The sequence below is a fragment of the Syngnathoides biaculeatus genome, chromosome 17 (genome assembly GCF_019802595.1).
Source record: "Syngnathoides biaculeatus isolate LvHL_M chromosome 17, ASM1980259v1, whole genome shotgun sequence".
Taxonomy (NCBI): domain Eukaryota; kingdom Metazoa; phylum Chordata; class Actinopteri; order Syngnathiformes; family Syngnathidae; genus Syngnathoides; species Syngnathoides biaculeatus.
The window spans coordinates 9,459,051-9,580,946 of NC_084656.1; the positions used below are offsets into that span (position 1 = coordinate 9,459,051).

Sequence of the window (121,896 nt, forward strand, 5' to 3'; positions counted from 1 at the left end):
AAGCCGAAAAACAATGATTACTCTCGGAGGCGCCTATTACCAGGTGTGCGCATAATTTCGGTCTGGTTCTTAAAAGTAGCACCAGAGATTGTTGCACTGTGCTATTTTTTCTCCCCGACCCACAACTGCAATAGATGTAAGCGTTAAAGTACGGGACTGCACAATCTGCTGATTTACCACAGATCTCTCAGGCAATGATCCCCATTTTTTTGATACCATGGACCTGTTTCCTATTTTGACAAATCGTCGTAGCCGCTGGCAGAAGCACAGACAACGCCTGCCGCCTTGTCGGGCACTCATTCCACGCTCAGCCGTCATCACCACCCCGTGAGTGGCACCGTTTGACCTGTTCAACTGAACTGAGAAAGGAACCGATCAGTTCATGAAGGGATTCTATTCAGTACATTCACTGAAAAGATTGGTTTCTATGAACGAGTCATTCAACACGCCGCTAAACTCAAAATAAAAGGAAAATCAAAATACACAGTGGCACACTAGAATGTGGTCCACTTTGAATAGTTTTTGTGTGCACCCTTGCTTATTACAACATTAATGATCTTTTGGGTTTGCCTCTTATTTACTCTAATTTTCTTTTTTATCTCTAATGGTTGGTGTCTTCCTTCTACTTGGTTGGATATAAAATGTCAAAACACCCCTATTTAAATGTCATGTTTTTGTGATCTAAAAAAAATAAAAAGATAAATGTTTTTAAGCTTTTCCTATCATTATGAGTTACAACCTGTATAACTCAACTGAAAAGAAAAACCTTTTCTAAGATTAAATTACAGTCGGAACAGATATTAACCAACTGTTCAAACTGTCAAATGTGACATGTTAAATGGGATTCAGCACACACTTTTCACCATTCAAAGTGCTTTTCATTAACCCCGAATAAAATTGAGATGCTCTAGTGTGTTTGTAATCACATTTTACAGCACAAGCCACGGTCCACAGAGAGCTTTCCACAGCATCACAAGGATCTCATTGTTTCAAAGGTATCAGTCAGGTGAAGGAGAAGAAATGAATTTAAACTGTAATAAATATACTATGGAAGACAATAACATGGGGAAACCATGGCACATCACCGCATTACCAAGAACTGGAAATCACAGTGAAAATGATTAAAACGTGAGAAAAAAACATGCCGGGCTGTTTTGTACATGTGACGACATGTTGGTGTTTGTCATACAGCACATAAATATGTGCAATAACGTAGGCCCTACAGAAAAACATTTTTCAAAAACAGCCTTAAACGCTCCAAACACGAGTGTCAATACACCAATGAAGCATGGTTGACGCTTTTTGACCATCATTCCAAAATGTGCAGTATATTTTACACAAGCACAACACGCTCATTACCAGGAGAAAAGGCTCCTTACAATGAAGCATGGTGGTGACAGAATCATACTATGGGTCCATCTTTCTAACTAAAAGTGTCATGAACAAGGCTTGGCCACTACCAGGAGGGGCGTGGCTGGGCCGCTGCTCTGGGCGGTGTCATCTCTTACACCTATCGCTGGTCGCAACTGTTTCGCATGAGGCACTATGATTAGACCAAGTATTTAAGTTGGAGTTTTGTCACTCGCATTTGCCAGTCTGTTGCTTTGTTTCTGAGTATGCTTCACTGCATCCCGGGTTACTTCGCTACTTAGCTTCATAGTCATTGAACCCTGTTTCTCGTTTTTAGGATCCTGCTTTCTTGGACTGTGTATTTGTGCATTTCTTTAGTTAAGAATAAAACCCACTCAACATTATGCCTTTGCCCGGGAGTCCTCCATTTGGGTCCACCTCCGCACCACTGGGTTGTGACAAAAGGGTATTATGAACAGTTCCAAAGAACCACTCAGCACAAAACCTCCAGGGGTCTCCTAGAAATCCAACAATGACATGCAAAAGCCTACTAAAACTTCAGAACTTTATCTGGGATTGATCAAAGGCACTTTAAATAATAGTGGCTGTTGATCAACTCCCTTTTGAGAGTCATTTGAATTTGACTGGTTAATTCCAAACACAGACACGTGCCTGATTTTGGGGTCTGCACACTTGTGCAACCACATGATGAAGGGGAAAAAAATGGAACATTATCAAGAGACCTGCCAACTGCTTTGCATTCAGCTGGGGGAAAAAATGCCTCATTTAAACTATAGTGAAATGGAAGAAATGCAACACAGATCAATACGTCAATAAAGTTATTCAATCTAGCAAATGCTTCAAATGGGAACGATGCATTTTCCAGAAAAATGATTGGCGTGTTGTTTGGTCTTAATAACATCACGTCACATCATGCCCCCGAATCACGCATTGTCTCCCGGAAAAGGCACGAACATTAACGGTTTAAATGTGCAAATTCTACTTCAAGTGTTTTCTCATCACATTAAACCCCAGTGTAATTTGTTCCCGCTATTATTCCGACCCCTCTGGTGTGTACGTCGCCGTCGCGATGTCCCGAGGGAGCCTGCGAGGAGCCGTCATCCAATTAAGGGGAAATTTGATTTTCCTAAAAGGCCGCCATCATTTAGTTCCGTCTTTTACTGAAGCGTCACCGAGATGCTACGACGCTGATACAAGTTTTGTTTTGTGCTCATTTCTGTGGCCGTTAGCACATTGATGCTAAATGCTATCATTGAAAGAAACTACTATGTCGCATCGACTCAAAGCGTAGAACCATCAAGTGCAAAAAAAAAAAAAAAAACCCACAATATAGAAACTGTAATAAAGTTTACATGACTCGGGGAGGTTTGAGAGCAAAGCCCGAATGCCCAAGACATACAAAAATAAAATAGATGTGACATGTCTGTGTATTGATATATCACTACCTAAACATGAGATGTCACCATTCATTTTGTCACAGAAAAGTTTAAAATATAAAATAATCAATAGAAAAATTAAACTACCCAATTTCTCCTTAAGACCATATATTGGACACATAAACAGCTTACTTTAACATTGACAAATTAATGTTGCCATGGTGCTTCTATTATACATGTACAAAGAAGCTGAAATAGTTTTGTTATTATTTAATTCTCAAGTAGCATTCAAAGAGTTTCTCAGAATTTAAAGCACAAATTGACCTACAATGCCTTGAAACAGTCACGGCCTCGAGTGTAATTACAGCTGGGCTCAATATTTTTTCTTCTTTTTTTTCAAAAATGTAACCTTTTCAAAAAGAAAAAGCTACATCTTAAAAAAAAAGTGAGGGACAAGGTAAATTAATTAAAAGTAAAGGGCAAATTATTTTATTGTACTATATGTGGCTCCGGCTGTCAACCTCTACAGTACCAAAGTCAAGCCGTTACACACTCTGTATGAGTTGACTTCTATGACATTAGTGCAGGACCTTTAGGTGCTAAGGCAGAAAAAGAAAAAAAAAATTGGGCCGAATGAAAGAAAATTAAACCCTTGCCCTAATCCTCATGTAATTTAACTCTCGCCCTAATCCCTCACCCCAATGTTAGCCTTACACACTACACGGTACAGTAATTTTAGTCAATTCTTCAATAGGCATATAGAGGATTAAGACTACAGTACTCAAGGGCTGGTGCTGCTAAAAAATACCAATCATAAAAAGCTTAATATATAGTGTTAAAGTACCTACACTACATAGTTTTATATACAGTATAAAATGTCTTAATTAAATGGGCAAAATATTGAAGATTGGCTGATGTGTGCAACATAGTCAAGGTCAGAGAAACAAGGCAAATAAGATTAAATAACAAAGCTGTTTCACGAAGTTGCAAGTGTGGCTAAGTTTGGTGTGTGTGTGTGTAAGGCACAAGAGCTCAGGGTTCAAGGTTCAGGTGGGCAGATGACAGAAGCATTTAAGAGCTAGAGGGGATAGAGAGTGAAGATTCCTGACCGTCTGATGACTAAAACTGTCTTTGAGTCACTTATTCCTGGCACAAAGACTCCGCAGTCTCCCCCCTGATAGCCGTAAACTGAAGATGCTGTGTGATGGACGGGTGGCATCCTTTACTATGCGGAGGGCTTTGTGGGTGAGGGGGTGCTGTAAAGTTCCTAAAGGGAGAGAAGAGAGGTTCCGATGATCTTCTCAGCTGTCCTCACTATGCAATGGAGTCTTGTGAGAGGATGCGGTGCAGGGTCTGTACTAAACATTGATGCAGTTGGTCAGGGTGGTCCCTCAGTAGAACGACCATATGACGGGGTTCAGGGTTCAGGCTCTCCTCAGCTTGCGCATAAAATAGATGCTGATGAAGTTTCTTGGTCAGTGTTGAGGTGTTGATGGTCCAGGACAAGTTCTCAGTGACATGCACTCCCAGGAACTTGGTGCTGCACACTCTCTCCACTGCAGCACATTTGATGTTGAGGGGACCAGGTTGCAAGTACACTCTCCTGAATTCCATAAAAATCTTCATGGCTTTCTCCACATTTAGGAAGGGACTGCTGCCTGTGTACCATAGAGCCTGGTGGCTCATCTCACTAAGACTCACTAAGTCTTTGTTCGTGAGACCGCAGGTGTGTGGAGGCAGAGTTGTGGACGGCGGAGACGATGTCATCAGTTGACCTTTTGGACCAATATGCATGACTAGACGTTCAAAGCACTTCATCAGGACATAGCTGAGAGCTGGCGGAAGGTAGTCATTGAAGTAGGAGGAAGATGACTTCTTTGGGACCTGGATGATGCTGATGGTTTGAAACGTGAGAACAACACCGACTCTTGGAAATGTTCAAAGTGTCCGTGAAGACATTTGTGAGTAATTCTGTTCACATTCCTTCACAACACGACCAGGTGTGTTATCTAAGCCTGGAGATTTTTCTTGTGTTGACTAACACACTGAAACTAAAAATTATATTTCCTAGCCTTAACCTAATCCATTCGCAACCATAGCCCCTAACACAAACCTTAACAATTTACCCACCCCAATCCTAACCTTGAACCGAAATTGCACCCTAACATCATTACCTGACCCAACACAAACATAACCCAGTCCGAACCCGAATTATAACCGCAAACCGGCCTGCATCTGAACCTCCAATCCCTAACATTGCTTTTAGCCAATTTTCATCAAGTCCTAACCGTAATCATAACCTCACATAACAGAACTGACTGTATCATAACCATTATGCTAACTTAACCCCGAACTTCAATCCAACCCTAAACCTACCCTTAACTCCAACTTTCTAAATTAACTCCAAGGCCCAACTCTAAATCCTTATGACAACTCTTAACCCTAATTTTATTTTCATTTGCAACATCACCCTAACTTACCTTATCCACTACCTAACTAGATACTGAAGTTTTTAGATTTTCAGTTTGTTCTGATGGTTGCTCTTTTACCATATAAGTAGGATTTTAAAATGAAAGAATATATTTTGTGGCCCGTCCGTTCCGGTTGTGGTCAAAGCCTCAAATCAATGTTCACCTTCGTTAGAAGGTCCACATATTTTTGCACCTTTCCACTGTCAATACTTTCAGAGGTCAGAATCCTTCACACACGCTATGATAATTACCAGATTCATACGGTGTGTCCAGACACCAACAGCTGGCACGACTAATGAATAATTTAAAAATCAGCTTCGTGAAAGACAAATGGCGCTTCTCCCAGAAACAAAGATCCAACACCTGTCAGAACCTCTGACTTACGCCCTCATATGTTATGAGTTCTTGATGAGGACTGCCATCTTTGATTTACAGCAGTTCAGACTCATCCTTTTTTAAAGTGGGCTCGCTCCCTTCACCCTCCATCAACCTCCACGCCGTGCTTCTGCTTTTGAATACAACTAGAGTCATTCCCAGCATTTAATTACCTCGCGAGGTCTTATTAGACACTGCTTAGGCAATCACTCTCTTGGTGTGCTTTGACGTTTGTTCTTTTTTTTTTGGCACATATATCCTGTTAAGTTACTTAATCCATCTCAGTAGAACAGAGGAATCTATTAATTCTGAAAAGTGCCCCCTGAAAGAATATTTCTGTGCAGCAAAAGGTCAACGAGAAGGGTAATCTGTCCAAAATTGTGTCAAGATATCACATCCAACACACCTTTATATACGTTCGTATCCCTGGAGATAGTCAGGAATGAGCTGTAAAGGTCAAGGTTAGGTCCATTTGATGTATTTATCATTTTGTTATGTTGTGTGTGTGTGTGTGTGTGGGGGGGGGGTTAATCTATTAAGTTGAAAAAAACAACAACAACTAAATATTCCATCAGTCTATTATCTCTCAAGCACTTGTTCTCGCATGGACAATTTAGAGTCTTCAATTAAACTAAAGTTGCTTCTTTTGGGGATGTGGGAGAACAATGGAAAACCCAAAGAAAACCCAAACCAGTACAGGGAGAACACAAGAAGTCCACACAGTATGGTCATGTACAAAATTTAAACTTTCAAAAATATCTAACTTTCTGGGATCAAATCCTAGCTCTCACAGTGCTTGTCTGGGTTTTCTTCAGGTGCCCTGGTTTCCTCCGATATTCTATAAGTTTGAATAGTAGCTTCACGAAATACTAAATTAACCAAATACATTGTGTGTTTGGTGGGTTTTTTTTGTCTATATCTATATGTGGCCTTTGAGCCAAAGTGTAGCTTACTCTCTTGCCAAAACTCTGAAGGGATCAAATCCAGCTCACCCTCTATGACCCCAATAAGGAAAATCCTTATGGAAAACAAATGGATGCTTTAAATGTTAATTGTGTATATTATTTTAAAAAAAAGATCCCAACTGCTGTGGAAAATATGGTGTTTGTGTAGCAAAAGGATCAGACATAATCCCAACTCATGACCTTATTCTCCTTTATGAAACGACAAAGTCAGCTTTCAAGGTTCCATGCACAAATGTGTGGATAAGACCTGGTCCAATACATTGTTTACTACTTGGTACGACCCCTTCACCTGTGCTTTTACCTTTTAAAAAGGTAATAGCTTTTTTTGCTTTTCCCAATTGTTGACTTTGGGAACATTAGTGTGTGTGTGTGTGTGTGTTGTGTGTGTGTGTGTGTGTGTGTGTGTGTGTGTGGCGGCTTGTTTGGGTCTAAGATGGGAGTCTTGAAAGGCAACCAAATGTGTTTGGGTTTGAAGAACGCGCATTTCACAAAAGAAAAGCTCGCTTTGTATTGCAGATAGTCTGCAAAACATTAGGCAGATTTTCAGCATCCTTCCCAGAGCAATGTGTGGCATAACAATCCCTTGCCATAATAGTAGAAACAATCACACTTTATGTGGCATATTAAAAGTTCTGAGGCTTATCATCATCATACATTTTCTTGACCAACCAGGTCAACATCACAAATGGGGTTCTGTCGGCCAACCTAAAATGAACAAAAAGATCTAAATGTGTCGATGTACGCGTTGGACGGCTTCTGTGTCGGGCTCGCCGACGAAGGCTGCTGCGTCGGCTCGCGGACGGCAGTGGTTATGAACAACACTACGGCCATGGCGCACTCAGCTACGTGCGACACCAACGGCGTAAAGCGGCCCGGCTCGGCGGCGAAAATGAGCCACCCCGGCCCAGGCACCACGTCTGTCCGTCACGGCTTCAGTGAAGGCTGCCGCGCCGGGCTCGCAGATGTCCGCGGCTATGAAGAGCGCTGCCGGCAATGGCGCACTCAGCCGCATGCGATGACAACGCCGTAAAGCGGCCCGGCTCGGCGCCATGATAGGCCACCTCGGTGACGAAAATGAGCCTTGACGGCCGGGGTGGTTTGTCACAGCCGGCCGCTGGCCTTGTCAGCCGGGGTGGCTCGCCGCGGTGCCGGGCCGCGATGGCTCATCTCCACTGCGGAAGTGGATCGGACAGGGAAGCAGTTTGGCCGTGATCGCATACCATCTCAATATGGCTCGAAACAATAGGGTAATATTGCCCCAGTAACTTCACTCTGTTGTGAGATGTTTCTTCTGTGTCAGAAGGGCCGTGTTCGTCTCCCACAGTAGGGGCCACAGCGTGTTTTCAATGGCGAATGTCCGGGGTGACGCCACGGACAGGAGATGCAGCCAATATGGCCACCACTTGGATGTCGAATGAACCTTCCACAACTTTGCGCATGGATGACGCACTCACCGCTCATATTTATTTTTTCCTATAGACATTGAAGTGAATAATGTTATATGTATTTTTCATTACAATATCTATTTTAGAATGTCTATAGGGATGACACTTGACCTTTAAAAGGTCTTCCATGTGTGCCATAACACTCACGTACTCACAAAGACAAAATAATCCCTTTCAGATCTGTGTCTTGACAATCACATGGGGAAAATCACTAATATTAAAACAAGATATTTACTGGATAGACTGGTACCGAACATGTCATGTCAAGGACATGGTTGGCATACTACTCGAAGCAATCACATCACGTGAGAGATACTACAATCTCCAGTGTGCGTGGCATACTCATCACATGCTTGTGTTGTCAATTAGACTACGAGGTTTGTGTGGCATAGTAATCAGAAAAGAGAAATAGAAGAAAGGAAAATACTGTTGGTGCCTTTTCCACAGAAATAAAACATTGGAAAAAAAATTCATTCTGACTAACCATGGATCGACTGTGCAGCTACTTTGCAAAACTGGCTACATTTCGGTTATCTTTTTGTGAGCTTGTCATCGCTTAGACCAAATTGTGCTGATCACTCACAACAGAAACTCTTGTAGCAGAGCAACTCTTGCTTCTCTTTGGAGGGAAATGCTAACATTGCTAAGCCTTAAAATGCAAGCGCACGTTTCATCTCTTATCTCCATACAATGAGAGAGAGAGAGCGAAAACAAACAAACACCCGAGCTGCTTCTAACCTTTCGGCTGTTTCAGTCGACAGACCAACCCCGCTTCCGTAGAGATTGGGACGACTTTGATATTCCCCGGGCACAGGACCCACGGTGGCGGGATTAAAAGGCTTTTATTCACCGTGACCTTTCGCCGGCCATCTTCTCCCCCAGAGAAATCGCCTCCCGCACCCCGGACCGCCTGTCCATCTCCTTTCTCGCCATGACAGGTCATTCCCCCCTCAAAAATAAAAGGCCAAGTGGGTCAAATGACAGCAAGTCAATATGAGACTTGCGGTCGCCGTTTGGAAACGAGAATCTCTGTCCTCTTGTTGTTTGTATGGGGAAGATTGTTGACTTTTCACTTATTAAAAATAAACATACATACATACATACTGAATACTTTCATGTTTTGAGTCTATGACTTATTATTGCAATCTTTATTGAAGATGCGGCCAGAGAGAAGAGACGTTCGGGGGGCACAGGGAAAGAACAGAGAAGAGGAATACGGAGATGAAGTTTTTTAAGTTATGAATGTTTAATCAAAACTACTTCTACTACTACTAAAATAGCAACATGAAGGACAATAATTTTGATGCCAGTAGACGTGATGAAGCAGGATGTGGCTCATTTTCAAATAACGCTTTGATTCTAGATGGAACCCTGGCCCAGGATACAAAACGGAACATTACCGCCTGTCTAATTTACAATTTAACGGGTGCAGGAACTTTTGTCTCTTTTCTATAGAGTCTCAATGTAATACCCACCCCACCTTGAATTACAAATGGGAGAGTCGAGTCCCTCGAATTTGCTAGTGTGTGAACCGGATTGTAGCCTTCTAAATAACAGAAGTAAGATTATTTCTTTCATTTTTATCTCCTGTCCATTGACTGTACTGGATGAAGGAGGAAGTGGTTGTCTGATTAACTTTTTTTTTGTTGCTCATGTAGGAGAAACATTTTAACAGCTCGACTCAAAAATGGAAAAAAAAAACTGTCATCTTCTGTTAGATGCATTATTAAATGGCTTGTTCGTTTGTGTTTTAGCGACAATACTATATGTTGCGCTCAATGAACAACACAGATAAATGCTTTTCATTGCGACTCGCTGTCTCGCTCTTGTCTGAGCACCCCATTGCAGAAACTCTCACACATCTCCGTTCATCTTCTTTTGTATTGAAGTTAATTTGAATGCACATTATCTGCTTTGCCTTCGTAATTGCCCACTTGGCCACCAGAACATTTATCTGTCCGGCCCAGCTCTCTCAATCCACTGTGACCAATCCACCTCCAGCGTGCACAAAGACCCCCTGTCCCCCACCTCCCCACCTCCCCACCACCAACACCCCATCATTCATTTTCATTCAGCCAACTGCCGCAAAATTGCGGCAGCTTTGTTTACAAGGCCGTCTTGGAATTCTGCACACGGAGCCACCTTCGACTTTGGAGCCAGTCGCTGGTTTATCTCCACCCGCACTTACTGCTTTCTTCATTTATGTACGCGCGTGTTACATCCACGTCTTATTTCCATATCTGCCTTCGCACAGGAGGCGACGGCATATCAGTCACGTTGACTTTATAAACGCAGCACTACTCAAACTCCGTGCAGTGAGATTAACATGTACTCAGGAACAATAAGGATTTGGATGGGCAACCTATGGCCTGTGGGCCATATACGGCCCCATAAGACCATTTACAGTGAAGAAAACAAGTATTTGAACACATTGCTATATTGCAAGTTCTCCCACTTAGAAATCATGGAGGGGTCTGAAATTTTCATTGTAGGTGCATGTCCATTGTGCGAGAGATATTCTAAGAATAAAAATCCAGAAATCACAATGTATGATTTTTTTCACAATTTATTTGTGCAATACAGCTGCAGATAAGTATTTGAACACCTGAGAAAACCAATGTTTATATTTAGTACAGTAGCAGTTGTTTGCAATTACAGAGGTCAAACGTTTCCTGTAGTTGTTCACCAGGTTTGCACACACTGCAGGAGGGATATTGGCCCACTCCTCCACACAGATTTTTTCTAGATCAGATGGGTTTCTGGGCTGTCACTGAGAAATACGGAGTTTCAGCACCCTCCAAAGATTTTCTTTTGGGTTTATGCCTGGAGACTGGCTAGCCCACACGAGAACCTTGATATGCTGCTTACATATCCACTCCTTGGTTTTCCTACTTCAGGTCATTGTCACGTTGAAAGACCCAGGCACGACCCATCTTTAATGCTCTGACTGAGGGAAAGAGGTTGTTCCCCAAAATCTCACAATACATGGCCACGGTCATCTTCTCCTGAATACAGTGCAGTCGTCCTGTCCCATGTGCAGAAAAACAACCCCAAAGCATGATGCTACCACCCCCCCCCCCCCCGTGCTTCACAGTAGGAATGGAACTCATTATTTGTCTTCCCCCAATCACAATTAGTGGAATTATGACCAAAACGTTGAATTTTGGTCTCATCTGACCACAAAACATCCTCCCATGACTCCTCAGTGTCATCCAAATGGTCATTTGACATGTGCTGGTTTTAAAAACAATCACCTTGGAAACGGTGGTCCCAACTCTTTTCAGGTCATTGACCAAGTTTTGTCGTGTAGTCCTGGGGTGATTCCTCACCTTTCTAAGGATCATTGAGACCCCACGAGGTGATATCTTTGAACAGCTCTTTGTTCTTGGCCGTGTTACTAACTTTGAGTCTTACTGATTGTATGGGGTGGACAGGTGTCTTTATGCAGCTAACGACCACACACAAGTGCATCTGATTCAGCATAAGAGATGGAGAGGAGGAGGAATTTTAAAGGTGGACCAACAGGTCTTTGAGGGTCAGGATTCTAGTTGATGGACAGGTATTCAAAAACTTATATGCAGCTGTATCACACAAATTGTTAAAAAAAAATCATACATTGTGATTCCTGGATTTTTCTTTTTAGATTATCTCTCTCTCACAGTGAACATGCACCTACGATGAAAATTTCAGACCCCTCCATGATTTCTCAGTGGGAGAACTTGCAATATAGCAGGGTGTTCAAATACTTATTTTCTTCACTGTATATCCAGGTATAAAAATCCCCAAAATAATTAACATACAAATGCATATATTTATATAAATTTCAGCCTAGTGAGGATAAGTGGTACAGAAAATGGATTTATATATTGCCAAAAGTGGTGTGAAAAACCTTTTGGGGATGACCCACCCTGGGCTCTCACTCTCTGCTGTACTTTATGCCAAAGATGTTCAAAAACAAGATGCTTTTATTCCTAAAATGTATATTATTGTGTTATTGTGAATACGTACAGTGTATACAGTAGATATACTGTATTTATATATACTTGTATATTATATACATACACACAGCGGCACATACACAGCAAGTTAAATAACTACATAAAGGATAACACATCTTTGTTAAATAGCCAATATATATATAATATATATGCTATTGAGGTGAAAATTTAAATTTGGGAATGACCCAAATAATCGATGCATACGAAGAAAGTAGAACAAATAAGATGTGAAATTAAGTTAGGTGCAATTATGTGAAATGAAAGGGAAAAAGTACTGAACACGCCAACTCTTTGCAGTGACCTGGTTCAAGAACCATTTGCGGAAAAGCAGCCCCACACCATCATGTTCCCACCTCTGAATTTCACTGTTGGTATGGAATTTTCAGGGCGATGTGCAGTCATTGGCTCTTGGACAACATTTCTGATTAATCTTTGTGCTAATCTCTCATAAATCTTGCCGGGAGCACCTGGAGAGGCAAATTTATGGTGGCATAATTGACTTTTGACTTGTGTATTATGACCCCAAATGTGCTCACTGAAATGTTCAGAAGCCTAGATATCCTCCTGCAACAATTAGTTTGTGATAGTCTTGAGAAAGCTCTTTGCGCTAACCATCAGGTGTCTTGACTCACACCTTGGCAATTACAGCTTTTTTGGGCTGTTAATTAGGACAGAACCAACTGATACATTTGCACTGACAAGGGGCTAGATTGCTGTTTGATTATTGATAGATTTTAGGTGTTGTCTGCTTTCCATGCCTTTTGGCACAACCTTTTCTTCAAGTGATCACAACTTAATTTCAGATTTTATCTATTCTACTTTCTGTGTGTGGAAGACTTCAGTTGTTCCCAACATCTGGTGACATTTTTGTGTCAACAGGACCTTTGGAAGTATATTTAGTGAGAAAAATGCTGAGATGCTAAATAGTGATTTCAGCCACTGTCTGAGGCCTGGTCACCAGTTCAGGTACCATACCCAAAACCCAAGTGCGTACAGAATACTTAAACACACAAACACACACAGACCATCTGAAATAAGTATTTAACATGCAGCATTTTCTCACAAAATATATTTTAAGAGGCGCCATTGACATCAAACTTCACCAGATATTGGGAACAACCTAAGTCACGGCTGGCAACCAGATCAGGGTGCACCGTGCCTCTCGCCCAAAGATAGCTGGGATAGGCTCCAGGCCTACCACAACCCTTGTGAGGATAAGTGGCTCAGAAAATGGATGGATGACTGTGAAAGAGAATGGTCTTTATAAAAACAAGGCAAATGGTGCCAAGACTTTTGCACAGTATTGTGATATTTTTCAGTTCATAGCTCTTCTGTTTTTCAGCTAAATACTGTATTTGTTTGACTAGATTATTTTTCTCTATGCGACAACTTTTCATATCTTGTAGTTTTCCAGCTATTATTGTTTAGCTTCCGATTTATAAAAACATGTGCCACCACAAAATTGGTTTCTTGATTCACTCAAATTGCTTTTACATTTCGTTTTTAGACTAAATGTTCAAGTGATACACTCTTAGGTTATCAATATATTTTAGGTACATATTTTCATTGCTCATTTTCTGTACTGTTATTGACATCCGTTGCTAAAGAGGACAATTAAGGAATAACACCACCTGGTGGTCGTCATTATGCACCGTGCACGCACACGCAAATTGAATCCTGTGCAGAGCCAAAGGGCAACACTAGCTATCATGTTTGAATGTTCTCTATAAATACGCATTGTTCGCAAGGCTCCAAGCTCTACAAGTACACACATACACAAGCACAGTATGTTTATAAAATGGCGCCTAGCTTTTAAAAAAAAAAAAGCCCGCAGAGTACTCACAACACTCTTTCAGTTCATTGTCTATGTGTGTGTGTGTGTGTACGCGCGCGCGCGTGAGTGCGTGGGTGCGTGTGTGTGCATGCGCTTGTGTGATGGGAAATAAAAGTGCCTGTCGCCAATTCTTCCATTTAATTACAATTGAATAGGTTGTATTTATTTGGGGGAAAAAGAGGTAACTGTATGGAGTTGATGCACGGAACACCGTATACTGAATAAGCTCTTAGGTCTAACAGTATTCGTGGTGACCTGCTCGTGATCATACGACTATTTGAAGTAACTTGGGATGAAAATAATGAAACCACAGGTTACTTGTTCGCCATGACTGTTTCAACCATAGAAAACTGGAACTGTACAAAAACTGATGTAGAAAAAGCTAAAGCAACAATAATGCAATAATAAAAAAGTATTTAACTATACCCCCCCCCCCAGGCTTTTGTACTTGCCCCTGGACCATTTTTTTTTCTTCTGGGTTTTCCCCACCACTTCTAGAATCATTTACTGATCACAAATTGTTTCTTTTAGGTTAAAAATTTTCATTCTGTAATTCTTTTTCAGGGTTTTGTGTCACACAGAAAGGGGGGGGGGGGGGTTTACGGGGTTAAATCACCAGCTTTGTATAAAACCAGATTTCATTCAGTCATAATCACTTTATTCAGATAATTTTCATTTAAAAAAAAAAGTGTTATCCTTCACATACAACATAATACATAGTCCTTGGAATGCAGTCTCAACAAATTGACTTTTTTGTTGTTGTTGCTTCAGTCAGTTTGTGTGCCAAGTCAAATGTATACAGTAAATAGAAAGAAAAAGGAACTATAAAAAAACAAAATATTGTGCATTGATAAGTGCCTTCATTGAGAGTTGGTCCCAATTCTTCAAAATGCAGGGAGAAAAGAGCAGTTATCAAAGAATTGTACAACAAAAAGATGACATTGCGTACAAGTTTGGGGCCTATTTTGACGATACATTAATCCTGCAATGTGTCGAGGATATATTTTGATACATAATGTGACGAGGCCATGAGCAGCATGATTTTGATCCATATTTGAGTGGTTAAAATGAAGGCAGGAAATCATAAACGTTTTTTAAAACATTAAAAACAAAAAGCGACAACACCGTGTCATCGCCCTTCCACATATTGCACAAATACTCAAGTGATGATTTGTACTGGCCCTCTCTGATCCACACATCATACAAAAACATACAGAAGCATAACAAATATGCAAGTAAGGGAGTCAGTGCATGCAAATTATGAGGTAAGATGCAACACTGTCAACACTGTCCAATGAAAAGAAGGACAATTACTTATTTTATTTATTATTTTGTGGGTTGGTGGGGAGCAGAAAAGATTTGTTGTTAGGGGAAAACAAGAAATGACTTCATTTTTTTTCCAGCCAAAACAAAAAAATTACAGTTTTCTTTAACTAAAACATGACAAAAAAATAATCATACAAAAAATGTTTATTTCGGGGAAAGTGTCTTTTCTTTGTTTTTCACAAAAACAAACAAGAAGTCTTGTTTTTTTTTCTTTTAAAGAAAAACTTCTGTAAAATAAGCTTAATTTCTAAAAATTTTATTTTTTTCCTGCAAAATAAATGTAACGTTCTTTTTTCAGAAAAAATATGATGAAAGTCAACAATGAACAACATTTATTTTTACAAAACGGGACAAATTTTTATTCAATTTAAAAAAACAAAAAATTTTCATTTGTTTTCATAAACAGAACCAACGTGGTTTCTTTATTTGTGGAAAAATAACTTTTTCTAGGTTTTTCCCAAACAAAAGAGGAAAACAACCATAAGTGCTTTTCATTGGACAGTGACTAAAGGTGGGGTTGCTCTGGAAACCACTGATCAGTTCCAGGTTAGGGAGACTGAATTGAAAGCCTTTAGTGGTTACATCTATTACAAGAATATGTCATTAAAATCGTAACAGTAGCTGTAACCAATACACCAATCTGTTTTTGCAGCTTCTGTCCAGCAGGTGACTTTAAGGCAGCGTTCAGCTTTCTGTCCTCACTGAGACGGTGTTGTGCTAACTGAAAAATGCTACATTTCCTAGCGTCTAAAAGATTGTTACCTTTCAGAGCATCCAGAGTCCTGCAGTAAATAGTCCTTGAATATTTTGTTCCTTCAGCGGTATACACTAGTATCAGAGCTGTTAGTGACAGCGACAGGAAATGCAAAGACAAAATCGCTTTGAGGGGGTGTTTTTAGCCAGCTAGCTGACATTTTGCAAAGTGTCTACAAACAGCCGGCTATTTTTTTCAACGTCTGTCATTTTGCTTCTACAGTCTCCTGAAAAGCTAATACACGATCTGTTAGCAGGAAGCGTAACATTTGTCATATAGGGCAATGCGAAATATGGAGATATACTGTATCTTGTTCGAATAGCTAGCAGTACTCGTTTCTTTTTTAAGTTGGCCTTTGGACTGCATTTTCTATCTCTCAAATAGCTAAAATAAGAGACATTAGCAATTAGCAGTAAATTCATTTTAAAAAACGCCGACGGAATATAGTGAGAACAGATCAGATCAAATCAGAAAGTGTCTTCTAGACAAGTTACCATGGTTTTGCTAACTGTTTGTACGCACTTAGCTGTTTTTTTTTCCCTCGTCTGCCATTTTTTTCATCTCCTTCCACTGAAAAGCGGATAAACTTAAAGGAGCTGTTAACAGTTAGCATCAAATTAGTTATAAAGGGCAACAGGAAATAAGATTGAAATGGATAAATGGAAATATGGAGACAAATACAGTGACCAATACCTCTTTAGCTATGGTACTAGAAGTAACACTAACTGATGGGATGCAGCCAGTAATTTTTCATATGTTGGTCTTTCCGTTCCATCTCCCGTCTGGGAGCTGTTAGCATCAAATATGTCATAAATGACGATGGGAAATATGGAGACAGATACCTCTTTCAGGGAGTGTTTAAGATGTTTTGATAACCATTTGGACACAGTCAGCTAGCCTTTTACCATGTCTGTGGTTCGCTTCATCTCCCGCCGTCCCGACTTTGATTGCCCCGGCGATCGCAACCGTCACAATTGGTGGAGGAATGCGGTGAATTTCCTGCTGGCCCTCAGGGGAGGGGGGACAAGGTTTGTTTTTCCTGTTGCTGGGAGCCAATTTGTTTTTCTTTTCCTCTTGCCCTCTTTAACTTCCTGTCTGGAAACCGCACTTTAAAGGGAGACCACAGAGGTGAGCGTCACACGCCATCCATTAGACAGCGCCAGCCGTCAAACACACAAACAGCCTGACGACATCGACTCCAGGCTTGTATGTCAAAGATGAGGAATTTTGATTAAAAGATGATTAAAAAAAAAAAGGGAGGGGGCTCTTTATGAAAGAAAACTAAACCTGTAACTAACTTTAAGGGCTATGGGTAATTCTGTCTCTGCTGGTGGCGGTGATGGGCTCACCCTAATCTCACGCCATGCTGCTGGTGGGTGTGCTCTGCGTACTCCCGATGCTCGCGTTGGCGCTGCTGTTTTCGGAGGCGGAAGGGTTTGACGACGAGGGCTGCTGCTTGGCTCCTGAGCAGGGACAGCTGGAAGACAGGGAGGAGGCCATGTCCAGTCCAGTCGGGTAGCCTGAATCAAGTGGAACCGCAAGTTATTATTACCTCTGCCAAGCGCCAAAAGAAAGCGGCCTGGTTTTAAAGGCTGTTAACGTCATCCATAGGGAAGACAAAATAAGACTTGTTTGTTCGTACAACTTTTGGTCCTTTTACAAAAAACAACAAATATGGAACCCCTGTGAGGATAAGTGCCTTGAAAAATCGGTGGATGTTTATTTTTAGGAAAGCTGTAAACATTATTTTTTTGGTAGTTTTGAGGAATAAACAAGAATAAGGCAATGCTTTGTTTCTCTAACAAAAACAAAACAAAAATAAGCAACTACCATTATTTTCTTAATTCCGCTCAGTGTGTCTCTCTGTGTGACTAATGACAGACAAGAAATACGACTTGCCCATACACACAGACATGCACATTTCCTATATGTAAATGTATACATATACAAATGCATACTGTGCATTTCCTACATTTTTCAAAAAACAAGAAAACCGGTGATCCGTATACTTGCAGGATGCAAATTACTTTTTAATTTATTCTCGGGTGAGGGGAGTATTGAGATTGAACAATTTACATGTCAAGGTATCAAGGAAATGACAAGCAATGTTTTTTATCTTGCCATTCTGACAATACAACTTTTATGTCATGTCTTGGCCTAAACAACAAAATTTCACTTTTCTCTTTCCAGATTCTTCTATGTGGAAAAACAACATATTTGAAAGTTTCCTTAAGGAATTAAATACTACTTGGTTTTGGATAAACAACTTTGTTGATTTTTTTTTTTTTTCTACGAAGCAATTTGGTTTTTGTGATTTTTTTTTTTTTTTTCAGGGGTGAGGGGTTATATGACAATACAGTGGAACCTTGAGTTACCGGATCTTGATTTAAGAGATATTGGAAGATGCTTATCTGTCGGCAGTGTTGAATGTGGCAACATTCCATCAAAGGCGATGCATTAACATGGCGGCTATGATGGCAGGAGCTCCATCTAACGCAGGGGTCGGGAACCTATGGCTTGCGAGCCATACCTGGTTCTTTTGGTGGTTGCGTATGCTTCGCAGAGCCTTCATAACGACATACTGTATACAGCAGGGGTGCTCAATGTGTCCTTCGCAGTCGACCTGTCGACTGGTTGATCGCGAGGCAGTTTTTGTTCGATCGTGTGACTGCGTGCACAAGTCTCTGGAGTCTCGAACATGCCATTTTTGATGCAGTAACAGATTTTAGTCAAGTTGTTCATATCTGGTGACAGATTTGGAAATAAGAAGCACACTAATTCCTTACAGCTCCTGAAAGTGGCGCACCTTGACTATCAGTATGATGTCACCATCAAACAGTAGTCTGGTAAGACTGGATAGAATTTAAAACTCATAAAAAGGATTTTCATATTTGCAATAACCTCATTCAGTACTGGGTGTTTTAAGACATGAAAAGGTACATTTTCTTCCAAGCTTTAACTGGTGACCTTTCCACCCTGTTAGTCTGTATAGATTTCTTATTTAAAAAAAATAATAATAATAATTTGACATAAGGTGGGAGCCATGAATATGATTGACAGATTATGAAAAAATGTCTTAGAATAAAAAAAGTGTACACTGTCTATTGCTTGTGAACACATGGGGAAACAAACCAACATTTTCGGTGCAAGTCAAACTCTTTATGATAGCTGAAAGCATCTTATTGTTAAAAACATTTACGACCATTGACATCTATTGAAGTCAAATATCTATGTGAACATGGAGGCCTAATAGTGAATTATGAAATATAAAATAGTGACATTACCTGTTTTTATTTTGATAAACCACAGCGCTCCAATTAGTAACACTCCTATCAGGAAGCCTCCGAAGGCGATGCCCAGGACGCCAGGGAGCCCGAAATCAAAGCAGGGAGTGTCTGAAAAACATACAAGAAAAGAGAAAAAATGATGCAACCTTCAACATCAATGACAGCACGGCGCCTTTTTCACATCTTCACCTCTGTTGGTACTCATAGTTGTAGACTATGTTGACAATCACATTGAATATCCTTGAGGCAAAATGTGGTAAACATGACGTTAGGCTGCCAGAGTGAGTTATTACAGCTGCTTCAATGCAACTGAGTGGATTCAAACATTGGAGGAAAAAATTGGAAAAGTCAAACTAAATTAGCTACGACGCAATACTGATTCATATTTGTTATTGGCGGTTGAAAAGGGGTTTAAGGAAAGAAAACATTTTTGACGTGAAACTCTTCTTGACTTAGAAATGCAAACGTGGTTTGCAAATGAGATTTCAGACAGAAAGCTGAAAACTGTTTAAAGATATGTGGTACATGTCCTATGTTACCTCCTAACAAATATATGTAGGAGTTGGTACATTATTTCTTTACATTGCCAACTAGTGGCCTGGCATATGTGTTGCAGTCTTTAAGGTAGTTTTTGACAATCTGTGTGAACGGGGATCTTTTTGACAATGTTACAATTATTAGTGAAACATTCAGCAATACGGTCCTAACCCCAACCACATCACTGAACATTTGCATTTGGTTTGGAAGCTCAAGATTAAAAAATATATATATGCACATCAGCTAATGACTGTAACAGTGACTTCTTGTGGACACTTGGTGTTGCCGCACCCAGTGTGACGAGTCAGGGGAAAGGAAATCATACTAAATTGCGGACACGGTGACATCAATCTTCTGTAATTTAGTTGCAGTCAGTTGGGTTGATGGCAAAGCTGAACAAAGAGTAGAAGCAAGCGGGAACAGGCGGAAAAGGATGAGGTGAGAGGAGTCTGGCGCTGCTTGTGACACGACCACGCAAATTTCTTTTCTTCCATACATTCACTTTCGGAGCCGCTTATCCTCACAAGGATCGCGGAAGTGCTGGAGCCTTTCCCATCTGTCAGCGGGCAGGAGGCGGGGTACACCCTGAAACGGTTGCCAGCCAACCGCAGGGCACATTGAGACGGAAAACAGTCGCATTCACAATCACACATAGGGGCAATTTAGAGTGTCTAATTAATGTTGCAGGGTTATTTTTTTTTTGTTTTGTTTTTTTAATTCATGTTTGCTGTAATACATTCCTGTTCAGAGTTATCATAATTTTCTACATACTGTACATGCAAATGTTATGGAAATATGTGATATTCTGAAAAGTACCAATCCCTGGGAGAAACAATATTTCCTATAACTTGGAGTTATGCCCGTGTTTGGCTGAATTAAGCCAATGTGAATTAAAAATTAAGGTGTTTGAAATAATATATTCAACTTAACTTTTTCATAGAAACTCATACTAAACCTTTGTGCAAGACCCAAAGGAAAGAAGAGAAACGGGGAATAAGGCAGCCAAATTACAGGTTTACCCTCCTTTTAATCAGCCTCCTACTTCTTCCTCGCAGAAGTCTACCGCTGGAATCATCGAAGAGGTTCCTGCGTGATTGAGTAATGGAGGTCCAATGGGCCGACAATAGCTGGAGGCCCAGCGGCCGTGTTTAGACAGCAGCGCAGTCAAAACCCCGTGGAAAACACAAAGGGCTCCAGGCCACGTCCCATGAGGGCCGTTACTTGTGATTGTGACCTCAAGGTCAGGCTGCAGGCCTTCCTAGAGGACGAGCTCCCCTCACCCGCCCCCTCTTGGCTCCGCACCCACTCGCAAAGACCGCATCCTGAGTTCACTGGTATGACCACCGCCTGCACGCCACTTCTGGTGGACTTCGTGACAATAGCCGCCCAAACTGGAGCCAGTCGTGAGGACGCAGAGTGAGGCGACTAGTGGCCATTTGAAAAAAAAAAAAAAAAACACAAACTTGAGGAATACTTCAGTTCTGCCTCGTCTTTACACAAAAAAAATCGACAGTATTTCTACACTGTTCTGGTATTGCTTCTGCAAGTATTGCACTTTTTCGAATGAACATATGAGTTAAAAATAATTGAATCCAAGTACAAAATTCTAAAACCAAGATAGCAATAATAATAAAAAAAATATTCTGTGTAAACACTGAAAAAAAAAAGATATTTTGGAATGTTAAATGGTATAAAAAAAAAAGGAAAAATGATGAATAGCATGGATATCAAATCGAAAAAATGCCTATATAAACAAATACAAGATTATTATTAAATGTCGGCATTAAAATGTTATAAAATGTATTAAAACTAAAAAAAAATGGTAATTTACCTTTCAAAAAATTGAAAAGGAATAAAACAATGTATTTAATGGGAAAAATGCAATTATAATGAATTAAATGAAACATTTAAAATTGACAAAACAAGTACATCTTCAAACTCCTAAAATAAAATATGAAGAAAAAAACTTTGCGAAAATGTAAAAATTATATAATATACACAAATACAATATATTTAAGCAAATAGTTGAGTGGACTTCAAAACAAAAATGACTTCAGAAAAATGGTAAGACAGGGTCGCAAAATTCCTCGGAACATCGACACAAACGAAATTGTGCCACAATCACATTTCGGAGTCTCCTCATCAACGATCATTGATAGTGTGCAGTGAAGGCACAAATGTTGGCAATTCAGTTGAACTTACTGAGTGTTTGTTGACAAGGCTGGGTGACCTCCAAGTTCCTTTTCACTCGTCCTCCATCGCCACATTGCTGGTGAGCAGAAAGATAAACAGTTGACAAAGAGGCCCTGCATTTCAGCCTCTAGTGAGTCTTATTCCATTTAACTCCTTCGCGACCACTCACCCAGCTTTTAAGTTAAATTCCTGAAAAGATTGCTGGGAGTCAGTGAATTTGTTTTGCCATTGAGTATAGTGTAGTATATGACTCAATCATATTCAGTGAATGATGACTTTATACACTTCCTCATTTTTCTCTTCCTCCTATGTCGCCCATGCACCAGTTTGGTTGTTTTCTTTTTGAGACTTTGTGAATACTCGCTAATGTAAAATTGTAGATCGCATCGCTCACAATTAGACAAAAGGCAATATACTGAATATTCCCTACCTCCACATAATGAGCCCCAATCCTGCCCTGACATCCTCCATGTTCGTCATTCATTGATCAGACTGTGTAATGCGCTGCAGTTCTCACTCGAGATTTAATGAGCAGTCACATCCACACCGTTTTAAAAAGCAGAGCCTTTTCTGAGTTGTTACCTCGCTGTAGCACAGTTTGACAGAACATTCCAGGTCCCAAGTGGTGGAGCTGAGCTCCTGCAGTTGATCCAAGGAGAAGCTCAGTCGTGTGCTGGTGGGACATAAATTTGACGAGCAGAATTCTGGTATGAAGGGGAGCGCCTGCACTACTGGGCAGGAGCCTTTGGAGCGCACGAAGCAGCTCATTACTTTGATGGTCAGGACGATATTGCCCAGAGTACGCACTGAAATCTGGGAAAAAAAAAAAAAATTACTCAAAACATTTCTTTGAAAACAAACAGGGGGGCAAACCCATGATTTTTACCCTAAAGACATCAGAATTCCCAACAAATGCACCCAAGTGCCAAGAAACTTGATTGAATTACTTTTAGTAAGTGTTTAGTTCCTGAATGCATTCATTCCTTGAAATAGTTCATTAGATGCAGGCATGATTGCTCGTTTGATCTGCTGTTCATTTGTTTTTGTTTTTAGCTTTTAGTAGCTTGTTTTTATATGAGTTAGATCAATCAAGCAATTAGCTTGTTGGTGGGCGTGTTGTTTAGTTTGTTGGCGCCCATTTAGGGCCAGCAATAATTACACAAACTGTACCTGAAAAGGCTGTACAGTGATATACTGTAAATGTAAGCAAACCCACTGGTATTTCATCAATAATAAGAACAATAATCAGAGAGATAATGTAAATGTAGCATTCTGCGAATGGAATGTATTGATTGCATTTCCATTCCAATGGTAGATAAACTTCAGTTTGCAAATGTTTCAGTTTGAGAATAGTGTCACAGAACAAATGAAATTCCTAACCCGGAATTCCAGTTATAGTTACAGTGCCTTGTGAAAGTATTCGGCCCCCTTGAACATTTCAACCATGTCAGGCTTCAAACATAAAAGATATAAAATTATTTTTTTTGGTCAAGAATCAAGAATACGCGAGACACGATCGTGAAGTGGAATGAAATTTATTGGATATTTTTAACATTTTAACAAATAAAAACCTGAAAAGTGGGGCATTCAATATTATTTAGCACCCTTGCATTAATACTTTGTAGCGTCACCTTTTGGCGCAATTGCAGCTGCAAGGCGTTGGGGTATGTCTCTATCAGTTTTGCACATCGAGAGACTGAAATTCTTGCCCATTTTTCCTTGCAAAACATCGAGCTTAGTGAGTTTGAATGGAGAGCGTTTGTGAACAGCAGTCTTCAGCTCTGCCCACAGATTCTCGATTGGATTTAGGTCAGGACTTTGACTTGGCCATCTAACACCTGGAGACATTTATTTGTGAATCATTCCATTGCAGACTTGGCTTTATGTTTTGGATCATTGTCCTCTTGGAAGATAAATCTCCATCCCAGTCTCAGGTCTTTTGCAGACTCCATTAGGTTTTCTTCCAGAATAGTCCTGTATTTGGTCCAATTCATCATCCGATCAATTTTAACCATCTTCCCTGTCCCTGTTGAAGAAAAGCAGGCCCAAACCATGAGGCTGCCACCACCATGTTTGACAGTCGGGATGGTCTGTTCAGGGTGATAAGCTGTGCTTCTTTTACACCAAACATGTTTGGTGAGTCTCCCAGGTGGCTTGTGGCAAACATTAAATGAGACTTTGAATGGATAGCTTTGAGAAATGGCTTTCTTCTTGCCACTCTTCCATAAGGGCCAGATTTGTGCAGTGTACGACTGATTGTTGTCCTATGGACAGACTCTCCCACCTCAGCTGTAGATCTCTGCAGTTCATCCAGAGTGATCATGGACCTCTTGGCTGTATCTCTGATCAGTCTTCTTGTTCGAGGTGAAACGGCCGGGTCTCGGTAGATTTTCAGTGGTCTGCTACTCCTTCCATTTCAATATGATTGGTTGGACAGTACTCCTTATGATGTTTAAAGCTTGGGAACTCTTTTTGTATCCAAATCCGGCTTTAAACTACTCTACAACAGTATCTTGGACCTGCCTTGGTCTTCATGATGCTGTCTGCACTTTAAACAGAACCCTGAGACTATCACAGAGAAGGTGCATTTGTACGTAGACTTGATTACACACAGGTGGGTTCTATGTATCATCATAAGTCAACATTGGATTATTCAGAGATCCGAACTGAACTTCTCGAGTGAGTTTGCTGCACTGAAAGTAAAGGGGCCGAATAATATTGCATGCCCCACTTTTCAGTTTTTTATTTGTTAAAAAAGTATAAAATACCCAATAAATTTTGTTCCACTTCATGATTGTGTCCCACTTGTTGATTTTTGACAAAAATTAACATTTTATATCTTTATGTCTAGAGCATGAAATGTGGCAAAAGGTTGAAAAGTTCAAGGGGGCCGAATACTTTAAAAAGGCACTCTATATACATGTATAAAAATACAGGGACAAAATCCACAACACTTTCTTGAAGGTCAATCAAACAAAGGCTTTGGCACGGGTCTGCATACCTCTGAGTGCCATCGTAGCTCTCATTATAACCTACCACATTTTTAAGACTGTCTGTGACGTCTTGTTAGTCTTACCTCGGCATAGATTCTCTTGTCACTCTGCACCTTGGTATTTGGGTCCAAGGGCGAGCGAAAATCAGGTGACGTGTAGAGCTGCATCAGCAGAGACATCTGACGAGGCTCTGTTGTGGTTGACATCATGGCTTCTGTTCCCGTTTCTGTGACTGAAAGAGACATTATGCTCATGTATCTCCAACTGTTGCAAGTTTTCCCTTTGTATGGAGCATACAGACTTGTGAATGTGATAATATAAAGCACACTTTAATCTATGAGCTGAGATGGTCTCTTTTGCCCTGTAAGCCTAACCAGGATAAGTGGTGTTGAAAATGGACAGGTGAAACTTACAAGATGAAAATACCTTCTGTAACAGATGTGTCATTGTCAGTGAGACGTGCAGTGCTCTAACATGCTATACTTTGAAGGAGAGTAGTTTTATATTTTTGGTTCTGTCAGAAATAAGTCCAATAAAAATAATCAGAATACTGGGCTTATAACAGAATTCTTCAAGCTCCATCAATATAAAAAAGGCAATAAAAAAACAAAATAAAATAAAAAAGAGCTCTGCCTGCTGTTCTAAAGATCAGCAGTGCCCATGCAACCTTCTTTGCACCACAGAAAGCGCGAGTGACTGTCTTATTTGATGACCGACATAAACAAGCCAGGTATGTACTAGACCATTAGCACGAGTCAGGCGTTGAAATGAAAACATGCAATACATTTCACATTCACAGGACACAGGACTGAGAATACGACAGCATGAGGGCAGCCCCACATTTCAGGGTTGCTCCACCCAGTGGGTAGACGTGACATGAGGGCGGTGTACATTAAAGATTTGAGTGCACGGGAAAGTTCCGGAAATCAGAAAAAGCATTCAGCTTGGTGCCTTTTTATACGAGTCTGTACTATATGAAGTGAGGTGTACTAGAGGCGAGACCACTGTCTTTTTGTTACCTGCTGGGGTCTCTCCACCAAGCACCAGCAACAACTGGGAGCCCTCGGGCCTCATTTCGGTGTAGCTCGTGAAAGTGCCAGCCTTAAAATAATCCAAAGCCTTCCTCTGCACATCCGCTGCTTGGTCGCTGCTCAAGTCAAACAAGGGCTGAATTCTATGGGCCATGGCGGGCAGCACAATTTCATTGTTGGACTAGAGAGGTGTGAAGGTAGGGCCAGTGAATTAGTCATGACTCTGGAACAGTGAGTGTAAATAATGCAAGATGGCAAGACCTACACAAAACTTGGTGTGCTGCGGGTTCAGGAAAGTCCACGTGGTGCCTCGAGGACCCCTCAAGAACACGCTAGACTTTTTCATGTCCACACGAACAGACAGGTTGCTGGAACACCAGGAATGAAAGATTGAAGACATGTACACTTCAGGAGGACGAGGGCAACAGACTACTTGGCTGCCTACCGAATATTGGCGTCCTCTGGGATATTGATGATATGAAGCTCTGATGTGGTGTCCTCGTCATTGGCAGAGGGGCCGCGTAGCAGCTGCTTCTCCGGCTCCGGTGGGGGGGAGCAGGACTTCAATGAAGACGTCAAGGGCGCGGCTTCAATCTTCATGAAGTGCTTTTCTGACGGATCTTCGCTTTGGAGCAGGCATTCTCGAGAACCACCTTTTGTTCCTGCACAAGTGTTTTGTTTTGAAATATGTGTGCATTCATTGACATTTCGGCTAAATAAAACATGCAGTGCTTGTAAAAGCCATGATCCAATCCAAGAAACATCATGATACTCGCTTTTGAGTGACAGCCAGAAGGTCATTTCTCTTTTATTTTTTTTCTTGCCACGTTTATGCAGCACAAGTAGTGTCAATCAACACAGCGCATTTATGAGATCCAGCATAGGGATGGATGAATCTACTGTATTAACGTTTGGTAATTTTTCCATCATTGTTTGATAGTAAGAGCCTAAAAAAAGAAAAAATAATCAGATTTCTTGGGGGTCTATTCACTAAAATGAAGATGGGGTGGGGGTGACTATTTGAAGGTCACCTTTATTTGAATAAACAATAGTATATTAAACCTTTCTGGGCAGGGGTGGCAAATTTGCAACAGGTTTAATATAATCGAAAATATCGAAAAAGTCCAGAGTATCATTTTCTGAATGTATCAGATTTTTTTCTCTGCAAAATTTTATTTGGTCCAGAGAGGGTTAACAAACCAAACAAACAGAAAAAGTTTGTGATATTCAGATGAAATTTCAGGATGAAACAGAAATGCACTAATGAGCACTATAACCTCTACACATTCTCTATATATTACCTGGTCGAAATAGGAAGGCATGGAAGTGAACATCTTTGGAAGTTTAAAAAAAAAAAAATGTTCATTTTGCTGTTCACCTCCTTAGAGAGCAGCCCATTTTGTAAAAAGCACTGAAACACTGAACAGTGGGACATGCATTAAAGCACTGAGGAGACATTCAAGTTCATTCGAAAAGGTTATTGTGGATTTTCGCTTTGATTTTCAATCCTGAGATGTCACAAGAAAGCCAAATACCTTGAAGTTTTTGCATATTATTGGATTAACTGGGTGTAAATAATTTTTCCAAACATAAATGTTAACTATGTGCATATTAAACAGCTTTTGACAGGAACCTCAGTCAGGACCTATTGAGAGTGTCAGCTACTACAAAGATTCCAATCATCGCTTCCATCTCCTTTAACATTCAGTTAATGTCTAGGAATGAAGGCATCAAAAATTATAATGGCCACAGTTATGTATTTTTCTGTTGGTAACATGCTCGGTGCGAATTTCATATCTATTTCTCTCTCTCTCTCTCTTTTGATCTCTTAACAGGGGAACTTAAATTTCCTATTCTAGCCTGCTTTCAAGTGCACACGCAAGACAGCAACAAGACTCCCAACATCCCCACACATGTCATGGAACATTACAACCTGTCCCTGCTACCTGATTTCCCAAATCCTTATAGTGTATGAGTCACTAAGAGTGCATAGTCACAGAAAAGTCAACATTATTGAGCTACTACTGTATTTCGCTGGATTGCACCAAACCTTAGTAAAGTAGCTTCTCCTCCTTTGAGCAATACCCATTCCTATGGAACAGCATATTACCTGGACCAGATTTTATCTGTGCCCATAATCCAATCATTTTTAAACCAAGCCTTAATATGCGCATTTCTCAAAAGGTCTCATATTTTACGAAACCAACTTCCTAGTATTTGGAAATTGCCTGTACATCGGTCCAGAAAATGTGAAATCTGAATTAAAATGGTCCAAGCACCCTGAGTTCTAGATCTTCATTTTTTTTGGCGACACAATGAATTTCTTGAACTGAGCTACATCACTAACGAAGATCTTTACAATCTCTTTCTGTCCCTAGCCAAGGCTCGCAACATAAACGAATGTGCTCTTGCAAATTGATATCCAACACGGAGATCAGAGGAACGGTGGGCGGTCTTAGTGAAATGTGGACTAAGTGGATACGAAACTGTGTCAAACAGAAGTACAGTAACTGTAAGAGGGGAGCTTTTTGGACACATGACAAAACAGAGGTGTTTTCTGAAATGAAACTGATAATTTTTTACCAAGTCCATGATAGAGTCATTCTATTGTGATCTAAATAGCTAAAATATGGGCACTTTATATTTAGGCCAGGGTTCATCAATGGAAAATGAAACAGTTTAACTGTTTCTGGGCAGGGGTTGCAAATTTGTAACAGGTTTAATATAATTGAAAATTTTAAGTCCAGAGTATCATTTTCTGAAAGTTTCAGATATTTTTCTCTCTGCAAAATTTTATTTGGTCCAGAGACGGTTAAAATAAAGCTAACGTAAATCTTGTAAAATTTGCCAAGGGGAATAAATGTGACAAAAAATATGCACCGGTTCAAGTAAAACTAATTCAACTTTCATAGGTTAACTAAAGAGAACAAAGAACAAAAATCTTCCCATGGTGGCACAGGACAAAATCAAACTATGTAAAATAGTATAATGTATACAGTATTTCATGAACATTTATAGTATTAGGAACTGCATCAATCATCCAATAGAAGGCTCGTACTCATCGGCATGTTTAAATTTAGGCGGGGACACGTGTAACATGATCCCTGAAGATAAACACCAACGAAATGGTTGGGGTGGGGGGGGTATAGAAGAGGAGGAAAAAGCAGATGCCAGTATCACCAGCATCCACCCTGATCCATGTTTGAGCTCTTCTGTGGCTCAATGTGCCTTAAGGAGGATTTGTTGGGGGAAATTATTGTGTTCACACAGGCGAGGGCAGCACAGTTCTCTAAGCTTTTTTTTTTTTTCTTCCCCACATTGCAGCAAATGACACACGTAATACTAGGAATGGCGTCCTCACCTTCTGTGGGCCTGGAGAGCAACAAACTGAGATTTTCCAATGTGGTGAAGGATGTAACACCGCCGAACCTGCGGGTGGCCCACCTCAGCAGCTCTTCATCCTCACTGGGGAAGTCGACGGAATGGATGTTGCTACGAGGCCCGTTGGTGTGTAAAACCAGTGTTGAGGTGTTGCTTTTCTGTTAGGTGTAGAAAAATTATCAAATTACCCCATTTTTTTTTAAAAGTGTCAATACCTATAAAAATACCCTGTCACCATCTAAAGGAGTCATTGGAGAACATTTTAATTCAACGACTGTCATTTGTGGAGGCAATGGGGAAAAAAAAAAAATAATAATCAAAAACCACTGTGTGCGATAATGTGTTACGTGTGTGGATACTATATACTGTATATTCAAAAGTTATTGAGATTGGTTAACAATTATTTTGAAATAGATTAAATACAAATCACTTAATGTGAAGGAAAATACATTAAAGATGGGTAGCTATATTTTAGTTAACTGGTAAGAGAAAAGGGAATAAATGCAACAAGTATTAAAACGGCTCTGGATACTTTTTCCTGTGACCTTTTTAAACATCCATACATTATCCATCCACTTTTTTTAGCCGCTCACCCTCACGTGGGTCGCGGGGAATGCTGGAGCCTATGCCAGCTGTCAACGGGCAGGATGCAGGGTACACCCTGAACTGGTTGCCAGCCAATAGAACAGTACCCCTCACAATCGCACCTAGGGTCAATTTATAGGATCCAATTAATGTTGCATGTTTTTTTGGGGATGTGGGAGGAACTTTCTAAACAACAACAAAAAAATATTGTCATTAGAAAATGTATTTTTATAAATATGTGGCTTAAAAAACAGTTATGGTAATTCTATCACTTTTATCATAACATGAGGGCTGTCACTTTCAAATCATTTGATTCTTTTATTGATTAATGATTAAACAAATCTCACTTTACTACGAACATGCATTTTATTCTCATTTATGAGGGATGAATTGGATATGTTGGTACTGTTTGGTATAAATTGGAATATAGAATTTGAAACCAAAAGGCTAAATGCTAAACTCTTAGCACGAGCATGCTAGCAATTAGCATTTGAGGCCCAAAAAAAAAAAAAAACAGCTGACTCATAAACATCATATAATATGTACGGTATTTTTCAGACTGTAAGTCGCAGGTTTGTTTTTTTTTCCATAATTTGGCAAGGGGTGCGACTTATTCTCCAGAGAGACTTATATGTGAAATTAACACATTATTACATCCATCCATCCATTTTTCGAGTCGCTTATCAGTTGTTTTCACACTGACAACCGTAAGACGGCGCTCTCGGCCCATGTATCTTTAACTTATAACTGAGACGGATGAAAAAATACCATTGAAGAGAAAATCATATTCAGCAGATTATTTTAAAGAACATGGGTTGCTGATATTGCTAAAGAATGATGACAAAAGGACTTCTTACCATGAATGCGACTTGTGGTGCTTCATACGTCATTAGATTAAGCTGCATGCAAGCTTTGAGAATTCCGTCAGTTTATCGTGAACTTTTTTCGATTTGATATCATAATGGTGCGATGGTGAACTGTCCTTGCCGACAAAGGCATGTCTTTTATTAGTTTGCTTGTCTTGTTTTTATGTGAAGTTGGCAAAATGTTTATAGGAAACATCGAGGATGAATGCTTTGGCATACTCCCCATCAGTGAATGTAGACACACAGCAGAACCCTCCCTCTCCACAAAGGCTGTCCGTTCTTGAAAACTTTGGTATGCCTCATATTTTTTTTTTCTTTGAGCGACGTTTGTCAAAAGCATTTCCATAACTACGTACTTGTTCCAACACAATCAGTGTTCGACTCGAAGCCTTTGGACTACGCCAACCTCACTAGGACAAACTCTCTTTGCATCATTGTGAGAGCACAGCTTACGGGTGAATCCACCATGCTACTTTCCAGGAAGTCATTGGATGGCTCGACAAAGTATGGGCTTCCATGGCAATGAAAACCATCCTGTTGCGATTCAGAAAGGCTGGAATAGGCTAGTTGTAACTGCAACCGATGAAGAGTCTGACGTAAGCGACGTAGAAAAGGAAGCGGCGCGTCATCAACCCCTGAAAGTGGCAGACTTGTTTAGAAGAGACACCAAGGATGAACATTTCATTGGATTTTAGTAATTCGGTATTTGGAGTGACACGAATGGTTTTGGTAAACTTCTTAGTGTGTTATTTATGATATAGTTATCGGAATAACTTTTAATATGTTAACATACCAGGCACGTTCTCAGTTGTCTCATGTAACATAAGCATACCATTCAGCCTGTTGTTACCTCTATTTTATTTTTATTTTAAATTGTTCATCATGTAAATTTTAAATTATATGTCTGTTCTTGGTGTTGGATTTTATCAAATAAATTTCCCCTAAAATACAATTTATACTCCAGTGCGACTTCTATGTTTTTTTCTTCTTTTTAATGGATTTTATGGCTGGTCTGACTTGTATTCCGGAGCAACGTATAGTCCATAAAATATGGTACATTGTCTGAAAATTTACTTACAGATGCTCTTTTAGAAAAATGAATTGGCCCGACATGACATGCATCTGTAATAAATCTCTGAAAGATACATGGGTTCCAGGCGGAAGTTTTTTAAAAAATGTTGGCGGAGCCTCATAGCAGATATTTTCTGTCGACCTATTTTTAAAGTCGATTTAGGTCATTACAGTTTCTTCCCCAGCCCTATACAATATTATGACATTTTTGTGACACTAAATAGACATTGTTTTTGTAATTTTACAATTTTTGTTTTAATATTCACAGACAAATGTCTAGACGTGAACATGTACCTTGATCTAAAACATAAATTGCAATCATTGAAGAATATAACTATTTGAACACCCTGCTATATTGCAAGTTCTCCAACATGGAAATTATGGAGGGGTCTGAAATTTTCATCGTAGGTGCATGTCCACTGTGAGAGCGATAATGTAAAAAAGAAAAAAAGAAATCACAATGTATGATTTTTTAACAATTTGTGTGATACAGCTGCAAATAAGTATTAAAGTAATAATAATTTCAACACCAGCGAAAACAAATGTTAATATTTGGTACAGTAGCCTTTGAAATTACAGAGGTCAAACATTTCCTGTAGTTGTTCACCAGGTTTGCACACACTGCAAGAGGGATTTTGGACCACTCCTCCACCCAAATCTTTTCTAGATCAGACAGGTTTCTGGGCTGTCGCCGAGAAAAAGAGAGTTTCAGTTCCATTCAAAGACTTTCTATTGGGTTGAAGTCTGGAGACAGGCCAAGCCATGACAGAACCTTGATATGCTTCTTACGGAGCCACTCCTTGGTTTTCCTGGCTGTGTGCTTTGGGTAATTGTCATGTTGAAAGACCCAGCCATGACCCATCTTCGATGCTCTGACTGAGGGGAAAGTGGTCTCTCAAAAATCTCACAATACATTGCCATGGTCATTCTCTACTTAACACAGTGCAGTCCTCCTGTCCCATGTGCAGAAAAAACACCCTCAAAGCATGATGCTACCTACCACCCTCATGCTTCACAGTGGGGATGGTGTTCTTGGGATAGAACTCATTATTAGTCTTCCTCCAAACACGCTGAGTGGAATTATGACCAAAAAGTTCCATTTTGGTCTAATCTGACCACAAAACTTTCTCCCATGACTCATCTGTATCATCTGTAGTTAAGAAGGGCCTTGACATGTGCTGGTTGAAGCAGCGGAACCTTCCGTGCCAAGCATAATTTCAAACCATGACATCTTAGTGTATTACCAACAGTCACCTTGGAAACGGTGGTCCCAGCTCTTTTCAGGTAATTGACCAAGTCTTGCCGTGTTGTCCTGGGCCGGTTCCTCACCTTTCTAAGAATCATTGAGACCCCATGAGGTGATATCTTTCATGGGGCTGCACTCCGATTGACAATGACCGTCATGTTTGGGTTCTTCCATTTTCTAATGACTGCGCCAACAGTGGACCTTTTTTCACCAAGCTGCTTGGGAAGTTCTCCGTAGCACTTTCCAGCCGTGTGGAGTTCTACAATTTTGTTTCTGGTGTATTTGGACAGCTTTTTAGTCTTGGCCATGTTACAAGTTTGAGTCTTACTGATTGTATGGGGCGGACAGGTGTTTTTATGCAGCTAACGACCTCACATGTGCATTTGATTCAGGATAATACATGGAGTGGAGGTGGACCTTTAAAGGCGGACTAACAGGTCTTTGAGGGTCAGAGTTCTAGATAGACAGGTGTTCAAATACTTATTTGCAGCTGTATCACAATTTTTAAAATAAATAAATAAAAAAAAAATCATACATTATGATTTCTGGATTTTTCTTTTTAGATTATCTCTCTCACTGTGGACATGGACCTATGATGAAAATTTCAGACTCCTCCATGATTTCTAAGTGGGAGACCTTGTATATAGCAGGGTCTTCAAACTCTCACTGTAATTTTCAGAGTTTTCACAAATTCTAAATATGGTTAAGTATTATTGTAAAACAATACATAATGTATGCACATAGTAAAAGCTTTAGAGGTACAGCTTGGTGGTTTGTGACAGTTGCCATCTGTCTGGGTCTCAGTTCAGCTTAAAACCCGAAAACTCTTTTTTGCGCGAGTGAGAAAAGTCATGCATTATTGTTACATTTCCAAAATAGCACCTTTTTGCAACAGTAAATTAAATTTCCAATTTCTGGAAAAACAAAGTAAGGTAGTTGCCAAACCCTGGAGATTGTGTCACTGTATTGTGCATTTTTTTATGATTTTTTTTCAATTAATAATCACATTTTCTGTGTTACAATCAAATTACAGCATGATTTTCTTTTTTCCCTTCCATAGGATGAATCAACATAATCAACTGAATCCCAACGATCAGTTCATTGATTATTATGCCGGTCCAATTTTAGTAAATAAGGTGGTGATTTTGGGAAAAAAAAAAAAGAGGAAGAAAGCTGAGGTCATAGTTGAAAGCGGAGTGTCACCATTGTTTCTATTTCTATTTGCCTCCAGCATTCTCAGACATTGACCCCCCCCCCTCTCTCTCTCTTTCTTGTTTTCTCATTCACTTATTTGCCCCCACCCAGCTCTCCTTCACATCTATTCTCCCGTTAGAAAAGAAATGTTTATTATGGTTAAGCGTCCACAGGCCCGGTTGCACAACCCACTTTGGAGCCAAGGTCTTTCCTTCGCTTCCTGACTGGGGCCAGGAAATGGGACCTTTTTTAGCATTGTGCGTCACCACGGTCGACTGGAATCTGGCTCCATACAAGGTATAAATATATACATCCACTCCGCCGATGAGACACTTCCGCGTCTGGCCTAATGGGCAGTAATGGACTTTATCCCTTACACGAGAGGGACTGCATATGTATGAATACGTATGCAAAAAGATCCATGCAATAAATAATGAAAACATTGGCTGTCAATATCCCTTTGGATTTGAATGGAGTTTAACATGATATGGCAACAGACTACTACACGCAACCTGTGAAGGTTAACTGTTACCCTTTTAACCTGCCAGCTAGGATAGGCTCCCTTATCCTTGTGAGGATAAGCCGCTTGGAAAATGGATGGATGGATAGATGGATTAAAGTTTTCCTGCATATCATGATCACTAACAATTTAATTGGAATTTCATCATATTACAATTTATTATTGTAAAATTCCAACTTTACTCTTTTAAAGTATGTGTACTTATACAAATTCTGACTTTTCTTTAAAAAAAAAACAAAAACTTGAGAGACGAGGTACCGCTCCCTTCTTATAATTTATAAATATAAATATAAATAATTTTACAATTACGCCTTCTCACAAAATTATGTTATTAGCATTTCATTGAGTAATGTTTGTCTTAAGTTTTTATCAGGTCTCTATGTAATAACGTTCTGAAAATGTTTTTGTAAAATTCAGAATTTGTTTTAATGAGTATCCAAACGAGTACCAGAACAAGAAACTCGGCCTGAATGAAAGACATTTCATTTAATATTACGACTTAATTTACATTTTTTGTTGTTTGAATGGCATTTTTTTTATACCATGTACAAATTACAACTATTTGTAAAGCGTTTCTTCTAAACAGGTTTATTTTTGTATTACGTTTTCCCACATACCAATATGATTCCTCCTTTCACAATTTAACAGGAATTAGTATTTCCTGTAGTATATTTTTACCTTAAATTACATATTTGTTAAAAACCAAATTGCAATGTTTTTCCTGCCATTTTAATGCTTTGTTTTAAAATATTGTATATTTTCATAATGTTATGACTTCATTATGATGAAAATTTTGCGTTTCTCCCAAAAGTCTTAAATCAGTTTAAAAAAAAAAAATTTGAAGAATTTTCCTGTCTAATGAAAACATTATTATGGCTCTCGTAGGACTAAAACCGACTGTGTTACTGTGTTTTCTTTGTTTTATCTTTCAGACACAAAGTGACTTTTCTGCGTTTTTGGGTTGGCAACAGACAGAATACAAATGATAACCGGGTCAAAACTTGATCCTGGGAAGAAAAAAAAAAGTGAAAGTGCTGAGTCTCCTAAACGCCTTATCTTTTTGTGGCTTTTGTGTTAGTGTAAGTCACAGAGGTCGCACGCACACTCGCACTGGCTTGTTTGAGTGTGTCAGCCAGAAAAAAAGAAAGACCGCTGAAAGGCGAGCCAGCCTGCAGGGAGTCATTGGTTCTTGTGTAACCGTTTCACTGAAGCAGGCAGCAAAAATAGTATGTATGACGGGAAATCTACCAAAAATAAAAAAAGGGGAACTCCAGTCGTTGCGGAATTCAAAGACAGGAATTCTTTAAAACAAGTAATCAACGCGTCGATTGTGATCGACAGGTAGATCTCTGTGCCAATCACAGTAGATCGCGCGTCATTCTCAAATGTAATTTATTTTCATATTTGAAATACTTTTTGCGTGGAGATTTACAACTGTGTTCATTTATTTGGCTCACCAAAGGGTGAATTGTAATATTCATTATTTTCTTCATTTAATTATTAAAAGCATAAAAAGGTTTGGCTTCGAGTGAGCTTGCAAACCTGACAGAGGTAATCTGACTTTTTCTGCTCCAGAAAAAAAAGTTAATTTACTTCCATCTGTAATGGCAAAGCGAATTCCTTTTCAAGTAACCAAATGGGAAGAAAATTTTGGAAATAATGTGCATCTATAAACAAACGAGGCAACGACGAGCTGCTCATGACAACTTTGAAGACATTTATCCATATGACCCTGAGTGTAGACGCAAGGAATTAGACAATTTAAAGCATAGCAATTGCTTTTCACAATGCTGCTAGCCAAAAGCAAGCCCACGACAGAAACGGTTTTCTAATTTAGCCATTTATTGGCAACAACTCAAGAAACCATATTCTATATATACAACCATATTATACACATACATACATACATATACACACACACACACACACACACACACACACACACACACACACACACACACACACACACACACACACACACACACCCTGCCTCTTGCCCTATGACAGGTGGGATCGGTGCCAGCACTCCCACGACCCTTGTGAGGAAAAAGAGGCTCAGAAAATGGATGACTGTTCTAATATTTTTTTTCCTATTGTGTGTGGCTATAATAATCCTTTGGAGCATTCCTACTACATAATTTTTTAACAAACAAATACAATTCCGTGCGACAAATAGTGAAATGGGTGTGTGCAGACTATTTGCCATAAACTATGACTGAAGTGAGGCGTCAATGTCCCATAGTTAGCGTTTGCGAGACAGACCTTGAGACAATCTGTTCCAACTGTGATGCATGTCCTGTGATGCAGAGCAGCTGCTGTTTTCTCTGACACTGGACTTAAACGTTTATCCCCCAGTGATGTGGCTCATCCCTCAAAACAAAACAAAAATTTGAACAAAACATTCCGTGGTCCCAGGGTAACGTTGTCCAGACCCTCAGTTAGGCACGATAACGGTTGGGCTATCACACAACTCTCAGCATATCTGACAGAAACGACATTTCTTCCAACAGTACACAACGTTTTGCATTGGCTCACTGCTTTTTTTGTGTTAAAAAAAAAATAATTAAATTGATGTCTTCAACTTTCACTCATGGTAACAATTTCAACCTCCACTATATCACAGTTCATCTTCCGCAGCTTCACTAGAACATTTTTGGTGGGGGAAATGTGCATTTTACACAAAAAATTAAACTAAATGGTATCCGAATTATTTCATGCATTACGGGTTTCTCATTTTCATTTTTTTTTTTTTTTGCATTTGTTTTGGTCAAGAGTTTTGATTTCAGCGCGTTACTAATTTTGAGATTATATATTAAAATACCTGCAGGGAAAGTCATTTCTTTCTTTTTGAGGTTTATAATTGTTACATAAATCTGCTTTGTAATGTAAATCAATTTCCTAAGATCCAGTTTTGTACATTTAGTAACTTTGATACAAGAAACTTGAACATACGAACTGCATTTACATTCGTCATTGCACCATCAATCTGAACAAACTGTGTCTGTAAGTCCTTTAAGAGTCCACCAGAACTGGTGTCTATTCAAAACATTTCTCAACAACTAATGTTTATGTAATGACAAGAGCTAAATCCTCCTTCCAGGCTGTGATACCGGCAGGGCCCGACACCAGTAGCAGGATGTGAGGCGGCGAAGAGCACATTTGTCAATCAAGAAAACACTTAGCGGGGCAGACAAAGTTCAAGACCACAAAAGAAAAGTGCTACATGTGCAAAAATTCTGGAAGGGACAAAAAGTGTACAAAAACTGTAATCCATGTGTGGGTACGCACATTTTGGAGACGAGAAACCGTAGCGATGCATGACGTAGCATATAGGAGCCATTCCTCTCACACAATCAGTTTCAACATCAAACGTCAATTATGGATTAGATTTTGCACTGTGTATGACTGTTGCTGTGTTGTCTGTGCTTTATTTTTTAATAATTATCTTCCTTGTGCCTTCAAATTGCCCTCGGCGATAAAGTAGACTCAGTGATCGATCAACTTCAGATTGATCTAATGCAAAATGAAATTGGTGTCTTGACGCTGGGGTGCAATTATTTTTATTGGCATCAACTTCTACAGTGAAGAAAACAAGTATTTGAACACCCTGCTATATTACAAGTTCTACCACTTAGAAATCATGGAGGGGTTTGAAATTTTCATCGTAGGTATATGTCCACTCAGAGAGATAATCTAAAAAGCAAAATCCAGAAATCACAATGTATGATATTTTTTACGATTTATTTGTGATACAGCTGCAAATAAGTATTTGAACACCTATCAACTAGAACCCTGCCCCTCAAAGACCGGTTAGTCCGCCTTTAAAAGTCCACCTCCACTCCATGTACGATCCTGAATCGGATGCACATGTGTAAAGTCGTTAGCTACATAAAGACATCTGTCCACCGCATACAATCAGTAAGACTCAAACTTATAAAATGGCCAAGACCAAAGAGCTGTCCAAAGACACCAGAGACAAAATTGTACAACACCACATGGCTGGAAAGGGCTACGGAGAAATTGCCAAGCAGCTTGGTGAAAAAAAGTCCACTGCTGGAGCAATCATTAGAAAACAGAAGAACATAAACATGATGGTCAATCTCAATCGGAGTGGAGCCCCATGCAAGATATGACCTCGTGGGGTCTCAATGATTCTTAGAAAGGTGAGGAACCGGCCCAGGACAACACGGCAGGACTCAATTACCTGAAAAGAGCTGGGACCACCGTTTCCAAGGTGACTGTTGGTAATAGACTAAGACATCAGGATGTCTATCCATACTGTGAAGCATGGGGGAGGTAGCATCATGCTCTGGTGGTGTTTTTCTGCACATGGGAAAGGACGACTGCACTGTATTAAGGAGAGAATGACCATGGCAATGTATTGTGAGATTTTGAGAGACCACTTTCCCCTCAGTCAGAGCATTGAAGATGGGTCATGGCTGGGTCTTTCAACATGACAATGACCCAAAGCACACAGCCAGGAAAACCAAGGAGTGGCTCCATAAGAAGCATATCAAGGTTCTGGCATGGCCTGGCCAGTCTCCAGACCTCAACCCAATAAAAAAAATCTTTGGATAGAACTGAAACACTCTGTTTCTCGATGACAGGCCAGAAACCTGTCTGATCTAGAAAAGATTTGTGTGGAGGAGTGGTCCAAAATCCCTCTTGCAGTGTGTGCAAACCTGGTGAACAACTACAGGAAATGTTTGACCTCTGTAATTTCAAACAAAGGCTACTGTACCAAATATTAACATTTGTTTTCGCCGGTGTCCAAATTATTATTACTTTAATACTTATTTGCAGCTGTATCACACAAACAAATTGTTGAAAAGAAAAAAAATCATACATTGTGATTTCTAGGTTCTTCTTTTTTAGATTATCGCTCTCACGGTGGACATACACATAGGATGAAACTTTCAGACCCCTCCAACGATTTCTAAGTGGGAGAACTTGCAATATAGCAGGGTGTTCAAATACTTATTTTCTTCACTGTATGTCTGACTGTTTTTTTTGTTACTATTTGTTCTACAGTCCATCCTCCCTGCGTTTCCTTTTTACTTGTTGTGGAGCTTCCAAAGCCACCTTCCTTGCCAATAAGCATGTCTACTTCCGTCTCCAAGAAGTTTTTATTTGGCCAAATTGTTTCTGCTGTCATAAATTCATCTTTTGTGATCTGATTTTGTATGTTTGATCTTGTCACAGGAGCAACCTGTGCACTTTCCTAAGTGAAACTGTAACTGGTCAAGGAAAATGTGTGTATCACAATAATACCTAACTGGTGTGTATAATAGTAGTAGCAATATAGCCTTTTTTATTTGTCGCCCTATATGTGCCTTTGTGGTTGTAATTTCATTTTCAACTTTTGTGCATACACACACTGTAATACTCCACCATATTCTTTGCTTAGTGAGGCGCCTGGACTGTGGAATTTACAATCTTACCAAATTCAGCACATGCAGCTGCTTTGGGATGAAGTTTACTGGAATTTACTGCATTATGGCATCACAAACCAAAAGGAAAATGTTACTCACATAAATGTTCACACCAGCGTTGATCTGGTATAGACCGTGGGCACTGTCCCGTGATGTGATGATCAGGTTCATGGGTTTGGCGTCAGTCATATTCAGAGAGAACAACTTAACGTCCTAAAAGAAAATTAAAAGCAACACAATTGACATTGAGGGGAAAAAAAAAGTGTGCATGTTGCTCTATCACCATGAATAATTATGCAATGCAGAATGTGGTGAGCAATGAGTCGATTTTATATGCAAATGTTCCACTGCTTAAGCATAAGAATGAGACAATGACCAGTAATACTTATAATAGAGCTTCATAATAAGGCGCTAACGGTCCTGTTGCAGGGGAGGTTTGGCAGTAGATGAGAACGCGGCCCGTGATAAGGGAAAGATGTTCCAGCGAAGCGGCGTAAATATTTCCCCCCGCGCTGTCAAAGCGTCCCAGTGAGGGTTACAGAAGAGCCAAGTAATGAGGTTCGCTGAGCATACACAGTGTTGCGCAAACAAAGCACAACTTTGTGGGATGGGACACCATCTTCTTTGGGATCAATGTAATGAATAGAGTAGAAAAAGCATACAGTGGCGATGTGATGTTTAAGGACACTCGACAGATTTTCAATTAACGCATTACCTCAAATGTGCACCTCCCTTTTCTCAATGAAGAACAGTAACTGATGACATCAGTTCATAAATGCCAGTGTTCAAAAAACTCAAAGGGATATGTGCTGAAAGTTGAACTCTTTTGCTAAGCGAAACAGCAGCACCGAACAAAGCATATAAAAAGCGTCAGATAAATTTACTGTACGTTCAAAGACAATCCACATACCAGGAGACATTATTGTAATGCTATATTGCTAACCAGTTATGAAATGATAAACACAAACTTACGTAATAGAAATGACTATGTCCTGAATATATTCCAGAAAGTAAAAAGCTTGCTCTACACATGTCATGGACACGCATTGTACCATCATAGGATACGATAGCTGTTCTCACCAGTTAGGCTTACTTATAATAATGGCTAATTTGCAAAATACAAATCAACATCTGGAAATAACCCACAAAGTAAAAAGAAAAAGAAAAGAAATGAAAACAACACGCTTTGTTAGCGTGAAACATACTACCTTATGATTCACATAACACCGTCTATCACCAATGAGTCCAGATAAAGACAACCATGCACAATAGAAATATGACCAAGCATGGGACAGAGAGTAGGACGCAAATACAGGACGCCCAGCCAATGACATGATTTCAAGGGTGGTTTTATTCCAGGCAGTGGTCACACAGAGGTAAGCAGCTCAACAAAGCAAAGGCTCAAAAACATGAGGCAAAAGCAGAGGTAAAAAAAACATGAAAATGGGGTTGGATGATTATTAGGCAAAACAAAACTTAACTAGACTTGTCTGTGGTGGCAGAGGAACGCTGGCTGTGGCAACGAAGTAAATACACAACAAGAAGCTCGTATACTCACCCAGACTAATGCAGTCTCAAACAACTGGCCACTAACAAAACAACACACAAGGCTTAAAAACATGGCATAATTAGAGCCAATGAGGCACAGGACAGTGGTCTGGCCACGCGCCTGACACATATGACTACAAACAGAAGATTCAAATAAATCCAGAGTACCTTCAGTCACACACAATAAAGGCATCATCGCTCGTGTCCTGAGTTTTTCCATAACAACCACCATGCACAATTGAAATAAAGAGAATGACTAGAAATAATAGTCTAAAAAACAGAAGTCCACGGCACTCATCTTCAGACACACTTCCATCTCAAGTGCTACCCCAATGCAGCCTCTGCTCTTGCCATTTGATCATAATCAACAATTGAAATAAGGTTTAAAAAAAAATAAGTCACACAGGCATGGCTTGGGAAAAGCCACAAGCACTCTATCATATGAATAATGCAACAGCTGTTTTCGCCAGTTATTTATGAAAATAAAAAACTTGCATCATCAAAATAAACACCTAGAAACAAACCAGTTAGGGGGAAAGAAGTCCATGACATGCTTGGTCAATTGTAGCCATATAATGTAGTATCATGTGATTAATGCAATTATTCATGTCACCAGTTATTCAAGATAACTCCCACATTAAATGATAAAAATTAACTTAATCAGATATAATCCCCAAATGGTACACTCGCGCACAAGTACAATGGACAATCACAGCGACATCACATCTCTCAGCAGCTATTAACTGTGCAACCGCATGATGACCAAAAACTGAAACTAGTCCAAGAAGCAAAAATAAAATTAATAAAAGATTAAAAAACAATCTTCCTTTCTGATTAATGTGGTGGGTGCTCTTGCCAGTCACGCATGACAACCATGCCCTTGTACAATCCAAATGAACAAGTAAAAATAATCAGCAGATGCAAAATGCAACAAAAAAGAAGCAAATTGTATCAGATAATCAATGCCATTGCTCCTGTTGTCAGTTTTTCATGGAAACTGCCACCATAAACAATTGGAATAAACAGTTGTAAAAAAAATAAAAAATAATGGCCCCCTTCCCACCCTTACATTTTTGCATTGTTTCCGCCACTTCAATGCTGAAGATCAACAACCAAATGTAAATATGAAACCAATGTAAACCAAGTGAATTTAAGATGTTTTTTTTTCATTTGTTTTTTTAAATGGTGATTTAATTTATTAGGGAAAAAAATATTGAAAGTTGCCTGGCTTTGTGTGAAAAGGTATTTACCACCCTTGTTAAAATCATGAAATAATTGTGGCTAATTCCAAGATTAAAAAATTAATCAATTTTCACTGATCTCACCAGGCTTGATTAACTTTAAACCGGTTTAATCATGAAATCACTTAAAAAGAATCTTTCCCAACAAAATCAGGTTCGGCAAAAGATCTAAAATAGTTGCAACAGAAAAACACGATCCAAAGAAATTCCAGAACAGGCGAATTGACACCTATCATTCTGGAAAAGGTTACAAAAGCAAAGATTACCCCAAGAGAACAGCAATGACTCATCAAGGAGACCGCAAAGGAACTAACGACAACTTCTAAAGAACTCCAGACGTCCGTTGCCTCATTGAGGTCAGTGTTCATGATGCAAAAATAATGATGAGACTGAGCAAAAACGGTATCCAGTGGAGAGTTACAAGGCTAAGATTGCTGATCAAAAATAACAAAGATTTGCCTTTTTCAAAAACATCACAATCATTCAAGACTTTGTGGAAAATATACAGACTGACTAGATGAAGGTTGACCTATTTGGAAGGTGTGTCGTCCCTCCCTTACATCTGGCGTAAATGTAGCACAGCATTTAAGAAAAAGAACATAGCAAAAGTCAAACATGGTGCTGGTAGTGTGATGGTTGAGCTGCTTTCTCCCCCAGGACCTGGAACTTGCTGTGCCTGACAGAAAAGCCTGAAGGACAATCCTCAAACATCAGTTTGTGACCTTCAGCTGAAGTGCACTTGTGTTTTGCTGGAGGAAAATAATTCAAAACACACCAGTAAGTCAACTTCCAACTGGCTTGAAATAAAAAAAATAGTTTTGGTGTGGCCTCGTCAAAGTCCAGAACTGAATCTGACCGAAATGCAGTGGAGTGACCTTAAAGTGGGCCTGTCATAAAATGGATGATTTTTGGTATATTATTAATGAAAAACCCACAGCCAATATGGTCCCATGTGTTTTTTCGCCACAAAACATGATTTTGACGTATACAGCTTTTTGTAACTCCCGCCGTGAAAATCCTCTCAGGGATTTGTTTTCGAGAAGAAGCAGGAAGTGACAAAGGACAGCGGCGCCCCATTAGTTTTACCTCCGGGAAGGGAGCTCGTTGTTGAATTAGAATGGAATTACCCTTCATAAGTTTGAAAGAGACCCTGTTCGTTGTGAAAAATGGATTGCACGGGTGCAGAGGACGAGAGCTTTGTGGGTTCCAAATCACGGGTAGGTGTGTATACAGCTACTAAAAAAAAATAAGTTTGGGGCGGACCACGTAATCGGTCTCTCTCATAACGTAGCAAAAGATCCGCGTGTGAAATGTGTTGACGTGCGCATACAGCTACTAAAAAAATAATAGTTTGGGGCGGACCACGTAACTGGTCTCTCTCATAACGTAACAAAGGATCCGCATATGAAATGTGTCGATGTGCGCATTGCCCAGCCAACAATGTCTCACTCAGCTCCGTCTCGATAGTGTTCATCGCGTACTGCGGCGGCTTTGAACATACCCCTAAAAGTGGCATGGCTCGGCTCCACCTTCTCCTCATATACCATGGCGCCGAAAATCATTCGGCGGTCACAGCTTCTGCGAAGGCTGCGCGTCGGGCTTTGCGACGGGGGTGGCTCTCGACTGCGTTCATCGAGAACTGTGGCGTCTGTGAACCCCTCCCTAAAGCAGCACCGCTCGGCCCTGTCATAAGCCACACCGCCCGGCTGCGATGAGCCGCGATGGCTCATCTCCGTCACGGAAGTGGATCGGACGGGGATGCGGTTTGGCCGTGATCTCATATCATCTGAATATGGCTCAAAACAATAGCGTAATATTGCCCTGAGGGCTTGAAATAATAGTGTAATATTGCCTCGATAACTTCACTTGGTTGTGTGGTGTTGTCCATTTCGAAAAGACCTTCGGTGTCAGAAGGGGCGTTGGAAAAATCCGAATATGTCTGCTGTTTGGCTTACATAGTAGCAGGCACTGCGCGTATTCAACGGCGGAAGTGACGATGACGTCAAGGACAGAGGACGCGACTAATATGGCGACCACTTGGATGTCGAGGGACACTCAATTGTGCAACTTTGTGCATGGATGACGCACTCTCCGCTCACTTTTTTTTTTTCTCGTATAGACATTGAAGTGAATACTGTTTTATGTATTTTTCATTACAATATCTATTTTACAATGTTTACAGGGATGACAGTCCCACTTTGAAAAAAAAGACAGTTTACGCTCCTAAAACCTCCATGTTTGCTGGATTCAAACAATTCTGCAAGGCAGAGTAGGGCAAAATATCTCAGCAGAGATGTGGGACTCATTGCCGGTTATAGAAAAATGTTGGATTTCAGTTGGCGGTGTTCAGGATGCCACTACCAGTTAGGAGGCCATTACTTTTCACACAAGGCAATGTGTGGAATATATATTTTTAAATAAATAAAAATCATAATTTAAAAACAGGATTTTCTGTTAATTTTTACTATATTTGTCGGAATTGTAGATTTGTTTGGTGATCTTAAAGTGTTGAAACAGGAAAAAAATGTAAGAATTTAAGAGGGGGGCTTAAACGTTTTCCACATCACTAACTACAAATTATTCTGTGTAAAAAAAAATAATAAAAATCACAGTCACACATACCATACATTACTGCACCTCTCACCAGTTATTTATAACAGACAGCGGACCAGAAACACTAGACAAAATTAATATCTCATTATTTGTATGTCTACATGTGACCATGTTAATGTAACTGGACCTGCCAATGATGCTCATTCCTTGCGCAAGGGATCCAAATTGTAATAAAACCATTTACCTCCTCTACTGCCGCATCCTGACAGCGTCGATTCAATTAACAAGACTTCTAATTGGCTTGGAGAAGTGTGACGTTTGTTTGAAGTGTTAAAAATAACTTCCAGCTGCAGTCGAGTTTGACTTACACTTCTTAGTGTATTACATAATCAGCCTTGGGTGTGACAGCTATGCAATGTCAACACGTCTTGGGAACAAGCGGCAGTCACTTTCTCAGTGCAGATGCTAACAAGGTAAAATGCGCCTGCTATTTATAAAATTGCCGGACCGTGCAGGAAATGTCAAACGCAAATGAGAACTCGTGAGCCACATTATTTGCTGCTGGGTGGTTTCAGAACACTAAAACAATGAACAAAAGCAGTGCTCATTTACTTATTCAACTCTAGATTAGGGTGCTATATAGAACATCAAAAAATATAACTAGTATATTTAAAGAGTTTGAAACAAACTAAAAAGCACACTGTTGTGGAGAAACACATTAATACAGCAATAACTGTTATACACTTTGTGGAACGATTAGGTCTCGTAGTTACCCTGAACATCAAGACGTAAGCACACCACATTGCGGTGTAACTATCTCAGAGTCAACTAACGCTGTCGTTAATGATACCATCTCCGCTTATCTTCAACACAGTACACGGAATAGTTTATAACAATTGTGGAAATTAAACAAGGATGCACACACCATTTTGCAGTGACCACATCAGAGTTAACTGGAACAGAACCCAGTCACCAATTACCACAGAACATGAGATTGTCTTTCATACAAGCGTAGCGCACTTCTTTGAAAAATGTTTTGAAATTTGTACCTGGAAACCCACAACCTCGTGGAGCAACCAGCTAGTAGTTCATCGTATTAGTTCTCAACCGTTGTCACCTTGAGACGCACATTTTTCTATTGCTGCTATGTCGCAAACCACTGTTACAGACGTTGAGAAAATTTCTGTAATGCTTCTCCTCACCAGAGTCGCAGGCAGGCTGGAACCCATCAAACCGAAGTTTGACATCAATAGTTCATTTTTTGAAATATAGGCTGCAGACGAAGGGAACTGTCATTTTAGTGTTTTGGGGGATGTGTATCAGGATTCACCAATGTGGTGCCAGTGGGCCTGTTTGAGACGTTGCTTCCCTGTGTGGGACATGATGACTCTATAAATTCTGCAGAAGAGATTATTTGAAAACGTAAACACTGACAGAGATTTATAGGAATGAAGTGTTTTGCTAGTGACCCTTGTGAGGATAAGAGTCTAAGAAATGGATAGGTGGATTTTTCCTATCGTGACAAATTCTTAACCTGCTCAGTGTCTTGACAAAAATGATCAGTAACTATTAATGATAACATAATTGTAACAGGTGTAATCTGGATCTGTAATTGGCTATTTCAGTGTGTATAAAACTGGTAGCCCTTCGCATTAATCAGAACCCAAAAAGTAGCAAGAAGTGACTCCTGATGTACCATTATTATTAAAGCAAGAAACAATGAAACATTTACCAACAATACTTCACAGTACAATATATCAGTTATAACCTCTCTTAATATGGCAAAGCACAAAAACATGTTATAAATACATCATACTCACCAGAGATGCACATTATTTATATCTGTAAAATGGGGGTGTCTATTTGAGGGAGGAGTTATTTACACAAAATAAGGTATCTACTGTTAGACACCATCAACTTATGCTAAGTTTTGAAATCAGACTTAATGATCATTTGTGTGTCAGGGAAGTTTGGACACAGTTTTTATTTTAATAGCACTAAAAAGTATGTCCAAATGTTTCACTGGCAGTGTTACAATTACATTGTACATGTTATTAAAAATAAATGCAGCGCAGCGATGTTTCTAGGCAGCCTAGGATCATCTATAGTGAGGATTTAATGTTGATGCGTCGTTGTTGTTGTTGTTGGAGAGTAAGATTGTGTTCTGGGGTGCATCCAACACAGAGTCTATGGACAGGTCTACCATTTAATTTTCTTTCCACTCGATTTTGCGCGGGATCCAAGAGTATAGTGATGAGCCTGGCCGAGCCAAGGAAAATATGAAGACCCTGTGCCGAACAAATTAACCCCAAGGAGACTGCCGAAACTAAGTGTCGTTAGACAGGGTAAACACAGACGCTTCACATAAGAATAATAAAACTTAAAATAATCTCTCTTCTTACAAAAAAAAAAAAAAAAAAGGATGTTGCACAATAGCCACTGGGCAAAACTATGGCCATCCTAAAGCCTTCATCAACAATAACAGGCAATGTTTCAACAAAGTATTAAGTGTACAAACATTTTCAAAAAAAAAATATTTTATATATATATATATATATATATATATATTATATATATATATATATATATATATATATATATATTTCCAGGTCAAACTACAGGTACAAACATTAACTGCACAGCCCGTGATTTAATGATCATGATTTATTGTAAATGGTCATGAAAGTTTAAGACCAAGGTCATAGGCTTTTCCCTTTCCTGTTCTTTGGTTATGACATTTTTAATCTGTTCCTGAGTACAACTAAAGCCATCATAAAACTTTTATCTACTGTACAGACTGGGTTTTAAGGAACATTTTATTATTGTGAACGGATATTTAAGTGTAAAAATAAGTGTTCTATGCTTATCATCACATTTTAATCTTTCCATGCATTAAACTACTGCCATTTTAAAACCTATATCAACACTACAGGTTATCAATTTGGCATCATTTTAAACATTTTAAATGTCACACATAAGAAAAGTTAATTGTTGACGTTATTTTTTCCTGTTGTACGCTTCTTATATTTGCATTCTATACCTAGGTCAAACGACCATTATAAAACCTGGACGACAATGTTTTTTTTTTTTTTTTTTTTTAAATTCTAAAAATGGCTCAAGAAGTGTAAAAAAAAAAAAAAAAAAAGTTTGCTGTTTTTACATCTTTTTCTATGGTTACTATCACATGTACCCTCCGGCGGTGAAATTCAATGTGAACCCTAGTGAGTCACAGGCATCACCAAGGAATTTGGTAACATGAACTCAAGTGGACAAGGACACCACTTGTCATGACTCCGAAACTCAATCCACTTCCTCATTTGTAAAGGATGTCTTCCAATTCTGTTTCCAGTTATTCTACTGCTTCACTTCCTGAATAGGAATTGGCGCCGCTGGTCTCATCTCAGCCTGGTGCCAACAAGCCTAACTAACCCTAACACCCACCCAACCACGACCCCCCTCCCCCCTTCACCCAAAAAAATAATAATAATTAGAATCCTCGCCAAAGGGTGTGAATCATTGAGAAAACAAAGAGACAGAAAGAGGTAAAGGACAAAGGTAGAGGACAAAGAGCTCCCGAATGACTGGAGAGCTTGGCAAGGGATGAAATCAGTCCACTTTGTTATGAGAGGTTGAACTGGTAAGTAATTTTCGTTTGTTTGTCAGTGCATAAGGCGAACCTAAGATGAAGGGACTATAAGTAAGTTTGAATAGGGTGCAGGAGAAAAGTTAAATTTTCACTCAAACATTTAAAAAAAAAGATCAGCTGAATTAATCACATTTGGCGTAGCATGTCATGTTTGCTTTTTCATCGAAATGCTAGGATGCCGTAGATGTAAAATAAATACATAAATAAATAAATGGACCCTGTCATTGTTGATTTTGGTGGGGATCAAAAGTTCCATTGTGACTCAAACAGGAAAAAAGACCCAATGAACCATTTACACAGATAAAAGGTCAAATTCTATTTCACATTGTATGCTGTTCTTCAGTTCAAATGCTAGCACGATGCAGATGTAAAATAATTCTTAGAAGGAATGTTGGGGAGTTGATTGTTAGTGCAGACAGTTCCACTTGGAGTCAAATGGCAAAAAGACAAAAAAAAAAAAAAAAAGATCTATAATTCAATGTTGGTTTTGCTGTCCAAATGCGAGCATCCTGTGCATAGCAGCGGTGGGAGGAGGGTGGGGGGGAACCCTGAATAAAACACTGCATTCATGTTTCCGTGCTTACACGAGCATGCAGCAGGGGTAGGATGACAAGATGCCATTATTTCATGCATTCAATTCTGGCTGCATCACACATGGATCCACATTCCTTTGTTATACCACCACAGACCCCACAAAGGTTTGCGGTAGTTTATAAGACAACTTGCACCAGCCTTTCTTCCCACCATCTTAATGATTAAATCGCTACACAACTTGACTGAGTGACTACAATAAGCCGCCTACCTTATCGTAATGATGAACAGATGAGAAGGATGGAAGTAACAGAGGAGCTTATAAGAGAGCAAACAGAAGAAAGAGTAAGCATAAGCAAGCTGATAAGGTCATGACAAATGCAGACTGCGGTGGTGAAATATGGAGTCTGGAAGAACGATAAGGTGAGAAAAGTGAGAAAAGACCTAAAGAACTGCAGGAGCTGCAGCGTTACTCTAAAAAATATGGACCAGCTAAGCCTTGTAGTTTGATGACAGACTTTAAGCTTGTTTAAAATCTAAAATACCAATCGGGAATACTATATAGAAGAGAAAATATTGATTCCCCCCAAAACATTTATTTCTGTTATTTCTGTGGAAGTTAATGCTGAGAAGGTCTGTGTATGAACTGGAATTGGGATTCAAGTGGGTCTAAAAAAGCAATTATATCAGATTTTTGAGACTAGAATCATACCAAATGTTAGAATATCATACTATTTACTTCATTCTGACAAGCGCTGGAACTGCTTCCATGCCATGTTGAAAAATACAAAATATTTAATAATTTTTAGCATCGCTCTGTGGAACGATATATCCGATAGTCCAGCGCGAGGAGCTTCAGGGATGTTCATGGCAGTATTATAACCAAAGCTAGAAAGGAGCCATCACTGGAGAGGGATGGCAATTGCAGCAGCGTATATAAAAGTTGTGCAGGGTTCAGCACAGCATGGCAGATGACGAGAGCCTGCCAGCTACATAGCTACATAGCTAGCTCGAAAAGGAGTCAGTTGGGCCCAACCAGCAAGGATTTATGGGAGGTGCAAAAAGAACCCGGGTTCTACGTTAGACCATAGTACAGCGATGGATCCTGGTTAAAGTGAGTCATTTACAGAGGGAGAAAATGCGCCAGCGTACTCCCCCTTGCTGATTTTAAAAAAAATTTGAAATAAACTGATTTTTATATAGTTGGACTAGAACATCTCGATTTCGGAATCGTACAAGGAGAAAAGGTTCATTTCTGATTTGGAATTCATCCATTGGTGTCGACATGAATAATGAATAGGGATTTAGAGGATGAGTCAGAGCACTAAAACTGAGGGAAATAACTTTGCATTAGAAGAATTATAGCTAATCTCGGAATGAGGGGAATAAAAACAAACCAAAACTTGTTTTGAATGTCAGTGTAATTTCCTTTTCCAATTAGAGGGGAAAATGGATTAAAATCATAAATTGTATTTTTGTGAAAATATATTTTAAAACTTTTCATGGCCATATCGCGCATTCTTTTATCAACATGACATCATCAATTAATAATCGTGTATTCAAATCTGCTTTGTCTTCAAGCGCTCCATTCAGACACTAAACTGTATCAAAATACTGTTTCTCGAACTAAATACAGAAATGTATTTGCTGACATGATATTTGAGAATGGCAGATTCCATTAGAGCAGGAGATATGGTGAAAATTTATTTCCACGATGCTCCCCGGCCCCGCTCATTTAATAAGTAGAGAAACTGGCCTTAACATACTATTTTGTCCTGTCAACTGAAGATATTCATCAGGAAGTGACATAGGACATGTGAGAAAGTGTACTGCATTAGATATAAAAATCAAATAAGGGATGTGTGACATCTCGACACTTGTCAGTGATGACAAACTTGCAAAAAGTTTACTAAAAAAAAAAAAAAAAAAAAATCTCACGACACACCATTAAACAAAGATGTGGATATGGATCCACAAGTCAATTATACAATTTCTGCCCTCGAATAAAATAGCATGTATTTGTTTGGTCTTTAAATGGCCCTGTTATAGCATATGAACATGGATATATTATAAGTTGTGAATAAATAATATTCTGACCAATTAAAGTGCAATTTGATATTTTTCAACAGCACAACAGATGAGCTCTTATTGCAGACTGGCTGAGAATCATGTGTCTAAACCAAAAGGTCAAAACAACTAAAAGAAAGCAAAATAATACAGTTTGTGCCTGGGATTAATTAATGCGTTCCAATGACACAAAGCCTATAATAGGGTGATGGTGCATGGATCTAGGCTAAAAAAAAAAGTAAGTTTAAAAATTGTTATAGATCTATAGATTTTTTTTTTGTTGTCACGGGCCACATTGTTGTTACGATTTCCCTCAGAGGGCCGTTATGACTGTGAAACCATGAAAAATTTTCACCTCATTACATTTACACATAAAATTTGTGAGTTAGTTTTGGAATCAGAACTCAAGGGTAATGGGTTTGTGAACAATTGCTGATGTTTGGGAACACAATAATGCTTGCACTATCTCAATGCTATCATTTATGACATGATCATTTTGAATATTGGGACAGATTTTAACACAAATCATGGAAGTTGATACTCATAATTTGCCTTCGCGCGCCAGACAAATCATGCGGCGGGCTGGATCTGGCCTCCGGGCCTTGAGTTAGAGCATTGGTTTGCTAAACCAGGGGTCATGAGTTTGTTTCTCACTGGAGCCCCCACTCCCCAAGAGGGGTTGCATCAGGAAGGTGCATCCGGCGTAAAATCTGTGTCTAACAAATGTGAGCGTTCATCTGAGATGACACGCTGCAGCAACCTCTAACAGGACAAGCCAAAAGAAAGGAAGCATTAAACTAATATTAAACAAAAACAACTCAATGTTAAGTATTTTGGCAGATGGTGAAAGAATATTGTTGACCACCTTCGACTTGAATAAAATGCTGAATGTCATGAAATTGTGCTTCTCGTCTTTAACATGCAGGCGTCAACAGCAGTGGGTTAATTTCAGTATCTTTTCTGTCTTTCTTGTGCAATGGAAAAGAAAACATTTATTTGAGGAAGGCGTTTTCTTTCTCAAGTGTCATGAATTAAAAGAGGTGGCCAGTATTTGGGGAAACGTTGCATTTGATCTTGCATTATTTGTGTCCTATTCTTTATACATCCTTCCTTTTTCACATTTATATCAGTTAGCCATTTTACCATTCTTGGCTCAACAATCTTACCGTGCCAGCAAAGCTGAGCTTCAGGATGTGGACCTCAGCCTTGTCCTGTCCCACAAAGTTGGTCCAGCAGCCGAGTTGCATCGCCTTCACATAGATCCAGGAATTGTCGCTTACCTCCACAGGATCACACATCTGATGTGAGGCTGGAAGGCACCGCAAAGCACAAACTGTTCAGTGTGCAGTGTTGAAAAACGGTCATATCCAAAACCAGGCGGTTGTACGTAGGGTTTGTCACTTGAGTAATTTTGGTTTTACAGTGGTGACAAAAATTAAAATTTTGACCCAGCTGAAATCTATCACAACCTAAACAAATTGACTTGATTGACTTGACAAATTGACTAAAACAATCAAATGATAAAACATTATCTTCAGTCGTAATTGCACATTTTAGTACTATGTAGATGAATCTATTTTATTGAATATAATAGTAACCTTAAGGTCAAGAGTCGTCAAACGGATGATTTTTGGTATATTATTAATGAAAAACCCACAGCCAACATGGTCCCATGTGTTTTTTTTTTTCCCCCCCACCACAAAACATGATTTTGACGTATACAGCTTTTTGTAACTCCCGCCATGAAAATCCTCTCTAGGGATTTGTTTTCAAGAAGAAGCAGGAAGTGACGTATATCTCTGTTATTCGGCTGAATATCTCTGTTGTTCAGCTTCCATAGTAGCAGGCACTGCGCGTTTTCAACGGCAGAGGTGACAATGACGTCAAGGACAGAGGACGTGACTAATATGGAGACTACTTGGATGTTAAGGGACACTCAATTGCGCAACTTTGTGCATGGATGACGCGCTCTCCGCTCACTTTTTTTTTTGGATAGACATTGAAGTTAATATTGTTATATGTATTTTTCATCTATTTTAGAATGTTTATAGGGAAGTCAGTCCCACTTTAAAACATCATAAAGACCATCATGCCCTGAAAGTATACAATGGGAAAAATATGATTCCTCTGCTAAAGATATTTTTTTAGTCATTATTGGTGTAGTTTAAGCAATCTAAGACACACATATTTTCTGCAAAACTTGTCGCAAAAAAAAAGACATCTTTTGCTCTCACTGTACATCAAAATATAAACCCCATGGATGTTGGCGTTTCACATCTGAAATGCAGAAATTTGGATTCTCACAGTCATCATACATAAGACCATATAAACTGCTGACTGGCTTGTTGCTATTGGTGTCAACTTATGATGAACATTTTTTTAATCAACATGACTTCTTAAAGATTTACACTGTACAACCAGTTAATATTATTTATGTGTATTGAGCATGACCAAAAATTGATTGTGTTCGACTTTGAAGGTGACCCTGTATCTACCACTATTTAACTGGCCTTGGTAGAGGTTTGTGCTCCACTGAGGGCACATTCTCGTTCAACTGATAAATTGAGTCCAGATATGTGTATCAGACTCATAGTCCCAAAGGTTCCCAACTTCTTGTTGTAGCATCCCTCTGTGGAAGACTATGACGGTGCTGTTTAAAAACAAATTGCCTGGTATAGGTTTATCAAATGTGTCAGGATAAGCAGCCGCAGTCATCCGTCAATCCACTGGCATGGACCTCTGAATAACCCCGGAGGGACCCGTGTTTCTGTAAGAGGAATCAATCTGGAACAGCCTGTCTGGTCATGGATGAGGCATAGGGGGGTTAAACGAATGCTCTGACCTGTGCAACACGTCTCCATGCTATTGTGTTACACTTGCTGTTACGCTGTAAAAATGCAACATGCTCAAGCCTGATCGGCGGGTGTGAAAAAATGTCCTTCAGAGAAATTGTTTCCTCAAAAAGTACGGTTATCAGAGAAATCAGTAAAACAGTCACACGACTTTTCCAACCCCATCAGGACTCGTATTTCTTTCCTGCCAGATCCCACAAAAAGGAATTAGTTAACTACTAATTAAAACTAGCACAAAGCATGGCAAGCAACACTGTTCAGTTTGTTTCTGGACAGGAGAGTCACTCTTGGACTCTCCTGACCTCCTACTTCAATCGCTCTCATTGAGGAGAATGTGTCCATGTCATCTAGTGTGTTAATTCCAAAATGGTTGTGCCATAAAGAAGGTCAGCTGTAGATGTAGTTCAACTTCCAATTGCCGCAGTGATGTGGGATTTCTGTTCCAAACTAGCTTGATTCAAGACACAATTGATCATTATTCAATTAAAATGTTTTGAATGTCTTTTTTCCAGACTTTGAACATCAATCACATATGCGGTGGTATCGGAACATAAGATTTAATTCCAGTAGTCTCACAGTACAATCATGAAAGAGCAAATTTGCCATCTTGTCTGATTCGCGCATTACGTGCCACTTGTCACAGCCATCTTGTCACTCCATTGCCGCCGTTTTTTTCATAACTTGGCTGTCAGATATTTACAATACTACGTCAAAGGACACAAAATAAACTAGCTTTTGGATTTAGATATACTGTGGACGATGCAGAGCAAATGTCTTTTGCAGAGCCGTTGAACTACGTCTTTGACCACATAGGCAAATTGTGACATTAAAACCGAACAGCCAAGGCCAATTATCATCAGATTCCAAAAAGGCTGTTAAAAATCAACGCAGTCTAATATTTTGTCCTAATAGCTTCAAGATTGTTGAATTCTTAAACTTGGCAAACAACACAACTGTTACTGCCAGAAGTACCCCAAATACAAAAAATGCTAAAAAAATCATTGTACTTACAATGCTATAAACCCTGGAATGAGTTATTTAATTTCAATGAATACAATAATTATTCAGATGGTCAGTAGAGTTGCATTAATTGTATTAATTATGCATTAATCCTGACTATTTCATGAAGTCTACAATGAGATGTCATTGGGTGCATTGACTTTCACAATTTTAAGATATGCGTGTCATAAAGTAACATAGTCCAGACATAGCTAGCACGTACTGACTTTGATTTGAAGTGAAAGAGGTATGAAGGGCAGCTGTGTCATTCTTGGAATAACTTCTTCAGGCCTTCCCATTGTGTACTACAGCTTGTCTTTGTCCATCCCCGTCACACCATCCCTCCTCTCACCCCAGAGGTCAAGGCCAGCTTCCTGTTATTCTGCCTCTCTGCGTTCATGTCTCTAGCTCAATAGCCGCCATGACCACAAAGGCATTTTTCTCTTGTTCTGCTGTGACGGAATCAACTTTCCATGACAGTCACCCCAAGAAGTCTTGCTCATAAATCCTGTTGATTGCAGATTACATTTGTAAGCGTGTGTGCAGGCATGTGTCACATTTTTACAAGGCACCATAGGATATGAACAACATTAATTTTGCCCTTGTGACCCAGGAAATGCCAATGGCTTCACTAAGCGGTTTGCTGGTAAATGAGGTATGGAGGACTACTCCATCCCCTGTCCACTTTATCCACTTACATCAGCTGCCTCCATTTCCAATTTCATGAGCTGGGGGACATGTTTACAGCAGCTTGCTGATTTCCAGTTTGATGTTTGGGCTAAAATCTGGGGAGAACAGACGGAAAATTAACCAAATTCCACTGATTCATGTCTCGGCATATCAGCGATACTTTCAACTGAGTGAACAATTTGACGGGTGATTGCGGTATTTTTAAAACAAGGTCCACGAAACAGCTGTTAAGTAAGCCCATGGGACAGCTGTCTTTAGCGCAGCTATCATGATGAAAGGATGCCAAGATCCAGAGATAAAACCTGTGTGTTCACGTCAGACTTCTTAAAAGTCGAGTTTGAGCAATGAATTGATGTCCGGTTTTAAGCAACGTGTACACTGCACCTTTAAGTAACAACATTGGCTCAGTTGTCCAACTCACACAGTAACTTCTTTGTAAAATCCAAGAGAGAAATGTTTGTCATTCTTCTTCCAGGTAGAACTTTGCATAAATTACTTGCTTCGTGACTTTTACTAGATTAATTAGCATTAATGAGATTGAACCCATTTACTCTTGGGGAAAAAAAACATTTTACGCATACATCCAGAGAAAAACCTGTGTTCATATCAGATTTTACCTTGGCACAGGTATGCGCAAGTGAGAAGCTTTGTGGCTTTTATAATAGTACACGATACCTTGAGTTGACAACGTCTCTACTCTCAAGCATCTTGCAGAATAACCATTTTCTCAACAATATCCAGATATAAATGTTTGTGTTAATGCTGAACCAAGCACAAAAATCTATGCATATGATAAGCTTTATTGGTTTCATGAGAACACCATTACCTAATGACAACCACTCCACTTTTCCTACTGCTCTCGGAACAACCCTTTTCTGGGTAATATCCACAGATTAAAATTTGTGTTTATAGCGCATTCTCCCAGGCAGAAGTATGTGCAGATGACCTGGTTTCAGGCTGTTCTGAAAAACATACACAACACCTTTGGCAAATGACAGATTGCACACTCCAACTCTTCTTAGAAAGATAATTTTACAGAGCGAGCCAAGTGAAAATTGTGTGTTCATGTCGTGATTCTGTCAAACACAGGTTAGCACATAGAACACGCTTCGTTGCATACTTCAAGCTAACCACACTGTCTTCACTCTCCAACTCTTTTCAGAATGATAGTTATTACAGAATAAAGTGCTGTGTAGAAGGAATCCTAGTTTGACTGGGAGTGTTCAAATAAAGATCCACTTCATATTATAGTGTGCAATAAATGGCCATTGCAAACATTGCGAGGTAGGCCACAGTTTGTTTGTTTTTTTTTTTTTTTTCTTTTTTGTTTTTGGGGGGCAGCACAAACACTAGTCACTGCATAGATTTTCCAATAACGATATTTATACAGTAGGCAGAAATTATATTTCCTCCGTACCCTGCTTGAGGATCTACTCATTTTCAAAATTTCCTGCAACGACTCACCTCCCACCAGATTTCACAGTGCAGCCTCTCCTTGAGCGAGGCTTTCCATTTGACAGATTTATTCGGGAAAAGATCCCCGCGGAGATAGACTTGCATCTGACAAGATAAAGAATCAGCAGCCATCGGCGGCAAAAAACAAACCGCTGCTCACAAGAATGCACACAAATGCCCCCATTGAAGCCATTGCTGGTATTTATTTTTATTTATTTATTGTAAACAATCATGTTGGACTTACATGCCCGACAGTTGTTTTAAAATCACAGGAATTGGTTGCCCTGCTAAATTTGCTGCCAGGTTATCATTGGTTTATCATTATCTATGGAGTAACATCATAAAAAATTGAGCAGATCATATTTACTGTTTCAATAAACCAATGGTTTCTACAGGTTTTCCATTTTTAGTTACATAGTTGAAAAACAAAACCTGTGTTTTACCCAAGACATAACCATAATCCCAAACGTTTATAGTTTGCCAATATTCAAAAGAACAAAGAAGACATTTGCATGAGGCACAATATGGTCGTAGGGTTCTGTAACGTAAATCCCTTAAGAAATGAATCATTAATGTATATCCTTTGAGTCACTCTCTTAGTTGAAAACTCAGCGATAATCCAAACTGACACAGCAGTAAGTATGTTAATTCTTGAAATATTAACATCTTTTTTTCCTCAACATAAGAATGCACCTGATTGTTGTTTTTATTCCCCAAATAACTCTATAAACCGCATAATCATTTGATTCCCACATCGCTATATGTGTAGCAGTGTACCTTTAGCATCCATTTCAATATGTGTTCCTTTAACAATGTAAAGATTACCAAGCCAACACAATCATCTTACCCGTAATGGACTGTCCAGAGGAGTCTATTTCCCTGAGGGAGCATTCCTCTCATTTGTTTCAAGGATTAAATGGAAAAAAAACTTATTATTCCAAAAAGCCGAGCCGGGTCAACGTAATCGAAAGCTCACCGTCCGCGTTTGACCAATATAATTATGCCAAGTGCACTCAAGCTCCACTAGGGGCAGCTGGTAACTGTGTTTGGGCGTTTCTAAAGACTTTGTGGTGATTTATCTTCTTTGGGGATCAATGCAGCCCAACGCAGAGCTGGCTTGCTGGCATCCTGGATCTCTACTTATTTCCTTTTGTAACACAGAACCAGCAAAATCCCTGACAGCAAGTATCTCGACTAGTTTGCACTAATAGTGATTTAGGATACAAGCAACACAGATTGGGACTAAAAACATGTATATGAGCAATCAGGACACAATTATACAACACTAAGAAAAATAGTTATCGGTCAGCACTCAAGGCCAGTGATGCATTGCAGGGTCTACTCTATTTGTGCACTGTATTATTCTAAGAGCCTATAATCCTCCCTTCAGAGTAACATATTGCTCCACACTCTGTTAAACATCAGGGTGATAAGGAACACTTTATCGGTCGTGGCTCCACCTGAATAAAGGCAACGTAAGGGACTTTTTATTTTTGTGGGAGAGGAGTGAAAGTGATGAGCCTTATGCTAGAGGAGTTCTTCACTACATTGCATTTGCAGATTACACACTATTGAAAAGTGAAATTCACCAACATTTAGCGATTAACCTTTTTCCTATCTACTGTATCAGTAAGGCTAACAGTGTTCAGTAGTTTGCTGTGGTGGGAAAAGGTGAGCATAATTTTTATGAATTCCTTCCGCCTAAAATAGGTTTTTGCTTTTTTTAGTCCCACAGTCAAAATTTTAACTTTTAAAATATTTTCCAACATTCATTTTATATATATATATATATATATATATATATATATATATATATATATTTTTTTTTTTAATTTTTTTTTTTTTTCCCTAAATCATATTACATTCATGTATTATGTCGCTGCATTACTCCCACAACCCTTCTGAGGTTAAGCGGCTTGGAAAAATGGATGGATGGTTTGTTTCTGTAATATTTTGAAAAGTTTTTGTCATGTTTTTAATATTTGGATATTTGTAGTTTTAGTGTAATTGACAATTTTTGTAAAGAATGTGAACTCATTTGTGGATTTTTCATGTCATATGTATGTTTAATCTCATATCTTTGCATTTACCTGCATTTTTGTGTTTTGTGAATATTTTTTAGTTCAACATTATATGTATCATAATTTCTGGTGTATAATGCACACATGTATACTACACACCCCCAAACTTGACCTCAAAATTCTGGAAAACTTATGTATAATCGAAATGCATGCTTTTGCTTCTACACGTATAATCAGAATATTATTTTGTGTATGTTTTTTTCCAAATAATTATTCTGAAGTTAAGCACTTTGTACTTTTTATTTATCTGCTCATATTTTGAAATTCATAGCGGTAGTTTTATGTAGTGAGAGAGAGTGTGAGAGAAAACCTTTCTGCTCTTATGTTTGATTACGCTGGCAGGATTTCAAAGAGTACAATTCTTTTAAGAAAACGGATGTTGTTCAGTCGACAGTTTTATTTCAAAAATATATATTTCACAAATTCTGCCGGGGTATGTAAACTTATGAGCAGAATTGTAGATATATCAAGTCATACGTATCTTTGTAATGTTGGAATAAAAGTGTATGCTTCACCTTTTGCATAATCTCTAGGTGGCAGTGACATATTGGAATCATAGTGTACAGCTTTGTCGTAGCCTCTTGATGGTGGCATACATTTATAAAGTAGAAAACTTTTATCCATTTTCCCCTATACCTACATAGAAAATGCACGATTGACTATTGGGTGGCCAAAATCACAATATAATTATACATGACAAATTATCAGATTTTTTTTCCCCGCATACTGTAGCAAATACCTGATTTATTAAAAGATTACATGTCCCTCTCACTTATTGTAAGGTGAGTGAAGTGTCTGCACCTAGCGAAGGTATCATTATGGGGAAGGGGAGGGGACAAAGTCCCTTTAGTAGTTAGCTATGGCTGGAAAAGGTAAGCGTCAAAGCCACAACACACCATGAACATAACACAGACACACACACATACACCTATTGTCCCAGCGTTTCCGCAGCTGCAGATTGAGGCCTGACCATCCACAGGAAGGTAAACAAGCTCTTATCAGTACTCTGCAGGGGTATGTACTGTCCCTTGGCCTCTCACCCTGCGCATGCTACACACCACCACACAAGCTTCCTGAGAATCTGACTTCTTCAACCACCTGAAACACTATCCATTAACGCACACTCACACACAAACACACGCATGCACAAAAACAACACAGTGATTAGTGGTGTCAAAGCTTTGACACCACTTAAAAAGGCATTGAGCCAAACAGGCGCTCCAGTCAGGCTGTGCTTGGAAAGGAAGCCAGGACGTAATCGGCGAGCCTGGAGACAGCCTGTCTTCACACTAGCTCTGTTTACACCTCGGGGAGCCATTCGTCCGTCGCCTCATCGTTGTCGGAACCCGGCGAAACAGCGAGTGCAGCGGCGGCGTATGGAAGGTCTACGGCTCGCTTCCTCCGTCGTGTTCACTTTATGCCCGTTATGAGACATTCTTTATCCATCCAGGCACATTTGCTTCTATATTTTTTTTCTCCCCCCAGTCATAAACAACACCTTATCAGTTTCATGTACATGCTTACACACACACACACACACATATACATATACGCACACATATATATGTATACACACAACACACACACAGTTTCTCCAAAAATAGAGGCTAGGGGCAGTTAGTATTTGCTCAAATACTGATGGAGGAGGAGTTTATTTGTAATAATATCAAATGATGTTGTCAAAACTGTATATCTTTGTTATTTCTTAAACTAGGGGCATGCCAACACCAGTCCTAGTACTGACACCTCTGTTCAGCATTTGTCAAAAAAAATTGTCAGATGCTGTGCACACCATTACCACTTTACTAGCCTAATGCAGGTAAGTGCCATATCACCTGTATATGTGTGTGTGTGTGTGCATGTGCGGGGAAATACTTTAAGGACACAGAAGACACTTTTTCGCGACTGCAAACTGTATTCTGTAAAATGTACAGTTTGCACACATTCTAAAAATGTGTGTTTAGTTAACTGACGACTCTGAATTGTCCATAGTGTGATCTGAGTGTGAATGGCTGTTTGCCTGTGTATGCCATTCCACTGCCTGGCAAAAGGTCCACGGTACCGCACATCTTGCAGTGTCAATATGGAGAGGCTCAGCCTCATCCTTGGTCCCAATGAGCACAATATAGAAAATGGATGGATTGACACAAGAGTATGCAGAGACATGTCAAGAACAATACTTTGGAGGGACGACATTTCAGAATTCACTGGAACGTTAACATAACTCAAGATAATTTATTACCGTACAGGGAACTCATTTACAATATGCTACAAGGCTCCACTTTAATTCATTGATGAGACTATATAAGGCTCAGCAGTTACACCACTTTAATGTCCATATGTGAACAATTGAGTCTACGAACTGAAATAATTTTTAGGACTCTACAGTGACTTTTTTCTGATGTTAAAAGGAGGCATTTGAGGAAGGAGTCTGTTTCTAAAGAGCCAACATAAACCAACTTAGTGGGTAAATTAGAACAAGTTGTGGTATTTCACTAACACAGTAGTAAAGTCACAATAACATATTTCCAGTATATGGGCCCAGGGTTTGACACCTGTGTTTTAGAGCAGTGATTAACAAAGTGTGGGATCTGGGCAATAATATCTCCTGTGAGGTCTAAAATATGATTTGCTTACAAAACAATAGGGTGGGGGAAGTGAGTCTGTAGTGTGAAAAAGCACTGTCATATTTTTTTTTTTTTTTTTATTTTACCCTCACTCAGACTCTGATATTACTTGTGAAGGTGTAAAATTGCCAGGCCAATTTTATCCCCCTCAAGCAACAGATTTTTCAGGGATCATCACGGGAGATTATGTTTACTTTATTTTCTTGTATAAAGGTTTGTCGTCTTTTCCTTTCGGCCTGTTCCGTTAGGGGTTGCCACAGTGTGTCATCCTTTTCCATGTAAGCCTATCTACTGCATCCTCCTCTCTAACACCAACTGCCCTTGTGTCTTCCCGTACTACATTCAAACTTTTCTTTGGTCTTCCTCTAGCTCTCTTGCCTGGCAGCTCTATCCTCAGCATCCTTCTACCAGTATACTCACTCTCTCACTTCTGGACATGTCCAAACCATCGAAGTCTGCTCTCTTGAACCTTGTCTCCAAAACGTCCAACTTTGGCTGTGCCTCTAATTAGTTCATTTCTAATGCAATCGAACCTGATCACTCCGAGCGAGAACCTCAACATCTTCATTTCTGCCACCTCCAGTTTTGCTTCCTGTTGTCTCTTCAGTGCCACCGTCTCTAATCTGTACATCATGGCCTCACTGTTTTATAAATTTTGTCCTTCAGCCTAGCAAAGACTCTTCTGTCACACCTGACACCTTCCATCAACTGTTCCAACCTGTTGTGGCCAGTTTGTTCACTTCTTTACCAGACTCACCATTGCTCTGGACTGATCCCAAGTATTTGAAGTTATCCACCCTCACTATCTCGTCTCCCTGGAGCCCCACTCTTCCCTTCCACCCCTCTCCTTCATGTACATATATTCTATTTTACTTTGGCTAATCTTCATTACTCTCCTGTCCATTGCATGCTTCCATCTTTCCAATTGTTCCTCCACCTACTCCCTGCTTTCGCTGCAGAGCACAATGTTATCTGCAAACATGATCCACAGGGATCCCAGTCTAACCTCATCTGCCAGCCTATCCATCACCACTACAAACAGGAAGGGCCTCAGGGCTGATCCCTAATGGGGTCTCAGGGCTGATTCCTGATGTAGTCCCACCTTCACCTTAAACTCTTCAGTCACACCTACACCACACCAAACCACTGTTCTGCTGCACTCATTAATGTCTTATATTTTCATAACATACTTCTGTTATTCCAGACTTCCACATGCAGTAGCACAGTTTCTCACTGGGTAAGTATTGGTTCACCCGGTGGTCACCCGCCCTAAGTACTGGGATAGCAGCACAACGCGTCATGGCTTTGAAGAAAGCTTTCTACAAAGGCGCGACTCATTGTGCATATGCGCTGGGCGGCTAGCGGGCCCCATGGCGGCAGTCCTGGTACTTTGGGGGGGTTGAAAATGTGCTACAATCCCTTAACCAATCGCGACGCATAACACAATTTGGGGTTTCCCCTCAGCGAATCAGGATACAGAACACAATCTGCATTCATATGGTGTTTAAAAAAAAAAAAGGCTTACAGGTTAAAAAAAAAATTATACAGAAAAAATATATATATGTGCACTGTCATAGCGAGGCCGCATAAAAAGAACTGTGTTGTAGTGCATATCAACCTATCTCCAAATCATCATGTCAACCAACTCCCGAGATTTTCCTCTCATAGTCCCAACATTCAATCCCAACATACAGTTCTAGGCTCTGTACTTTCCTCTTCTGTCTGCCTAGGAACCCAAAGAACCTCTCCATTTTCGACCCAAATTAGCTGAATTCCCACCCCCAACCCTGCAGGTTAACGGTGCTGGGGGTAAGCGTTGTTAACCCGGGCTACCAACAAGCTGTGTTTGAGGCCCTTTCAAAAGATATACGGATGCCAAATTCCTGAAGTTCGTAGATGACGCCACAGTCATCGGGCTCATCAAAGACTGCGACAAATCTGTGTATGGAGAGGAAGTAGAGAGGCTGTAGCTTTGGTGTGGTCAACACAACCTGGAGCTAACCACACTGACTGTAGAAATGATTGTGGACTTCAGGAAGCATCCTTTACCACAGCTGCACCTCAAGCTGTACAACTGTCTTGAGTCAACTATCGAGACTTTCAACTTCTTGGGAATTACAGTCTCACAGGACCTGAAGTCGGAGACAAACATCAGCTCCATCCCCAAAAAAGCCCAGCAAAGGATGTACTTCCTGCAGCTCCTAAGGAAGCGCAGCCTGCCACGAGCGCTGCTGAGACAGTTTTACTCAGCGAATATCAAATCAACGCTTTGTACCTCCATCAAAGTTTGGTTTGGGGTTGCCACAAAAAAGAACAAACTGCGACTGCAACGGACAATCAAAACTCCACAATCAATTGTCGGCACCATCCTAACCATCCTTGGAGGGCTTGCACAGCACTAACAAGAGCAGGCAGGATCCTATCAGATCCTCCACATCATGGCCACCAGTTCTTTCAGCTCCTTCCATCGGGTAGATGCTACCAATCAATGCATATCAAAACTCGCAGACATTCCAACAGCTTCTTCCCTCTTGCAACTAAGTTATTAAATTCTTTAACAACTACCCTTGAATTCCACTACAACATGCTGCCAGTTTTCTTCCTTGGGTTGTTGTCACAGCCTGTAGGGCCAATCAAAATTAATATTATATATGACAGACTATCGCACAACTCGTCACTTTAAACTGCATACATTCCTTAAACCTTGACACTCTTTGCACAATTGTCATTGCACTGGACTATTGCCCTAATGGGTTGTTCTAAATGCTAGAAGACTGAATCCGTGCATAACTTTGCACAACTGAGTGGGGAAAAAAAAAATTATATATATATATATATATATATATATATATATATATATATATATATATATATAATATATATATATATATATATATATATATATATATAAATGTATACATAAATACGTGATGAACAATATTGTGCAACTTGTATAACGATATTTTCCTCAGAAAAAAGAAAAAAAAAGGAAAACCCCATTTGGGAATTTGACAATTCGGTCCAAGTTTGAAAAAAATGAAAATTAAATGAAAAATAAAAGGGAAAAAAAGTTCTTATTGTCCTTCATTCTTGTTCCTTCGTTTGTTTGTTTGTTTGTTCTGTACTCAACATGTATGTCGTACCAGGGCGGCACCAACGACATACATGTTGTTACCTACTTGGCCAATAAAACTGATTCGAAAGCATGACATTTTTTTTTTAATAAATGTATGCAGGAATGTGATACATTTGTTCAGAAATGAACTTCCTGCATGGCTTTAATGTATATTTCATTTGTTGTATGTTTCATAATTGTGATCCACAGTTTACCATAAATTCTGTTACTACAGGGGCAGTGTGACTCGAAATTTTCTGCAAGTTGTGCTGTCGGTTACCATTAACCTACACTGATGCGGTAGAAATCTAATCATCAAAATAATCTGTATATATAAAATCTATCAGTTTTTTAAAAATGTATTTGTAACTGAATGTGCCTTCTTGTGCCGTGCGATCACATTTAGTTAAGCCACTATGTAAACTACTGTAGTTCACTGCAGAATGTTCATCATGTCGTATGTTGATAATGTTAAATAAAACATTATAAAGATAATTACAGCTAGCTCGCAGCAGAGGGATATATTTAGAGAAGTGTTTAATTGAGGCACATCTATTCAAGTGCAGGCCAATCTTTGAGCCAATGTGTTTCTCTCTCCCAGGTCCCAAACAAGATTGATTGTGTAATGTAATCATTCATCTGCGTGTTAGATGAACACACAGGCTAAATTAAAGCGTTCCATGCTAATTAACCACAACTGAAAGCAGAGACAAACGCCACAGTATCTTTTCACAATCACTGGAGATTGATGTAGCGCTGCAACAACCAATGCATCATCCACAACCAGCCAAGATTAGCTTCTTCTTGGATTTTTTTCTCAATTTTTGATTGATTCTTTCTAGCGGATATGGATAACTTCCAAATTGGAAGGCAGGAATGCAACAAAGGCTGTGATATTTGAATAAAGATGCAAGCCAAGTGGAAACAACAAGGGGAAATGCTTCTGTGACGAGAGAGGTTATCAGTCATAGAAAGCTCGTTTAATTCTCCCGCAACACATTATGAGCCAATTAAAATGCTGCCGCAGTTAGGAGTGACTTCCAGTGATGAGGAAAAAAGTTGGACATGGTAACGACGTCAACATTTTGAGATCAGCAGCATCTTTAACGGGTATGCGAGTCAATTTAACTACAGTGCAAACTCTACACTCTAAACGCTACAAAAGTTGTTTGACTCAAGTTTGAGCAGATTGTCGTTTTAACATTTTAAGGACTAAGTATGACGTCAGGGTTGTCAATAAAAAGTGGTTTCATTTTCAAAGCGCAGGTGTCAAACTAAAGGCTCAGGGGCCAGATGCGGCTCACCACAATATTTCATTTGGTCTGTGCTGTATAAGCAAATAATGTGTATTCCATGTTTGTCTGTATCAAAATTTAAAACTGTCTTAATTTTTAATAACATTGACAAATGGCAAGCGGGACCCTGGCAGGCAGTAGGTTTGGACCAATTTTCATCTGTACAAGATCCAAGCTAATGGACGAAAACTCTGACAAATTTCAACCAAAAATATTTTGAAAACCGAGCCATACGAGAACTATGGGATATGAAAACCGATGTTCAACAATATATGTATTTGATATGATGAGGCGCTGGGACATTTATTTGGCTCAATAGTTATAACAGTCCTGTGATGGAAACCATGACTACAATTTGATCAATGACTAAAGAAAAAAAAGCCCTCCCACGATAGAAACTAAAGGAGTTAAAAAAAAAAAAATGCAATAATTTATATCACATTTTGTTCCTTTTCTACATTTGCAGTGGCTATAAACTTACTGTTACACTTGTATGACAGGAAAGGGAAATGTACAACATTATCAATCTGTGCAACTTGTATACAAATAATTATGTTGGGCCTCTGAATGGTATGACCACCAATTAAGTGTGAAATTAAACAACCGAGAAACAACTTTAGTTACCTGCTCCAGCACTCCTGCAACCCTTGTAAGGATACGTGTCTTGGAAAATGGATGGACATTAACAAAAAGTGGTCCAAATTGATGCTATTCTACAGGAATGGGTATGGATCAGAGGAGGGTGATGTCTACTGATGTCGCTTTGTCGAAAATGGACGTGCCATGAGAAAAGATATAGCCAATCAGGTAAATACTAGCTAAATACTGTAATGTTGACTTTTCCGTGGCTATGCAGTGTTATTAACTCATTCTGTAAGGATTTGGGAAATTTAACCAGCAAGTACTCTATGTCATGTTTAATATGTGTGGGGAGATCTGTGCTAATGATGTAGACAAGCTCTAGAAATTTGGATGAGCTGATTTCAGGCCTTTGGCAGAAAAACTGTTTGGAACTCAGGAATGCGCAGATAATTCAAATTCATGTTTTACCTTTACTTAGGCACCAAAGAGACTATTACATCTCAAATCCCCTCAAAAAAAAGTTGGTTTGGCAAAATATGTCCCCTTCACAAAATAGAAACATTTCCTTTGCGATTCGGAACTATGGTGTCTTGGAGGGTCATTCAAGTGCGAATCATATTTTGACCATATCAAACACTCAGCAATCACTGGCAACCATTTATTATTCAAAACTCTGATGCCAGACTGTAGCCAACTACCGTAATTCCTGGCCTACAGAGTGCACCTGGTTATAAGGCTCACCCTGTGGATTGGTAAAGGAAATACCATTTGATACATACATACGCCGCAGCTGTGTAAAAGCCGCAAGTAACCACATTGAAAGCCACATTCAAACATGAGATATTTACAAAGAAAAACGGTACACAGAGTTTAACGCTAACGCCGCGCAAACAGGGCCGGACCAGTAAAAGTCACTTCCTCAGCACATGACCATTTCCGCTAGAGTGCCACCTTGCGGCCATTAGGAAAAAAAATGCACAAATTAGGCGCATCACCGAATAAACTGCAGGGTTGAAAGCGTGTGAAAAAAGTCACGTCTTATAGGCCAGGAATTACGGTAGGTGTGATTCCTTTGGGGCTTAGAAATACATAAAAACAAATTTTGTACAGTGTTCCTAATGTATTTTAATAGATATATATATATTTTTTTTTTATTTTTTTTTTCCCCCCAATCACAATATGGTGCTTTTGTGTTGATATTTTCTCATGATGAATCTGTTGGATACAATTAAAGGGATTATGCTCGCCCGCAAAAAGCTATCCTCATTAATTCATGTCCCAAGTGAACGATAGGATGAAATTAAGATAAGACTCAGCCTCAATGACAAATGATCTTGAGACTTCAACGCCTTTCGAGGACTTCAAATCATTGCTTGGTCGAGACAGCCCATGACTTGGAACCCTACAGCTTCCATCCAAATGTAGGCACTTATCCTGTGAGAGCCTTTGGGTCCGCCCGCGGGCACAAACGCCCGAGAGATAACGGTGCACATAATGGTCTTATGGCCAAGTCTTATCAGCGCAGACAGCAGGCATGTTGACATGGGGCACAAGTGGTCGCCATGCTGACGAGGCATTTATCTCAACGATTACTAATGAGCCGTTCAGGCAAACTGCAGAAAAAGAGCACTGGACCAGACATGACAATGAGGGACAAAGTCAGTATTATTTTGAATAATGCTTGCTGTGTGTATGCGTGTGTTTAAAGTGGGAGCAGAAAAACGCTTGATTAACACAAAACCTTACCGTTTAATATCTCACAAGAGTTCAGTTCAGCCAAGTGTTTTGGATTTTCTTGGGCTTTTTTGTGACACTTATTGCAGAAGATGGACTAGTTTAAGAGAAGAACAGAGTTACAAATGTTATCGCAATTTAACTTCAATGTCATAATTTTCTCCCTTTGTTATTTAAGTTCACAAAGGCCTCATTATTAACGGATGTCTCTAAAAGATTATACTGACTGGCCATCTTCTGGTGCGGGGTGTGTTCAGAGAGATTTTTTTTTCCTGTCCCCCATCAATCTAATAAGAAAAGAGTTGGGCTGAAAACCTTGAACGTCTTCAATATTTAGTACGGCAAAGCTTTATATGTGCAGTCAAAACTGAGTTGCGGTAAGCCATGGGCTCCATGATTATGACGTGCAACGCAACAATAGTCAAGATTACCAGATCAGCATCCAGTCAGCCTATCTGCTATTTCTTATTCTTTGTAGTTTCCAACAGTCTGGCTTCTACATGGGAGTTTGCTGCTTCTCTGAGGTCAATCTCGGTACAACAACAGAAATCTTGTTTGGGGCAAAAGACTGCGATCGTGTCTAATGTGCTGGTCATTTGGAGTAGTCCACGCACACAATAAGAAAGAAGATATTAATCATAAGATTACCCTTCTTTATTGTTTTCAGTCTTAACAGTGTAGCATATATATATATATATATATATAAATATAAACAAACAAAGCAATGTCTGATAATCATCAGTTAATTCTAAATTAAGGCTTTGTACTTATTACTTTTCAAAGTGTTTCAGTGACATTTGTTGGTTTTCTTTTCCTTAAAGAAATGGCCCAAACAATTTCACAATTTCCTCCAAGGGTGCAGTTCATTCCTTGCCAGTCAAGAGTCGCGATTGTACATGAAGAATAAAGGAGAGTGGCACTGGAGCCTTCTTTGCAGTACACAGAGAGTTGAAAGAGAGGAAAAGCAAGGCAGGCAGAAATGGATTGTTATTTGGGAGGGGCATAACACTGAAGGAGATTGAAATCGGTCTGGGCTAGCGACAAGTGGTCGCGTCTGTCTCCCTGCCACCCAGTCTGACGGCCGCCCGGGGCTGGCTCACGCCGCATTAAAACAGGAAGTGGACTGTTTTGACTCACGATGTCGTTTTTTTTTTTTTTGTTTTTTTTTTTTTTCGCATGACATTGACCTCCTTGCGTCTGAGAGACCCCTCTCACGCCTCATCACCATTGCCTTCTATAGTTCCACTTTGTAATGTATAATCAACTCCATGGCCAATCCAGTTTCATCATTTATACTCTTCAAAATGGGAACCCTCTACCTCCCGTATGTTCTCACGATCGCTGGTCTCTCTCTTTATGTGATCTATTTCCCTTTAAAACAGTTTTAACCACCCCTCCCGTGTTCTGCAGGTACTGGCTAATGCGCTTTTGTACTTTTACCTCCAGCTCATGGAGAGACAACTCCAGGGTAGGCAAATACACAGCAGGAGGTCCGAGAGGTCCAAATGGTGTCTTAACTACAGTACACCAGCATATTCTGCAGCATTTCACTACTGGCAAAACGACCCTCAGGAATCATTAAATCCTGTATTTTATCATCAATACCCCACAGAAAACAAAAATGAAAGAAAGAAAGTCAAAAGAAATGATGAAAGCAGAGTAATGAAAAAGACAAGTCATGAGAATGAAATTGTCAGTTGCAAAATAAGTAGTCATGTCATGAGAAAGAAATATGGGAAAAAAAAAAATTAAAAAAAAAAATAAAAATCACATGAAGACACTAAAGTCATACCTACTAAATCCAATGTGTCAAGATTGTAGATAAATCTTTGTGTTGTTCACACTCACTTGCTTGGTTTAAAGGAAAGACAATTTGACGATGGAAAATTTAGCAAAATCTGTGTTTCAGCACAACTCCTCACGGCAGTATTAATCTGAGTGATTAACATGGGAATTCAGAACAGTTCAGACAGAAATTCTCCTGCCCCATTAACGAGAGGCATCATCCCTTGTTATCAAAAGTTCAGTTAAAGAAGAGTGTTGTGCTTTCACGGCAACCCAAGGCATGTGTACAGTACAGTTCTGGGAGACCATGTTACCCGCCCTATGGAAGTAAATTAGTGCCAAAGGATTTGAATTTGAAATGCCACAGAAAACAGGATTTGAATTTGAAATGTAAAGTGATCACATTTTCAATAGCTGCTACAATTCGCTGTCATAAATTCACAGTCTGTGCCACCAGGCAGGGTTACTTCAGGTCAGAATCGAACACCCACCCAATCCAGTTTCGGTTTCTTAGTATATAACGTCACAAGACTAAGAAAGTGTAACTATAACTGGCTGGGGGAAAAGTGCTTTGAATACCGAACTGTGAGGCAGACGCTCATCATTGATCACCCATTCAATGTGTGTGCTGCCACGGCAAGGGGTACCTGCCACTGAGGCTCGTGCACTGGAATTGAAAAATGTTCTATTACATTGGCACATCCATTGGGAGAGATGGTGGGCGAGTGATTTCAGAGTAAAAACAGATTTGGGTGAAATTTCTGTACACTGAAAACAACTATCCATCCAGTTCCCAAGTTGCTTATCCTCACGAGGAGGAAAAATCTATATTTACGGTGTCTGCCCCGATGTTTCAAGCTGTGGAACACCCGACAAATATTAATACTAAAGAAGGCAAAACAATTAAAACTCAACCAATATATCCCCTGTCCGATTACAATGTATCGCTCATATACCGACATTGGCCAATATCTAACTGATATACTACATTTTTTACTTTTTCCCTGCTACTGTTGTCTGTGCTGAGGGCATCTGGCCCTCCCACTCCCATTACAGACACCTTGACCTGTGTTTATTGTCACTTGCCTAAGAGAAAATGCTCCAGAATTCCCCCCCCCCCCCCCCCCACTCACAGTAAGCGGTTACTTTGCAAAGCAATCTAACACTAGACTTTAGTGACCCATGACATAATGTCCCCGCAGAAAGACGCTGCTAGGTCAAGTCAAGGAGAGCATTCTAGTTTCTTTCACGCAACTTTTAGAGGAGTATAGAATTGTAACGTCAAGTGAGTTCCATGTTGGAAATGAACAAAGGTATATAAAACTATTTATGCCCGTGTCCGCCATTAACCAACATAAGACTATATTACAACTTTCATGTGAAACTTCACTGTTGTAGCCACAGGGAGCAAATCACTGCAGGAGTTGTCTTATGATTTTTACTTGATTTTTAAAGCCAAAGCCGGAAGAGGAGGAGGAGGCTGACTCCTGTTATGCGATTCACATCGGAGGAGAGTTTGTAGAAACTGTTTGGCCAAACAAAACGTCTTGAAAATCAAAAAATAAAGTACACACAAAGGCAAAAGGGGGATTTAAAGATCGAAGGTAAGCAGCCATTGAGTTGAAATGTTGGTGACAAGTCCAACAAGGCTTATATTTATGCCTACTTTCTGTTGTCATGAAATCAAATCAACTTTGGGAGAAGTCATTCTTCTTGTCAACGTGCATTGGCTACGGCGTTTCGACTAAAGTTAATTTCAAGCCACATTCAAGAAAAACAGCGGATGAATTATTGTCACAATTTGGAAATATTAAAAGACAAAAGAACATGAAAGAGTCTTCTTCTTCTTCTTCTTTTCCTTTCGGCTTGTCCCGTTAGGGGTCGCCACAGCGTGTCATCTTTTGCCATCTTAGCCTATCTCCTGCATCTTCCTCTCTAACCCCAACTGCCCTCATGTCTTCCCTCACCACATCCATAAACCTTCTCTTTGGTCTTCCTCTCGTTCTTTTGCCTGGGAGCTCCATCCTCAGCATCCTTCTACCAATATACTCACTCTCTCGCCTCTGAACATGTCCAAACCATCGAAGTCTGCTCTCTCGAATCTTGTCTCCAAAACATCCAGCTTTGGCTGTCCTCTAATGAGCTCATTTCTAATCCTATCCAACCTGGTCACTCCGAGCGAGAACCTCAACATCTTCATTTCTGCCACCTCCAGTTCAGATTCCTGTTGTTTCTTCAGTGCCACCGTCTCTAATCCGTACATCATGGCCGGCCTCACCACTGTTTTGTAAACTTTGCCCTTCATCCTAGCAGACACTCTTCTGTCACATAACACACCAGACACCTTTCGCCAGCTGTTCCAACCTGCTTGGACCCGTTTCTTCACTTCCTGACCACACTCTCCATTGCTCTGTATTGTTGACCCCAAGTATTTGAAGTCGTCGACCCTCGCTATCTCTTCTCCCTGTAGCCTCACTCTTCCCCCTCCACTTTTCTCATTCACGCACATATATTCTGTTTTACTTCGGCTAATCTTCATTCCTCTCCTTTCCAGTGCATGTCTCCATCTTTCCAATTGTTCCTCTGCATGCTCCCTGCTTTCACTGCATATGACAATATCATCTGCGAACATCATGGTCCAAGGGGATTCCAGTCTAACCTCATCTGTCAGCCTATCCATTACCACTGCAAACAGGAAGGGGCTCAGAGCTGATCCCTGATGCAGTCCCACCTCCACCTTAAATTCCTCTGTCACACCTAAGGCACACCTCACCATTGTTCTGCTGCCATCATACATGTCCTGTACTATTTTAACATACTTCTCTGCCACACCAGACTTACGCATGCAGTACCACAGTTCCTCTCTTGGTACTCTGTCATAGGCTTTCTCTAGATCCACAAAGACGCAATGTAGCTCCTTCTGACCTTCTCTGTACTTTTCCACGAGCATCCTCAAGGCAAATAATGCATCTGTGGTACTCTTTCTAGGCATGAAACCATACTGTTGCTCGCAGATACTTACTTCTGTCCTGAGTCTCGCCTCCACTACTCTTTCCCATAACTTCATTGTGTGGCTCATCAACTTTATTCCTCTATAGTTCCCACAGCTCTGAACATCCCCTTTGTTCTTAAAAATGGGAACTAGAACACTTTTCCTCCATTCTTCAGGCATCTTTTCGCCCGCTAGTATTCTGTTGAATAAGTTGGTCAAAAACTCCACAGCCATCTCTCCAAATTGCTTCCATACCTCTACCGGTATGTCATCAGGACCAACTGCCTTTCCAGTTTTCATCCTTTGTAGTGCCTTTCTGACTTCCCCCTTAGTAATCATTTCCACTTCCTGGTCCTTCACTCTTGCCTCTTCAACTCTTCCTTCTCTCTCATTTTCTTCATTCATCAACTTCTCAAAGTATTCTTTCCATCTATTTAGTACACTACCGGCACCAGTCAACACATTTCCATCTCTATCCTTAATCACCCTGACCTGCTGCACATCCTTCCCATCTCTATCCCTCTGTCTGGCCAACCTGTAGAGATCCTTTTCTCCTTCTTTCGTGTCCAACCTGGTGTACATGTCTTCATATGCCTCTTGTTTAGCCTTTGCCACCTCTACCTTTGCCCTACGTCGCATCTCGATGTACTCCTTTCGCCTCTCCTCAGTCCTCTCAGTATCCCACTTCTTCTTCGCTAATCTCTTTCCTTGTATGACTCCCTGTATTTTGGGGTTCCACCACCAAGTCTCCTTCTCCCCTTTCCTACCAGATGACACACCAAGTACTCTCCTGCCTGTCTCTCTGATCACCTTGGCTGTCGTCGTCCAGTCTTCCGGGAGCTTCGGTTGTCCATCGAGAGCCTGTCTCACCTCTTTCCGGAAGGCCGCACAACATTCTTCCTTTCTTAGCTTCCACCACATGGTTCTCGGCTCTACCTTTGTCTTCTTAATCTTCCTACCCACCACCAGAGTCATCCTGCATACTGCCATCCTATGCTGTCGAGCTACAGTCTCCCCTCCCTCTACTTTACAGTCAGTAACCTCCTTCAGATTACATCGTCTGCACAAAATATAATCTACCTGCGTGGTTCTACCTCCGCTCTTGTAGGTCACTATATGTTCCTCCCTCTTCTGGAAATAAGTGTTCACTACAGCCATCTCCATCCTTTTTGCAAAGTCCACCACCATCTGCCCTTCAAAGTTCCTTTCCTGGATGCCGTACTTACCCATCACTTCTTCATCGCCCCTGTTTCCTTTACCAATATGTCCATTACAATCTGCACCAATCACAACTCTCTCGCTGTCTGGGATGCTCAGAACTACTTCATCTAGTTCCTTCCAGAATTTCTCTTTCAACTCTAGGTCACATCCTACCTGTGGTGCATAGCCGCTAACTACATTATACATAACACCCTCAATTTCAAATTTTAGTCTCATCACTCGATCTGATACTCTTTTCACCTCCAAGACATTCTTAGCCAGCTCTTCCTTTAAAATAACCCCTACTCCATTTCTCTTCCCATCTACTCCGTGGTAGAATAAGAGTAAAAAAATAAAATAAATAAATAGAAAATGGGGAAACTAAAGTATGTAGGGTGTTTGTGAACAAATAGTAATGCAACAAAAACTCATTTAATGACCTGTATCACCATAACTTTCATGTATCTCACAACTTTCATGTCAACCATTAATATGTATCCATCCATTTTTTTCTATATCGCTTATCCCCATTAGGGTCACGGGACATGCCGGCGCCTATCTCAGTTCACTCTGGGCAAGAGGAAGAGCACATCCTGAACTGGTCGCCAGCCAAAGGCACAACCATTGATGAATACGAAAAGTATTATGAAGGACCCGCCCTACTTTGCACAATTTACCAGGGTTTATAAATTAACAAATGAATGTCGTTTTTAAAATCATTTTCAAAAGGCTCCAACTTTATCTCCAGTATTTAGTTGTAATTTGGCAAAGGCAGGACTCTATCTCATAATAGACTCAACTTGGGTTCATTGGAAAATTTATTTTTAGCCCTTTATTAAAATGTACAGTTGAGTACCAAAATAATATATTTTTTTTTCAAGCTCTAAAATCATAACCTGATGGAATGCAAACGTAAGGCGTTTACATATTTAAAGCTACAATCGCTAAAAATTGCAACTGGTTGATGGGAATTTGTAAGCTTGTAATTTAATGATGAGCAGTAGATTTTAATGAAGGTAGAGGAATAAATAGAGGGATTCACACCCAAAGTTTTGTTTACTGATTTGATTAATTTGTATGGGCTGATGGACAGGATTGTGAATGGTTGTAGTTGAAATTAAAATTAGTTGTTCATTTAAAAAGGATTAGAGTTTTAAATCAAGTGTCTCAACTGTTATGTTTGATTCACAACACATCACTCTGGTTTGGCTTTTATAAGCTTGCAGTTTTAATATGAATTTAGTATTACAGTATATGTGGAACAGTGGTGACTGGTTAGCACGTCTGCCTCACAGTTCTGAGGACTAGAGTTCAAATCCCTGCATGGGTTTTCTCCATGAACTCCGGTTTCCTCCCACATCCCCAAAAAATGCAGGTTTATTGAAGACTCGAAAATGCCTGAATGTGATTTGTTGCCTGTCTGCATGGACCCTGCGATTGGCTGGTAACCAGTTAAGGGTGTACCCCGCCTCCTGTCCGATGAGAGCTGGGGTAGACTCGCGTGACCCTTGTGAGGATAAGTGGCTCAGAGAAATGGATGGATGCATTGCAGTTATATTTTAGCGGCGGTCGGGTATGGGGTATGCCCCAGACTTTTGTTAAGTGTTAATATTTAATACTGCAGTTTCTCACTAATGTCTAAGTGGGTAAGGGATGGGATTTTTCAGGCCTGTACCTCAAATATAATGCAATACTGTATATTTTAAGCAAGGTAGGTTGTTATACTGAGAGGCTCAAATGTAATATTTTATCCACATATTTAATGCCACAATCACTAACAGACATGTCTGGGTTGGTTGATGGAATTTGAAAGGTGGTACTTCATATATAAAGCACGATGAGAGTACAGTATATTATACTTTGGAATAATTTAAACATGTTGCACATTGATCACATTACAGTATACTTTGATAAAAGGTATTAAATCAAGTGGCTCACCTGAGACAACCACAGCGAGGCAAAGAAGAGAAAACAAGGAATCCATGGTGGATTTGATTTTTCGGGGTGATCGGAGGCAGAATTTCGGGGTCTCCTGGAGCTGGATGGTTCTAATTTCACTTTCAGGGCCTGGAAAAGAGGAGTCAGCGTGGGTATTTTTGAAGTATGAAATAAAAACAAAGCGATTTATTTAACAAGAGGTTTCCGAGGGAATTCAATGACAAAGAAATCCATCGTGTGAAAAATTACTTAATCCACAACAGCTGCCCACACACGCACAAAAAAGGAAGATGTCGGGATTTTTTGTACGATCACTGGACTTCTTCCCGGCTTTCTTGATGCACAATCATAAACCGAAGGCTTATCGTCCAGGTTCTTAACTTGGAACGTTTCAGGAAAGGCTTTTTGCTTTAAATAAAATCACAATGCGGGATCAGATAAGGAGCAGGAGGGTGACTCCTGTTATGTGATTCACATCGGAGGAGGGATAGGAAGAGCGTGCACAAAGTGTTTGGCCGACTAAAACGCATTGAAAATAAAAAATAAAAAAATGAAAAAAATAAGTATACACAAAACCAAAAGTGGGATTTAAAGCTGAAGTGAAACTGCCGATTGAGGTGAAATGTTTGCGACAAGTCCAAGAAGGCTAATTATTATAACTTCGCGTTGTCATGAAATCAAATCAACTTTAGTAGAAATATTGCATTAGAAACGTAGCTAAGGATTAAGGGAAAGTGCTTGTCTTGACTGAAAATGTGATGAAAGTGGTGTTACAAGGCAGTCTATTAGCAACAAGGGATGCCCAATGTGGCTAATGTTTACGAACATGAAAACCGCTCAAATTAAGTTAAAAAGGGGAAAAGAGGCCAATTTACGAACGTGAACAAAAGCAAAATGGCAGCCCGACAACTTACCTTTTTTTCAAAGCGGTGTGTTTAAAAATGAAGCGAGGGGGCTTTTATTCCACGCGTGGCGGATGTGGCTTTACTCAGCCGTGTGAGCAACTAAGTCCAACTCGTCCCCAACTTTTGTCAACTCTTCTGGGCGGCGCACTTGGACGTTGCTACGCACCTCCGCCCCCCCGCCCCGAACTCAAATGTGCTCCCCCTTCGCTCCACACAAACCCAAGAGAAGTGTCAACGTCATTCATTTTAAAGTATGGGCAGCGTAAATACACGGGGGGGCATTTCACCACACTGAACATACGAATTGAGTCCATTCTTTGACCGCACTCTCAAAAACTCGTATCTGAAATGATCTTTCTCTATCGACATTGATGGGATTGCCATGAATCTGTTGTAGACCCCCCGAAAAATATAAATATATTTGTAGTGTGTGTGTGTTTTTTTTAATGAGATAAGTGGTTTCTCAGGCAGTAATAGCACGATTACATTGATTTTTGTTTGTTTGTTTGTTTGTTTGTTTTATCACACTTGCTCCTTCAACGCATATTCTTGTGTGCACCTAAGCCGGTGTTGTTCTGGAGAGTCAGTTCCTCTCTCGGCTTCTAAGTACAGGAGTAATATTTGCTGTTCTTTGAAGCGTTTATGGAATGCCTATGATTCATGCAATAATTTCTGTTAGCCCCAGCATTTGTGTTCATATATCCAATGCTCAGAGCCACATTGCGATAAACACTAATTGTCAGGCCGCTTGCATATTTAGTTTCCTATTCTTGTTAGAATTACTGTAAGGTAGTGAATCCTTTGTGGTCGTTAAAAAACTTTGCATGTTTTTGTCAATGAATGGGAGGTGTGGGGGACGATGATTCATCTCATTCTGCTAAATCCAGAAAGGATGTCGTGTCTACTTACAGTCTATATTTCCCCCTTCCCCGTCTAAGTTTGGTAAATGGTAAGTGTCTAACCTTAGTGGGGTATAAATATATAGATATAAATGTCTTGGTGAAGCAGCATCTGGCTCTTTCTTTAACGTTATTCTAGGAGACTCTGTTCAAAGTAACCACAAAAAAAAGTATTTTTGTGATCACGCCATAGCTCCAGAAGAGGGTGTGTACGGCATTAATGTGATATTCATCTTTCTCCTGGTGGAATTCAGCATTGACTCACTTAAAGACTTGCTTTTACGCACATGCGTAGACTTGTTTCCAGTCCATGCCTCCCCCTCACCCACCACCCCAACCCATGTTTCAATAACAGGAAACAATTGGCCGTCATCCTTCATCGCGACTTGACGTCGGTTCCCGCACGGTGCCACTGGGTCTCTGTGGTGCCCGCCGGCCCGTCACCACAAGCCATGGAAGGTGAGGGGCTGGGGGAGTCAAGTGCGGGGGGAGCGGGACGGGGGGTATGAGTATGAGCCAGCTGACTCGTTTCCTTATGGTCCTCTAAGGCAACATCTGATGCTGGGCCTGACTATATATTTTAATGTCAGCTATTATAAAATGCCTGCCTTTACAAAGACAGTAATAAAAATGGTGCTAATAGGTGGAAAAACAAAGAAAGATGTCCTGGCATCGCCTCAGACTAATCAGAATGCTCTGATGTCATCCCTCATCCTCCTTACAACCACCAAAAGGCTCATTTGTTTTATTTATGCTGGCTCTTAATGAGGCAGCATGGTGAACAACTGGTTGGCACATCCGCATTTTCTGGGTGGAAAAGTATTGATGCATGGTGGAACTCTTGTCTTCCAGTGCTGCCTTGTTCTGCCCCTCACCCAATCCAAACTCAGTTCTTCCATGTTGGACTTGTTACTTGCGACTGAATTCTTTGGTGTCCATTTCCGTCCGGTCATCAGGTTTTGGGCAGCAAGTCGATTAACAGTCTTTTGACGCTGCTCAGGCCAACATGACCTTTACCTTGGGGAATTTGATCTCTTTTTACCATGCACTACTCAGACATCGGGGCACGCCTGACCATTTTTTCACATCAGAATCAGGTGTCATACTTTGTTGAGAATCACCTGATGTGAGGTAATAACCCAAATTGTAGGCGCCAGGCTTTGAATTTGCCAGGAAATATGGTTTTGACAATAATCCATCAATCCATTTTTGAGCCGCTTATCCTCACAAGGGTTGCAGGAGTGCTGGAGCCTATCCCAGCTATCAACGGGGTGGAGGCGGGGTACACCCTGAACTAGTTGCCACCCAATCACAGGACACATGGAGACAGACAACAGTCGCACTCACAATCACACCTTAGTCAATTTAGAGTGTCCAATTAATGTTGCATGGTTTTTGTGGGAGGATGTGAAAGGAAACCGGAGTGCCCAGAAAAAAAAACGCAGGCCCGGGGAAAACATGCAAACTCCACATAGGCAGGGACTTGATTTGAACGCCGGTCCTCCAAACTGTGAGGCCAGCATTCTAACCAGTTGGACCACCATGCCGCATTTGTTAAAAATAAGAAGCTTTTTTTTTTTTCTTCTGAATGCAGGTATCTTTAACCTTAGGCCTTATTTGATTGTAGTAACCTTTCATCATATATCCTAATTTTTAAATGTTTTTTTTTTGTTTGTCTTTTATTGCATGCTGCTTTTAAAAAATATATCTTGCCATTAATGTGTATTATTTAGTTTTATAACCATTTACATTCCCGATTTTTTGCACAATACAAATGTTTAGCTTCCAACGAAATAACTCCAATTGTGAGTGAATTGAGGCAAACTGACAATATACAATGAAATTGCTCACTTGTCCAAAAATTGCTAAAAGATTTAATCCGGTGTGTTGATTTGACAATAAAACCCATTTTATTAATGTTGTGTAATTCAATTAATTAAGTAAAGAATTAAACATAATTTTCAGTTGGCCAAAAGTCTCTATGCTGGATTTGAAAGATTGATGTAAAAATCCAAAAGTACATTCCTGACATTTTCAAAGAAGAGAAGCTGGAAATTACAAACTCGGAAAAAAAATAAAAATCCCCATCATTGGGAAGACTTATGAAATTTGCATTAAAATGGCTTATTTAAAAAATGTCTAGCAGATATCCGAGGATTCCTAATGTTTGCGCTGACAGCCTGCCCTCAATGATCTGATGATTTTAATAAAGCTTTGGATTTAATTGAAACAGGCCTAATGATGATTAAAAAAATATTTTCTATCAAGGTGAAAAATAATTGGTTTTGCTTCCAATTGTGTACGACTATTATATTAAAAAAAAAAAGATCTTCTATGTCAAGGTGAAAAATAAACGAGTTTTGCTTCAAATTGTAATAAGACTGACAAAAACAAGTTAAATGTTTGTGTAAACATTAATTGGACACTCTAAATTGCCCCTAGATGTGATTGTGAGTGCAGCCGTTTATCTCTATGTGCCCTGTGATTGTCTGGCAACCAGTTCAGGTGTATCCTACCTCCTGCCTGTTGACAGCAGGGATAGACTCCAGCACTCCCCAGACCCTTGTGAGGATAAGTGGCTAAGAAAATGAAATGGATGGATGGAAGTTGTCGTATGAGCCTGGACTTCACACATCCCAAAAACATTTGTGGCACGTTGACTGAAGACTCGAAATTGCCTGTAGGTGTGAATGTGAATTCTTGTGTACATGTGCCTTTCGATTGGCTGGCGACCAGTTGAGGGTGTACTTGCCCGAAGATAACTGGGGTAGGCTGCAGCACTCCTGCGACCCATCTGAGGATAAGCAGCTCAGTAGAATGATGGATGGATATAAGTTCTCATATCAAGGTGGGAAAAAAACACCTTAAAACATATAACCAATATGGAAATATTCTAGCTGTGTGTGCTTGTAATTAGTAAATTTTAATTTTAGATGAAAGAGAATCGCTCTCTCCTGTATGAAGGTAATTTTATGTAATGCCACATGGGGGCATTAAATCACGGCGAGGAGGATTCAACTGATCTCAATTTTAGAGTTGGACTACGTGATTTATCGCATGGCCTCCACGTTTGTTGTCCCATGCATTTTTTTATTATTACTTTTATTAGCGGCATTCCACGCATAACTTTTGCTATGAAAGTGCTTGCGGAGGCCTTTTCTTGCCAGGATTTTCTGACAGGGTTGCTTCCTGTGCGGTAGAGGTGCTTCTTCCTCCTCCTCATCCCTCCAGGGTCCTTGGAGGATAATCCGGATACCTGGTGGAAGTGTGTGCAGGTTATCAACTGTTGACTCGACGGCAAACTCTGCTGTCCGACATCCTGTTGTGTCTCTGATATTTCTAAAGTGTGAAGATTGTCACGTGGGATCATGTAAACAGGTGGACACATGTGCCTATCTTGAACAATCCATTTTTTTTCCCTAATGTGAGAGACCTCACACATCCATCCATCCATCCATCTTCTTAGCCGCTTATCCTCACAAGGGTTGCGAGGAGTGCTGGAGCCTATCCCAGCTGTCAACGGGCATGAGGCGGGGCACACCCTGAACTGGTTGCCAGTCAATCGCAGGGCACATGGAGACAAACAGCCGCACTCACAATAAAACCGAGGGGCAATTTAGAGATTCCAATTCATGTTGCATGTTTTGGGATGTGGGAGGAAACTGGAGTGCCCGGAGAAAACCCACACAGGTGCAATGCAGGGAAACATGTAAACTCCACACAGGCAGGTCTGGGATTGAACCCTGGACCTCAGAACTGTGAGGCCAACGCTTTACCAGCTGATCCACCGTAAAGCCCCTCACACACTGTATGGAAAAAAAAAATCTCGATATGAGTACTGTCCTGTTTTTTGTAAAAACAAACAAAAAAAAACCCATAAATTGACTCAACACATTTTTCCTCTTATTTCTAAGATAATAATGACAGTTGCTGATGGCTACTACTGTGGACTGAATGGGTGGAAGCAACGTGGAAATGAAATGCCGCAATTTTAAAAAGTAATATAACTTGTCAGCAACAGACAATATTCCATCCATTTTTCAAGCCAAAGGGGGAAAAAAAGATCCATCAACTAGTTTGTTGTTAAAATAGTGAACTTAGTTCAAAATTTTGAATTATGAACATTCTATGGAAGAAAGTGAACTTTCCCAACCACATCAGCGACCATCATGAATTTCGTCTGGCATATAACCCAAGACATGCCTCTAGCTTGATATTAACATTGATCACTTTTTGAAGAAAATAAATAAATCAAGGTTAAAAATTATTTTTTACAGACCCCCACACATCATTTTGATATCTCTTGAAAAGAAAATGAAGCAAAGGTTTTCAACTGCGGTTCCTGTGGTAAACATATTGGCATGAAAGTGATGAGCGCGCCACCTTTTTTGTGACCATCAGGCCTCGGTGGGTGAGTACTTTTTTTTTTAATTTTTAATCAGTGTTATGACACAATACAGTTAAAAGCTTTTATGACATTGAGAAATTGTAAACAATGAATTTATCTTGCTCTCCATATGAATATACCGTACACAAGGGAGTATTCACATGCTGTAATGTTTTTTACTGCAGTTTTGGAGGCACGAGTGGGAAATGTGTGATTTCTGTCATTACCTCCGCCAAGGAAGTTTCCGTTGTTTTTGAGCAGGACTACATTGCCATACGATAAATGTGTTTTGTTTATAAATAGCTGGCATTTTTGGAGATGTTTTAGTCTTTTCGGAAACAATATGACGATACAGTAGTAGGAGTACTTGAGTGTTATATGGTAAATTTGTTTGGTTGCTAGCATTTTACTTCATTTCTTCAGGAATCATACAAATTTACAGTAGTATGTATACTTCCGTTGCACCTTTCAAGCTTCCTGCAGTGTATAAAACACCACAAACAGAATCAGGGGCAGTTTTCCACCTTTGGAACTAGTACCAGGTATGTGTGCAAAAGCCTTTCCTCTTTCATAGCCTCCAAAAGGCATGCCTCCACCTTTTCTTTCATCCCACTGTTCTGTAGGACTTCGGGGCGACAAGTGACATTTTCCTGCCTCCGTAAGTAATAGCAGAGCCATACCGTGCAGGAACAGATGATGCATGTGTGGAAAATTGGCATGTTTCTACCTTTTTTTTTTTCCATGTTGGTCTGTGTAAACCTCACGAAAGGAGAATCGGGAAAAATGACGTCAGCCCAGCATCGAGCGGCAGGATGACGCTTGTGTGTCAAGGCCCTTGCGCTTCCTGTAAAAGCTAGCATTTTTACACCTCTTTTCTGTCTTGCTGTTCTTTACAAACTGCACTCACGCAGAATGGGTGGAGCCAAGTACACCTGCCCATGTACCACATTCGGAGGTAGCATAACATGAGGGGGAGAACACTGCATTATGTACAAGCAGCATTTTGTCTGCTTTTTTTTCATGGTTCTGTCGGGTACAAAAGGCACTGGCTTGTACTGGAGGACCAAGTTGACCGGGTGCTTTTCTACCTTTGGAAGTATGCAGTACCACAGGCGGAGCAATGCATGATGTAACGATAGTAGAGGTAGTATCACAGCCTGGTCGAGGCTATTCTACAATGCCGGGAAAGAGGTTTGAAAATCAAGCGTTGTAACCGCCCTGTTGTTGGTGTGAAGCTGTTCAAATTCTGGCGAGGACGTCATCGACTGAGCAGGAGAAGAGTGAAACCCAAAACCTAAGAACTGTGAAATAGACTTGCTCACCGCGGTAATGAGAGAACGCTGGACCTTGGCGGAGGTTACAGAAAACTTGAAGCAACAAACAAACAAACAAAGAGTGTTGTTCATGTTTTTTTTTTTTTAACTACAGCGCATCAATAGCTTTGGAGACCTGGATGAAGACCTCCTCCACAGGAAGTTCAGAGTCCACCTGTGCAGGGTGAGACGTTGATGTCATCAGATATATTCAGAATAATATTAAGAGCAGTACCTTGATTTACGAGTTGGAGAATTAGTTGTGTGAGGACGCTTGTAACACCAGTATTCGCTCATACCTCGTATCAACTTTTCCCATTTTAGTATTTTCCAATATATAAAAACATTCATTCATTCATTTTCCATACGGCTTATCCTCACTAGGGCCGGCTGGAGCCTATCCCACCTGAGTCTGAGCGAGAGGCAGGGTACACCGTGAACAGGTCACTACCACAGTCCACAAATAAAAAGAGTAATATAATTAAAATGTAAATAGCAAAATTTTTTTGCTATAACTCGGTAGACATTGTGCTGCTCTTTCTACCGTGTGAACCTTGACTACCAGGGGGTGGTATATATACATACATATATCCATTTCCATCCATTTTCTTCGCCGCTTATCCTCACGAGGGTCACGGGGAGTGCTGGAGCCTATCCCAGCTGTCAACGGGTAGGACGCGGGGTACACCCTGAACTGGTTGCCAGCCAATCGCAGGGAACATGGAGACAAACAGCTGCACTCACAATCATACCTAGGGGCAATTTAGAGTGTCCAATTAATGTTGCATGTTTTTGGGATGTGGGAAGAAACCAGAGTGCCCGGAGGAAACCCATGCAGGCACGTGGAGAACACACAAACTCCACACAGGAGGGTCCGGGATTGAACCAGGGACCTCAGAACTGTGAGGCCAACACTTTACCAGCTGATCCACCGTGTGCCTATATACATACAGTATTCGTATAATACACAAAGATGAAGATGAAACACAAAGACTGTCGCAGTGACTTTAGTCCAGAATATATGCCTCCAAGTATTGTTAAATACTTTGTAGCTCTTGCTATCATTTAAGTAACAATCAGTTTTGGTGTTTTGTGTAATGTTTTAACATTAAGACACCAAACTTAGTTTGTATGGTTCAGTTGAATTAAAAAAAAAATTGTAATTTAAAATGGGAGGACCTTGACACGCACAGTGGGCCTCTTTTTTGGAAGAATTGTTCACTGTGTGCCGGACTGCACACAGCATGCTAAGGCGTTGGGATCATTCGGTTCTTCTCCGCGGTTTCGAAGCAAAATTAAAGTTTACATCAACCAATCGAGAGTTCCTAACTTGAGAAATTTGGGGGGGGGATCCGCACTCAAAATTCAAGGTACCAGCTCAATACTAATGACGCTCCTCACCTTCCTGACGATGCCACGCTTCTCGTAGAAAGTGACGACGGGCTCGGTGGCCTTGTAGTAGAGGTCCAGGCGCTTCTTGATGGTCTCCTCGTTGTCGTCCGAACGGCCACTGGTCTCGCCGCGCTTCAGAAGCCTCTTGACCATGGTCTCGGACTTGGCATCGACGTACAGCAACAGGCACGGTTTACCGATCTGGGAGCGCAGAGACGGGGTTTAAGTGTTGTTTCTGTGTCAGCAAAAAAAAAAAAAAAAAAAAGAAAAGTTGCAACTTTTAACGAACCTTCTTCTCAAACTCCTCGCCCTGCTTCAGCTCGCGAGGGTAGCCGTCGATGAGGAAGCCCTTGGATACGTCAGCCTTGGCGATCATGGCATCCTTAATCATGTCCAGCACCGTGTCCTGAAGAGACAACAAGGCACTTGAGGGGACTGGAACATTCAGAAGTTGTACAATTCATATGTGACTTCAGCTCAATTAAAATATACTAGTCGACGTGTCTCGTTATGTCAGAGAAATTTGGGGAAATGTTTGAACAGGGTGTGTGTGATGTGGTTACATAAAAAAAAACAGGCAATTATTTGAACAAAACATTAGTAAATATTGCACTTTTAATTTCCAATGGTGTAATATTTTGAGAGTGTACAGAGTAAACCAAAATATGTCTAATGTTTTTAGAGGGGAAATAATATACTATGAAACTTTTAATGATTTCAGAATGCTATACAGTACTAGAAATGTCTGAATATTTCAAAATATTTCTCAACATTTTTAATAGTTTAAGAATAACAGGATGTTTTTATTTGATTTTAGATTATTTCAATACTGTATTAAAATTTTTCAATTTTTCAAATTAGTTAATTTTGGAGAATATTTTATTGGAAAACCTTTTTTCGGCTTGTCCCATTAGGGGTCGCCACAGCGTTGGAAATAATATACTATGAAACTTTTAATGATTTCAGAATGCTATACAGTACTAGAAATGTCTGAATATTTCAAAATATTTCTCAACATTTTTAATAGTTTAAGAATAACAGGATGTTTTTATTTGATTTTAGATTATTTCAATACTGTATTAAAATTTTTCAATTTTTCAAATTAGTTAATTTTGGAGAATATTTTATTGGAAAACCTTTTTTCGGCTTGTCCCATTAGGGGTCGCCACAGCGTTGTCATCTCAGATGGATCCTCATATTTGTTTGGCACAGTTTTTACGCCGGATGCCCTTCCTGACGCAACCCCTCTTAGGGAGTGGGGGCTCAAGTGAGATCCCCAGTGAGAAACGAACTTACAGGTTTCCAATATTTTGGGATTTTGTTGTAATCGGAATGTTGGCGTAGAAAGTGGAAAGTTTGGAATGTTTTGGAATATTTGTAGGACAGTAGATTTGAGCATTTCTAATCAATTAAAGATAGTAATTAGTAAATATAGTAATAAAGTAAGTAGTTAGTATTTGAAATGTTTTCAAGATTTAATACATATTTCATCCACTATTTCAGAATATTTTCGTATTTCAAGACTATAATAACATTTCCAATGTTTAAAAAAGTTTATATTATTGCAATGATATATATATTTTTAAATATTTATAGAGTAATATATTAATTTGTTGATAGTACATTGCTTCAACTTGGGGGACAGGGAATTGAATAGAACCAATGTTCTGTATTTGCAAAATTTTTGTTTTGAGCATCCTTCATCTGTGTTCCCTGGAGAAAGAATGAAAAAGCGAAAGAGTTTTTGGATGAGTCAAAGCGTGGTCCATCTCACCAGCGGCACCAGCTCCCCCTTCTGCATGATGGCGTGAAGCTGCTTGCCCCTCTCGGACCCCGAGTCCACCTCGGCCCGCAGCAGGTCGCCGGACGACAAGTGGGTGAAGCCGTACTTTTTCACCACCATAGCGCACTGGGTGCCCTTGCCGGACCCGGGCCCGCCTGGAAGCGGCGGCGCATATCAGACGTGTGTGAGCGCCTTTGTGAGGCAGCCAAAATTCACACTTGGGCTCATACTCACCGACAACGAAGATGATTTTCGAGTCTTTGATCTTGTCTGCAAACAGGAAAAAAAAAGTTGGGACAAATATTCATCAGATATTATTATAAAAAAATTAAAAAATAAAATAATAAATAAGAATTAAGAATCTTAAAATCTAATTTTTAAAGCTAATCAATAAACACAATCAAGAACAAAATGGATGTCTTAAAAACCATAATGCAAGGATGAAAAAAAAATGCAAAAGCATATTTTTAAGATGAAAAAAAACTAAATAAAAATTGACTGGCTCCATTAACTTTTTTAATTATTTTACAAAATAGATAAAAGGCCATTTAAGGCTTCATAAATAAAATGTATGGTGGATTCCATGTAGAGGATACAGTAATAGTAAAAAAATCGTATTTATATGTAAATTAAAAGATGTTATCAGTAGTAGTTCTATTATATTTCTAAATACAATCAAATAAAATTATTTTAAAATGGCAGTTAAAAATTTCTATGAATTAAATTAAAACCCCATGTTCAGAACAATGTCGGGAGGTTGATAATAACACATTAAAACAAATACAAAAAATATTACAAAACCTGCAAGGAAAAACAAAGAGCCCGTTTAAAATTTCTTAAATGCATTCATTAAAAAGGACGCTACAAACCAGGTCGAGAGGAATAATCACGCGATGTGCAGATGTTCCCCATGTCTGCAACAATCTTTTTTTGACTTTACTATTGTGTTGGCTTGGTTACCATGTCAACAGTTGGTCGCCGGGTAAAACGAAAACAGCTAATAGATTTTTTTTTCTTACAACCTTCAAAAATTGGGGGAAACTTTAGCTACAATTTGCTATGAGTATAAATGTTTAGTTTAGTTTATTATTGCAAATGAAAATCTGAGATTTTTGTTTTTATACAGCGCGTTCTATCTCTTGCCACACGATGGTGGTAAATGTCAAGAATAAAACCGTTCGACGCGCCCACCCGTCATAAAACAATACATTGTTGCCTTCAATTTGTCACGTTTCAGGCGTCGTTTACCTGCCATTATGTTGCGTTCGTCGTCAGCTCCCTTTCAACTGTAACAAAGAACAAAAGACGCATTGGTGACATCATCAATGCGGCTGGAAATAGTGCACGGCGTCTCGTTGAATTTTGAGGGGCGTGTTGTCAACCTTTTCATCAAGTCAAACAAAAACCATGGCGGCGTCTTACTTTTGGACCGGAGCTCTCCTTCATCAGCGTGTTCGAGAATCCCGAACAACTGAAACGAAAGAGGCCGGCAAGCCTTTTCCTCTTTCTACTGTTTTCCCCCCCTTCCTTTTTCCAAAAAAGACTTTAAAAGAATGAGGAAGGAGGAGGGCCAAACGTTTTGATTGACAAGTCCAATCCTGCCCAAGAAACAGATTTCAAAGACATCTGCAGTACTTCATCTTTTAAATCAAAATTACTCTTTTCTGCCATTATTTTTCAAAGTATGTAATACAACAAGGTATTCGTTAAAAAAATTAAGTATTTCCCATTTTTTTCTATAAAAAAATACAAATGTGAAACAGTAAAAAGGAGGAAACCCTAGCAAAAAGCACTTCAACTTAATTCAAATAATGAATTAACTAATAACTAATCTATAAAATGCACTAGTAATTATCGACCAGGAGAGACTCCTTAGATTTAATCATTTTTTTCCAGAAATAAAAAATAAAATTGCCATACTTGAGGGTTCATTATTTTTCTAAAATAAAAATGTATTTTGCCACCAGGAGTGACTACCTTGTTTATCAATTTTTAAATAATAAATGTTTTTTTTGTAGTGTCTTAATTTTCTGAAGTAAATCAAACAAGGCATTTTGTTACCTTATAAGATTTTGATTTTTTTCTGCTCCAGTCCAGATTCTTGTCATTCCCATTTTTTAATAGCAGCTTTTTTGGGTTTTGACAGCAATAATTTCCAATCTATGTCGTTATTGCAGACAACAAGATGGCCATTGTCCAAATATAAAATATTTCACGTTTTACACCAACAAAGTCAAAACAAACTTAAATAAAATTTTGCAAAGGTTAGCATGTCGCTAGCTATAATTGTCAGTCGTCCACGGTGTCCATTTTTATGCCTGTGCCCGTTGACCCCACGGTGCCAGTAAAGGTCACTCATGGACCCGCACCTGAGTCATTCTATTTGAGAACGAGACTTTTTAATGCCCTGTCAGACATGTTCACTTTTGATGCAGACTGACGAAAAATCCTGAATCCAGAATCAAAGTGAATATTTTGTCCAAAATTCTTTGCATGTATAAACACCACAGCCGCCTTAATGTCAACAGTCACCTCGATAATGTCCTAATCCTATTTTTTAACACGCTAAAAAAAGAGCAAGTCGCAGCTGTTAAGTGAAGGGATAGTGTGTCAAACGGGCGAGGCATTCACTGACTCCTAAAGCGTGCAAAAGGCAAGCGGCGCATTCCCTCTTTGGTTGCTGTGGAGAGCATTGAATGGGAACAAGTGCTCGCTGGTCCTTTAAGGCTGGCAAGCAGGCAGCGTGAACGGGGGACACTTTGACGTCAGTGCGATGGGCGATGCACCAAAATGGACGCTAATGGATGCAGACGGAAAACATGTTTCATAATGTTGCAGAGCGCAATTAGAGAAGCATGCTACTCATACTGACGTTTATCTACTACATCGCCCTGCCTTCACTTTTGTCCTTCCCGGCTCTCATCAAAAATGACAGAAGTCCATGTCTATACATCCCGAGCAGAAATTGACAACCCGCCTGCCTTCTTCCTGTCTGCACCTCCTGTACCACATGAAATTGAAGTCTTTGCTGCCTACACTTTTACTCTTGCACTACAACATCTTGATTGACAATAAAGTCAACACAAAGCTTTTTCCTTTCTACACCTCATTTCTTTCACAATGTTGAAGTAAACCCCGCCTTCACGTTTTTTCCCTTCTTGGACTTCATCAATGACAACAGTTGAGGTACTCTAGAAGTTCAGGTCGAGACGGACTTCTCCATCTCGCCATGGTGATCAAAGTTGAAGTCCATCCTGCCTTCTTCTTGACTGCCCCTCCACTATGACAAAGTTGAAGTCAACCCCGTCTTTCCCTTGAACATTCCTGAGACTCCCGTCTCCAGCAAAGATCAAAGAACTCTTCCCCTGCCTGAAGATAAGGCGGCCTTCTTCCTATGTGTAATTATTGCCAATCTTGCCTTCACTTCAGTCCTTTCTCTACCTTGTCCATACTGTTTTTTGATTAAAGATGACATCACTCTTGTTATCATGCTCGATCTTTTTCTGTCACATTCAGATGAAGTCAACCTTGCCTTCACTTTGGTCCTTCCTGTACCTCCTTGATGACAAGTTCATTGACCTGGTCCCCGACCTGAAGTTGAAGTCAACTCTTCTTACTCCTGCGGTAGCTGCTCAGTGAATCAAAGAAAATATCCACCCTGCCTAATCGGTCCTTCCGCCTGTGTGAGGGAATTAGAAATCAACTTGCACATTGTTGCGCCTGGACCACTTTTGTGACCAAATTGAAGTCAACATTAGCATCGAAATGTTCATCTTGAATGCATCTCGTCAATGTCTGTCAACCCTTGCTTCTCCTCCCCTCTCTGACATACTGTAGATGACGTTACCACTTAGTCTTCACCAGCTCGCCTTTATTGTGCATCCTCCGTACTAACCTGTCCTCCGTTTCCTGTCTCTGGATCTCCCGGTGCGATGGGCTGGCCGCAGACCCTGTGGATCTCCCGAGCATGCACGGTTCCTGCTGAACGGCAGCCCTCCCTCCCCCAGGCTATGCCTTTTTATAGCACAGCTGAGCCTGCGCTGTCTGCTTGCGCTGCATTCTGGGTAAGAGGGCACCGGAGCAGATAAGGAGGGGTGGGGGGAGTACAGTACTGTATGTGGGAATGGTCGGTAAAAGGAAAGGGTGAATATATACGAGGGCTGAATGTGACAGCCCCCCCCCCTTTTTTTTTTTAAACCACCTGGTGGAAAACATTTTACAATACAGTGCTACTAATACAAAATGCGGGGGATAAACTCAACTGAAACAGAGACCCCACAACACAACTGTGTCGAAACCTCCTTTTTCACTACCTGTAAAAGCAGACATTAGCCTGGCAAATGTTAGTACCAGAGCTGTAACGGTGCGGTCCGGACTGTGTCCACAGCCATTTTGATGTTGACAGTATTAAAAAAATAACAATTCCTCCTATTCCAGTTTTGCTTTTCTGTATTAATGGACACCAACATTGTGTCAAGACGCTGTCTACCAGTAAGTAACAAGTCCCGCTCTTGCAGGAACTATCAAGAGCACAGGAAGTGGTACAACAACCCCTTTTAAATTGCTTGTAAAACCTGACATGTTTCGTATTTTTCAGTGTCGCTATTCTGTTGTAACGGACACTAACACGGAATAAAGTGTTAATTATTTGGCCCGCAAAGGATTTTCTACTTTTTTTTTTTAAAGCTGTATGCAGCACCTGTACACTACACTTAACATGACAGCGATGCCTTAACTTCCAAGTTTATTTCCTGATCATGCTCATCACTTAAAATATTAATTTCTTTCCCGACTGAAATTAATGGATGTAGTCTGTTCCAGGCTCCAGCTTTTAAGAAAACTACCACTTTATAGTATTATGCTTAATTTAAAAAAACATGGTACCAACAGAAGGTAAAGAATAAATAGTTTGTACATCACAATAAGTCATTGCGTGGGTCCTTCTGGTGTGTGCACCTGAGGCAGCAGGGATCAGAACAATACAGGGACAAAGAGCCAGGAACAGCTGCTCAGTAAGCTGCTGTAATATTAGTTGTTCTTTTCAGAGAATGAAGAATACATCTGTATTGGTAAATTGTCTGTCTACACGTGTTGCTGCCCCATCAGTGTTCAAATATCTATTTGCACAGTAATGTCATTTAATTCGCCTGTATATGGTGTTTTCAATCTTGTGTTAGCATTAACATAGTGTGGAAAGTTATATGGGATTAAATACGCATTCTGGAAAATTCTTTGATCTGTTTTGTTTGATACTGAGAGTACTGTAAACTTCATTGATGTTTAACAGTTTAAAAACCTCATCCTTGAAGAGGTTTTCTCTGGCTGCCAAATTGCTGTTTTGCGGAGTGGAGGTCACTGCTACTGTCTAGTGCGCGTTTCTCAAATGTTCACATTCAAGTCAAAAGGAAAACAAAAATAAATAAATAAATAAACTGAAGTTGATGTTCAACTCAAGAATGTTCCACCTTGGGAGGTGATATCGGCGGTGACAGAGCACCTGAGAGAATATATTTTATTGCCGGAACAGTGTGTGATGTATAACATGACACTTTTCACACGCCATTGTTGCTATCCGACGCAGTTTATACATGAGGTGAGACACTCATCAAATTATCTTATTGCAGGATGCTGTGTAGCTAAAAAGTATTTGCACAAATATCCCACGACTTCCAGCTCTATCTGTATAAAAGGCAAAGGTAGAAAAAAGCTGATTCTGCAAATTTGCATGATATCCCTAAAATTACACTTTTTTTTGGAGTGCTGTTGTTTTGGACTCTACTATTGACTAACTTAGTTACAATTCAGTATCTGCAACCTAATACACTACAATGGTGGGTGTCAGTTTTGTTTTTTGCCCAAAGGCGGTGGGGGAAAAAAAGGAGGGAAAACAAAGGCCTTCTAAGCAAAAACCATGGGGCTGAATTAAAATCTGCTTGTGTGAAGTTTTCACATACCAGCAGAGAAGCAGGTTTTGTAAGGAGACCTTTTGTCCTATGCTCCAGTAAACATTGTGAAATGTCCTTCTTTCAATCCAGTGCCTTGATTACCCCCCACCCCCCAAATTTGTTGTCAACATTCGAGTAAAGCAAAAAAACAAAACAAATTTTTTTTTTTTTTTTGGCACAGATCCACATTAAACCTCAAATCATTTTTATTAAAAGCATCGCAAACATATCGGCAACCCCCAAATAGAACATAAATACAAAATATATTTATATAATGTACTATATATATAAATTATGGGAGTGACAAATGGAAGTGTACCTAGTAAGTTAAAATCACAGAAATTGCAACTCCCAATGTTTATTTTTTCTTCCTCTTCAGTTGTATTTTGAGGTACAAAAATGAGGTATGTGCCACCTTTTAATTATATATATATATATATATATATATATATATATATATATATATATATATATATATAGGATCATATTAATAATTTTCATACCATTAAACTTTGACATTACTCAGCGGTTAAAAGCATTTTTCGATAACCTGTCTCTACGTCAAGGAGCTTCCTCTGCAAACTTCTCACAGCCCTTTGTGTAATTACCTAACTAAAAAAAAAATTGCAGTTTCAGCATGGGTCAAGTGCAATATCACTACAGTATTACTCTTACTGTGGACAGGGGAAGAAAAAGCAGGAATACTCCCAATGCATGGAATTGTAGAGGTAATACAGGGCTTTCACCACATGGGCTCAGTAAGTAATACATAGACTGTGGCCTGGAAAATACCTTTCAAAATACTGTACTGTATTATTTGTTCAGTACTCTCACTTATCGTTTGATGCATCATTTTGTTAATATTCAGCATGATGTGCATTCCAATCTTACAACTGCATAGTATTAACGACAGTAATACCATCAGTGAACATCAGTAACACGTCTCGTATAAATCCACAAAGCAGCAATCATTCAAGCTTTTTTTTTTTGTTTGCCTTAAATTAATAAGATTTGGCATGTACAAAAGCATGTATCTTGTTTTTAAAACAAAACTCCAATCACAGGGCTCATATAGACAATCAAGCATTCACACAATTTAGAATCTTCAATGAACCTCACATGCATGTTTTTGGGGAATGTGGGAGGAGGCCCACACAAGCGTGGGCAGAACATGCAAACCCCACACAAGAAGTCCAGAGGTGACATTCGTATCGCAAACCTCATAACTGTGAGGCAACTGTGCTCAGCACTCATCCCCCATGTTGCCCACAATTTAAAAACTAAAAAAAAAAAATATATATATATATATATATATATATATATATATATATATATATATATATATATAATTATAATGTAATTCCTCAAATGTGTTAGTAACTTCCATAAAAATCAGCCTTTAGATTCCAGAGCAAAATCATTAAGCGCTAGATTTCAAATGAGTCCTAAAGAGTTGGTGTGCTTCTATTAGTACAATCTTAAGTCTGGGAAAAGAAAATGCTGAATAAGGCATCACTTCTCATGTTACAATATCAAGAGTGATGGCAGTTGAAGAAATTCCATGATCGTGCAAAATGCAACATGCTTCCCCATTATACTTACACATATGAATGAAATGGCACCACCTGTTGCACGTGGACATTTATGCTCGCGAGCAGCCTGCGTTGACACGTGTTTATTATTGTCTCATGAGATGGGGGACCCCGCCTCACACCCATCCCTAGCTGGGGATCCCACCGGGTTGCTCAGGATCGAGCGACTCCTCTCCCGGGCTATCTTGCTCGTCATTGGACAGGTGGACGCGTTGCTCGTCCATGCGTTTGGCCTGCACCCGCTGAATTAAACTGAAGAAGTCCTCATCAGGCACCGTGGGGGCATGGGGACCAGCTTCGGGCGGGGAACACCGCTGGTCGTCGATCCGAGACGACTGAAGTCACACACAAAATATTAAATATTTAGCGCTTGCAAAAAACAACACAATCATTTGGAGAACACCTTGGCTGAATTTACATATTTTTAAAATGATGTCAAGGTCACTACATCAGGACAGTTATTGCAGTAAAGTATATCAGAAAATATAGACATAAAATGAGGTGTCTCTTTCTCTCCAGTGTAGTACAATTCATACTGCGTTTATCATTTTGTAGTGCCGTTCAAAAGTATAGTTAGCATATGTTATCCCCTATATAGTGGCTTTGATGTATCCCAAAATGCATCTGGAAAAATATGAGGAGTTCTAGAAACTTCAACCTTTTTCAGGATATTTCAAATTGTTGTATTGGCTATGCCCATTGTTTGTGCAATAGTGCTGATTGATTTTCCCTCAGCTTCAAAATGCTTTTATCCGATAGCCAGCCCTCTGGTCTTCATGTTTGCTTAACTACAACTGGAGGTTTCACAGGTAAAACCCAAATCCAAAAACAAGCACAATCTAATGTATAAGCAATCAATCTAAAAGGCAACACTTTAACAACTAAGAAAAAAAAAAACATCAGTCACATGTCCCAATGCTTTTGATGACTGGCAAAGTCAATCACCAGACCTTAACTCAATAGAGCATGCATTTTACCTTTTGATTAAGAGACTGAAGCAAGAAAACCCTAGAAATAAACAAAAACTGAAAGAGTCTGCAGTAAAGGCTTGGAAAAGCAATCCAAATGAAGACTGGTGAAGTCAACGGGTCACAGGCTTATTGGATATAAGGGTTGTGACCCGAAATATTAAAAGTTATTCATTTTTAGCTAAGTTAAAAATGCCAGTTCCAATCCCTTTGCTCACTTGATGCCTTTACACAAAAAGGTACTGTCCCGAGTTGTTCAACACATCTAGATGTAAATATCATGAAATAAAAGCTGGAATTCTGAACTTTAATCATATTTCTTTTTTTTTGTTTGAAACCCAGATGTCTTCAGTATACAACAAAAACAAAAGAATTGACCTTGCTGTTCTAATACTTGTGGAGGGAAATATACAGTTGAAGCCAGGTTTACCTACACTGTACAAAACCACACATTTCATTTTTTGTCTCACTGTCCGAAGTCAAATCAGACTAAACCTCTCATGTTTCAGGTCAGTCAGGATCATCAAAATTGAATTTTGTTAAATGCCACAATAATAAGACAGAGAAGTTTATATTATTTTCTTTGAAGTCAAAATTTTACATGCACAAAAAGTACTTTTAAATAATTGTAAAGAACGTGGGGAATCCCAGATGATGAGCTCGTTGCTGTGAAAGCTCTTAATACAATGTCAAAACGTTTGACCCAAGCCATGCAGTTCAAAGGAAATGCGACTTGATACTAAGGAAATTTGTATAAACTTTCAGACTTCAGACAGTGCGACAAAAAATGAAATGTGTTTCTTCACATTGCATGTAAACTTCTGGCTTCAATTTTACATGATCACTTTCTGTAAGTGTAATGACTGCATGTCAAGTGTGCACACTTTCACTTCTTATACTTGTAAATTCCAATACCTAAGTGCGCAGCAGGTCTATTACCTGGCATTTGATGAGCATGTTAAAGAAGTCGTCGCTGGGTTCCTGCTCTGCGTCTCCCACCAGGTGTCCCAGGTTGTTCTGGGTAATCCTGAGACCCGGAAGGTTTCCGACATTGACGCGCTGGTCATCCAGACGGCGACTCTGAGAGCTGGCGATCAAATCAAAGAGCTCCTCTGTCTGGGGGGAGGTGGTCACTGAGGCATCTTGGGAAAGGAGCAGCGGGTCAGGGTGTCAGTTTCACAGTGACGTACTGAATTCATACCGTGTAACCCACCAATCATGTCACTCAGATCCCCGCCTTCTTGGCAGTCACCATTTTGCGGTTCATCGAGGCGGCAGCGCTGGTCGTCCATGCGGCTGCTTTGGAACTTGCTGAGCAGGTCGAAAAAGCAGTCCTCATCGGAAGGGTCACGGCCAAGTTTCTAACACAAAGACAAACACACACCAGCATGGGTCAGCCATTTTAGGAAGCTCATAAGCTACCCATGAGACAACTGAACAGGGTGTCCATTATAATGCATAATGAGGATTTTCCCATTGAGAAATATGGGGGAAGTAATTTGATAGAATCACATGAGAACTCCATTCGTGCAACATGACTGTGTCCATATAGCACCTGGAAAATGTGTATAAGAAAAGAATAAAAATAAAAACAATGGCTGCACGTATGGCCATTGCCTAAATCAAACTTCAGTATGCTGCAATCAATTCCTAGTAATAGTCCGTTAAAAACCAGGGACATTGCCCTGACCAACACAGCATCTCTCCATTCCAGACATCAGTATCTTGTGTAATGAATAAAATACCGTTACGGCCCTGTTTATTTAAAAAAAAAAAAAATTGGACTTCTGCCTCTGATAACATTCTGATCGAGCCTCTAAAATCGAAAATTGCCAGTTTGAATTTACCTTCAATACCATTTTGACCACATATCAAAACAGCAGTGTAAAATTTTGTGCAGTTTGTATAAAGCAGAGGTATCAAACTCAATTTACCTTGGGGCCGCTGGAGGCAGAGTCTGTCTGAGGCTGGGCTGCAGCCTCAGCGCACATGGACACATGAACAATTTCAACAAAAAAATTTTTTGGGGGAAATACTATCTTCTCAAACGTCTTTGTTTTTTTTTTTTAACACAAAATAAGATGAAGGACGCTGGTGTGAAAAACCTGTGTGCAATAACTACTAAAAAAAAAAAAAAAAACACCTCAATGGCAAGGCTGCTGTAACTTTCACTCATTGAAAAAGTATCTCTGCTTGGATCAAGCCCGGTCGACGTCACACCCTCGAGAGATATTGTGATTGGTAGGTTCGTCAGTTGTGCACACAACACTGTAAAAGTGCCATTCATATAAAACTCAAGGGCCGCACTAACAAACTTTCATGTTCAGGTGGGGGACAAAATATTATTTCGCAGGCCGTAAATGGCCCACCAGCTTGAGACGCCTTGCATAGAAGCTTGAGTTTGACAATCCTAATTTTTAACAGCAAGTGTAATCGGGGTTTTACTGACAAGCAGCACCCTTCTCTGATTTTACCCCCAAAGGTGAAAAATGCAGTCATTGGTTCAGTGTGTATAAAACCGACACACAAAAAGGTGAGAATGTGCCGGATTTCTTTTTTTTTTTTTTTTTTTTTTTTTAACACAGTGTCAAATGGCGTTTTACACACAGGCACCACAGTGCCACTGATACTACCTCCAAAAAAAAAAAAAAAAACTGCCAGGCCACCTTTGCATCACTGCCATTTGTGCAGATGAGGGACACAGGAAAAAGTGGAAAAATAATAATGTGTACATGCATTTTAAAAGATACTTTTGCATACAAGCATCATGCTACCTCTGTCGTGGCCTCATCATGTTGTTTAGAGATAGTGTTAAAGGGACTTTATACACAGCCACCATCCTGCCCCTATTACACATCTGATATGACCTATGAAGATACGGTTACCAGGTTAACCACTTCCCGATGTTGTCCCCCAATTTTACATGGGTGCAGTTTTTAATGTACAGTGTCATGTACTATGACAAAATGTGAAACATTCCTATGTTACCTTTGTTCCCCTAATTCTCTGACATTAGATATGGGAAAAAAAGAGGGGAAAATGCAGCTTTTTTCATTCCCAGAGTGCAAGAGATGTCACGTTGCTTTAGAGACATCACGAAGGTGACTGTAGGTGCTGAATGAATTCCGATAGACTATTTTAAAGTCTAGTCATTGAGCATGAAGGCTAAATTTGTTCATTAAAACATGAATGAATCAATCAAGTATTGAATGCTAATTTGTATGTTAGCAGCAGGGTTTACAAAACTTGAGAGTTGGGACATGAGACTGGACCTACAAGATTGTGCCAGATAAGGTTGTAAATCAGATTTTTTTTGCACTTCATTTACGTAAATGAATTTTCCAGGTTGACTTATGACAAAATTCAGGCATAAACAGGAGGCTGAACAGATCTGTGAAAATTCAGGACAGTTTGGGATGGGTGGAGCCACCTCCCTATTGAGCACCAATCTGGACAATTAGGATTATTGTAAAAACACAAACAACCAACCCTTAACCCCTGATGATGACAGGCTGTTGAAAGTTTCAAAAGATCTGTGGTTAACTTCTTAGAAAACAACACAATACTCAGTAGTGGGGCTTAAAATGAAAGTTGTCTACGTCTCAAAGCAAAATGTGAAGTAGGTCAGCACAAGTGCGTTTCAGCATTCGCAGCAACGGGCAAAAAGACACACTTTGCTCCATTCGCATTTCAACTTTTAAACAATATAGTGACTCGCTCCTGAAAAGACATGTATGTGACCATGAAGGCTAACTTTGTTCATGAAAGCATGAATGAAAGAACTCACCGGCTTCTGCACCTCCTCAACTCAACTCGCCCGCTGTCATTCCTCTACCCTTTTGTCCCCACCAACCACCTTAGATCCCTCAAAACCCCTCTCCTCCCCAATTGTGTCCTATTGCAGCCAGCTCTACTTTCATGCACACCCTCTCTCTCGTTCTCTCCCTCTCGTTCTCTCACTCTCCCTCTTCTGCTGGGCGTTTTTGTGCCATTCAGCCACTGTGGGAAAACAAGTCATTATGGGAAGGGTTGGCGCTGGGGAGGGGGTGGGAAGCGCTTCTGTGATCAAGGTCACATTATCAGAGTGCTGGTGGGGGATGGGAAGACGGCGGGTGCGAGTGCACAGTTATGAGTAGATTGCATGCCAACTTTGTCAACACTTGGCCGACTATAAACAAAATTGTCAAGCGAGCATTGTTTCCATGCCAACGGTAGAAAAAAATTGATTTCGGCGAAATCAAGATTTTTTTCTTTAAACTTTTTTCATATTAATATTGGCCTAACAGGCCAGATGACTGGCTCTCAGGAAAACCTTTTCTTTTTCCCCATCTGTGGCATAGAAGTTCACATAGATAGTCAACAAAAGTTAGTTAACGTTGCAGTACTGCCTATTCTGCCGACACACATGGCCGGAAATTAAATGGGGTTCAACAGGCTGATAAAGTTAGCACATCAAAAGACCCTTTTGCTCTGCCTGCAAAGACACATTTTTTTTGTTTTTTGACACCTATATAGAGCTGGTGCATGTGACGTCACCATTTTCACGGCGCCACATTGCCGGTCAAACAGAGCTGCTCGACATTGTGGGAGACATTGAACCGGAGGAGAATATTTACAATACCCGAGACCTGTTGTGCTGTTGGTTGTCACAACAGACGAGACAGATCATTCTATGGAATACCAAGTAAAAGGACCAGAAAATATCGATGGATTTCGGCAACTACACATGAAGGATGGTGCCCACCCAAAACACACACACGCCTGTGTACCAATCGCTTCATTTCAGGTAGGAATTATTCTTCTCAATCTCAAATTACCAAGAAATACTTCTAATGCCAAATTGGCTCATTTGAGAACAATGCTTATTTAAAAAAAAAAACCTGTATGTCGCAGAGGTTTACAGACGTTAAGTGCAGCCACAATCGCTTCAGTGTATGTTCCGTGAAGAGGACGCCGTCCTCTTTTTCTTTCAATCATAGTTAATGAATGCGAGTTTGTGTAAAACCAGGGGTCATTTAGTTAAATATTGGTTTGTGTATTGAATACTGGCTGAAAAGATCAATGGATTCCAGCAAAGCTTCTGCGTTCACGAGCCGTCAAAACCATGTGGGATTTATTCCTGATTGAGAAAAGATCCTGCAACAAAGTATTTGTATGCGTCCAGACCTTTATATGCTTTCAAACTTTTCTGTGGAAATCTCGACGTTACTCACCAGATACATGTGTATATCCAGTTGTCCAAGACAAGCGGAAGCGAAGTAACAGTCCAATTTCTTATCGGCAAAAACATCGACTTTGGCTTTAAATACGGGTCCTCTATGCCGAGTTTATCTAATTTTTCCACGTACACTTCTTTATTTTCACCTTTGAAATGTCTAACAGTATCGGACAAGACTTTGGGCGTTGTGCCATAAGACAGTTTCGTGTCGTCTCCAACCGACTTAGCATTGAACAATGCTTTGCCAAACCGGAAATATAGCGAGTTACGTGACATTTAGTGACGTAAGTGCACGAGCTCCACAGAATTGGAGGTCAAAGTCGACCCAGCACTATTCCTTCCTCCTTTGGAGCTAACTATCAGAGCTGTATAAGGGAATCTCACAGAGCTGTTTAAGACCTGACACTAACTTCTAGCAGCCGGTTGTGTTGAAAGCAATTGTTGCCGTCCAACAAGTGTTTTTAAGTTACACCAGATGCTGCCGCCACCATGTCAGTTGCTTTGTGAACGTGCACATAGTTGCGGTAATATCCCGACTTTGCTAGGATCTATCCTTTAGACAAAGACAGCTATTATTTCAGTCTTGGGTGAATTTAGCTCACAAGGAATACCAGGTAAGGGATAAGGACTTGTCAAATGTGGGCGACCTATGATATCAAGATGAGCAACCCCATGGGTAATTAAAGAAATCCTCAATTTAACCTGGCTAATTGTCTCACTCATGTGATAAAAGGAGAGCCGAGGAAATGCTGTACAGGGAGTAAAAGCAAATGTACAATTTACAGACAACGGCAACAGGAATTCAAAGATAATATTCCTGGCAAAGGTACGCTCCAGACAGACACTTGCTTATTGATAAAGGTTAAGCCACCACTTAAAGGTCAAGTGTCATCCTATAAACATTCTAAAACAGATATTGTAACGAAAAATACATATAACATTATTCACTTAAATGTCTATATGAAAAAATAAAATGTGAGCGGAGAGCGCGTCATCAATGCGCAAAGTTGCAGAAGTGTCATTCTACGACATCCAAGTGGTCGCCATATTGGCTGCATCCTTTGTCCGTGACATCGCCCGGACATTCGCCAATGAAAACACGCAGTGCACCCTACTATGGGGGACGAACACACCCCTTCTGACACGGAAGCTCTTTTCGAAAAGGAGAACACCACACAACCAAGTGAAGTTACCGGGGCAATATTACATTATTGTTTCGAGCCATATTCAGATGATATGCAATCACGGCCAAACCGCCTCCCCGTCCGATCCACTTCCGTGGCAGAGATGAGCCATCGCAGCTCATCGCAGCCGGCCAGTGTGGCTCATTTTCGGCGCCAAGGTGGCTTATCACGGAGCCGAGCCGTGCTGCTTTTGGGGGTTGTTCATAGCCGCCGCAGTATACGATGAACAACACCGTCGAGCTGGGGCGTTTTACTGCATTGTCGTCGCATGCGGCTGAGTGAGGAAGAGCCGAGCTGTGCTGCCTTAGGGGATTGTTCATAGCCGCCGCAGTACGGGATGAAAAACACCGTCGAGCCGTGGCACTTTAATGCGGCTGAGTGAGGGATTGTCAGGGTCTGTCCTTTACGTCACTTCCTGCTTCTTCTCGAAAACAAATCCCTCGAGAGGATTTTCATGGCGGGGGTTACAAAAAGCTGTATACGTCAAAATCATGTTTTGTGGTGAAAAAACGCATGGGCCCGTATTGGTTGCCATTTTTTCATTTATAACATACTAAAAATCATCCATTTCATGACAGTGGCACTTTAAGGAACAAGACTTGAGACGTCTATTCGTAGTCTTGTCGACAGCAGTACTCACTTGTACTGGAGGCGGGACTTGTAGAGTGATGTCATCAGTGTCCACAGTAGAGTCCAACCAGGGTCTGTCATCTGATGACTGGCTCTCAGGAAAACCTTTTCTTTTTCCCATCTGTGGCATCTGACTCTTAGACCTCCTGGGTATGCTTTCCACCTCATGGCCCTCGCCGTTCTACGGAACGCACATCATTGAATGACTGTCATATGCTGATGATTTTGATGTCATGTAAAAGCTGTTTCACCTTATATGAAGACAATTTCCACAGTTCTACGCTGTCCATGCTGTTCCTCTTGGTGAATTTGGGCCTCGCTCCTAGAGAAAACAAAATGACGATATTGTGAGACAACACGGAGGATGTTGCCAGCAGTCAGATTGTGGTCACAGCTTCTAGGACACCAATGAATAAGAGTCTTTTACACTGGATGCTGCAGCTTAGTTTTCAGCCGATCGTAAAACAGCTGTGTGTGCATGTGATCCAATTCTTCAGTTTGCGTATGCCTCATGTGAGTGAAAGTATTGTGGCCACAAGCCTCTTACTCGAATGCAGACGATCAGGTGATAGTGAGGACAACAACAAAAAATACAAACAAGGCATTCTGGTATAAAGCAACGACAGATGGAGGGCTGAAGTGATGGTCGACTTTGTAGAACTTTCTCCCATCTCGCAACTGCATTTCTGGAGCTGAACAACAGTTATCTTTTGGTTCTTCTTCACCTCTCTCACACATGCTCTTCTCCCCCAATTGCTCATTTTGTCCGGATGGGTAGCTCTAGTTAGAGTTATGGTTGTCGGATTATGGAGGCCACTGCGCTCTTAGGAACATTAAGTGCAGCAGAATTTTTTTTTTTGGAGCCTTGGCCGGATCTGTTCCTCGCCACAATTCTGTCTCTGAGCTTGTCATGCAGTTCCTTTAACTTCATGATTTCCACTCATCTCTGACAAGTGATTGCCAACATTTTCTTTAGCAGTTTTCAATTTCTTAGGAGGCATTATGACTGTTTAGCTCTCGTTTAGAGAACGCTTTGTGCACCGACTACTCCTATTGCCATGTTTCATAAAAATTGCACCTGCATGCTGCTCACTCCTGTGATTGGGTAAATGTGTGTAGGTGGAACTTGCACCTAGCAAGTTCAACTTTTTTGAAGTTATTACACCATTAACCATTCATTTTTTCAATTAGAGTTATGCTACAATTCAACAAATACTGCACCAAGTTCTTGATGAAAATTGAAAAAGCATTTTGACATCTCTTTTTTTTTTTAATGCATCAATCCCAAATTTAACATGACACTATTAGATTTGTGATTAAATGGTCACAACAGTTTTCGCTCAAAACACATGCAACTGTTCGAAAAATAGACTGGATTTTGGACTCATACCCAACAGCACCGCTGAACTGCGTAATCGAGATCATATAGACTGTAATGTGTTAATTCGCAGATTCGATCAATATTACAACATCACTAAATTGGCATAAAAAGCAAAATATCAGGTGCTGTAGCTCAAAATATGGGTGTAAAGTTTAATATTTAATAACTTTTCCAAGCCCTCGAGATGAAAAAGGCCATGAACATCTAGCAGAATTTTAAAGTTTTATGAGACGGACACTCCCTCCAAAGTGGATGTTTACCCCTCACTGTACAGGTTGTAAGTGAATGGCACTTGCACAAAGCTACTAAAGGCTAATTTAATCATATCACAACTATTTGTGTACAATTAAAATGTAAATTCCTCAAAATATATTCTTTAATGTCCATGTGTGAATTATTGCAACTAAAGTGAGGTAATTAGATGTACATTTTTTTCTAACAGAGGTGTCTATATGAGCCCTCCACCCTCCAACCAAATGTGAAATTGGAATGGATGGGGTCCCTATTTGACACAACATTGTATTGGACAACTTTATATCCATATCAGATTGCAAATCATGTGGTTTAAAAAAAAATCAGATAAGAAGTTAACAAAAAGAAAACAAATAACTTTTTGACACCTTGCATCTCAAACTCTGAACTAGTAGGTGAAAGGTCACCATCACTGACACCCATTGCCTCCATCAGCTGTTCTACATTCATTCTGGCTGTCAGCTCACCATTCCTGTCCCCAATCTGTGTCATATAGAAACAGAGGAGTAGGTAAAAAAACAAAAACAAAAAAAAACACCAGTGAAATTAAAATTACTTTCTTTTCACGGGAAAAGTCTCACTTCTTTGGAGATATCCAGATGTTTTCGGGCATAGTGGAGCGCTTGTTTGTGATTGGCTAAAGACACGTAGGCGTTACCTAGACTCCAGCAGGCTCGGCCTTCCCCAACCCTGAAAGCACACATCCACACTTCTTACAGCAGCCTAGCTAACACAATTGGTTTTGTGTAAATGTAATGGCATAAACGATGACTTTACCTGTCTGTGAGATCCTGAGCAATATACAGGTGCTTAAGGTGATATTCAATGGCTCTGTCATACTGCTGCAAAAGCGTGTAGGTGTTTCCAAGGCTATAACAGGCCTGGGCCTCCATCACCTGGTCCCTCAGCTGCCGTGACAGGTGCAGAGTTTTCCTAAATAATCAAGAAAAAAACGATATTTTGGATAATAACACTCTCTACATCAGCAGTTTCTAAAATGTGTTTGTCTATTTGGTACTGGGCCACAGAGAGCCTAAATAAATAAAAAAGGCTAGAAGTTTTATTTTGAATATCAGATGCCGTGCCTGTGCCTCTGAAGACTTAAACCATTCCTTTCAGTCATATAATAAACTACATTAAAAGGTAAACCCACAAGCTAGCAAATTTGTTAAAAAGAAAAAAAACAAGTCTTTGGCGAGCTTCTTCAGAAAAGGAAAAAGCCAAATGATAAGCCAAAAGAAAAACTTTCAAGAAAAAGAAAGCTGCGTTTAAGAGACAATATGAGCAGTCCTATCTAAAATGTGGTTGTAAATACAAGTATTGATGTTGAAGCAAGCCAGCGCTGCATAAAATGCCAGGCTCCCAAATGGGCCTTTCAAAACTACTTCAGCACTTGGAATTGTTTTGGATGAACATCAAGGAAGAATATCTAGAAATTGCCTCCCTTACACAGTCTCACTATATAAAGTACATACGACTGGATGAACGTCAGTGTCTTTTTAACTATAGTCAATCTCTTCCATGAGCACGCTCTCATTTCTGAAGTTGTCACACACAGATTGGGACTGGCTCGTTGAAAAGAAGCATTGAATGTGAGGTTCCCACTACTTACAACAACTACATAGAATGTCATGATCCATTGTATTTTTATCCATCAATTTTACTGTGACCTTGCTGTCAAATAAAGCTTTATGTAAAATTGGACCATGGCACAAAAAAGGATGAGGCTCCCGCTCTATAATACTCATTTTCTTTCACTTCCTCTGGCCACCACCAGATGTCAGGCTGCCTTTTCACTCACCTGTAGTAATCTGTGGCTGTGTTGAACTGGCCCAGGAATATCAGAGCGTTCCCCAAATTGCTGTAGGCTCGTCGCTCTGCTGCTTTGTCACCAAACTCCTTCGCTATGGATAATCTCTGAGAATTATGAGATGTCATTTTGTTTAAATAACATGTAGTAATTAGAGAATGTTTACATTCGCCACAGACCATTTTTTTTTTTTTTAATACATTGATTCCGGAAAAATAAGTCACAACCGAGCATTGAGCCGCATTTCCTGTTTACTGTCCGGTGTGATATAAAATACTTGACTACACTGACAACTGTCAATGACAAGAGATTTTTACAGAACAATGACAGTATAAAACTGCAGGTTATTGCTGGCTTTTCCAGAAAGTGCAAAAGAAGCTTTACACGCAGGCTCTATTACACCTCTGATGCTAAACCTGAAGGCAGATAAATGATTGGTCGACAAGCTGGAATTCTGAACTTTTGTCTCAATCATCTTTGATCTGAAACCCAAATGTCTTCAGTATAAATCAAAAACTAAGGAATTGACCTTGCCATTCCAATACTTTTGGAAGGGACTATATAATTTGGATTTAATTTACAAACAGGCACTGTCCAATTGCTGTTACAGCTCATATGCTACCTCTTAAAACAGAACATTCCAAGATCAGCCTTTTCCCTTTGACTCCATGTCAGTGCTTTTACACTGAAAAGCAACATAAAAATAGAGATGCAAAATGACATGGCCGTTATAAAAGGTGCACAACACACATCTTTTAGCTGCTGTTAAGAATGTCCATTTTTTTCGACCATTCCTTATCTGTTCTGACTCAGCCTCTTCTTGCAGATCTCACTACAAATGATACATAAGGATGTAATGAAATCATTCTGGATGTCTGACCTGCCTGTGGAACTTGATGGCTTCCACAAAGTTTCCCAAAAGGTAGTGCGTGTTGCCCAGGTTGCCATACGCTCTGCCCTGAGCAGCACGGTCGCCCAGTTCTTTCACCAAACACAAATTCATCCTGAAGGGAGAGCAGAGATAATGTTATGAATTAATGTAGCATTGAGACCCTGGAGTAACAAACTACATGTATACAGTGAGAGTATGGTGGGTTTTCTTCAAATACCCATTATTATATTATTTGCATTTATATCACAAGATAAAGTTTATTATAATGCATATGTATTTGCGTTTATTTTGCTTTTTTCTGGTGTACACAGCCAGGTTGATATCTGTTCTAAGTTGGCTTACCTGGATAAATAAAATTTCCACCGTCGGCCTCACAGGAATCTTCAGCACAATAGACTAGCAGTTTTGGATTTTTACTTGTTTTCTGAAAATGTTAAAATATACCTTGGGCAATTATGCTATTGAGCTAATGATAATCAGCTACACTTAATATAAACACATTTTATTAAATTAATATATTGTGAAAAATGTTATTTCAATGAATTCAAAAAGTGAAACTCAGATTCACCACTGGCAAATAACACTGACTTTATATGATTATAGTTTAAAGCAAACAAACTCAAAAAGCACCATTTTATGAAACATTATCATACAATGTAAATATCTTTTATCCAAGAAATTAGGCAAGAACTGGCTTTTTGACAAATATTATCCTGTGTTTAATGAATTTCCATTTATTTTAGTTCTAGAAATGAACTAATGGAAAGAAAACGATTTCTATCAGATTCAGATTTATTGTCATGCAGTGTGAAACAAATACATACTCATAAAAACTCGTAGCCCGTTGTAACGTGTCTCTGACATCAGCGGGCAGGTCTCCTGGCTCCTGGGTGCAGCCCCATAACTGCTGCTTGCCTTTGGCATGGAACACATTGCCAATGTTGTAAAGTGCCCGGGCCTCACCCACCTAGAGCAGTGAAGTAAAAAAGGTTGCTGTCGGAGTTATGAAATTCAGAGAAGCTTTGTGGACCTTGTCGGCTTGCTCTTGAGAGATATCCAAATGTCTCTGGCAGCAGACAGCGGCCTCGTCGAAGCGACACAGCACTTTCAGTGTGTTGCCCAGGTTACCGCTGGCTTTTCCTTCACCAATGCGATCGCCAATTGTCCTGGGAGAGCAAAATATGCACGTTTTAGTGCTCGCGTTATTACAGCAATTCTCTATTAAATTAAATGGCCCTGGTTTAAACTGTGAAGTGTAGCACTACACTTGATTTAATTAGAAGAGGCAGTAAAGTGGATTTTAATGAGCTACTTCACAGGGACCAGCTCCCCAGGGCCCTGCCAAGTCTAATGTAACAAGGTAAATCCTACCCCCGGGGATCTTTAATCATGCCCCTCCTACAGAGATACCGCCTGCACTCCCAGCAGGGCGCCAGGATTCCCCTAAAGCTCCTCGATCAGTTGTTGCTGAACTGAAAGTCCACTCACTTTTTTTTTTTTTTTTTTTTTTACCCCTAGTCTTATCTGTAGAAACGCTACAACAAATCCTTACCTAGATACATGCAAAAAACAGCAAGTCCATTTTTATTCCTCTCTTTTTTTAAGTTGACTAAACAGCACTTTTAAAAAAATCTACAGCACTCAAAAACAATATTCACCTATATAGACTTTTAAGATGAAAATTACATTATTTTAAAGATTTTTTTTAAATGACAAAATAATTATGAAAATTTAACCAGACTAAGAATAGAATTTCTATTTTTATAATGTATAATTTAATTTTGAAAAAAAAAAATTAAAAATAGTAAAAGTAAATGAAATAATGGGTTATAAAATGTGTTTTAAAAATGTAATTCAATATAGAAAATAAAAAAACAGAAACACAGAAAATGCTGCTTCCTTTAATGCTAACGCATGTTCAGTTGCTGGCCAATATCTACATTCAGTCCGAAATCAGGGTAAGGTTGGATGAGGAAGGCCATTCTGCATAAAACCTGCACCAAATAAATCATGCAAGGAACTAACTGTAGTGACCTCTAGATGGGACAACCCGAAACATCATGATCAATGTTTGTTTAAAAAAAAAAAAAAAAAAAAAAAGAAATGCAAAATCCAGGTAGACGTATGATCGTTATCCAATAAATAGCACAAATTCACAATAATAATTTACCTCAAAAACTAATAAAACGGGGAGAACAACAAAACATTTTGGAAATTACTAGTTAATTTCCAAGCATCGCTGAGGGTTCAGCAATTCCATCAACTTTCCCACCTGGCCAGAGTGAGGTCATGCTTGTGATACTCCAGGGCTTTCCCATACTCCTTCAGGTAGAAGTATGCATTGCCCAACTGGCTGTAGATGGCGCTGAGAGTCTTCAGGTCCTCTGTGCCAACCTGTACAGCTGCTTCGAAGAAGGCCGTCCCACCTTTGAAGTCCCCCACTTTACACAGGCGCTCCCCTTCCAAAGCCAGCTCCAAGCAAGAGGCCTCCATCCTGGATGACGATAATTAGCACATTTGTTACTTTTTTAACAACTCTTACAAAATTTCCATCATCCCCATGAAAACAAAAAATGTCTTGTTTGCCTAAGGAAGGACACCTTTTCACTGCACAGCCCGTGTACACAAAGACATACATAATAAGATGCCTTTCAACAAGAGGCTTCTCAAACTTAATACGTACTTAGATTACCAAGGCAACCACTGGATTTCTTGGGGCAATGCACAGGGCATCTTTGCGTCCATTGACAAGAGCTTTATTGTAAACACAAACACTGTAATTCCGTGGAGACTGTGTGAATTGAAGTGTCATCAGCAAACTGTAAGAGCAGATTCATTACACGATGCACGGACAAACAAAAGAGCACATTTGGTGGCAATGGTAAAGATGTGTGTGCCATATGTGATTCAGTAAGTCGGTTTAGTGGGGATAAACAATCGAGGGCCATTTCAATGTACTCCTGAATCACTTTGCCTGATGGCTATGTCAATTTTACTTCACAGTTTGTTTTCTGTGCATTATTGTGCAAAAACCTTGCCACATAATTTGTGGAAAGGGTTAAAAATCTCCAAAATTTTAGTGCAGACATTGCGAAATGGAATTAAGAGCCACATCATCTTCTTTTCCTTTCGGCTTGTCCCGTTAGGGGTCGCCACAGCGTGTCATCTTAGCCTATCTCCTGCATCTTCCTCTCTAACTCCAACTGCCCTCATGTCTTCCCTCACCACATCCATAAACCTTCTCTTTGGTCTTCCTCTCGCTCTTTTGCCTGGGAGCTCCATCCTCAGCATCCTTCTACCAATATACTCACTCTCTCGCCTCTGAACATGTCCAAACCATCGAAGTCTGCTCTCTCGAATCTTGTCTCCAAAACATCCAGCTTTGGCTGTCCCTCTAATGAGCTCATTTCTAATCCTATCCAACCTGGTCACTCCGAGCGAGAACCTCAACATCTTCATTTCTGCCACCTCCAGTTCAGCTTCCTGTTGTTTCTTCAGTGCCACCGTCTCTAATCCGTACATCATGGCCGGCCTCACCACTGTTTTGTAAACTTTGCCCTTCATCCTAGCAGACACTCTTCTGTCACATAACACACCAGACACCTTTCGCCAGCTGTTCCAACCTGCTTGGACCTGTTTCTTCACTTCCTGACCACACTCTCCATTGCTCTGTATTGTTGACCCCAAATATTTGAAGTCGTCCACCCTCGCTATCTCTTCTCCCTGTAGCCTCACTCTTCCCCCTCTACTTTTCTCATTCACGCACATATATTCTGTTTTACTTTGGCTAATCTTCATTCCTCTCCTTTCCAGTGCATGTCTCCATCTTTCCAATTGTTCCTCTGCGTGCTCCCTGCTTTCACTGCATATGACAATATCATCTGCGAACATCATGGTCTAAGGGGATTCCAGTCTAACCTCATCTGTCAGCCTATCCATTACCACTGCAAACAGGAAGGGGCTCAGAGCTGATCCCTGATGCAGTCCCACCTCCACCTTAAATTCCTCTGTCACACCTAAGGCACACCTCACCATTGTTCTGCTGCCATCATACATGTCCTGTACTATTTTAACATACTTCTCTGCCACACCAGACTTACGCATCCAGTACCACAGTTCCTCTCTTGGTACTCTGTCATAGGCTTTCTCTAGATCCACAAAGACACAATGTAGCTCCTTCTGACCTTCTCTGTACTTTTCCACGAGCATCCTCAAGGCAAATAATGCATCTGTGGTACTCTTTCTAGGCATGAAACCATACTGTTGCTCGCAGATACTTACTTCTGTCCTGAGTCTAGCCTCCACTACTCTTTCCCATAACTTCATTGTGTGGCTCATCAACTTTATTCCTCTATAGTTCCCACAGCTCTGAACATCCCCTTTGTTCTTAAAAATGGGAACTAGAACACTTTTCCTCCATTCTTCAGGCATCTTTTCGCCCGCTAGTATTCTGTTGAATAAGTTGGTCAAAAACTCCACAGCCATCTCTCCAAAATGCTTCCATACCTAATTAAGAGCCACATGAAAAATAAAAAGAAAAAACACAGTAAATGTGAGATGTTTAACCTTACAATTATAAAATTGAGAACCCCTCCAAAAAACCTGAAATAATGCTAAAAGAATAGTTATTTCTGAAAACAACATCACAAAAACGAATTCAGAACTTTTATGACTTAACGTTGAAGTTTTCCTACACATGAACAAACTCTACATTCTGAGACCTGAAGTTCTTGTCTCTCTTTAGAGCAGTGATTTCAAACCTTTACGGCGCGCCAAGGCACATATATTTTACAATTAAAAAAATCTCACGCCACATCAATAAACACAAATGTCACAAAAAGTGGATGTGTGTACTTCCTGCCATTCAATAAAATAGCATTTTTTTCCACTTATGCCCACTGGCATAAACAGTTGAACAAAGATATATTATTTCTTGAAGATAAATGTTTTTTTGAGCAATTATGTAAAATGTGTTAATTTGCCACAGCACACCGAAAATACACGCAGAGGCAATAATGTGCCCCGGCACATTGGTCGAGAATCAGTGCTCTAGAGAACTGAAATGTATTTATTGTTCAAGACTTACAATATCATAAAACTTCTGTTTGAAGGAGCAGACAAAGAAATCTTTCTCAAGAACATACAGGCTTTTACGCAGGAGTTTTAAATTGGTAGTAAACAAACTGACACAGTTCTCTAAAAATTGACACTGTCTCGCAAAATTATGATTTTTGTTGGGGAGAATTTTTTTTTCTTTAATATTGTAGTAGTATTTTTGTTACAGTTCTGTGTGGCATTAATACTATTCTATAAGTATATAAAAGATGTAGCTCCAATTGTTTTTTTTAAGTCATTCTGAGATTTTATTTAGACTCTAAAATATTGTCAATGAGTAAATGTCTCCTGTTGAAAACAATGGATGTCATTAATGAACGTATGAGCACAGCACTTGCAGTCCGGTTTCAGCACCTGTGCTTTTGCTTGCCGAGTGTCTTTTCCACAAACACCTGTAACTCCAAATGCAAGGGTTTGAGTATGGCCTGAGGTCTCGGTCCACAGTGCACGAGCCTGCATACCGCCTGCTCTGCCCCTGTGAGAGGGCGTGACTCTGATGCCATCAGGATGATGATTTAAATTAGACAAAACAATCAGACAATATAAATGGCAGAAAAAGCTCCAATAGTGTCCATCAGGGTTAGAATCCAAAATTTCCAAATAAAAACAATGAGAGAACTCCAAGTGCAAGTTGAACTCCCAAGAATCACATCTGCTTCTGAGATTCTAAAAACAGACTGTCGAGAAGATTCCAAGGGGGAGCCACTACACTTTTCTCTCTTGGCAGAGACAAGAAAACATGTTGACTTAAAAGTCAAAAGAAGATATGTTGAAGTAATCCAGGCTAGCAGCTGTTGTGCTACTTCTCTTTTTACTATCCACACGTTATTCTGTTGACCGTCCTCAGCCCCGGACAATTGTTTACAATTCCAAACCGCACATTGTAGGGAAAAACAAAACGAAGCAAGAGTACTTTTAAGGGTGACCATTCATCTTACGACAGCGGAGAGATGCGATGGCTAATCCACCTTCTCAATAGTGTCCAGGCAGGGCAGTAAGTGGCCCAGACTAATCCAACTATTTGCTGACTCTGGCGGGAACATTATTAGGTTATGAGATGTCCCAAAGACTTGAGCATAGCAGTGTCAAAGAACTTTGAACCATCAATAAAGGGTCTTGTCATCTTCCCTAAAAACAAGCACACCAATCACATTTCTTACTAGGTCGAGCAGAGTAAAATTGGGGTTCAAGATATCTGGGAAGCAACAGGCAGCATTGTGGATCAGCTGGAAAGCGTTGGCCTCACAGTTCTGAGGTCCTGGGTTCAATCCCAGATCCGCCTGTGTGGAGTTTGCATGTTCTCCCCGTGCTTGCCTGGGTTTTGTCCGGCCACTGTGGTTTCCTCCCACATCCCCATAACATGGAACATTAACTGGATACTCTAAACTGCACTTCGGTGTGATTGTGAGAGTGCCTGTTTATCTCTATGTGCCCTGTGATTGGGTGGCAACCAGTTCAGCATGTACCCCGCCTACTGCCTCTTGACAGCTAGGATAGGCTCAGCATTCCCCACGACCATTGTAAGGACAAGCGGTTAAGATGGATGGATGGATGGATGGATGGATGGATGGATATCTGTAACGGAATTCTGACGATTTGAACTGACAAATAAAAAGCTCAAATTCAGTTATGCCAAGTCAGAAACTGAAGTACAGATATCTGCAACATCATTTCTCCCTAGACGAATCATTACAGATCTTGCAAATACAGCCTGAATTGTAGAGATGGGTAACTCCAGTTTGAGATATTTAAAAGGCCATTTTAAGTAGTCATAATTCCAGATAAATGACAGACTAAAAACTGGACTGCGCACATCCATCATTGATTTTGCCATGGTCAACAGGCTCTGACTTCTGGTCAGGGCAAAAAGTATGGTAAAAATACACGTATTGTTATGGAAAACATTGCAATAAATATATAATAATTAATTATGACGGTTAAGCTGAAACACACTTACCGGTGAAAAGTTGGTTCTTTGCGACAGCCTGCATGGTTTTGACAGCCAACAGGGCAACAGAAAAGCTAAACCTAATGTATTCCAATTAAATTTGTTATTATCATATTGTTATTATGTTTCACAATCTACAATTGTAAGGATGTCAACTTTCACGTGAAATAGTACCCAAAGCAACGTTTTGCCCAGACCGGGAGTTGACGACGTGAAAAGGGGCCTGTGCACACTCCAGTTTTTATTCTAAGTCATTATTCCAGATAGACAGCTACAACTTTATTTTGTCTGATTAAAAACTTGAATCAAAAAATCTGAAGAGATGTGGAGAACTCAAATTGAGGTGAATTAAAGATATCCTGCAGCAGACTTGACACCAATCTGATCAGCCTGATCGGTATCGGTCGATAATTAGCATTTTATGCTGATTGGCTTAACATCTTTATTGTCATAATTTGCTCATCTAATCAATGGAGAAAAACATAATCCATTTTTGACAGGCAGCAAGAATGGAAGCAAGAAATGCTTCCATTCTGTTGGCAGATGGACTCTAAGATGAGGAGCTTCATAATAGCAGGTAGGACTGTTAAAAAGATGGAACGAGACATTGAAGTGTGCATAAATTACATTTCTCCTAGCCCTAAAGGATTTGGAAAGTAGCCTGTCGAGTTCGAATATCAAAAGCTACCTCATGACAAATTCTTGAGTCAAACCGATGGAAAGAGTTAAGAAAACTAGAGGGGAAAAAAAGGAAACGCTAGCACACAAGAAAAAACGGTTTACTTTCCATTTTACACAGTGACTTTCATTCTCGACATCCTTGTGGTTTACTGAAGAATGGCGCTGTGTAATACAGCCCACTATTATCATTAAATTTGGTCAGCTTGGGAGAAACCCAATCTTCTCTTTGCCTGCCTGTGGTCTGACACAGTGGACTGCAGAATTTAAATATTGCAAAATACAGTGGAACCTATTAAGGTGAAAACAATACACTTTATATAGCGGTTCTCATCATAAGAGTTCAAATAAACTGGGGCCTATCTGCAATGAGATGACTTTGGAAGCTCTGCCCGCCAATCACAGGACAGATCTAGACAAATTCAAACCATTTACAAGAACAACATGCCACAAAAAAATGAAAAAAACCTTAAATCAATAAAGTGAAACAAACATGCAGTTAATCCTCTGATAGTGGCTAAAATGAGGTCAAGTGAGATGCATTGACTTCTCATCATATGCTAACGTCACATACAGTATGACAACAATTTCTATGACCAAAAACTGACCAGAAATTTAACAACAAAATAGTTTAAAATAAATACATAAATAGCTTTCCTCTTACTGTTTCAGAGGAGAAGTGACACTCCAGAGCTTTCTGTAAAGCCAGGTCAACAACAATGTTCATGAAGAACACACTACACTACACGACAAGTTGTAAAAGGCATGTTGTGGAATGTTGACAATAGCAGTGAGTTGCAATAAAGTACCGTGGGAACAGTCACTGTATGCACATTATTGGACAACAATGGGGAAGAAAATGGACTTTCACCGACTTTGCACTGCTCACTTCCCCCATTCCTCCCCCTCCCTGGTGAGCAGATCAGACTAGCCAAAGCTAACGATGCACAGCCATCTGCCAAGGTAATCTACAACTTGGGCAGCAGGGACAGCGCATTCTCTATATTTCCGACTAGCCTTTACACGATCAGGATTTTTGGGGCTGTTCACTGACACTTGGCTGCTCCATAGACGCGTGTAGGTAGTAAAAAGTGGAGTTAAATCATTGGACGTTTAGGCAGATTACTTTCAGACAGCAAAGGCAACACTGGGAAAATAGAAGTACATGTTGTCGTCCCAGGACAAACTGTTGGAGGAGGCTTGATAAAGAAATGCATTGTCAATCTAGGTTTAACTTTTATTAAATTAAGAAAATAATGCTGTTAACTATATTAGGTTTGGTCGGACTGTGAGCTTATGTGACTCTGGAATGGAGGAAAAGAGTTGAAAGAGCGTGTCACGGGTCTGCCATTTCAGAAATGGCAGGCGTGTATTTGGAGTTCATGATTTTTCATTCCATGCAAAATTGTTAATGCTTATTTAATACTGATGGTGATCAAATTATATATACACATTACTTTAAACCTTGAAGGGATTACAGGGAGTTTTTTAGTTTATGATTTACATCCCATAATACACAGGTATTAAACTCAAGGCCCAGGGGCCAGATCTAGCCACTACATTATTTGAAGTGGCCTGAAAAAGCAAATCATATGTCAACTTCATGTTTCTTTCTATGCAAATGTTTACAGCAAGTTACAAAGATGATAATGAGGATATAAAGCTAAGATCACAGTAAATATTTGTATAAAAAAATACTCATGGGCTATAAAAAAAAAACAAATTAAAAAAGAACATCGGGTGGAAAGCGGGCAGCCCTTCTTGTGCTGCTTAGTGACCTATTCTTAAAGGTCTACCAACATCCTTACATACTGTACATTGCAAAATTTATATTGTTATGAAGATTACATAAATATTAGTCACTTCAATAACAGTAAGAAAAAAAAAAATGATCGGAGAGCGTGTCATTCATCCGCAAAGTTGCAGAAGTCTGACTCGACAACCCAGTGGTAGCCATATTGCCTGCAACATCTTTTGTAGATGGGACAGTCTCCATTGAGAAGACCCTGTGCCACCTGCTGTGGGAGACGAACAAAAGAGATTTTCAGATTTTTCCGACGCCCCTTGTGACACGAAAGCTCTTTTCGAAGAAGAGAACATCTCACAATCGTGTGAAGTGACCGGGGCAATATTACCCTATCGTTTCGAGCCATATTTAGCTGATATGCGGATCACTTCTAACTAACAACAGACTCCCTGACAGTATGTAGCCTACTTAGGAGGAACCATGCCTGGTAAAGTAACTGCCCGGGGCGGGAGGGAGAGCTCCTTTCTCTTCCCGTACGCAGCCAAATCACCTCCGCGCTCGGTCCACCTCCACCGGCGAGCATCGACAATGCCGCAAGCGACGACAATGGCACGAGTGACGACAACGCCGCGGCTGCGCACATCGACACATTTAGCATCCCTGACTTACGTATTTTGTTACAGTTGTTATGACGCGGATCTTTTGTTACTTCTGAGAAGATTATGCCCCCCCCAAACTATTATTTTTTTCTAATAGCTCTATACACACACCTACCTGTCATTTGGAACCCACAAAGCTCTAGTACTTTGCACCTGGGCAATCCATTTTTCACAACGAACCGGGTCTTTTGGAAACGTGTGAAGAGTGAATCCATCATCCCAAGAGTTTGAGCAATATTCCAGCAATACAACCAGACGGCATTTTGGCTAACACACTGGAAATAACAGCTACTTTCCCGCCGGTTAAACTGGTATAAACACACGAACCCACCACTGTGGGTGTCTGGAAAAAACATCACTTCCAGCTTCTTTTCCAAAATGAATGCCTCAAGACGATTTTCATGGCGGGAGATACAAAAATCCATATACAACATCATCATGACGTGTGGTGAAAAAACATTGACTATTATTTCTACCCGAGATAATCCAGTGTATAGTCCAGTGAATCAATCACATCTTTACTCAAGGCTATAGAGCAGGGGTGCTCAATGCGTCGATCGCGATCAACAGGCAGTTTCGGCCAATTGCGACAGCGTGCCAAAAAAAAAAAAAAAAAGTTATAGATTTTTTTTAACTTTAGCTCACCGTGCATGTGCAAACAATGACAGTACAGGAAAGCACACTGTCAGTGAGTTCCCCCCTCTTTTAAGCTCTCGCTTAAAAAATTTTAACAAACACGAGTATGGATGCTGCAGTGAAGACAAAAACGTATCACTTCCATACAGAATGGGAGACGGACAATTTTTCAACTATGTCATTTTCGAAGAGAGTTTGCCTCATCTACCAGTGTAGTGAAATGTGTCGCGACATTTTTGAACTGTTTATGGAAAATATGACACTGGCATTCTGCCGAAAAGCAAGCTGAGAATGAGAAAAGTGGACGAACCAACCCTAACAAACACAGCAATCTCTTTTCACACATCACAGTTCAACAGCGAAAGTCGCCATTCGCTCCTGGTTCGTCACATCATCGTTAATAACAAGAAGTCCTTCCAAGACGGAGAGGTGAGGCATAGTGGACTCGTTCCAATCTTTTAAAAATAAAGCGGAAATATTATCTTCAATAAAATCTCTGCAGCTGTAAAGGAGTACAGTTACATGGTGATGTGAAGCCATAGCTGATGTGTGGAAGGAGTTCTCAGATTGTGAGTTTCTCACTGCAGTTGGACGAATCCACTGACCTGAGTGACAAAGCCCAGGTGTGCATTTTCATTCGGTGTTTAGTGATAATCAACGTGAACTAAGATAGTTAAAAAAATGTTTAAAGTTAATTATGTTGTGTAATATTGTCTCATACGTTTAGGCAAGCCACACAAACATACATTTAAACATAAAAGATCCTCAATATACTATAAAATAAATGTGTTTTGCATTTTTGTAGTGGGTAGATTTTTGTGAGTCATTCTATTTCACCATTGGTCATTGTTTTTTTAAAAAAAAAAAAAAAAAAGGGAAGCCCCCCCAAGTAGATCTTGAGGTAAAAAAAAAAAAAAAAGTCTGGGCACCCCTGCTATAGAGACATATGATAGTTAATATAAAGTAGCCCAGTTAAATACAGATACTTTAATGTATTTTGTCTTCTTGAGATTTTTCCTCCCCGAAATCAGCTTTATTCCTTCAGCTCAGTTCAGAACATTTGCACTTCGTGTAATAATGTAGCCATAATTATGGATTGCAGTGGGCTTCTGTCCAGAAAACCCGAGGGAAACTTTCTAGGATTCCCACCACCCCCCCTCCCTCCCACCCTACCGCCTCTCCTGCTGCCGTATGCACTTAAAGGTTCTTTACTCCTTTGTTATTGAAAAAAAGATTGTATTTTTAAAAATAAATTAGATCTGTTTAACACAAGAAACAAAATAAACACAACCCATATTCCAGGAAGGCCGCATGTTTTCTTGAAAAAAGCATCTGCCAACAGAGGGCAGAAGCCAGAACAGTGAGTCATTATACGTGTGTCAAACAATGAGACTTGAAAATGTCACTTGACGGCTTTAAACATTACTTGTAGGCCCTGCTTATAGTGTCACACTGTGCGCTACCATTACATATTAATTGGCCTTTTTTCCTAACCCCTGGAATTAGTTTAGTTGGAAATTGCAAATACTATAAGTAGAAAAAGACTGTTGCCCGTTCTGTTGCCTTCATATAACCACTATTCACTGTATAGGCATTTTTTTTTCAAATTGCAATTTAACACTTAGCATTAAAATAACAACTTAACCACTGTATAAAAGACACTTCCAACGTACTATAAAAATAGACCCTCTCTACCTGTGACAGCAAGATCCGATGAGTCTATATCAATGTTATAACGTCGACATCGCCAGTCATATCAGCCTGTTCGTCTTAGCTATGCAATAACACAGCTGCGAACTGTTTGAAATTCTAAAAAAGGATGGATGATATGTACCCTTTAAACCTATATTATTGTCAAACAACAGGGGGCATTGGTTGCCCCTCCCCAGTGTACACAGTTATGAAGTTTAGAAACAGGTGTAACAAATAAATAAAGTGTCCGGTGAGTGCATTTGAGTGGCGATAACTTCCAATGTATTTTTTTACGTTATTGTATGGCCAAAAACTAGATGTCTCCCACGTACGTGTACGTGGGCTTCTCTCAGTCTCTACTCAAGCAGGGCTCTTGAGGCTTGGAACTGGCCTCTGGCTGCCCACCGTACTCCGGAATCGAGTTGAGTCACCAATCGCCGCCTGCCCGGCAGCTACTTAAACGCTCCGATCGGCCATTGTCGACCATTTATAGCGTTTGCCATTTTATATCAGTGAAAAGGTCTTACCTTGAATGTAGGCGCTTGCTAGCCAGCTCCTGCCCCACGCCGTTAGCTAGCGACTGGTCCATTTCGCCACCTCGTACCTGCTCCGCCCGCCTCCCCCCAAAAGAGGCTCCTTCAGGGCGACCTGACTTTATGAGCCCTGCTTCCCCTTTAAGCGCTCGCCTTGTGGCTCCTCTTTGCTCCCTTTTCACCCCCTGCCCCTCCCGACTCTTCGTTTTTTTTTTTTTTAAACGACCACAGTAATGGCAGCGGCCGTGGACCGCGGCGTCACTCGCCCCATTAAAATTCCCACTTAATTTATAGGCAGGACGCGCCCCACTGCAATATGATTGGCTCTTACGTCACGTAACGTGACTGCTACGCAGAAACAACGAGATGACAATCCTAAACATGTATCAGATTGGTACATAGACGTTCGTTATGGATCGGTTTAGCGCAAAATATTTGGCCTTTGAAGCGGTTTAAACTAGATTAAGATTATGTTTGTTGCGGGTTAGGGTCCGTAGGGCGTGTTCTACAGGAATCAAACAGCCAATCTCAGTGCCGCACTGAGTGCCCTGGAGCCAATGATATTGGGGTAGGGCGTGTCCTGCCTGCAACCTGTACATGAATATAATTCCGCGGGTTGCCCACAAGGTGACGTTACGCACCAGGAAGTCGAGCGCGTGGAGGGATAGTTGTAATACTTTATGACACGAACTCGTCCTTCGTCATTTTTACCAGTCAAAATGTGTCATTGAACATGATGCTGATAGAGAGTATAAATGAGAATGTGGCAGAAAAACCTATCTTGATTCTATGCAAGCGGCAAATTGCGTAAATTTTCTTTGCCACTTAACCTCACAAGGGTCGCGGGGTGCGCTGGAACCTATCTCATCCGTCAACGGGCAGGAGGCGGGGTACACCCTCAACTGGTTGCCAGCCAATCGCAGGGCACATCAAGACAAACAGCCGCACTCACAATCACACCTAGAGGGAGTTTAGAGTGTCCAATTAATGTTGCATGTTTTTGGAATGTGGTCGGAAACCGGAGTACCCGGAGGAAACCCACGCAGGCACGGAGAGAACATGCAAACTCCACACAGGCGGGTTCGGGATTGAACCCCGGGCCTCAGAACTGTGAGCCCAACGCTTTACCAGCTGATCCACCGTGCCGCCGCATAA

At 40.1% G+C, this 121,896-nt stretch overlaps 3 protein-coding genes and 1 long non-coding RNA gene across 12 annotated transcripts; 1 reads left to right on the plus strand and 3 right to left on the minus strand.

Moving 5' to 3' along the window:
• Nucleotides 1-15,792: 15,792 nt before the first annotated feature.
• Nucleotides 15,793-78,297, minus strand: eng (endoglin). 7 transcript variants are annotated; one of them, XM_061800447.1, is made up of 14 exons: nt 78,097-78,297; nt 77,183-77,311; nt 53,004-53,146; nt 40,351-40,464; nt 29,318-29,495; nt 26,402-26,618; nt 26,222-26,324; nt 25,945-26,137; nt 25,009-25,157; nt 22,515-22,745; nt 21,942-22,008; nt 19,200-19,310; nt 17,265-17,392; nt 15,793-17,022 (listed from the first exon to the last, which is right to left on the minus strand). In XM_061800447.1, exons 2-14 carry the CDS (start codon nt 77,226-77,228, stop codon nt 16,999-17,001), a joined length of 1,704 nt encoding a protein of 567 aa, XP_061656431.1. In that variant the 5' UTR covers nt 77,229-77,311; nt 78,097-78,297; the 3' UTR covers nt 15,793-16,998. The 7 variants fall into 7 exon arrangements, with proteins under 7 accessions (XP_061656431.1, XP_061656429.1, XP_061656426.1 ...); XM_061800445.1 differs by having other exon boundaries at nt 17,265-17,435; nt 78,097-78,293; XM_061800442.1 differs by having other exon boundaries at nt 15,793-17,392; nt 77,183-77,301; nt 78,097-78,295.
• Nucleotides 67,795-86,074, plus strand: LOC133490419 (uncharacterized). The gene is made up of 5 exons (XR_009792207.1): nt 67,795-69,191; nt 79,342-79,445; nt 83,264-83,397; nt 84,802-84,870; nt 85,071-86,074. It is a non-coding gene; the product is annotated as an uncharacterized LOC133490419 (long non-coding RNA).
• ak1 (adenylate kinase 1) lies at nt 84,767-91,894 on the minus strand. Of its 3 annotated transcripts, none has more exons than XM_061800451.1 (7): nt 91,757-91,894; nt 89,110-89,147; nt 88,096-88,131; nt 87,853-88,016; nt 86,368-86,484; nt 86,088-86,279; nt 84,767-84,861 (listed from the first exon to the last, which is right to left on the minus strand). In XM_061800451.1, exons 2-7 carry the CDS (start codon nt 89,114-89,116, stop codon nt 84,796-84,798), a joined length of 582 nt encoding a protein of 193 aa, XP_061656435.1. In that variant the 5' UTR covers nt 89,117-89,147; nt 91,757-91,894; the 3' UTR covers nt 84,767-84,795. The 3 variants fall into 3 exon arrangements, with proteins under 3 accessions (XP_061656435.1, XP_061656434.1, XP_061656433.1); XM_061800450.1 differs by lacking the exon at nt 91,757-91,894 and adding an exon at nt 89,284-89,434; XM_061800449.1 differs by lacking the exons at nt 89,110-89,147; nt 91,757-91,894 and adding an exon at nt 88,731-89,008.
• Nucleotides 91,895-95,168: 3,274 nt separating this feature from the next.
• On the minus strand, nt 95,169-120,983 carry gpsm1b (G protein signaling modulator 1b). Its single transcript, XM_061802023.1, has 14 exons — nt 120,736-120,983; nt 110,006-110,227; nt 108,764-108,899; nt 108,558-108,700; nt 107,722-107,845; nt 106,833-106,948; nt 105,809-105,964; nt 105,613-105,721; nt 105,400-105,514; nt 103,650-103,720; nt 103,409-103,579; nt 97,580-97,727; nt 97,306-97,508; nt 95,169-95,733 (listed from the first exon to the last, which is right to left on the minus strand). Exons 1-14 carry the CDS (start codon nt 120,795-120,797, stop codon nt 95,527-95,529), a joined length of 1,983 nt encoding a protein of 660 aa, XP_061658007.1. The 5' UTR covers nt 120,798-120,983; the 3' UTR covers nt 95,169-95,526.
• Nucleotides 120,984-121,896: the final 913 nt, after the last annotated feature.

What these genes read in the sequence shown, in the direction of transcription:
- eng (XM_061800442.1), bottom strand. Translation starts at nt 77,228, where the DNA reads ATGGATTCCTTGTTTTCTCTTCTTTGCCTCGCTGTGGTTGTCTCAG. An exon ending in CCTCGCTGTGGTTGTCTCAG is followed by an intron (nt 53,147 to 77,182) that starts GTGAGCCACTTG and finishes GGTGCCTTCCAG; the next exon opens with CCTCACATCAGATGTGTGAT. An exon ending in GTTTATCAAAATAAAAACAG is followed by an intron (nt 17,393 to 19,199) that starts GTAATGTCACTA and finishes CCTGTCTTCCAG; the next exon opens with CTGTCCCTGCTCAGGAGCCA.
- ak1 (XM_061800449.1), bottom strand. Translation starts at nt 88,773, where the DNA reads ATGGGGAACATCTGCACATCGCGTGATTATTCCTCTCGACCTG. An exon ending in AGGGGGAGCTGGTGCCGCTG is followed by an intron (nt 86,485 to 87,852) that starts GTGAGATGGACC and finishes TTGTCTCTTCAG; the next exon opens with GACACGGTGCTGGACATGAT. An exon ending in GCGAGGAGTTTGAGAAGAAG is followed by an intron (nt 86,280 to 86,367) that starts GTTCGTTAAAAG and finishes CTGCGCTCCCAG; the next exon opens with ATCGGTAAACCGTGCCTGTT.
- gpsm1b (XM_061802023.1), bottom strand. Translation starts at nt 120,797, where the DNA reads ATGGACCAGTCGCTAGCTAACGGCGTGGGGCAGGAGCTGGCTAGCAAG. An exon ending in AGCAAGCGCCTACATTCAAG is followed by an intron (nt 110,228 to 120,735) that starts GTAAGACCTTTT and finishes ATCGTCATCCAG; the next exon opens with GATGGAGGCCTCTTGCTTGG. An exon ending in CCATCAAGTTCCACAGGCAG is followed by an intron (nt 106,949 to 107,721) that starts GTCAGACATCCA and finishes CATAATTCTCAG; the next exon opens with AGATTATCCATAGCGAAGGA.